General features: G+C 44.8%; 8 protein-coding genes across 8 annotated transcripts in view; 2 read left to right on the top strand and 6 right to left on the bottom strand.

Annotated features, from left to right (window-relative positions):
- LOC306947654 (uncharacterized protein) overlaps positions 1-2,386 on the bottom strand; it is a gene marked incomplete at both ends in the record, with an annotated part of 4,993 nt that extends 2,607 nt beyond the window's left edge. The window contains one exon of the mRNA XM_079537032.1: positions 1,452-2,386. Within this exon, the coding sequence (XP_079393158.1) occupies positions 1,452-2,386 (935 nt within the window). The remainder of the gene's footprint in view (positions 1-1,451) is intronic.
- Positions 2,387-9,151: 6,765 nt separating this feature from the next.
- On the bottom strand, positions 9,152-21,081 carry LOC306947330 (SITS-binding protein-like; the record flags this gene model as incomplete). Its single annotated transcript, XM_079536609.1, has 10 exons — positions 9,152-9,325; positions 12,240-12,419; positions 13,291-13,412; positions 15,174-15,310; positions 16,412-16,680; positions 16,893-17,087; positions 17,640-17,790; positions 17,954-18,149; positions 18,924-19,095; positions 20,623-21,081. 10 exons carry the CDS (start codon positions 21,079-21,081, stop codon positions 9,152-9,154), a joined length of 2,055 nt encoding a protein of 684 aa, XP_079392735.1.
- Positions 21,082-28,666: 7,585 nt separating this feature from the next.
- LOC306947597 (ras-related and estrogen-regulated growth inhibitor-like) lies at positions 28,667-33,799 on the bottom strand (the record flags this gene model as incomplete). The annotated part of the gene is made up of 4 exons (XM_079536963.1): positions 28,667-29,152; positions 30,071-30,144; positions 30,552-30,608; positions 33,703-33,799. 4 exons carry the CDS (start codon positions 33,797-33,799, stop codon positions 28,667-28,669), a joined length of 714 nt encoding a protein of 237 aa, XP_079393089.1.
- Positions 33,800-41,715: 7,916 nt separating this feature from the next.
- Positions 41,716-61,112, bottom strand: MRPL21 (mitochondrial ribosomal protein L21; the record flags this gene model as incomplete). The annotated part of the gene is made up of 7 exons (XM_079537253.1): positions 41,716-41,780; positions 42,454-42,557; positions 47,334-47,386; positions 51,656-51,819; positions 54,903-54,988; positions 59,297-59,357; positions 61,076-61,112. 7 exons carry the CDS (start codon positions 61,110-61,112, stop codon positions 41,716-41,718), a joined length of 570 nt encoding a protein of 189 aa, XP_079393379.1.
- Positions 61,113-61,161: 49 nt separating this feature from the next.
- IGHMBP2 (immunoglobulin mu DNA binding protein 2) lies at positions 61,162-96,335 on the top strand (the record flags this gene model as incomplete). Its single annotated transcript, XM_079537361.1, has 15 exons — positions 61,162-61,235; positions 62,092-62,261; positions 64,981-65,173; positions 65,533-65,630; positions 71,174-71,337; positions 71,738-71,938; positions 75,425-75,572; positions 78,119-78,293; positions 86,603-86,785; positions 90,226-90,344; positions 91,639-91,733; positions 92,083-92,206; positions 93,713-94,543; positions 94,890-95,074; positions 96,138-96,335. 15 exons carry the CDS (start codon positions 61,162-61,164, stop codon positions 96,333-96,335), a joined length of 2,958 nt encoding a protein of 985 aa, XP_079393487.1.
- A 1,885-nt stretch (positions 96,336-98,220) lies between these two features.
- On the bottom strand, positions 98,221-102,601 carry SYT12 (synaptotagmin 12; the record flags this gene model as incomplete). The annotated part of the gene is made up of 7 exons (XM_079537378.1): positions 98,221-98,394; positions 98,999-99,132; positions 99,334-99,454; positions 99,552-99,767; positions 100,629-101,006; positions 101,380-101,573; positions 102,565-102,601. The coding sequence occupies 7 exons, from the start codon at positions 102,599-102,601 to the stop codon at positions 98,221-98,223; spliced, it is 1,254 nt and encodes a 417-aa protein (XP_079393504.1).
- Positions 102,602-108,560: 5,959 nt separating this feature from the next.
- Positions 108,561-143,236, bottom strand: PTDSS2 (phosphatidylserine synthase 2; the record flags this gene model as incomplete). The annotated part of the gene is made up of 12 exons (XM_079537622.1): positions 108,561-108,705; positions 109,533-109,718; positions 114,264-114,409; positions 116,459-116,573; positions 117,268-117,386; positions 118,622-118,735; positions 121,001-121,051; positions 122,076-122,210; positions 124,665-124,732; positions 131,790-131,872; positions 137,055-137,156; positions 143,055-143,236. 12 exons carry the CDS (start codon positions 143,234-143,236, stop codon positions 108,561-108,563), a joined length of 1,446 nt encoding a protein of 481 aa, XP_079393748.1.
- Positions 143,237-143,650: 414 nt separating this feature from the next.
- Positions 143,651-143,710, top strand: part of ANO9 (anoctamin 9) — a gene marked incomplete at both ends in the record, with an annotated part of 15,839 nt that continues 15,779 nt past the window's right edge. The window contains one exon of the mRNA XM_079537030.1: positions 143,651-143,710. This exon is cut by the window's right edge and continues 42 nt beyond it. Within this exon, the coding sequence (XP_079393156.1) occupies positions 143,651-143,710 (60 nt within the window).

The following is a 143,710-nucleotide window of genomic DNA, read 5'->3' as shown; positions in this document are numbered from 1 at the left end:
GTTGGGGATTCACAACCAGGAATCCAGGGATGGGGGAATCCACAACCTCTCCATGCAGAATGTGCCAGGACCTCACCACCCTGTAAAAATTTCCCCCTAACATCTAACCTGCCTGTTGCTGGATATTGCTGTGCTGTGCCATGAACATATTGCGACTTTTGACTTTATCACAGTGCAATCTGGGGAACATCACTGAAGATACTGAGCAAATATAGATAGCTGGTGACATTCCAACAACATAGCTCCATGAACAAGTTAAGGGTGTTCTCTTTAACGACACAAATATACAACCTACCATTGAACACCAGGCAGTGCCATTGTGATAAGACAGGTCCAAGTCCAAGACCAGAAGTCAGCTCACAAGTAAGGGCTAGGATCAAGTCTGGTGATCACCAGGTACACCTGAGTGGTAGGTGTCAGAGGGTCAAGGCACGGCTGGAGTCAAATGAGAAATTCAGCCCATGGGTTGAGATCTGGATCAAGATGCTCTGTGGGCTAAGCAAAAACTAGGGCTCCTCTAACATACATCAAAAGGAGAATAAAAGCAACACCCCAGACTTGGGCTTAAATAAAGCTCCTGAATGTGGGGGGTGGGGGTTTCAGGTGAGCCTGATCAGGGCAATTAATGCTTGCTAAAGCACTTTGAGTCCTGACACAGACACTTATAGTGTGGCTTTGAACCTTGATAAAATCGTACAAATGTCTGCTGATTATCATAAGGAACTTATAATCAAAGATATTGAAGAATCATTAAAAAATTGAACATTTTTATTGTGCATTAGAGCTAAAGACACTTTGAAAATGTTTTAGTACGTAATCAGTCACACGCAACAAAAGAAGTTTTACTTTCCAGATGCTGGAAAAAGTTATTCACTCCATCAGAGAAGGAAAACCATCATCTGAAAGTTTTCAATTACTTTATTCAATTTAAACATCTGCAGTCAAAAGTAGACATAACTCATTTTCCAGAAAAGACGGATCACAGTCATGCCTCTGAATAGGTGTTACAAAATACCTCTACAAAAAGTACAGGTGAGCTGCTTAATCCAGAATACAATTGCTCTATTTTTAACAACCAACCGTAAGTTCTTAAATGCATGACAGAGGATTCATCTATGAAATATGGAGGTTGAAGGTAACCTCGCTAAATGTAAGAAATGTAAAACTGTAGATGCCCGTATCTGGGAGTGATTCCCTTTGGTGAAATAGCAGACAGATAGGTTCTTGAAATAAAAATTAGCCTTATTTTAGGTTTCTGCCTTAGGAAAATACTCACTACATAACCCCTTTTTTATTTCCAGCAACAACAAAATACAACTGTGGAAACCAGTTGAGATGGAGATGATAGGAAAAACAGGAACAGGTATTAGACAGATTTAATGACTGCGCAGCGATGAGCCAGAGCTACTCTATCAGCACTTAGATGTAGTTTTTCCTGCTAAGTAAATGACTGAGAAAACACTTTTCTCTCTAGTGACCTTCTTAAGGCTTCCCTCACCTCCTTGTTCCTCAAGCTGTAAATCACGGGGTTCAGCATGGGAAGGATGACAGTGTAAAACAAAGCAATCAGCTTGTCGGTGTCCAATGAGTAGCTGGAGCTGGGCCGTAAGTACATGAAGAGGAGGGAGCCATAGAAGAATCCAACAGCCATGAGGTGAGAGATGCAGGTGGAGAAGGCCTTGTGCCTGCCCTCTGCCGTATGGAGCTGGAGGATGGTGCCAAGGATGCAGGCGTAGGAGATGACGATGACCAGGAAGGAGCTGGTTTGTATGAAACCGCACAAGGTGATGAGAAGCACTTCGTTGACCGTGGTGCTTGAGCAGGAGAGCTCCAGCAGTGGGGGAATGTCGCAGAAGAAGTGGTTGATGGTGTTGGAGCCACAGAAGGACAGGGTGAACGTGAAAGACGTGTGCACCAGCGAGGTCAGACCCCCGCTGAGATAAGCCCCAGCTACCATGGAGGCGCAGGCCCGGCGCGACATGGCAACGGAGTAGAGAAAAGGCTGACAGATGGCCATGTAGCGGTCATAGGCCATCACAGCCAAAAGGAAGCACTCAGCATCAGCCAGAGCAGCAAAGAGAAACATCTGTGTAGCACAACCAAAGAAGGAAATGTTGGTGTGCTGCGCTACGAGATTCACCAGCAGCTTGGGAGCAATGGTGGAGGCATAGCTGAGGTCTAAGAAAGATAAATTGCTCAGGAAATAGTACATGGGGGTGTGAAGAGAGGCATTGAGCCGGACGAGTACGATGATGCCAGCGTTGCCCCCCAGCGTGGTGACATAGATGAGCAGGAAGAGCCCAAACAAAGGTAACTTCACCTCCCAGCGGTCAGTGAAACCCAAGAGAACGAACTCAGTCACAGCAGTGTGGTTTTCTTCAAGCATTTCCTGCCTTCATCTTGCCCCCCCAGCTCAGCACTGTCTATCAGTTCGTTGCTCAAGAGACATTGTGGTAGCACAATTATTTTACACACAATATCAAAAGGAGCAAGCAGTGACACAGTGCATAGTTAGACGTAACAGTTGATAAGGACGTGGAACAGGAATTTCTGCAACGCTAATTCCATGAGAAGTTCTCCATTCGAGAGAAGTCGAGAATGAACCTATGTAAAATTGGTTCTTTTAAACATTTTAAAATATTTGAAGCAAAGAATAAGGTCAATTAGAGTTTTATGTGTTGCACAGCTGAGAGAAAACATCATTTCATGCAAAATAAGCAGGAGATACACACCTTAGTGAAGCATGGGGATCGGACAGGGGATTCTGTTTTGACATTCTATTGCACGTTACTCCACATCTTTTCCTTCCTTATAAATGCTTTTACATGATGTGAGAGATGGGGGAAGGCTCTTCTCTCAGTCAGCTCACTTTTAGAACTGAAATTAAATGATGAAACTGTAGATTGAATATTTTCCACAGTGAAACTTTTTAGAATTAATGACCATGTAATTGTTTTTTGTTCAAGATATACACTTTTAATTTAAATTGCTTTCAAATGTGTGCCGCGGAACACATTCCTCCAAATGCATTTAACTTAAACTTCCAAAAGCAACTTTTACTCCTTTCAACATGAACTTGAGAAAGGATACATTTTCGTTCATATTTCTACTTACAACAGGAGATCCACAAAGAGACATGCAGGCAGAACTCACCAAAATGACGGCAGATTCCAATGCTGTGTAGACCAAAAACACAGTGAAACTGAAATGTCAACATTTGCTCCAAATAACCCCAAAGAAAACAAGTCAGCAAGAAAACACTAGGAGCCCTTCAGGATGAGTAACCAAATGCAATTCAAAAATAAATTTTTGCATAGATACAGAAAATAAATGAGGCAACAAATTAGGCTGAATTTGGACATACACAAAAACACAGCTTCCTTTCCCCGTTGCTTAACCAGACCTTGCAGCTGGAAGAATTTGCAGCCCTGTTTAGTAGCCTAAGTGCCAATCTGAGTCCTCTCAAGTCCATTTTTAAGGTGGACATCATTTACAATCATCTGTTTCTCTTTTTTTAGTGCAACAAATATAGACTGAGTGAGCAGCACACATCCATCACCACACTTTTGGAGAAGCAAATCTGAGTAAGCTGAATCACCTCTTCAAAGACCCTTCTGCTGTAGGTGGGAAGAGGACATGTTGAAGGGTCACTTCTGAAACAGGAGACATCTCCTCTAGGATCTGATGTATCTTCTGCACTTGCCTCTTCTCTCCCTTTCTAAGGACCTAGAGTGCCTAAAAGCCCATGGTTTACATCCCTGATGAAAGGTGACTGTGGATTTTTAGGTGAAGCTTGCTAAACTCACTGACACAGACACTTTCAAGCTCTCACTGACCCTACATGATTCTGCAGAATTCCAGTGGAATCACTGCAGCCAATAGGTAAAGCAAAAGCTCAGCAGTTTCTTAGAAGGAGCAACAAGTCTTGCCCAAATTTAACCTCCACACACAGAGGTAATGAAGAAATGCCTGCATAAATGCTAGAGGCAGAAGCTATTTCCCCAAGCAGGAATCTAGGTAGGCAGCATCCTTGCTCTTACCAAGCACAGGCTATAACCCCTTAAACAAGCCAGGCAGCCTTCACCTGGAACTGAAAAAGAGTTTGTTGCCACTACTATTAGATAGATGTTATGAAACCAGTGGGGTCAGGGAACCACATTGTCTGTTGGAGAGGTTCTCTTAATCCCAGCTACACTGCATCAGTGAGAAGCTTTCATTTGCCATTCACAACAAGTCAAATCTTTTAAGACAGGTGCACTTCAGAAACAAATGTTCTCATAGATACAGAAAATAAATGAGCTGCTAAATTACTTTCCTTGCTGCCTCTCCCTTTCTCATCTTTCACCTGTGCCTCAACAGACTGGAAGTCAAGCATAACTTACTTTGTTTTTTGCTATCCTTCGGAGATGGCATGTCACTTCAACAGAAATGATGGAAAGGTCATCTACTCTCCCTGCAAAACTGAAGCACTGGAAGGAACCTCAGTGATAATAAGACCTGGCAAGAGGTCACATTATTGCAGCAGCTAAATCAACCAGCCACCAGTGAGTGAAGCACCATTACAGTTAAATGCTGATATTTCCTCTGTTGTCCCTTCTTGCCAAAGTCAGACCTACCTGGGGAGGGTGTGAGGACCATCTCGCAGACAGCTGGGCTTGTAGCCATGGCAAGGTTTTAATGCAGCACCGATGCGACACCAGGGACGTGGTCCCTGCTGCCTCTTCTGCTGGATTACCTCATGGACAGAGGACAGCTGTGCTCTCTGCAGCTGCTGGAAATAAAACTTCAAAGGGTATGGGTTTGCTTTTAGCAGCAAATTTCATAGCCTTTTCCTTTATGAGCTGCAGAGTATCCACATTAATGTTGTTCTCCATGAGCTTTTAGGTTGGAAAGGGGGTTGCAATTTTAAAAATAAAAAAAACAAACAACCACAACTTACGACACAACTGAAAACATCACCTTTTCCCACAAATCACTTAATGCAGCCCATGGAAATACCCAAACCTAAGCCATTTGAGCCCTGCTTTGTAACGATCAAAAAATCCTCCTGTTACAACAGGAGAGAACTGAACGAAGACAGAAACGGGACTGCAAACTGTGAGATAATAGACACAAAGGGAGAAGGGTAACACATGAATGTGGACATGTTTAGGAAAGAGCATATGCATGTGAAATATTGGGTCTTGATGAAAAAAACCCAGCAGACTGAAGCAAGGTTGTTACTCACCATCTCAGAAGTGGAGGGCAGAGAGATTATCTGCAGCAGAACAGGAAATCATTCTGTGAATGTTACATGTTGCGTTTTTCCTATCATAAAGAGAGAAATAACTGATAAATGGTACATACCAGTGGAGTTGTAACCTTCCTTCCTCTGCAAGGGAGCAAGACACTGACGGAGCTTTATTGCAGAAAACCTGTAAAAGCTACGTGAGCATGATCTGAAAGGGGAAGCAAAAAATGCCTTTGTTTCTGGTGAAAGCACAAGAAGCAACTGAAACCATGTTTTTGTAGGCTGTTCTTCCCGTGATTAGTGTGTTGGTTACAATTTTCAGCGAGGCCAAATCTTAAAATAGTAATAATATCCCTAAACATTCTTCTGTGGGACTCCACAAAGTACCTTAATCAGAGCTGAAAAAGATATTAAAAAATTACATCCACAAAAATTTCCAAAGACTCTGCTCTGCTCATCTATACTCATTTTCCATCTTTCTTGAGCTGTGGCCCCAGGTCTGAATGCAGTGTTCCAGATGGGGCTTCACAAGAGCGAAGTAGAGGGAGACAGTCATCTCCTTCTCCCTGCTTTCATCAGAGCTGAAAAAGATGAATAAGGTGAAATACCTGAAGGCAATTGTCTCTGCCTGTTTATGCTCACCCCAGGCTCCTCCATGTGCAATTTGAGGAACCTGTGTAGAGCTTTCTATAACCTTCAGAGTCTTGTGTACTGCAGTGTTTGGCATTATATATCTGAGATTTTGCTGCTAGTGGTGTTTCAGCCCAAACTACTGAACAAGCTGAGTATGGCTCAAAAAGCATGGCAAACTGTCTTCCTATATTTGGGCTGGTCTTGCCCATTGCCCACTGACATTTTGAAAGGGAATCTCAGACTTCTACGAGTTTAGAGTCTTACAGTCATTTTGAAGAAACTCTCTAATCTACTGGAGACTAAAATCTTAGATTTGATCATAGGAAATGATTAAATCTCCTGGAGACAAGGAAAGTCTTAATGTTGACTTGAGGACTTTGTCTTCAAGTCAGCTTTAGATAAGACTTAAAGTGTGCTAGCCACTAAATCTTAAAGTTGACTTCAGGAAAATCTTAAAGTAGAGTTTTGGAAACTGCTGAATTTTGCTAGAGGCTCTAAAGGTAGTCTTCAAGTCATCTTTAAGTATATTATACAATTATGTAATTTTATACATATTTGTAAGTACACACACAAAGTTTTCAAGGCAATTTCTGCCTTTCCAAGAAGAGTTTATTGTGGGAATACAAGAAAAACTGTTCAGAGCAGAAGCTGTGGAGCAAGATAAACAGCATGAGAACCAAGGACACCTCTAGAAGAAGAAGGAACGTCTCACGGCTCTGATTGGACAAGTGCCTGTGTGAATGGTTGAAGAGTGTTTTGTAGAATGCTCTGTTGACATGTAAAGGTGGATGGGAAAGTTGTAGGGGTGGATGGGAAAGCTAGAAAAAGAAAACTTGTGAAGGCATAGAAGTGATGCGAGAACTTGTAATAGACAATTTGGATCATTCACATCTGAGTCCGTGCATCAGATGCTACAGTTTGTGGCCTGATGCACTTCCTCAGTTATCCACATTCCTCATCCCTGCTGCTGGGAGTTTCTGCTCTAGGAGGTGTACCAGGACTGGATCCATTCTTTCATTCCTTTGGGAACACAATGGCACATGCCTCATGTGCAAATAAAGCAAGCCCTGGGGCAGCACCATCCAAATGGACAAATACCAACAATTATAATAAACAAATAAAAATAAAAAGCATGGAGATGGACTTTGAAATAGTCAGTGCCACTGATTTCAGGACAGTTCTGTACCTTTTGGGCACTTTGGCAATCCCCATGCAGATATACAGCCCATTACACCACTCCAGCAGACCTGTAATTCACCATTGCACCATGAATGTTATAACTCAGAACTGGAACCCAAATGTGTACCACTGACAAAGACTTTCAACAGTACATCTGAACCACTTAAATATAGGGAAAGGAAAGGGAATGGGAAAGTGAAAGGGAAAGGGAAAGTCATTTCTTTCACCCCCCTACTCCTCCCCCCTTCCCCCCCCCCCAAAAAAAAAATCACATGCTTAATATAATGGAGAAAAAAAAAAGATGCTAGGTTCTCAACCATTTTTGCCAACCACAGCAAATAAGGCAGCTTTCGTTATTTATGTCCTGGAATTGTTTTTGGCAAGTGGAAACATTTGTGCCTCTTAACACAGGTACAAAGAAGGAGACATGATATGGAGAACGCATCACCCAATGCCCAGAGACACTAAGACCAAGGTGGGCCAGTACTTTAAGTCAAGGATACATCAGTAAACATTCCATAAACACTACGATGACTCCATATACAGTCTTTAATATCCAATTGCTCGTAAAGTAGAAAATGCATTAGCAATATGATCTTAGCTGGCAATGACATGACAGCACCCTTTGTAACGTGGAAACAGCCCATTCACAAAAAACCCCAGCACATCAGCATCACAGAGCAGGAAACTCAAATTATGCAAAATTCTCTCTAGAAACATGGCGTACCCTATTAACAGTCAGAAACAAATTGGCTACTGACTTTGTTACATCACATGGTGGTGTTCTATTTTTTAAACATGCATCATGTGTGAGCTTTTTATTTATTGTTATTATTTTAATCTTCAGCCAGCCTCTTGCCTGGATTCAAGTTAGTGATTTTTCAGAGGCCAAGTATAGCAAAAACTGATAGAGTTTTCAGTTTGAGTTTGAGGAAGGTCTGGAGAAAGATGCCAGCACCATTGGGATTTGCAGTGATTTAATCTGTGCACAGAAATCTGTGCTCCACATTTTCTATCCATCTGAAACCAGTAAGATTTAGGGCTTTATCCTAAACAAAGATTCAGCACACTGGGTTTTGCTTCAAACCAAGTGAGTGAACCAAAACAGGGCCTTTAGTTTCCCACAGACTGTGATCTGTTAACTCAGATGCAAGCCTCCAAAACCTTCTCTCTGTTCATCCATGTGCTACTCTGTATCTTGGGTTATCTGAAGAGCTAGCATAATCCACTTCAGTGCTTATTCAACATTCCTAACATCTACTTTGCCCATGAAGATCACAGAATATCCCAAGTTGGAAGGGATCTATAAGGAACTCCTGGCTCCACACAGCACCATCCAAAAATTTTCTACTGGACAGGCTGGATCCAATGGTTCCCACTCGTACCTCAAGAAATAATTGAGAAAAAGCATAAAATTCGACAATTAGTGAAGAGTAGTGGATCAGGCACGCTGGAGTTTGCCTTATAGGTAATGCATGGGATGCTGGGTCCTGGATTCTTTATCCCGAAGTGAGCAGTCATCCTGTCCATCCACATCAGGCTCTATTAGACATTCTACTTTGCTTGACTGAGTTGCTCTTCAAAAGAAACTCACTGAAATTCACATAGTTTCGCAATTATCATCCAAGTCACTCACTCACCACCAAAAGCTCTTTTGGAGGCCCATTTGCAGCATCAGATGAGAGAAAAAGGTAGCATTTAGCATGTGATGTCCATGCACATCAATAGTACTGTCGTTTCCTTTGTGTAAACTTGTCTTTAAATGCATAAATCCCATACCAGTAGGTGATGTTCATTTCTATCAGATTCTGGAAAATCCACTACTGTGAGGGCTGGATGAGCCTGTCCAATTGCATACACACAAATATCTGGGAAAACCCCAGAAAGGTTTAAGTGGATGTGGTGTGGATGTATATTTGTGCCCAAGCTGTATTGGTGTTGTTTAAGAATAGCAGCAAATAATAAATGATTCAAAGAATTTTTGCTGAAATAATAAAAAAAGTAGTCTTGGAAAAGTGCAAATAGGCTGAAACATCTTTAAGGAAGAGCAGACCACATTTGGCCAGTGCTGAAGGTGATCAGCTTCTTTAAACCCGAGACAATCTGAATTTAGGAGGTCTTTTCAAAAACTGGCACCTCTTCAAGGCTGACAGAGTAGTTCCTGAGGACAGTGCCTCCATCAAACACACGAGCACTGTTGGTGTCCCGCCACCGGCACCCTTCTCCAGGCAGGTAGATATCTCGCCATGTTTGCCCTTTTTCTGTTATTGGAGCCACCAGGACCTGCAGTGAAACAGGGAAAGAGAAAGTAATTTAGCAGGGTCAGTTGAGGCAGTGGCAGAGAAAATCAGCAACTTTGGCTGCAAATGAGAGTATCCACGTGCGCAAGCAGCAGAGGTCATTGTTCGCATGGGCAAGGTTTACTAAACAAGAGTGGGAAGGGGTGATGTAATGTCCCTTATTTGACCAAGCTGTGAGAGTCTGTCCAATTTGTATTTTGGAAGAAAAAACAACATCAACAAGTTGTGTAGTCTCCGTCCAATGCATATTTTGGAAGAAAAAGACTCCAGAATCCACCCAAGCCATATTTTAGAACACCTGAACTGAATTAACATCAGAAATCTGAAGATTTCAGAAAACAAAGCTTTGGCCTAAAAGTTGAGCAGGCCAGGATGGATGCAGGAAGGCTCAGGCTTATTCAAAGCAGCTTTTGAGGAGATTTTACAGAGTTGTGAGGAATTTGGTGACATACAACCCTTTAAGCTGTGGAGGGAATTATTGGCAGTCATGGGAATTTCTCTTTTCTCCCCTGACCAAGTGCTTGGGGGGATCCAGTTGAAGACACTTGAATATGACCTAATCAAGAATCAAAGACAATCTGACACCAAGCCATGCAGAAACTTGGATTTTAATTAGAAAGAAACATTTTGTGGGATCTTTAGTTCCAGGTTGCTCAGAAGGTGGGATTCCAAAGCCATCCTCTCTGGGAGACTTAGTCTGGATCTAAAGACTAGGAAGAGCTTTGCTCAGTATAAACAACATAACAGATTATATCTCAAGCAACATGGAAAGGAAACTATGAAAGGAACCATGAAAAAAACAAACTCCAGGAAAGCCAATAAATGAAGAAAAATGTATCAGAAGGCAGAAATAATGTGTGAGATCATTCAAGTCCTAGTACTCTATTTCTTGTACTCTTGGTCAATCCCTTCACTAAATGTGGATGATCCTTGGGCAGCAATGTCCTAAGATGACATCATGGTGTTTGGCTCTCTTTAGGGAACACTCTGGACCCTCTTGGCTTTTATAAATGTATTTGTCAGCACAACCCAACCTCTTACAGCTTTCACTTTCACTCAGACAGCACTGATGTGAAGTGATGCTGTTGGGTTTTTTTTGTTTGTTTGCTTGTTTTTTGTTTGTTTAATAGTGCCATTTGTTTCCTTGCTGTTATGTATCAACACTCTTTCCTGGAAGGATTCAATAATTTGGAAGTGTGCTGCCAAGACATGCAGATTACATGGGTCTGGAAGTAATGAATGTAAAAATCAGCCTAACAAAAAAAAAAAAAAAAAAAAAAAAAAGGGTTTCAAACCAAGGTGATCCTCCCAGGCCAGAGTTACTGCAAAAAAAAAGTCTGGGTGACAGGAGCAGGAAAACATCGGTGATAGCACAAAACCATCTTTATGAGCAGCTTGCAGATATGCTCGCATGCAACATGATGCTCAGAAAGTTTATCACAGCATCCTAACACTTAGCCTCACCTCAAAACACACCAGGACAGAATTACCTTATGTATTTTCCAGTAAATTATTATTAATCATACTCCAAATGGCACTAACTCAGGCTTTGGATTGCATCTGGATTGTTCCAGCTGCCAAAAGCCAGCCTGGAAGTCAAAACATCCCCATCTGGGCTCTCCTCCCTGCCAGCTCGGTCTCTTTTGAAGCAAAATCATGTGAGGTTTTGCTGGCCTCATGTGGTACTTTATCAGAAATGCTTGGCCCTGCCACACTGATGGAGCAACCCTGATGTTTTACCGTATTTTGGGAGCTCTCAGCCAAGCCATATCTTTGCAGCTCCTGAGAGAGAAGGCTGCTTGCTGTGTTTTACCGGGAATCTCACTCTGCTAACACACAGCACATTTCTGCCCTGCCATTTCCATTGCATCAGGGATTCTTCCATTTGAGTAATTTGGGGAGAAGAAGCTAAGTTTTAACTTGCTTACAGTTATAACCAATACCATCGCCACTGCCTGAATACGCACTCTGTAGTACATCAGGACCAAGGAAATGTCTCTTCTCTCAAACAGTGCCATTCCAATTCACTTATGCTAAAGATCTGTAGTTTTACAACGTCCCACCTGATTACACAAGCTTGTAAAGTAGGAGAATATTTTATCAGTTTTCTGCAGTGATGTAAATTTTCCTTGAAAACAACCCTCCCCCCAAAAAGCTATAAATCAAATCTACAGAATTTGCAATAAGAAAGTCAAGCCTCCAGATTTTAATATTGCAATATTGATCAGAGGCTGCAAGCAGAACCTGAGAAGATAGATAACTCTGCAACAGAAATTGCTTTGCTGTTAAAACAAGCAACAAGCCCCTAATGAACTTGGCTTTTGAGTTTTGGATATTCTTAGGTAGATTGTACCTCCTCCACACTCCTTGGCAGCATCCCTGTGCAAAGGCAGCACAAGACTTTGCTGCAAAGTTAATGTATGAATAAATAATAGTGTTTTCAAGAACAAAATATACAATAAAGTATGTATTTATATTCCTACATATATATACATAGCAACTGCCAAAATCTTGAGCTACTGGGATCAAATTAGGTTCTGTGAGCCACCATCAACCTTGGATGAACCCTTGGCTTGTAGCTCCAAGTAATGGAATTAAAACCCCCAGAAGATATGAAGGAAATAAGCAATGATGACAATCAGGAGATTCCTTTTGCCACAAAGGGCTGAAAAATACCTTGACATTAAAAAAAAAAAAAAAGTCCTGTTGACTCTCCATTTTGAATACATTCTACATTTCAAAACTGAAGGAGCCAACAGGACTCCATCAACATCTCAGTTTTGAGCACTCTCTATTTGAGCTCTGTACTTGAAGAGGGTGTGAAGGAGTGGACAACTGCAGGAAGCTCTGTATTTTCCCAAATTACCCTTGAGAGAAATTGTCTCTACATTCCCTACCTCATCTCCAATGAGAAATTCATCCTCAACGGTGAAAGCAGTTGGGTCCGTGGGACTGAGCCACCACACCGGGCGGAAGATAGGGTACCCTGAACTAAGCCATTCCTTGCTGTATTTTATGATGAGTGGCACCACAAAATTCCTGTGCCTCTGTATGCATTGCCGGGTAAGATTCAGAACCTGCACAGGAATGGGAGATAAAAGGAATACCTGGTAAGAGGAATCCACAGCAAAGCAAGAGGAAAGAAAACAGATCTTTCCTTAGGCAGAGATCTCTAAATTGCAACATGGCAATCCTGATGGCTGACAAATGGGATTGAGATGGTGGGGTTTTGCCCATCTGAAAGCTGGCTGGGGGAGTGACATCCTCTGGGGTGCTGATGTCTTTAACAAACTCTTTTGTTGCTGGTAAAGTGATCTAATGGCAATCTCTCAATATTTAAGGAATCACTTCCTCCTTGGAGTGCTCTAGTGGCAACACCTCTGGGAAAACTCTACCAAACATTTTAAGAAATCATAGAATCATAGAATGGCTTGTGTTGGAAGGGACCGCAAGGATTAATAATTTCCAACCCCCTGCCACAGGCAGGGCCACCTCCAGATCTGGTACCAGACCAGGCTGCCCAGGGCTCCATCCAACCTGGTCTTGAACACCTCCAAATCTTGAAGACAAATCTGTGGGCTTCATAATAGTGTAGTTATCAACTATTTGACCAAATAATACTTAAACAATTCCAGCAACAAAAGTGATAGAGGGACAGGTGTGATATTGTCACACCTACAGGCGTTGTGGGTACCAGCCATATGGTTGCATATAGCCAAAGCATGAAGTGGTGAAAACTCACAATAGTTATGCAGAAAAAAAGCAATGTTGAGATCATGCAATAATTCTTTGTGGGCTTTCATGGGTGTCGTAATTAGTACAGTGAATTTTAGCACCAACTTTCCCCAACAGGGGCTACTAATGGCTTTTGTTTTTTATGGCTTTTAGGGTGTAATTCTTCCTTAAGGAACAGACGTGACCTTCTTTGCAGGTCATTGGTGTACATACCCAGTAGTCACAGCAGAGCCAGGGTGGTGTGCCAAAGGCCATCACAGGGAGGAACGTCACAATCTGCAACCACCTCACATACAGCTCCGGGTCCCCTGGGGTGTCACCAGCCAGGCTGCCTCCTGCCAGGGACAAGGAGCTGAGCAGAGCTGCTTGGGGATATCTGATCACAGGAAGGAAGGGTCAAAGCAACCTGCTCTTGATGCTAGCAGGATGCATAACCCCACTGCAAGAACAGCTGAATCCCCACTCCTGGATTTTCCTTGCTTGACCCCTCTTTGAATGTCCTAAATAGGGCTGGAGATGTTTAATGGGAAAATGAGGTCTAAGGAGATAGTTTCTAAATTATAGCAGAACATTATGAAAAGGAATTTCTCTTCTGCAAAGAAAAATATATCGTAAAAATAAAGGTTTTTCCTGCCAATTCGACGTGCAAATCAGAAGCATCATGGAAAAATACTCTCAATGCTGCCACCTAATTTGATATTCCAGGGGAAAAAGCAGGTGGCACAAGTTTTCACTCAGATCCTGCACTAGGATAAATTGCAATCACCGAAGTGTAGATGATAACACAACCCAGCAAAGGAAAATAGTCAGGTAGAACCTGATAGGATCAACTAAAGGAATGGGGCATGTAGAGGATAGACCACAGGAAACCCCAAAACTTGGCTTCAGCAGGGCACAGACAGTAATATGCCAACAGCAAAGGGCAAGGCTGGAAAAAAGCCAACAGTCCTCAGAAAATAACATTTGATGGGAAAGGAAAGATGTTGGTACCCCATGAAAGAAGGCTGAAATGTGTACTTTGTGTCATGTTCATAGTGGAAAGTAGTGGAGGGGCAGAGTATCTATGGTTGATCAGAAATGTAGTGGAAGTAGATTCCAGTTCCTCCCAAGAGTACAAGAGAGAGGTTTGGAAAGGACAGAAGGGGATGGGTAAAGAGAAGCATCCCCAGGGGACATCACTCTGCAGTCTGGGGCAGCTTTCCCCAGGGGTGACAAAATCCCATCACCAAACTGCTCCATGGGGGCTTGCACAAACTATCCTCAAAGCTTTGTTTTTCTGGAGGCTGCGCGCCATGACCCCATTCCCTGCAGAGAGACGGAGTCTCTCATCCTCAGTCCCATTGACATTAGCCAGCAGACTTAGCATCTCTTCAGGATGCCGCTAGCACATGTGATTGCCCAAGCCTTGTCTTCTAAGGAAAGCCAACTAAAAATAGAAGCCAAATTGAAAAATGCTCACCTTAAAATAAATAAATAAATAAAAAAAAAAAAAAAAAGCCCCTTTTCCAGGGCTGTCTGCAGCTCTGCTGGCTCTGACTATCTTCAGCATGGCCTCTGTGATAACTTCTGCGCTTGTGGTGAGGTCTAAACAAATAACATTCACCTCCAAGAAGAAGGGAGAAATGAGCTGCTTGACCCCCATTAGATGATTGTGTTTTAACCTCTAATTATTTTTATTTAAAGATCACATGTCACTGTGCTTCAGAGCAGAAACACAAACTTGAATCAGGACTGCTGGCATTTTAGGAATAGTTATTTCCCATCTGGGAGCCCAGGCATGCTGGTTTCCAGCTGGTGGCTCCCTCCTTGCTTTTGTCAGCTCAGTTTTAGCACAAGCAACGCATGCAATGAAAGATCTTTGTATAGGGCATCCCCTGAGAGCTGGCTGCCTGTTAAGATTTACAATGTGGTGTTCTGCTTTCAGTTCCTCAGCCCATTCCCTAGTAACCTTCCATCCAACCAAAAGGGGGTTCTGGGAACAACATGCTTGAATCCACTCTATAGCCACTGAGCCCATGCTTCTCTCACATGGAGGGCTACAAAAATACCCCAAGAAAACACAACGATAGCAAGCAAGGAAGGAAAGAAGACATTACCCACTGCATCAGGGATGAAGAAGTTGTAGCCCAAAAGGCTGTAGTGCAGTGCGGAGGGAATTAACCCCTTCAGTCCAGCGTGGCTCCAGTCTGAGTGCAGCGGGCTCATCTGGACAAAGAGCGGTAGGTGACTAGATCTAAGGGAAACAAGCACAAACCCAATGCATTTAGAAGGAACTCCATGGAAATCCTACAGCTGTCTTGGCAGTCACTATGGTCAAATGGGTTCCTCAGCTATTGAGGACCTTTGTGAAAGGGAAGCCAGTGCTCTCCAACTCATCTCCCACCTGCTGCACCTGCTGAATTCAGCCACTTTAGTTCTTCTTGATGGTGATGGGTGATGATCTAAGTGGTCTTTTCCAACCCTAATGATTCTATGATTCTGGAACATTTCCCTAGATCTCCTGCTCAAAGTTTTCATCCTCCTGGCTTGACTCCATGAGATTTAACTCCCCATCTCACACTCATCCTCTTGGCACACCCTCGTGGGAAAAGTCTTCAAAAATCATACCCAGGACACAGACTGGGGTGTCCCCTCAGCCCTGGTCCACGAGATGCTCCAAATCCAGAACCTGAACCCCACTGTGATGTATCCTACAGGGAGTATTTCTCTTCCTGGCTTGCATTCATGCTCATCTGTTTTGCATTGAGGGGCCATCATTACTGACAGTGGATTTGTCTGTCTGCCAGAGAGAAAAATTATTTTCCCCATGTTATTATTATTTTCCAGTAACACTTCTATGCATGCAGTTTACTTGGAGGGGAACATGTCACCAAATTGCCCAGTATAAAAGACAGAACACTGCCACTGCATTTCTGGCAGCCAAAAAGCTCCAAGGTCCAAATCTTCATGACAAGACTTAGCTCCAAAGACTTGGAGCTCATCTAACCGAGGAGGTTTCAGCCCTGATTCTATCCCCTTCTGGATGGGCTAAAAATACCCAGCTATGGGCTATGCAGGTCAGAAAACTGCAGTCATTTGGCACCACAGACCCTTACCGCTATGGGGTTTTGCAGACTTTCCCTCCCTCCTTAAATGCCCGTAGAGGCTACAATGAATTTCTATTGCATCTAGCATTAATACAATTAAGCATCATTGTGTTGGTGCATTTTTATGCCCTAAAACATTATTCAAAAATAACACTCAAAAAAAAAAAAAAAAAAGAAAAAGAAAAAGAAGCAAAGAGACAGGAGAATCACCTTGATGCTTTCCTGAGCATCTTCTCATTACAACCCACCTGGCACCGACGCTGATGACAGTGGCATTCCCTAGTGTCACCAGTGCTGCTGCCAGCATCTCAGCGTATTGGTCACCAGCCAGCTCAGCAGGAGGGGACATAGCTTGCTCCAGGAAGGCATTACCCTCAGCGCCCTCAAAGATCATGTACGTGGCACCCAACTTGTGCCGCAGGCCCCGGGCACGGGACAAGTACCAGCTCAGTGCTGCCTCATTGGTGATGTTCAGGCGGGCACAAAGCTGTCCCTTCCATGTTGTCAGCAACGGGATCTGCAGCAAATGGTGAGGAATATCAGTCAGACCCTTAAAACATCAAAAAAAAAAAAAAAATGTGGGATGCAAGGCTGGAGAGGGGCTGACACCACAGCTTGCATTGACGCAGTGCATAGAAGTGAAAAATTCTTCCCCACGGGGTTCCCAGTTGAATAGCAAACTGGTGGGTCATTAAAAATAAAACAAAATAGAGGTGCTGGGTACCATACCGAGCAGCCCCCATAGCGGGGCTGCAGGCTCAGCCAGTAGCCGGTCTCACCATCCCGCAGCAAGTGCAGGAAAAGTGGGGCAGCGATGCTGGCGTAGGGGGACAGAGTGATGGAGAGCCGCAGCGGGAAGATCATTGCTGGGTCCCAAACATGGGGTGTGCCATGCCTCTTCCTTCGCTCTACAGGCAGGTGATCCTGAAGGGAGTTAAAAAGGAAAAATTTGTTTTGTGGAAATGGCAAAGCCATCGAGGTCAGCAGTACCATTTCTTGGAGTAAAACCCCAAACCAACCACAGGCCCAGTGAACCACTGTGGTTGGAAGGGACCTTAAAGATCATTGTACTCTAAGCCCCCTTCCATGGGGGCTAGACCTCATTAGGTTCTAATGTGCCCATTTTTTAACCTGTACAGGTCCCTCTGGATAGCATCCCTTCCTTCTATTCTACTGACCATACCACTCATGTTCATGTCATCAGCAAACTTGCTGAGGGTACACTCAATCCCACTGTCTATGTTGTTGATAAAGACATCAAAGTGCAGTGGTCCCAAGACAGATTGTTGGGATTTCCCTTGGGGACACTACTCATGACCATCCTCCATGGGTAAAACCCCAAACCAAGCTTTCCATCATTAAGAAAGGATGCTCAATAAATCCATCTCCCACCCAACCAAATGATTTGCATTTCAGAAGGATTTCAAATTATTCTGGGGGCATTCAAAGCACAGGGGCTGGTGGGATGGGATGTACCATGGTGGCAAGTGCAGCAGTGCCATGCTCCCCCAGGGCCAGGACTCCCTCTTGCATGCGATGCCGCTTCAGTCTCCTGGCCAGCGACCTCAGACCCCGCTTAATTTTGGCAGCAGAACCCACTGGATCATCATACTGCCAGATAGGAGACCTGTGGGATGAAGAACACATGGAGTCTGCACCTTGGGCTAGCAAAGGACACAGCAAAAGAGTCACACAAAATTAAGTGGGTGAGAAAAAGCAGCAAAATGGAGATTTGTGATAATTTAAGCTTGGAAAGCAACCCAGTACCATAGGCAGAGGGAATGTCTTACCACAGCAGGGTTGTATCAGGCAATGCCCGTGTTGGCCCTGCCAGCTGGGTGCCCATGTGCCGGTGTGCAGTCGTGATGTTGGGGCTGATGCAGAGGACGTAGTGCAGGGGGCCTCCAGCTCCTCCCAGGCAGAAATGCCAATGGCTCTCCAGCGAGAGGACCAGGGACACATCAGGTGCCACTGTGACTGTCACTCCTTCGGGGTCAAAAGAGGGGAAAATAGTTGAGTATCTTTTCATCAGTGGCCATAGAGCAGCTCCAGTTAAGCAAGAAAACCCAACTCTCCATTTCTCCTTTATAGCCTCTTTTATTCATTTGGATGTGCTGCATTTCTGGTCTTTTCTCTCTGTATTCAGCTCATGCACTTGGGTTCTCTTTTCCTAAAATGATCAAATGCAGAGCAAATGATTTTAGATGGTATCTGAAGTTTGGCACGCTGTGGAACAATCCAAATATCCAGTCAAGTTGACAATGGCAGCCTTATCCAATGGACAATGGCAGTCCACATCCAGAATCCTAAATGCATGCTCAGGACACAGCAATAGACACTATACTGCGCCACAATCCCCCTGGGGGGCTTTCTGGAATCACTGGCACAGGCTGCTGAGGGAAGTGGTGAAGTTACCATCCCTAGGAGTATTCTAGAACCATGAAGAGGTGGCTCTGAGGGATATGATCAGTGGGTATTGTGGTGGTGTGTTGGGGTTGGACTTGAGGTTCTTAGAGGTCTTTTCTAACCTTCATGATCCTATGAGTTATGAAAACAGCATTGGTTCAACATCTCAATTCTCCCATAAGGATTGGGATCCATCCCTTCAATCCTGCTGCCACTAGTTACTACTAGTTACTAGTTAGATTCTAAAATATTTAGTCTGTGGGATATGAATCCAGCTCTTTAATTGCTTTATAAATGCATGGATGGATGGAAAGACGCAGAGATTAAATCCATAGGAAATCAAACAGCAAATACCTGTTGATCCTAAGAAGTATCTCTCCAGCACAGGGCCGTACCCAGTGGGGTTTTTGCTGAAATCTCCACTGACAAAGGGCTGCTCAGGGCTCTCAGCACCGTTGAGAGGCCAGCGCTGGGCACAGAGGCTCGCACCTCCATACCATGAGACATTGACCATGGAGAAGCAATCCTGCAGCAGGAGAGATACATGCCCATGTCATGACCTCATCTTTTTCAGGAAGAACAACTCCAAACCCATAGACTTTGGGGTTTTACACTCAATTACTTTTTGCTTTCTGTGCATGACCTGCTAGAAGCTTTAAACTTTTCCTACTTAGGCAGAAGAGTTGGGCTTTTAGGAAGAAAAATTAATGAAATTCTGCATAAGTGCTTTTGTAGGATGTGGGTTGATTAAAGGGATCAAATGTAGTGGGAAAGAAATTGCACCCAGTTTAAGTCCAGACTTAAAGTTATAGACATTAAAGACCACAATCACAGAATCACAGAATCACAGAATTGTAGGGGTTGGAAGGGACCTCCAGAGATCATCGAGTCCAACCTCCCAAACTCATTCCTTTGAAGAGGAATGTGGAAGACTGCTGTTCATCCATCCTACCCCCATTACATCTGAATACATCTGCATTCAACACGTCTGGGCAGGGGAACACAAATTCTAAGCCAAAAATTGTTTTAGTTATTAAAAAAAAAAAGAAAAAAAAAAAAAAAGAAAAAAGAGAAAAAAGAGGAAAAAAAAAGAAAATTTCTGAAAAATGTGCTGTTGCGTGATGTCCAGTGCTTCAAAGCATCTGAGAGTTTCCCTTCCCTGCCAAAGAGAGGGATCAGCAGGACTTAGCCAATCGTGTGACTTGGCACATGGAGATGAGCCCCCAGAAATCTGGGGGAGGTTGGGGTGGGTGGAGGTGGTCTCCTTACATCCCATAGGGCCCCAACACTGCCCAAAGCCTACTGCTGCTGCGGGGGCAGCGGGAGGTTAAGCCTGACCAAGGGGTGGGGAGTGGAGATGTAAATTATTCAAGTGGAAATGCTGGAGGCCCAGAATAGCTGCACAGGGTGTCAGTTGAACCAGTTACACCAGCTGGGTAGTGGGGGGGAGAAAAAAGTAAACTCACTCTTAACATTTAACTTTCCTCCAGATAATCTTTTCCAAAACATTTTTTGGAATTAAAATTGAGGGGGAAAAAAATAAATCTATTCTTGCTCATCCCCTTGAGCACCTATAAACTAACATTAATTAACAAAGTGGTTGCTCTCAGATAATGCCATCCACTGTCATGAAACTATGCCAAGAAACAATTTGGGGCTTTACAGAATAGAAATACCCCATAGAGGGAAAAAATATCCCAAAGAAAATTCCCATACATTTTCATCCCAGCATTTTCATCCAGTGGCTGCGCCTGGGATTGGCAGGGACTCTCTTGGGCTGTTCCTTGTTTCCTCCACCACTGTGTGCTCCAATTATTATTTATCTGGTCTCCATATAACCAGCCTGTGGTTATTCATGAAGCACCGGGAGAAAGCAGCACTGTGGATACAGGGGGTGCACAGGGAATCAGAAATGGGATTTTCCACACCCACACCTTCCAACTCCTCGAGATAGAGTACAACCAGACTGCCAAATGCTGCATTTTGGCCCAAACCAGCTCATTTTGCCCCAAAGGAGCTAGGTGAAGGAGAAAGGCATGGAGCTCCCCATTACCTTCAGCACCACATCAGGGCGCAGTGGGGTCCAGCGGACACTATAGCACTCGGTGCCAGGGGCTGGGGTGGGTTGGAGCAAGATGTGGAGCTCGGCCTCCTCCTCCCATGCATAGCAGAACTCTGTGCCGTCCTGCCAGCACCGATCCCGCGGTGGAGGTAGCTCTGAGGCTGGCACGCTACCCACTGTGATGGACACCAGTGGCCGTCCCATCGGCAGCGCCCGCAGGAGCAGGGCACCATGGCGGCGATCCCACAGCATCCCACTTGCCTGGCCTCGCAGCATCCACTCCTCCAGGGGCTGCTCCAAGGCCTGCCAGGAGATGATGCCGATAGTCATGGTGAAGAAGACAGCTACGCCGAGGCAGCCCAAAGCACCTTTCCAGGGCTCTGTTAGCTCTCTGATGCCAGAAGTCCAAGCAGCTTCGGGGATGCGGCCAGTGGGGCGAGCGATGGGCATGGCACACTGCTGCAGGATGCTCCGAGACGCTCCGCTTTCCTCTTGCTCTCCTTTCCCCTGCAACAGCACAAGAAGGAATTCCTCCTCCCCCACCCTCCACTGAAACCTTGGATTGCTCTGAAAGAATGCAAGGAGTTAAAATTCCAAGTGGGAAGGAAGGGCCCCTCGCAGCTTTTCTTGTGGAAGGGCTGCAAATTGCAAAGAGGTGCTGAAAAAGTCTTGCAGGGTGTTTGGAGTAGTGGGGTTGGGAAAGGTGACCCTGTAACGTGACACCAGCTTTCCATCCTCATTTCCCCTTGCTTGAAGAAGTATTTGGTAAATGCACAGTGCAAAGTCTGGCCGTGTTAGCTGAGTCCTTGCATGAGGATGGGGCATCCTGTGCTCAAAATGGGCACAGGGACATGGGTGGCAACAACCTTTTGGGGTGACACCAACTTACTCCCTTTGCCTGCCTCTCTCCACCCGCTCTGCTGCATTTCGGGGTCAATAACACAGATTTCACTGCTCTGCTGTTCCTGTTAGAGACCACATGCTACCTCCACTACATCCCTTTGTACCCCCCCCTCCAGAAAGGCACAGCTGCATCTCTTACCTAAAAGATGCTGCAGCAGCACCCGGGCATAACCACCACCGACCTAGCGCCTCACCCTGAAATTTGGCTGTCGTGGCACAGGGTAGAGGCTCTTGATTCTCTTTCCAAGCAGAACTGTTCCTCCCAGCCCCGCAGCCACGTCAGAGACCTTTATAGCCCCAGCAATTTGATCCAAGCAAAGCCAGTGCGTTATCTAAGCTGGGATGGCTCACTGCCTCCCTCCCCAGGCCCCCACAGGTTTCTTACATTAGCAACAGAGCTGAGGAATTTTCTGATTTTTTTTTTTAAAGCATTGACTTATATGGAAATAACCATAAAATTTTGTTTCTTTGCTGTATTTTAACCAAGTTATTAAGGTGGCACTGGATAAGCCCTTATTACATATCTGTGAATCTACAGTGCAGTTGCTAAGCCTCCCCATTCTGCTGATTCTATGCTGATTTGGCTTTTATTATTATTATTTTGGAGATTTTCCCTCCTGTTTCTTATACTTTGGACATGCTCAAGGTTCAGTGAGCTACTTGCCCTTAAAGCACTCATCCTATGCCCTATGCACTCATCCCATCAGTCCCAACAGCTTATGGGCAAATAGGGAATAACTGGGGTTTACAAACAATATTGCCCAGCTGGAAAAAAAAAAATTTCAAAGAGTTTCCCCATTTTGCATAAAGAAAAGAGAAAAGGGCAGTTGTGGCACAGGGCAACATAGTTTAGTGGGCATAATGGTGGTGGGTTGATGGTCAGACTGAATGGTCTTTCCCAATTCCCCAATGATTCTATGATTCTAAGAAATAACCCAACAACTCCAATGCCTTGACCCAAAGACAACAGCATTACTCACCCCAGGAAATTCTGCTCTTCAAGAGGTTCTCAGAATGGTCATTGAGAAAATCTTTTGTTGAAAATCTTTTGTTGAAAATCTTTCGTTGTCACCTAAAAAGCGCTTGATGGGTTTTTCCCCAATGCGTGGCTCCAGAATTAATTTTTATTTCCACTATGGGCAATACCCAACACGGGAGGTGGGGAAAGCGTGTTGATTGTATGAGGAGAAGCATCTCCCAACTGCTGACTCGGGCTCCTAAGCATGGAGAAAGGGTTGGATCCGTGATGAAGAGGAGGGTGGCAAAGTAATGGAGATGGGTATCAAGTGCTGAGAGAAGAGGGCACAGTTCTCTCAGCTGGAGCTCACTGGGATTTCTGGGAGGAGCTGGAGACAACTAGGAGGAAAAAAAAAATAATCCATCAAAGTGTGTGCTGAGAGCTGGTTAAAATACAGGGAAAAGCATAGAAAAAAATCAACCCACCACATAACTCAGCCCATAGGACAGAGGCACAGTGCTGCAAAATTTCAGAAAAGCAGCACAGCATCAACGATTCCTAGTTTCTTGGCACCCATAGGGCTGGGAGGGGGTCTGATGAAATCTTTGGCAGCAAGATGAGCTTGGTGAAAAGCTCTCTCACATGGCACACTGTTAAATCCCAGCAGCCACAGGACAGCAAAGGGCTCCAAGGGTGGATTAGAGGAATTGTGCACAGCAAACCCAGGGGATGCTGCTAGCACAGTGGTAGCAATGCTCAGTGGCTGTACCCCAGCAAAATGCTGGTGCTTGAGTTTATTTTAAAAAGCTTTTCTTAAAAAGCAGCTTTCCCTCCACACCACCCTGCTAGAGAATGTTTTGCCAAAATTGGGAACCCACAATCCCAAGCATCCTGCCCACAGGGGCTTGGACTGAACCCTCTTCCCACTCTCCCATCAGCATCTTTAGGGTAGAAGCAATAATTTTGGGAAGTTTTCCCATTCATCCTAGGCTGTGGATGCCCTATCCCTGGACACGCTGAAGGCCAGGTTGGATGGGATCCTGGACAGCATGATCTGGTGGATGCTAGTCAGCCCACAGCAGGAGGGGTGACACTGGGTTATCCTCAAGATCCCTTCCAACCTAAGCAACTCAATGATCCTATTCCAAACTTAAGTGCACTCCAGATCCTGCAGACAGCTCAAAGCCCTACTTCTGTGTTTTAATTTCTTAGCCCATCCCAAACATTTTTCTCACATTGCCAAGAAAAATCACTTATCCTTGACTGCTTGCATGAGAAAAAAAAAAAAAACAACAACATTTTGGGCAGTTCACCTGGTTTCCATCCAGCCAACCCACCCTGCTGCATGATCTTACATGGCTTCCAGTCTCCTCCCCAAAACGGAGCCACTTTTCCCCACTTTCACAGATTTAAAAAGTGGTTTGCACTTCCTTAGGGGGAAGTGGCAGTGGGGCCGAGCACATGAAGCCATGCTCTGCTCATCCCATTGCTTGTCACCAAACTTGCACAGACTCAAAAGCATGCAACTGTGTGTGGCAATAGTAAGAAGACACCAAAACACTGCAAAATCACCCATTTTCTCTTTTCCTTTGGGGCTTTCCTGAGGTTCTGGTTGACAGAGGTCTTGAGGGATTTGCTTTGCCAACCCTTGGAGCATGGAGGGAACACAGCTCCCATTGCTGCTGATGCCCATAGATTGCATACAGCATCCTTTTTAAAAACTCTGTTGTTATGCTCCAGGCTGGAAAAACAAGAGAACTGTGGGACTCTGCCCATAGGTCCCAGGACCAGCCCTTAGCATCAATATTTTCACACAGCCCCAAAGCTCCAAGTGATGACAGCCATAGCTTCCCAGCAACACTCCCAATCCACACTAGCAATGATGGGTTATTCTTTTTATTGTTTTTCTTTAAAAATATAGAGAGAGAGAATTTGGGGCTTGCCAGGAACAAAAGAACGATGGGAGCAGCAGAGCGTCTCCAGGACTTGGCTTCTCTCCCTGATGTTCCCTAGCAGGGAGAACACATCACCCACTACTGGAGTGCCTACAACCCAAACTCTGCTTTTTTTAACCCCCCAGAAAAACTATACACAATGCATAGGGATGAGCACAAGGAAGATGCCCAAAGCTGGACTGTTCAGCTATACTCATCCTCCTGACCTCAGCTCGGTACCTATCATTTGCTATCCTAACATGTCCAGAATGCCCCAAAAGTCAGACACGGGCAGATGCAACCTGATGCTCTATATGGGTTTTTCCTTTTGCTTTTCTACCCCTTGCAGTTCCCAGACTTTCCTTGCAGTGACAGCAAAAGCCTTCAGCTGCACTGAGATCTCTCTGCCTTCGGAGAACGTTAGCAGAGCTGATGAACAGTTTAAAGAGAATCAAGAAGTGAAGGAAGCAAAGAGTGATATAGTTTATCTGATGGCTGAAAACCCCTAGCCTCAGCCCCAGATTTCTCTCCTGGAAAGCAGTCCTGACTTTCCCTGAGCTCCCCAGCAACACAGCAGCTATTTATAATGGCAATAAACCAAGCAGCAGGACCCACATGGAGGATGTGGGCATATAAATAGCAGCAGCATTTGGAAACAACTGCTCTGGACTATTGTCTCACTTTTATTTTTAATTTATTTATTTTAACCCCTTTGCACTGGAGAGAAACCATCCCTCCTGCACCCCAAACCACTCTCCCTCCTGCACCCCAAACCACTGCATCCAAAACTCCCAAACCAGAGCACCCAAAACCCCCCAAACTGAACCTTGTAAAGCCTGGAAACTTGGAAAATCCGAATCTCAAGCAGCTCTGTCAGCTCTGAGCAGAAATCAAAGCAATCCTTTAGAGGTGCTGCATTTATTCCAGGTGCCTGAAGGGGCCACCACCAGCTTCACGCTCCCCATTATCTCTGGGATACAGTTTGGAGATGCAGTGGTGCAACAAAACTCTTTTCCAAGTGAAGCCACAGATACACTTCTGAAAGACCTCGAAAGAATAAATCCAAGCCTTCTGTTTATTTCATTTATTTAGCACAAGGTTGATGACAAATAGTGAGCAGCAAAAGGAAAGAAAGCAGCTTCTCCACCATGGGACCCCCTGTAGAAAACAGCCTTTCCATACCCACATAAGCACAGCTTCATCTTTCTGACCACTGCTCCTCACACGAGGAGCACAATAAGAGGAGCAGGTACCATAAGGATCCAGAGTAGGGATGCAGAACACACCTCGCTCAACCCAAGCGCAATGCAGGGTAATTAAATAAGATGTACCAATCGTTGCATCTTGCTTTTTCAGGAGGCATTTCAGAAAGCACAAAAGGAGCACTGCAGGACAGCTTGGGCGATGCTTTTGGTGAATGGGAGGGAAAGGAGCATTTACAAAGAGTGCTTTCATTTAATTCACCTCTTCCAAGCTTCCCAGAAATCTGGTAAGCAGATTTGCAGCTTACGCGCTCACAAAGTTGAATCGCTGCCCTGTAAATGCCTTTTGGGTGATTAGACCCAAACTCTTCAGCTTCTGGCTGTGGGGCCCAGCCATCAGGTTCCCATCCCAGCCCTGACATCAGGCTGGAAGGACTGACAGGCCCCAGGTGCACTTGTCCCCAGAAAGCTGACATTTTCCAGCAGAACAGGAAAGCATGGGATAATTTGCCCAGAGCGTCTGCATGGGACACCCCAGCTCCATTCATCCCTGTTTTCTCCCTTGTGCTATTAAACAGCCCTAAAGTCTGCCACTAATATGGCTTGAAGTCTTCTTCCCTGAGCCTCCAGAGTGTGCAGAACACGCTCCAAGGAAAGCATGAGACCTTCTTCTTCTTCCCAGTACCCAAGCCTCTACAAATGGATTTAGGATCTATGGGGTTGCCCTACTGAAATCTTCCCAAGAACACCTTCAACCCTCAGGTCCCCATGGAGAGGACCACCCCATGGAGAGGCCACCCTCCCAACACTGCACCAAAGGGGGGGAACTCCTCCAAGACCGACCAGAATCTTCAGCAGGAGCTCATTGGGTTCTTATGAGGAGCCCCTCAAGACTTTCAGCAATTAGCCCTAACAAGCCCCCACTGGCCTCTCAGAGCAGTTGAATAAATGAGGTTTCTTGCTAATTATAGCAGGCCAAACAGCCTCTTGGCCTTCACAAAGAGACTTACTTGCAAGCACTAAGTGCACTGAGGCTTTGGCCAAACACTGCCTGGATTCCTGGCAACGTAGTGATGCACTGGGGTCAGCTCGGGACAGCGATCCCTGTTGTGCTCTGCTCCCAGGGGAAGCACATGCATGCTGGTCCCTGCTTTCCACAAGCTGCCCTCTCCTGTTCCTTATTTTGAGTAATTCATACTGAAAAATGTGGATTTATGCTGTTCTGGCTTTGCACACAGGCTCAGGGCAAGACTCAAGCATGTGTTCAGCATCCTGACTGGGTTTGGGTGCAGACTCCATTGCTTGGGGTCAGTGATTGAGAAAAAATCCCAGTTCTTGATTCCCCATAGCCAGCTTCCCCCAAGGCTTTAAGACCCAAATTTTGTTCTCAAGGTAGGCAGGTGTCTGGCCACAAACAGTTCCCAGAGTTGTTTCCCACTGCTGCTGCTTTGGAGATAATTCAGATGTTGAGAAGGAGCTATCCCAAACTGTTCTTGTTTCAGACCCTCAATGGGGTTCCTTTTCACCCCATAGGATGGATATGCAACGGAAGCACGGAGGAAGGCAGAGCTGAGTTAAACCACAGATGAGGAAGCACTTGGTTAGGCACCAGCAACCACAGCCCATCTTCGGGGCTACGAGGGGTCAGGGGTGTCCATGTGGGCAGGAAAGGGATGGAGCATGAGTTATATCCTCAGGCTGTGAATCCTGGGTGTTCATCTCTGCCAGCTTCTTCCTTTTTGAACCACCAAAGGGGGAGCACACAAAAAGGTGGAGTAAAAGCAACAGGAGACACCAACCCCCAATTCAAAGGATTATTCCCCACCCGTGCTCTCCCTAAAAGTGATATACCTGTTTTAGCATGGTACAACGATCTCTTCCCCACTCCTGTGGGAACATCCAGGCAAGAGAGCATCACACACAGGTGCTAACTCAGCTTTTATTGGCACAGGGCACAGTGGCACACAGTTGCTTCTCAGAAGACACACCAGTGGCACGCCACATGTCTTCCAAAAAACTCACCTGGGGTGGCAAAGCAGAGCTCTGCATCTGAGAGAAATTGCACAGAAGCAGCTTAGCAAGCGGACACTCGACGGCACTGATGATGCAGCAGCAAAAAGATGCAAGCCTGGCTCCTTTGCTGCCCCATAACAAAGCCAAACTGAGCAAAATAAAAACCCCGCCAACTTATCCAGCTAAAAGGATGGAGCAGTTAAAATGCAGATAAGGGACTAAGAATCATTTGCACTCCTCTGTATCCATACCCACTGCTTGCACTCTGGAAGTGTCCAGGACACACACTGAGCTGAGTTCTAGCGCAAGGGCATGCATCAGGAAGGACATTACCCCAGGATGGAGCAGTGTGACCTAAGCCTAATGTTGCAGGGCACAGCAGTGATGCCATCCAATTTGCTTCCCCTTAAAGGCTGGCAGCTCTGGAGATGACAAACAAAGGGCAGTCTCAGCAAACAGCCCCTTGCCCAGGCTTTTATTTACAGTGATGTTACAGGAGAGAATGCCAAGGAGCTTCAGATGTTAAAAAAAATAGCTTTTAAGAAAAACCAGGGATTAGCAGACTTTTTATCCTTACTGTAAACAGATCTCTGCTTTAAAACATGCCCTCCCTGCCAGCCCAGGAACATGAAGAAGGGACAGGGACAGACCCAGCGAGCTCTCTGTGGGAAGCAGAAATCCCATAGGAAGGTGTGGGTGCTGGATCTGATCCCCAGTGCAGCCAATTGGAACCCACAAGCATTGACACAACACATCTGAAGTCAATAGGAACAACCTTTGTTGCTGACATCAAGCAGGAGGAGGATGGGTGGGACAGAGGAAGAGCATCCTTCCTGCAGACCCAAAGCCTGTTTGTAGTGATCAGGCTTTCAGAGGTTGCTGAACACTAATGCCACCTCTTAACATTCCCCTCCTGCTCTACATACTGCTCTTCAACCCCAATAAAGCAGCTCCTCACTACACAACAGGTGCCTCAGCAGCAGGAGGACCCATCCTTCAGTCCTGTTCCTCTGCACCAGGGATGCTCACTCAGGGATGTAGTCCCTAAAAGAGTTAAAGCTGAGACTCCGGCCTGCTGAGTTCAAGGTGGAGCTGGCTTGCATCTTGGGGATCTTCTCCATCACTTTCGACGCTGTCCTCCTCTTGAAGGAGCCTGGGGAAAAATGCCCCTGCCTCATGAGCTCTTGGTAGAGGGTATTGAACACTGCCACAGTCTCTTCATAGCTGTCCCGAGTAGAAATCTCATAGAAAGGAAGCTTCAAAGCTTTGGAAAGATTTTCACCCTCTTGCGTGGACACCATTCTGTCAAACTGCAAGTCCTTCTTGTTGGCCACGATGACCACAGGCGGCTGCTCACTCCCGCTGCTCCGCTTAGGGCTGGAGTGGATGTGGTTGATGAGGAAACACAACCGCATTACCTCGTCAAAGCTGCACCTGTCTGTCACCGAGTAGACCACTGCAAAGCCATCGCCCCACTTGATCTTCTCCTCTATCTGCAGGGAATCTTCCTCCTGGTGGGACAGAGAAGTTGCCGTTAGTATGAGAAGCCCCAACATCTTCTAAATATACTGCAACCCGTAAAACCTTTCATGGGGACCCACCACCATTATTTCTGAGGATCTTTCGACCTGGGCTCTCATATAGCATTGATAGCAAGCAAGCAAGCCCAGGAGAGGAGTCTGCTGGGCTGAGAGATGTGATGGATACAGACTGCAACAGAACCACAGAGGCATAGAATCATAGACTCACCAAGGTTGGAAAAGACCTCCAAAATCATCCAGTCCAACTGTCCACCTGCTATCAACATTTCCCCACTAATCCATGTCCCTTACCCCACTAATCCATGTCCCATGTACCACATCTAAACGTTTCTGGAACATCACAGAGCCATAGAGTATCCTAAATTGGAAGGGAAGGACCATAGAGTCCAACTCCTGGCTCCACACAGGACCACTCAAACCTTAGGTCTGAGAGCAGTGTCCAAACACTCCTTAAGCTCCAGCACGTTGGGGCCGTGACCACTACCCCACCATTAGGTGCCCCCTCAGCATCCTGTACTCTGGGCCCAACAAACCAAACAACCTCAGTTTCTTGTCCTCCAGGCTGTTACCCATCTCCGTAGCCCTCCTATGGATGCTAACAGCTTTATATCCTTCTTACATTGTGGCATCCAAAACCTGCACCCAGTGCTCAAGGTAGGGATGGCACAGCTCAGACAGGCCTCTGATGTGTCTGCCATATCCACAGAGGGTACAGAAAGGCAGGGCTGCTGCAATTCACTGGCAATCCAGTGCATAAACTTTCCAAAACATTTTTTTTTCGGAGATAAACAACTCAGCTGGTATTTCAGACATAACAGATTAAAGCTGGTGAAAGAGCAGTGATGGCCAATTTCAATAATCCTGGGTCAGCCAGCTCTGTGAGCTCACCTGTCCTGCTGTATCAAGGATCTCAAAGTGCACCATCTCCCCATCAATGACAGCCACGTGTCTGTAAATCATTTCTGGAGGAAGTCAGACAGAGAAACACAGCAGTGAGAATCCCCAGGATTGCTTTCTATTTTATTTTAGTATGTGGCTAAACAAGCCTAGCTCCCTCAGCCTTTCATCATAGGAGAGGTGCTCCAGCCTTCAAACATCTTATTGAGCTCAAGAAGGAAAAAGCAGCAGGCAGAGAGAAGGTCCAAAGAAGGAAAACTTACTTCCCTTTTGTAGGGGAAAAAAAAATATGTTTTGCCTTATGAAAACAATTGCCAAAAAAAAAAAAAAAAAAGAGATGCAAGAGACAGGGAAGTGCTACAATGGCTGTTGGCTCTGACCACTGCAGCTGGTCTGCTTGAGGTGAAACAAGGGAATACGGTGAGTTTGGAATTCGAGAAGCATTAGCAGCAAGGAAAAGGAATTTACCTACCTAGTGTTGGGTCATAGTCTCCAATGAACCTTCTGGTGATGAATCTGACAGTCAGTGCTATTAAGAACAGAAAAAAAAAAAACAAAAAAAAAAACAAAAAAACCAGCAACAAACTCAGTTATAATCATCAGAGCAAAATATAGAGAAATATTGGTTGATGGAGGCAGTAGGGTTGGAGCAAAGACCGGCCCCTATGGGAAGTAGGAGATAGTATTACAGCAGCCACAATGCAAACCCAGCACTGCATCAGGTACCTTGGCAATGCTTCACATTCCTGTATCCTCCTGAATTAGTCCAATATCTAATTAACCCAGGCCCTGGGAACATGGATTTTGCATGCTTTTGGCAATTACTCACATCAAGGACCAAAGCTCAATGGGATGCTATGGGTAGAAAGTAGGGTGTTACTCAGCTCCACACACCAAATACCTCCACCACCCCAAAGCTGCCTGCTCATTCAGCAGTGTAAACGCTTTTCATGACAATGAAACTCGGCAGAACAGGGATGGAAAGCAGCAACAGGCCCCTGGGACTCTGCTAACTCAATCTCTTGCCTTGCCAGGAGTCCCTCTGCTGTCAGAAATGTCCCTTCAGGGCGTGTGGATGGGAAGCAAATCCTGCTTGGTGGCTGGGAGCAGAGAGCAAGCCAGTCATCATAAACTCATAACACACAGCTCCTTGTACGTGTGGTTCATGGTCAGGGTTGATAAATTGCTTTTTCTGGCCCTGAATCCTGCAGAGATTTATGCACATGCTGAGTTTTATGGTGGGTGAACATGAACTCAATGCGTAGGCAAGCTGTAGGGCCAGGCTCTTCCTCTATATCACCTCTGCTGATGCTATGACTGCCTGGATGGGTCTCATGAATCTCAGCCCTGTTTGTTCAACCTGACCCAGGCACATTGCAAGGAGGAATAAAAGCCATTGGCAGAAAATCTGGCAAAAGTCATCTGAACTCCCAAGTTGGAGTACTGTGGGGCACAGTAAACTGGGAGGGATGCATGGAGAAATCCTAAGCAAGGTCTTCCATATGGCAGCAGTGTGCTGCAGCAAAACAAGCCCTGCAAAGGCAGCATGCGCAATTAAACCTCTCTTATCTGATTACCAGCTCTGCTGGTAAGACAGGGAGATGCGAAGCCCAAAATTACACTTAAATGGCTGGCTGAGGTCTGCTGATGCTGAAGGGCCATCCAAACACAGCATGGGCTTTCTCCTCACCCTTGTCACCTGTATCCATCAAGGCAGCTTGCTCAGATCCAATCCATGTGCCCCCAGCTGCAGGTGGACGAAGCAAACCAGTCAATGTTGCCTTTTGTAGGCAGTATCTTTGAAAATACACTGTTGGTATATTTTCTGGTGTGGGCAGAGAAGTGGTTTGCAGGCTGAAGGAGCAGGGCTGATGTGAGTGACTTTAGCACTTCAAGTAGGTTATGATGGTAATGATTATGGACAGGAGCAAGAGGTGGCGAGAGAGGCAATGGGAGCAGAAAGTGAAATCAGTGGAAAATGACTAGGAACGGAGGGCAGGACAAATAAAAAGCCCCAAGAGAGGCAGGACATGGAGGCTGCATGCCAGACATCAGCACAGCAGGAGAAAAAAACAGAGCAAGGGCAGCAAAGGGAGCATGAAACACACCAAACCCAGAATATGGCATTAAACTCTTCTGAAGGCAAGATGTTGATGTAAAGCTTGCAGGAAGCAGAATTGATGTGCTCCCACACTGAGGTGATGTTTGCTTTCTGCTGGGATAACCAAGGATCCCACAGGAGGTGTGCAGCAGCATCCTTCAGGTGGGACCTGAATGGTTGGGGGAATCTGAGGCACAGCAGTCCTGAATTCTAGGAAGCACCTGATCCCATGTCATTATGTTCAGCAGCCACTCAGAGCAGGAGAGTGTGGTGTTGGACAGGTAGAGGAGCCAGTAAGCGAATTAGAAATTGGCTCAGGTGCAGGAGCCCAGAAGCTGCCCTTCAAGATGAAGGCAGCAAGGTGCAAGCGCATCCAACCACCCATATAAAGCATTATTTTCCCCCCCCCATCTTGAACATAAACAACCTCAGAGAGGGCTCTCTTTTGAGAACCCCAGTGCAGATAAGGATAATTCGGTCTTTATCGATGACGAAGGGGATGCTGTGATGCATGACCAAGCTGTGTTGCAGTCACTTCCACAGCCCTGTGCAGCCATGTGCTGAGCATTTGTCCTGCTGCACAGTACACCCTCTCACAAGCTTTATAGTATCAATCCATCTTCAGCTGGCACTCTGTAAGCAGAGCTTCCCTCTGAAGTTTACACTGGGATCAGCAGCAGAAGGCAGCAGATAGCTCAAGGGAGGGCTGCACTTCCAGCCTCCCTTGGGTGATTTATGCTGGTTTTAATCTTGGAGCTACCAATGGGGTTCATCCACAGACCTGTACCGAAACTTAACCCTCCTCAGGGGGTTGGGATACAAGGATGGAAATGCCTGAGCTGCTGCAACACCTTCCCATAAGACCAGAACTTTAAGAAACTTGCTCTGGAGAGCAGAGAACTGCTCCCAGCTGGGTTCATCCAGGTGAATGCAGCAGAGGTGGGTAATGAAATTGTGCTTTTACTTCCCCACAGAGAGCGCCAGGCCTGGGGAGTCCTTCGTTAGGCATTTCACTTTAATATTCCCTTTGATTTCTGGAACTGCAAGTTCCTGATCTTTAAGCAAGATCTCCCTTCAGGGCAAGAGGGGGAAATTGTGATATATTTTTTTTTGATAACACGAGGAAAGAGGAAAGCAAGAGGCTGGCTGGTTACTGTATATGGAAACGCAACTCGGACAGCCCTGACAGCTGGCAGTAAGCCCAGCGGAGGTGCCACCACTGCACAGTTTTAGAGGTTGTGCCTTGGTAGAGAGGAAAATGTCACCCAAGGACACAGCAGCCCCAATGTCATCTCCAGAGCTGGTTGGGGCGGCTGTGCTCCGGCAGACCTGAGTGCTGCAAAGAGAACTGCCAGTCCCGGCTGGGTGAAGGGCTGCCCTAAATCCTCGCAGTGGGAGAGCAGGGCAAAGCTCAGGGAGGAAGGAAAACCAAACCCAAGCTGCTAGGGAAGGCAATTCTGGAGGAATTCACTCCCCATCCCGCCCCAGTACCTACAGGAGACCCTCTTCCCCCCGGTCCTACCTGTCTTGCCCACGGCGCCTTGTCCCAGCACGACGATCCGCACGGTTCGGGCAGGGCTCAGGCTGACAGAGCGCCGCAGGGGCCGCGGGAAGCTCATTCCGGGCCCGGGGCTCCCTCCCTCGGAGCTCCGCGTTCCGTCCCTCGCAGCACCGCGCTCAGCAGCTCGGAGCTCCGCGCTCCGCCCCAGGGGCCGGGCAGGGCTGGGTGCAGGCGGGCTGGGGGATGCTCACCTCCTCCTTCTCCTCCTCCTTCTCCTCCTCCTCCTCAGCCCCAGTTAACGATCAACTCCCGTTTGCTAGGCTTGTGGGTAAGCAGGAGGGAAAAGCCCCGCAGCATCTCGGCCACCTTCAGCAAACTCCAGAATGCCGCTTGCATGGACGGCACAGGTGACAGCAGCGCTAAAACTCCAGAACAGACACGAGAGAGTGTGGAGCAGTCAAAGTCCACTCTAGGGCTCCAGCCTCCCTTCCAAAGGCTTTCCTCATCCCTCACATGGGCCACTCTTTGCCTGATAAACTCTGGTGAATTCACCTACAGTGGAACCCAGGTCACATGCACTCAAGGTAACCCAAAACAGGATATTTACAGGCCATAAAGCATGGTGAAGCTGAACAGCACTGGTGCATGCACAGACCCAACAACTGTGTTCTGACCTTGAATATGAAGAAGGGTTTCCTGAAGATTGCTACCAAGATAGAAGAGTGGCAGCCATTGAAGCTCTCATCGGTAAGAGGGCACTGGAAAACAAGGGAAATAAGCAAGTGGAGATACAAAACACTGAGGTGATAATTGCTTCTATAGCTTCTACATGGTGCTCCTGCCCTGTAACCTCTGAGCCCAGCGCCATTCTCTTTGCACTTATGCTGCTGGTACGTGCTGCTGGTTACGAGCTGGCACGTGCTTCCCTGCATCAGTCCGTGCTCCTCCAGCACTACTCCAGTGCTCACAGGAACCACATTTGCAGCCTGACTCCATCTGGAGCCCAGAAGACATCAGCAAGAGCTCCAAACCTCAGATTTCAGGACAAAAACCCAACTGTAGAGGGGGGTGTCAAGAAGTTTCCCTTGTGTTCCTCTCCTATTTTTAGTTCCGTTTCCTAAGGAAATGATTTGTCTGTCACATTTGATTGATTTGATTGTCAGTCAAATCCTGTCTTGCTTGGCCCTGTTCAGTTTTTGAGTACATTGGCTGATTTCAGCCAAATCTGACAGCATCTGCGCGTCCTGGGTAAATTCTGTGTATGTTTTTCTGTGCATTCATCCCAACTGCATCCAGGAGCCACCTCACCCATTGCAGGTGCTTAGAACTCATCCCTGCTTCTAGCAGGACACAACAGCTTATCCACTTCTTGCTGTGCTTAAGCTGAGCTGTAGTGCTGCTATGCATGGTGTGTGCTGGGCCTCAGTTCTTGCTTCCCCAGCAGTGATTCCTTATAGGGGTCTCACAAGCTTCACCAAGGGAAGGTGCACTTCATTCATCAGAGTACATCCTTCTTCGGGGTGTAACAGCAGAAAAATGATGCCACAGCCCTGATGATGCATATTAATATCCAGGCATGAAGCCTGTAAGAGGATACTTCCCCAGATTTTTTTTTTTTTTCCTTTTTTCAACAATTGGGATCAGTGAGCTTTTATCAGCTGCATTGCAACACACTGCTGCAGCATTTCATAGAGAAAGTCCTGGCTTTGTTGTGGCTTCAGCTCTCCGACCAGAAACAAATTTGGTGCTCTCACTGCACCTCCACGTTGCGGTGGGACCAAAGCTGAACCACAGCACTGCGTTCAGCCAAAATGGCCAGAGAACACTGGGTAGAAGAAGATCTATTCCAATGATCTCCTTTACTTCATTAGCCTTTAAGACAGAATTCAGCGGAGTCCAGGCAATGCTATTTGTGTACTCTTGAATTCTTTAGGAAAAAGTTGGCTCAGGCCCTGGAGCTGTCACATTTACATACCTGACAGTGCATCTAGGGATACTGGAAAGCCATGCTGGAACACCATGTCTTCCCAAACACGCACTGAGAGGTGGCACATACATGGGCCCACATCTACTCCAGACCTTTGAAATGGATCATGATGGAAACACAGCATTATGACTTGCAATCGCTGAACCAAGCACCTGTGGCAGAGCCAGATGAAGGTAGGTGGGGGTGGATATTGCTTTCTGCTGAAATATTTATGGCCAGGCTTCTCGATACTTGCAGGTTATTTATTTATTTATTTATACGATGCTGAGTTTGCACTGGGAAAGGGGCCAAATTCACTCATGAATCATGTCCCTGCAAACCAAAATCCAGCAGAAGTAAAACACTGTCCTAAAGCAGACACAGAACAAAATCACCTCGAGCCCCAGATCATGGAATTCCCATAGCATGGTCCAAACAAAATCCCTGCCGGATCATTGGCTATTTTGAGAAAAGAAAAAAAAAAAAACAAAACTGAACTTTGCTGGCTCAGAAAGTAGCAGTGTGTTTTTATTTAGGAGAGAAAGATAAAGAGGAAGCCAGCCCCTTTCTGCTCTGATTTCAAAGTGCAGGAGACCAGAAGATCCATGCTGAAAGCAACAACGTCAAGCTGACTTCAAAGCCAGCACCTTCTTTTTAAAACTAAAAAAGGCATTGTAAAGTTTCAGTCCCAATAGCAGTTAGCTCATCTCCTAAGCACCCACCCAAAGGGTTCAAACCCCATGTAGTCAGCTCACGTCTTACCTGTAATTGTCCCTCATTAATGACTGTACAAACATTATTCCCTCAGAGACAGCAATCACGCAGCAAGCCTCGCTAGTAGCATGTGTCCCAAGAGTTAACACTGGATGGGGCCATCAGGGAATGCTCTCCAAGAATATAACAAAAGCAACACTGTCAATAAACATATTTTTAGTTGCTATAGCAAAGACAGCATGCAATTAAAAGTGCTTTCAGACTTCAGGGAGCGCCAAGCTCACTCCTTTCTCAACAGTGTTGCAAGCTCCTATCGGAATCAAAACCTGACTTTGGTTCAGCTGTGCAAACTCTTTATTACCAGCCAGGCAGAGACACTACAAAACAAGGACATGGATCCCAATCGCTTCACCCATGTTCTATAAATAGGGAGAGAGGAAATAGATGAAAGGCACCTAGCCCCTGTGCTCGCTCATATCCAGGCTTGCTGTCTGATTTCTCCATAATGGCTTTACATTGGCCTGGACCTGGTGGTGAAGCATCTCTTTTCTTAATAGAAAGGGCTATTTCTTCGGTCACAAAAGAAGAAAGAAAACATCTAGTGCAAAAGACATCAAACCAACACGGCTTCCCAGTGCCACATTCTGTCTGCTGCTGATTTCTAACCACTGAGGCATACTGCAATGTGCAGCCAAAATGTGTCCGGATCATGCTGAGAAAATAAATCTGGCTGCACATGTAAGTTCAAAGATGCCTTTGCAGAGCTGACAGGGGAAGTAAAAGAGAAACACTAAAAAAAAAACCACCAAAGGGGCATATTAACAGGATTTCCCTTCCACCCTGAAGGCCTGAATGAGATATCCTAAGAACTTCTTAAGCTACTCTGCCACTTCGCCAGGATGAATGCCTGCAGCCTGTGCAGGCTGCTGAATGTTAAGCAGGCCTGTATCATAACTAAGATGTTAAGTCCCTTGGGTCCCAAAGACAGAGTTCAGGGCACTTCTGTTTCTCTGCAGAAGCTGGCCATCAGAAAGAAAGGCTGCTGCTGCTGCTCCCCACATCCATCGCACTTCATTATGCTGCACACATAATGGATCCTCACAACAGGAAGGCTTCACACTGTGTGGAACGGCTGTGCTTGTGAAGCTTATTTTAGAGCACAGAACAACTTGCCAAGGGATGGAAGAGGAATCCCATCATGTAGGTAATTGAAAGCTCATCCAGACGGAGCTCTGAGATGCTGCAGAACGCCATCCTGTAGGATGGCCAGCGTGGGCCATTTCCACTTCAATCCCAATGAGAATCCATTTCTTCATAGAATCATAGAATTGTGTCGGAAGGGACCCTTAAAGGTCATCTAATTCAGCTCCCTGCAATGACCAGGGACACCTACATCTTGATCAGGTGCTCAGAGCCTGATCCAGCCTGAACTTGGGTGTCACCAGGGATGGGACATCCATCACCTCTCTGGGCAACCTGTGTCAGTGCTTCACCACCCTTACTGTAAAAAGTTTCTTCCTTACATCCGTTTCCCCTGGTTTCCCCTCACAACAGGCTGCTTAAGAGTCTGTCCCCTTTCTTTCTTACACCCCCCTTTAGATATCAAAAGATTGCTACCAGGTCTTCAAGATGAAGCCCAAAGACAAGCCGCTGTGACCATCACATCCCATTGGAAGGAAAGAAGAGTACATGCCATTTAAATTAATGAAACATGTTCCAAAATCTTGAAAGCATCTGTCTGAAGGGAGGAAAAAAACAATGAATTAAGGTGCCACAGTCCATAGCTCTTAAGAGGGTGAGGGATGAAACAAGGGCTGGGGCTCACATTCAGCCAGGCCACAGCTCGTTGATCCTTGTTCACCAGCACATAACACTCGCTGCCATAGCTCAGGCTCAATTAGTGCTTGGCTGAACACTTCTCCTAGCTCTTTTGGAAAGATAACAGGGGAACAAGGGGTGCCCAGTGGGGGTTGTGCAGTTCAGCTGGGATGTAGTAACACCCAGGCATTTATATCCCAAAAAAGAGAACATGAGAGCAGCACAAGGCTGAAGCAGAGCTGGCAGAGAAGCAATGGCACTTACCAATGCCTCTTTTTGAGCAAACCTCTCGGCCACACTGGTAAGAAAACAAGGCTTCCTTAGAGTGGTAAAATGTCAGCATTGCAAAGTCTGTTGTCCTTCTTGCTGGGATATGAAGCAGAGTCCTATCAGCATTCTTCGAAAGCACAAGAGGGAAAGCAGAACAGCCGGCGGCTTTGTGGCCAGTGGGCAGGGAGCAGGGACTAGAATTCAGCTCTGATTCAGAGCAGACAGATGCCCTCTGCACTGTAGGCAGTGAATTCTTATTTACACAAAGTCAAACAGCACCAAGGGGAGACTGAAGGGAAGCAAACTCAGCAGCTTTGCTTTAGAGAGGCTGGATGGCAGGAACTTGGGTCTGGATCTCATCTAAGCCACGCAGATGCCTAATTGTCGGAGACTGGGCAAAGCAGCTCTCAAATTCCACCCTGATCTGACGTGCTATCCAAAAAGATGTTTTGTCTTAGCAGATAAATTTCCATGATGAATCAGTGCTGCCTGTTTTGTTGAAGAATTCCTGCCCTTGCACAAACTATTAGAGTGTGGCAAAGCACACGAAGCAGCCAAAAAAGAAAATCTCAAGTGGCCACCCACAACACATGAAGTCAAGGAGACTTGCAGCTTCACTTCAGAGAACCAGGATTTCTGCTTCCATTTGGTGTGTAAGGAGCTTTAACTTCCTCCAAAGAAAACGTCAGGAGTAGCCCCGTTATGTCTCAGTCTGAATGCACCATATTCAATAAAATCTGGATATTTTCCTCTTATTTCCTGGTTTCTGACTGAATTCTTGATATTTGCTGAAAAAGGCACTGAACCCAGCACAAAGCCAACTAACTTCTTCTTATGTCTTTTCTGGATTAGAATCACTTTTCCCAAGGGTTTTGGTTTTTTTTTTTTTTTTTTGTTTTTTTTTTTTTTTTTTTTTTTGGAGGGGACACATGGATTGAAAATATTTTTCTTTTGAGTAAACCCTCAGCTCCTTCTTCCAGCTTCTGAGCCATGAAATCTCTCATGATTTACAAGAGTTTCTCTGCAACCAGGAAAGCTAGAAATTTCCCCTGGAAGCCATGCTGTTTCTTAGCCCCAGCACTCACAGACCTTGAGAAACACATGGGAACTGTGACGTTCCCAGTCAAATTGCTTCAGCTGGCAACGCTGCTTCCGCTGCGGACTCTGAACAGCCTGTAACTGGAATGCAGTCCCTGCATAGTCTGTGGTAGTACACTCTTCATGCCAGCACGCTGGCACCACATATTGCAATTAATTGCTACTGCAGGGATCTGTGGCCCCAGCAAGGAACTGAAGCCGCCTTTGGGAGAAGCAGAAGAGGTAGCTGTGCCAGGAGAAGATGGTTTTCAAAGAAATCCCCCCATACATATTTCCGTCTGTAGGAGATTGAAAAAGAAGAAGCAAGATGAAATGACCAAAGAAGGTTACCGTAGAACAGAATCATGGAATACCATGAGTTGAAAGGAACACATAAGGAACATTGAGTCCAACTCCTAGCTCCGCACAGGACCACTCAAAAATCAGACTGTATGACTGAGATGCTCCTTGAATTACAGCAGCCTAGGGCTGTGCACACTGCCTTGAGGTGACTGTCCAACAGCCAAACTGAACCTCTTCTGTAGAAAGGTCCCTGCCTCTGTATTCTTCTAGTAGCATAAAATCTACGCACCCAACCCCCTGCACAGTCAGAGAAGGAACAGCTTCTCCCAGGGGCTGTCCATGCCAAACTATCCAAAGCAAGGAGAGACAAGTCAGCCTCTAGAGATGACCCCTTCTCTTTGGTGACTAGAGAACTGGCTTAACCCAAGCACACCCTCAAGCTGAAGTAAGGCAAGATGAAAGCAGCCTGTACTACAAAGCTTGATGCTTAAAGCACATCAAGTTATCTCCTGCATGCTTACAGCGACTTATAAGACAGGACAAGACCCAGATATACTTATGTTCATAACCAGCATTTCCTCCATTCAGAGTAGGGACAACATTAGTTTAAGGAAGGAATTGCAGCAAAGGCACATAAGACTCGTTAGAAGCAAGGAATTCCCTACAAAAGTGCAAGGTGAACAGAGCTCACTTGTCATTTCTCAAGGTAGCTGTAGGGAATCTGACAGCTACCCCAAGAGCCTACTGAAAGCTGCAGGAAACTCTTCCTAGTTGTCATCACTGTCCAGAAACAAATGCAATCCTTTGCTGAATGCACCTTTGCTGAATATGGCCTTGCACATGCTGCTCAGTGATCTGCCTGATTTGCAGAATGTGAAAAGAGAAAAATACCAAGACCAGAGATCAAAAAAATTGCTTATGGAATAGGTATGAAATCACTAAGCCACTGGTATCTGTTATTTCAATGATAAGATACACACAGAATTTACTGCTATGCAATAGTTTGGCTCACCTTTAAGAGGAAAATTTCCCAGCTGCATCTTCTGTTGTTAATGTTTAAGAAGGATTTTCACATCTTAATACAATCTAGGAGTAGATTTGGGATCCTGCAGTATCCTCTTACCCCACACTCTTCAGAACCATGTTTGCTGTGGGTCACAAAGCACCACAGAATATTCCCAGAAGCCACACAATGCCAATTGTATTAACAGATCAACAAGAGCTTGGTAAGGAGAGGAACAAAAATAAACAAATAAATAAATAGCACTTAACACTCTTAAAAATATCTTGCCTATCTGCAATCTCTGAAGAGCGCTGAGTGTTTCCAAAGGAGAAATAAACTCACCAAAACATGCATGCCTCTCTGCTAGCCTTAAGTGCACCCACAGTTCCAGGGTAGGGAAACTTGCAAGGACATGAGTAACTAAGGCAAGTGGTGGGCTCTTTAAATCGACCAACTGTATAATATACTTATGTCCTGCCCTCCAGGCTCAGAGACCCATCTGTGGGACTGGGGAGTTGATGGCCCTCTTCTACAACCAGTGAAGTCCCAGTTATTTTTAAATCAGCTGAGACACAGATAAACAAAAGCACTCAGAGAAGTGTGCAGCCAAAGGTAAATGTTGTTGGCATGAAACAGCTTGTCAGCTAGCAACACAGCTGGGGTTGTTTAGGGCACTGAACAAGTAAACACCATCAATGCTGAAATAACAATTTGAAATAACAGTTAACGAAAAAAAATTCATTTTGCTTTTTAAAAATAAATTACATATAGATTTCCACTTCAGACAATAGCAAGAAGTCCAGAACTTTATGACGCCTAGGCAGTTTTATTTCCGTAATTGCTTAAAGCAATAATAAGCCTAAGCTGCATGACATCCCATCAATCACGACAAACAGGGGAAAATTTCTATGGTGTTTATCCGGAGGACGGTCTGTGGATTCGTGATAACTGAAAAAGAATGAAAAGAGGAAAAAAAAAAAAAAAAAAAAAGATCAGTTGATGCATACCAGTCAGAAGGCATTTAGGCAAGACAAGGCATAACAGTATCTAGGAGAGTGTGTGCTGACAGATGCAGCCACGTTGCAGGACAGCTACATGACACTGGTACTGCATGAGCAATAGGTCTAGGCAGAGCTCCTATGGGACACTGTCATACTGGTTAAGGTTTTAGCATCCGTTCTGCAAAGAACAGCCATCATTTTCCACCCTCTCAGCCATATCTGAGAAGGAGGAGTCAAAAAGGACTGCCACAGGATACTGTTAGAGCATGTCAGTATCTGTGATTACGTAGACAGTACTTAAGGCTTTGGAAGGAGACCAAAATTGTTTTTCTTCCCTGGAATGTTTTCTTTTCCATAAAGGTTTTGAGGTTTTTTTTTTGTTCTCTTTTACAAAGCTATCTAACAAGAGGTGCTGGACAGAGGGAATAAAGTTACATGATTCTGTTGCTCTGAATACAGTGGACACATCTGGGGCAGCAAGTTGGGAAAGAAGAGTGCTGTGGGTATGGCAAGTACATCTCCCTTCCCAGGCACTGGTGTTGTGATACATCTCTCTTCAGGCATATCCATATCCCAGGCACAGAACAGGAGGGAAGTATTCTGTGTTCCTTATATCTTACTTTTTTTCCTTTGGTAATTGCGCTTCTTCCGAAAGCGCATGTTGATTTTTTGCCACGACACCGTCTTTTCAATCACAGTAGCCTCCACACGGACAAGATCTCTCCTTAAAAATACAGGAAAAAAAAAAAAAAGTACCACTTGTTAATTATTTACATTCTCTGCCTGTTGATGAATAGGTTCAGAGGGAGAAGCGACACAAAGGTAACACACATCCTGCTATAAAAAGCCCAGATCCACGAGAACTACAAGGTCACCAGGGAAGAAGAAGGGACATCTGTCAGTAAGTTGGCTTTGTGGTGCAAAACCAAAAGCCTCAAGGTGCTCTCCATGGAACAGACAAGTGAAGTGCTAGTCTGAAGGGCAGTACTTCTCTGCCACATGAAGGATGAGATCAGAAACAGCTGAGGAAGGCATAGTAAGAGAAGCCTGGAGGAACTTGCAGGATTACAGATCAGATAAATTCTTCCGCCATGTTCACAAGGTCTTTCTACCTTTCTTATGATACAGATCAAACCCACCACAGACCCTCCTCCTGTGCTCTGCTAGTCAACACAGAAGACCTTCCTTCTTCTGTAAAGCACCCCAGACAACTGGAATAAAGTCTCCTGACCTTTCTTACTTGAGAAAGTTCGACAGAAACTCAGCTGAAAGAGATTTGGCCGCTGTTTCTAGCAGGAAGCACAGGTAATCAGCTACTGGAACAAGTCACTTCTCCCCCACAGCTCTCTTCTCCCTCCCCCTCTTGGTCTGTCCCACTTGCTTACCCCAAATTGGAAGAGAGGGCACACACTCACTGATTTCACACACAGCTTACCTCGCAAACAGGGGAGTTCAGGTTGGGTGGTGACGTCACTCAAAGTTTCAAATTGTTTCTAAAACTCACTTCTGCACATGGAAGGAAATTCTCCACGACTAAACATCCTCCTTCCCCAGGGATGAAATGAAGAGAAGAACATGGCCATATTTCCTTCACATATGACTAAAAGCCACAAAGTAATCCACTGCTCTGTATTACTCTATAAATACACATGAATAAACACCTCCTACCCACCCAGGAAAGCTGCAGAGCACCAGCAGAAGTCCTGCTGAAGTTTGAAAATGAGAGCACTGGGAATTCTGGCTGCCACTTGAAAAAAAACCCAACCTAGAAAACAGAGTGATGCGAAGCATGTGCTGGAGGACCAGCTACCTGTCTGTTCACTGGCTCCTCTCCGAGAAGATAAACACATTCAGACAAGAGCTTTGGAAAGTGCACTTTTAATCAACAGCCACTATCAAGACAGAAAAGACACCTTCATACAGCATCACTACAGAGTACCATTAAAAACCAATTAGCACACTGACTTTTCTGCCAGAAGACATTTAAAGAGCATTTTCTTGACAAACGACTTTGTGCTTATGGGGGGCAGAGGAGAGAAGCCCATCTATCCAGCTGTTCCAGCAAGGTCACTGAGAGGCCAAAGGTTCTGAGACATTTGGCATCCATATTAACATTTACCCTCTGGGGTACAATATCTATCAGTGACTGAATCCTTAAGTGAGGAGAGAAAGACACTCAGAAGAAAAAACTGATACATCTCCATTTACTGACTAGCCCAGAAGAAAATAGACATAAAATAACCTTGATTTTAAAAGACCACCAGGTGACCCTGCCATCCCAGCTAAAAGATGTTATCCAGATTCAGCCCAACAATAGGATCAACAACACTACTGAAATACACAGCAAGAACTATGATGCTACGAAACAAACAAAAAAACTGAACTGCACTCCAGGAGCTGGATGTGTTTTGCCACTACAATTAGGGAGCTTTGCTTTCCGGGTCTAATTTCTGTCCACTGAAGGCAAAAGGAAATCTAAACTCCCACTGACTTCTCATAGGCTTGGACAGTAAAGGCATGTCAGAAACTCACTAATGATGATCACATGGGGAAACTGGAAAGCAGCCAGGCCAGATAAAACAACTCAGTCACTGAAATCTCGGAGCTGCTCTTAGAATAGGCAGAGTTTGCAGCAATACAGCCAAGCCATCCCTGATACAGCTCTCATCGCCAGACACATCCGCTGGCCTAAACCTCGGGTAGCATTCAGCCAACACTGGCATATCTCTAAATAGTTATTCCCCTGTGCACTGCTTATAGATGTTGAAAAGCTTTCAAGCAAACTAAGGGTGTTACTGAGAAATGGGTGAGGTGCAGGTCAAAGCTCAAAGCCAGCAGGTCCCAGTGAGTCCTCCTCTCTATTGTACAAATCCCTAGGAGCTGCTTGTTGGAAAGCTGGAGGAGGGTAGAAACCAACTTGCTGGTAAAGTGCATATAAGCAGAAAAGTTCTCAGTAAAATAGAGCCCAAGGAAAAAGAAATCTTTATTGAATGTCTTAGGTATGACTGGAATGCCTATAAAAATAAGAAAGGGGGGGGTCACACATTTCCCAGAGTTTGGGACAGCCAGGACTGTTGCTCTCAGAAAGAAAAACAAAGTGAAGATGCAAAAGCATATCTATCAATCAGATTTTATCTGGAAATAAGAAAAAATTAGGCTGAAACCTCATGGATTTAAGCTGGATTGAAAGCTTTTGTCAGTGAGCAGTGCAAGTGATCCAGGCAACCTATAGCCCCAAAGGAGCATAATTGTCAGAGTAACAACTTCAGCCAAACTCTCTCCCTGCACAGAATAAGTGCATTCAGCTTCCTCCTTGTCTAGGAGGAATTTCAGACAATTCTTCATTGCTACTAAAGCCGTTGCAAAAATGGTCAGGTGGCAGGAGAAAAATAAGGTTAATTTAAAGGGCAAAAACCTCTCATCGGCTGTACTCTGCATAGAAACAACTAACTTCTAGTCTCAGGAGCATCAAATCATGAGATGAAACTCATGCAAAGCTACGCTTGCTTCTAATCACAGCTTTCAAAACACACAATATTTTTTACATTATACAGCTAAACAAACTACAACTGCATACCACTTGATACTCTTTGTGCCCATCGAACGGACAGCAAGTCACTCGAACAAAAACAAAACCCAACAGATTCCAGAGAAGCCAGCTCCAAGTTCTCAAAACAGTCTCTGCCACACAGATATGTTTTGTTGCACTGCTGGTTTTTGTTTGTTTGTTTTTTAAGGCTTTAGAGAAGTGTCATCTTGGGGGGTATCTGCTACAGAAAATAAAAACATGACTACCTGCCCAAAACAGGACAAGTTCCTACCTGCATCCAAGTCTGAACAGGCAAGTATTCACTGGTGTGTTTATTTTTAAAACAACAGAAAAACAAAAACGCCTCAGTTTGCATCCAAGCTCTTATCTCCCCTCCAAAACATTTGTGGTTTAGACACAACCATGAGAAAGAATTGCTGTGACGTGGAGTACAGAGAGCTGGAAAAACTGGAAAGGTTCCCCACATCTCAGAGGATGGCATCTCTTCAGTGGCCCTCCACTCTGCCTCCTCCTCCACCAAAATTACTAGAGTTCAGTGTGCAATTTGGTCTGCTTCAAGCAACGGACGGTGCCTTCTGCAGACTTAGAGCACATGCAGGAATCAAACAGGTGCTTTTCTTTGTGTTCTAGAGCTCTTAGGGCACATGCCAAGTACAGCACTCCAGTGTCACTAGTTAGGAAAGCCAGGTGAAGGACAGTGCTACCAACCTGTCTGGCATGACACATCCCCATTTGCAAAATGTGTCCAGCAGCTGGATTCAGTGATCCTTATGGGTCCCTTCTTTACATATTCTATGATTCTATTATTCTGCAAGATTATGTTTCTAGTTCTAGTAAAGGTATTTCCAGTTCCTAAAGATCTTCAACAAGAAAAACAATATCTGGCAATAATTCAAAGGCTCCTGAAGATCTACCATTCCAAATCTCTTTGCAGAAGTGCTATAAAGGCTGTCAGCCCTCATAATCCTATCAAACACTAGAAACCCATGGCAGAAATCATGTTATCAAGTGTGCAAACATTATTTATAACTCTGGAATACAGACATCCTCCTGGTAATGTAAAAAGCACTCAGAAGTCAAACAGATTTGAATCTGCAAGGCATCAAGATCTACAAGCTCCTCCTTATCTGGCTATCCTCTGCCAAATTGCTGCAGTTCAAGCCAACACTTAACATGCAGTTCAGTTTGCAGCCAGACCACAGCCAGGACTTCCAGATTCTTAAAGCACTTGCAAGCCACATTATTTTGACTAGCACTTTACCACTAGAACCTCTGGGGAAAGCTACATAGAACTGATGACTTTGCTTCCAGCCAATGCTAAGAGTTCAACCAGCAACACTGAGTCCACACACCACTTCCTTCTGGTAAAGAAAATGCTGACAAACCAGGTGTTCTGCCCATTTGTATAGCAAGTCTGACAGCTCTAAGATAGAGCTGGTGCCATGATTGTTGGAGGCATGTAACTAGGAAGAAGGGAAAACTTGGAACTCTTCATTTAAGGTTAAGACCTGCTGGATTAAATCATGGGTAAAAGGAAACAGTTGTTTTTTTGTTTTTTTGTTTTTTTTTTTTAAAAAAAAAAACAAAACAAAACAAAAAACAACCTTAATTAAGGCACTAAGGGACAAGCATGGATTTCTGGGTTATTTTAGGATGGCTATCACTGCAATTATGGTTAGGGAGTAAAGAGCAAGATTTACTGCTAGTTTGTACAAGACTTATACATCAGAAAACAGAGCCAAGCCAATAGGGGTTAATATCCTACAGTTACCTTAGGAATAGGTACTGTGCTCTATCCTGGCACTACGGTAATAGTTAAGAGCCAGCCAAAGCTGACCAGTTTATTTCTGATTTTTTTTTCAGAATCCATAGGGCTGGGAAAAGAGATAGCACTGATAAATTCAGGTTTCTCTTCAGGTTGCAGGATAATTCTTGAATGAGATCTCTTACCCCAGGAGTGGTCTTCCAATAAGCGTGAAATCATCAGCACCAACCAGCAAAACCTACGGAAAATAATCAGACATATCAGCGATTCATCATACTATATCACAGAAACGTGGTGGGATGTCTCCCATAACTGGAACACCACCGTTGAGGGCTATCAGCTCCTTAGAAGAGATAGGCTAGGTAGGAAGGGTGGGGGTGTTGCCCTCTATGTCAAAGAGTGGATAGGCTATGAGGAGCTCCCTCTGAGAAATCGTCAGGAACAGGTTGAGAGCTTGAGCGTTAGAATTAAGGATGGGTCTAACAAAGGCCAGCTGGTGATAGGAGTATGCTACAGGTCACCTGATCAAGGGGAGACTGTTGACGAGGCTTTCTTGCTTCAGATAAGGGAGGCTTTGTGCTCACGGGCTTTTGTCCTGATGGGGGACTTCAACCATCCAGATATCTCTTGGAAAGACCACATGGCGAGTTGCAAGAGGAGGAGGCCTCCAACTTTCTGGTCCAGGTGTTGGACAGAGCGACCAGAGGTGAAGCATTGCTGGACCTGCTGCTCACCAATGCAGAGGAAATCATTAACGGTGTTAAAGCTGGAGGCAGCCTGGGCTGCAGTGACCACACCCTGGTCAAGTTTGTGATCTCTAGGGATGTGAGTGGCAAAGAGTGGCATCAGGACCCCAAACTTTGGAAGAGCGAACTTCAAGCTGTTCAATGGACTGTTGGCTGAGATCCCCTGGGATGCTGTCTTTAAACACAAAGGTGTTGAGGAGAGCTGGCTGTTCTTCAAGAATGCCTTTATGAGAGCACAAGAACTCTCCATCCCTCTGAATAAGAAAGCAGAGGAGGCAGGAAGCCAGCATGGCTCAGTAAGGACCTGCTGGGCACGCTGAGCACGAAGAAAGCTGCACACAAGCTCTGAAAACAAGGCTATGTCACCTGGGAAGAATACAGGGATGCCATCCAGACTTGCAGATGTGGGATCAGGAAAGCCAAGGCACAGGTGGAACTGAACTTAACATGGGACATGAAAAACAATAGGAAGACTTTCTACAGGTACATTGGCCAGAAGAGACGGGCCAAAGCAAACGTACCTTCTTTGGTAAATGTAAAAGGAGAAGTGGCTTCAGTGGATGAAGAGAAAGCTGAGGTACTGAATGAATTCTTTGCCTCGGTCTCCACTGGCAGCCAGGATTCCTGTACTTCTCATGTCCCTGAGCCCTGCACCCCTAAACCGCTAGGTGGAGACTGGGGTGGTAAATCCCTCCCTGCTGTGAGGACAGAGCAGGTCCGAGACTGCCTCATGAGACTGAATGTGTACAAGTCTATGGGGCTGGATGGCGTGCATCCCAGGGTTCTGAAGGAGCTGGCTGAGGTGGTTGCCGAGCTGCTCTCCAACATATTTGAAAAGTCGTGGCTGTCAGGTGAGGTCCCGGATGACTGGAGGAAGGGTCACGTCACTGCCATTTACAAGAAGGGGAGCAAGGAGAACTACAGGCCAATGAGTCTCACCTCTGTGCCTGGGAGGATCATGGCACAGATCATCCTAGATGACATGCTTGATCACATGAGGAATGAGCGTGTGATCTAAGACAGCCAGCACAGCTTCACCAGGGGAAGGTCATGCCTGACCAATCTGGTGGCCTTCTATGATGGAGTGACCACATTGGTGGACAAGGGAAAGGCAAGCAATGTCATTTACCTGGACTTGAGCAAGGCCCTTGACATGGTCCCCCACCACATCCTTATCTCCAAATTGGAGGGATGTGGATTTGATGGGTGGACCACTCCATGGATAAGAAATTGGTTGAAAGGCCACAGACAGAGGGTGGTCATCAATGGCTCTGTGTCCAGATGGAGGCCGGTAATGAGCGGCGTCCCCCAGAGGTCTGTCTTGGGACCGGTGCTCTGTAACATCTTTATCAGTGGCATCGATGACGGAATCGAGTGCACCCTCAGCAAGTTTGCTGACAACACCAAGCTGAATGGTGCGGTCAACACGGTTGAAGGAAGGAATGCCATTCAGTGGGACCTCAAGAGGCTAGAAGGGTGGGCCCGGGTGAACCTGATGAGGTTCAACACAGCAGAGTGCAGAGTTTTGCACGTGGGCCAGAGGAATCCCAGGCATCCATACAGACTGGAAGGAGCAGTCCTTGAGAGCAGCCCTGAAGGGGCTGGGGGTCCTGGGGGTCCTGATGGATGACAAGCTTAACATGAGCCAGCAGTGTGCCCTTGCAGCTCAGAAGGCAAATGGTATCCTTGGCTCCATCGGAAGAGGGGCAGCCAGTAGGGACAGAGAGGTGATTGTCCCCCTCTACTCTGCTCTTGTGAGGCCCCATCTGGAGTACTAGAATACATCTAGCATCCAGGTCTGGAGCCCCCAGTACAAGAAAGACAGGGAGCTGTTGGAAAGGGTCCAGTGGAGAGCCACAAAGATGACCAGGGTGAGGGAGCTGGGCTTGTTTAGCCTGGAGAAAAGAAGGCAGTGGGGTGACCTCATTGCAGCCTATCAGTAACCTAAAGGGAGCCTACAAACAGAAGGGGAATCAACTCTTTGAAAGGGTTGATAACTGCAGGACGAGGAGAAATGGTTTTAAGTTGAGGGAGGGAAGATTTAGGTTGGACATCAGCGGGAAGTTCTTTACAGAGAGAGTGGTGAGGTGCTGGAACAGCTGCCCAGAGAGGTTGTGGATGCCCCGTCCCTGGAGGTGTTCAAGGCCAGATTGGATGGGGCCCTGGGCAGCCTGGTATAGTACTGAATGGGGAGGTTGGTGGCCCTGCATGTGGCAGGGGGGTTGGGGATTCATGATCCTTGAGGTCCTTTCCAACCCTGGTCGTTCTGCGATTCTGTGATACCAGCAATATTTTCCAAATTCTGTAGCCACCATACAGGAGCCAAACTGCTTAAAAATGGGTCTTTACATGTTTCAAACCTGGCATCATTACTAGAGAGTACCAGTGGAGAATAGCAGCTCACAGGCAAGAAACAGATTCATAAAACAGACAGACTTTCAGAACTTCATTTTAAAACATACTTTAGAAGTATCTTTCACACCGATCAGAACATACTGAACTTTCCTGTTCTGGCTCACCAACAGCTGTAAAAGATACAAAAAGCAATACAGGGAAGAATACAGTTTTGCGTGGGTGCTGAATGAGTGGCAGCTCCTAAAATCATTGGGTTTTATAGCAATTGCAACACACCCTCTACAGAAACACTTTAATCATTGTCCTCCCTGAGGCCTCAAGATGGACAGTAAAAAATGAATAGCTGAGGTTGGTTCACCACCACAGAGACAAACCCTTTCATTTCAGGGCATTTCAATCACACACCCATCCAAGAAGCAGGAGAAATAATAAGAGAAGTTCTCATGAGAAGAGACAGCATTTCATACAGATTGCCTCCTTCCATGCTAACTGTAAGTTTAAAAGCAACATAGAAATGGATGTTAGGTGTTCTACTTTTTCCTTCAAAAAGATATTTTTTAGTGAAATTCCTACAGGAGTATGGTGGTGTTGGGTTATGGTGGTTAGGCAAGTTCTTAACCTTCATTTTCCCAAAGACTTCTGTTCTCCTGCTTGGCTGCTCTGTGCAAGTCACTTCTCCGCTGTATGTGAAGACGCAGGACACAGATGAAAACATAGCTAAGAAGTCACCTTTAAGCAGGACTTTCAGAGCTAATTGTCCTGAAAGTCCTGAAATGGAATTGCCCTTCTCTCCTTAAATGCTTGCTTGGCTCTAACAACTCAATTTTAATCCAACAAAATCCTACTTCAGAGTCTTTCATTTAAAATTTTAATTAATGAGCCTCTACAAGTTCCTGCTAGTTAACCGAGACTAGGGATAAATATGTTGAGTTGCATCTTGGCAATTCTCCCCTACATGCAGCATCCCTCTCCCTCCACCCAACACACTCAGCATGATAACGATCTTGGAAAGCTCTGAGCAGTGACAGCTCCTCTGGGAGTACTGTCAGTGTTTTGGGTGTAGTAGTCTCAAGGTAAACAGTCTTTCTTTCACTGTCATCTCTAAAAACAACAATTGTAATTTTCTTTTTTTGTATGAAGTTAGTACAACAGAAATCTGTCTTCTAACAGAGTCTGTCACAACTCATTCCAACCTCATTCAACAGAAACCACATTAACATTATCACTAACACCACACCTCAGATTGCAATAAAACTAAGACAAGAAAAAAAAGCTGAAAATAAAGATGGGAGATCCCACAGGAGCTCTTCAAGACATTTGAAAAACTGGTTATGAATTTTGCCTCAGGAAACGTTCGCAGCAGAAACAGCCTGGAGGTCACAGGCACTGTGGACAAGGCACGTTACCTTTTCCATCCGGATTCGGTCTCCACATTCAGCCTGTAGCACATTATCCATCATAATTAAGTCTTCACTGGTTATTTTGTACTGTTTGCTGGCAAAGTGAACCACAGCAAAGAGCCTCCCGTACTGCCCTGTTGCAATCAGCTCATTCACCTTTTGCACCACTTCTGTTGGCAAAGAGCAGAGAAGAAATCAGAGTAGAAAACCCAACAAAGCGTGAAGAGTCGATCAGAATTAACTCAGCCACACTGCTCTCCCACCTACACTGTTACCTTTTGGGAATCTCAAAGAAGTACAAGAAGGGTGTAGATGTGTACTTAGGGACATGATTTAAGGGGCAATATTGGTAGTCAGTGTGCAGTTGGAATAGATGATCTTGAAGGTCTTTTCCAACCTTAATAATTTATGGTAAGAGCAATGCTGTTTCCTACAGGGCATGAGTCACCCTTTTGCAAACCTTTCTGCCTTCTGGTTGCTGTAAGAACATACTCTTAGTAAGCATGCAAGCAGACACCTATAAATATATCATGCAACTAATTCCAAGCAGTTGATTTCTCAGCCTCTTTCTTAGGCATCCTGAAATGCACTGTACTCAAATACAAAGCATTCGAGAAGAGAGTGCTTGTCTACACATCTGGAATGGAGCTCTCCTCAATTTCCAAGTAATGCATGAAAAGGCCAGGACACTAAATACTTGGTAAAGCAACCAAGAACATCAAGAGCAGTTCTGCAAAGTACACAGGAAGAAGGACTCTAGCACGCTAACAAAACCTGGCCTAAGAACCTGCAGCAAAAGCTGGAAAGACTTCCAGAAAAGCTCTTCCTACACGCACACGCAACTAGAGCAAGGTGCCAGGAGCAGTATAAATTCCAGGGACAAGGTCCTGCATAGCACATGCACATAACTCAGATTTCTGTGATCAACTTCCTGTGCAGTGAAGCCAAAAATCAAGTTTTACGAGAACATCAAAAGGTCCTTTTTAATGAGTGCTATTCCCCTGCCAAATAGCAGCTTTCCACCATCTCAGGCTGATCAGAAAAAGAGTAACTTTGCTATAACTGGAAAAACAGACTTTCTTCATTGTCCTCACAAGTGGCTGAATCCCTGTTCTTTTCTTGGAATGTAAACAAACTATAATAACCATTTGGGATAGACAAGCACTTACAACCAAACTAAGTCCAACACTTACAGGAACACTGTGAAAGTGTCCAAGTTTCAAACCAGCAAACTATTACAGGTAGAGGTTAGAAGAGAAATTGTTTCACAAGACAGTATTTAGTACAATTCTCACTAAAACTAAGGGCTGTGCTTCTGTGTTGCTGGAATTGCCATCCCAGGAGAAAAGTCCCCTGCGTATTCTCTGATTCAGAGTGCTTCACTCCCAGAAGTCCACAGAGAAGTATGATACCTTTGTCTTTGTTACAAACCCAATGCACAACAGGATACAACAAATTTATTTCAGATCTGATGATTCTAAACTGATGATACATGTATTTCAGTAGTACTGTGGTCAACATCTCAAAACCAGCATTTCAAAACACTGACCTTGGCAAAAAAAAAAAAAAAAAAAAAACAAACTTCTAACAAGGTCTACTCCCTCACCAAATTTCAACTTTCTACCACACAACTTCTTCATCTTTTTATATCAGAAAAGGATAAGTGTTCTTTAACATACATGGACTCTGAAGTTATTGCTTGCTCTTCCAAACATTTCTAATGACAGGAAACATCAATGGATACTACCATCTGACTGTTAGGACAGCTTGAATCTCAGCATCATGTGGAATGATGGTTCCTAAAATATCCACGTCTGTTTCCACAGACAGCAGGAGAATATCAGGCAGAATTCAAATGCTCTAGTTGCTGTTTGCTTTGGATAAGCACAGCCAGGAGATAGCAATGCAAGCTCATAAACAGTAGGAGGTTACAAGGCACGGAAATCACAACAACCCCAACGATCCCATGTGAAGCAGTCAGAAGAACATGGGACCTTATTCACCCCAGGGCGTCAGCAAATCAAATAAAGCAGTTTATGGTTTACTGCTGGGTCAAATCATTCTCTGGGACAGAACACTTATCTGTCACTTGAGCAATCCCAGACATGCAGAGAAAATGAAAAGCAGGATAAAAACAAAGTCAGAGAGAAGACCTGGAAGAAGCAGCTCTCTCCAAGGCACATCACTCGCACAGTTATTACCACATTTTTGCTATGCTATGGGAAACTATCTGTTAAAACAATGGCAAAGCTTTGCTTCTCTCCTTCCACTGTTTCCTTGTAGATCTCTCTCCTTCACTTCTCAGGCCTCTCCAAACTATAGCCTTCAGAATGTCCTTTCAGGTGCCTTTCACTGATGTCCTAGAAGCTAATGCAACAAGACAGTAAGACAGCCTGTTAATAAAAAGCTCCTTTCTTTCAAGTAGCAGATGACTGCTAATTGCTCACCACCACAGGAGCTGTAAGAGAAATTCACCCGTTAGGGCTTGCTACTGTTCTGAGAAACGTTCTGTACCTGTGCTGGCTTTTCTTCTACCATCTGTAGCAGGGCATGCATGACAACAGCCCCTCCCAGACAAGATAAGGCTACATACATATTGCCTTCTCTGTATTTCCATATCTCTACCAGCCAGGGGAAACCAGTGTCTGGTTGTTCAACAGCTACATTCATATGCTGACTTGTGAGGTTAACTCCTGTCTGAGTTAACACGGGCTCCTACCAGGAGGACTAGTGCCTGTGTTCAGTGATCCTGACAAAATGTGTGGACAAGCATGCATTTTCTAACGCTGTTTTGCTTCCCACCTGCTTCTGCCTAATGCCACATCTCTGTCATGTGCACACTGTCCAACTGCATATAATGGCTACAGCATTCTGTATTATTCACTAAGAAATATCAGCTCTCTGATGTGCCCACTATCCAATTGCTTATGCTGGCTTCTGCATTTTGTTGTATCCACTAGAAGAAAAGACAGCTATTCCCTCCAGTTGAAAAGCCACACTTCATGCTTTAGGTAGCAACACATCCCATCAAATAAGAGCCCTTGGAGAGCAGTATGACCTGTCAGGCTGTCACAAACTAAAGGACTTCATAATCTACCCAAATCTCTAATACAGGCAGTCAGAGCACGAGTCCGGTGACACTAAAAGGAAAGAAAAAAAGCCTCAATCACTGAAGACACTGATATAAACTCAGTCAAGTCACCAGTGTCAACACTAGAGTGTGAAGCTTCACTTGGAGACTTGAGACCTTTACCTGCATGGTGCTTTGCTTCTTCCACTGGATTTGGCAATTTCACTTCAGGCCATGGGGGTGAAGTCAGAGATGTTTTGGCAACAATTCTGTGAACGATAAGGTTGATAAAGAAGATGTGTAACAAACAGATCTCTCCAAAAGATGCAAAAAACACAAACATTTGGCTTCATTTCTGAGCTCAATCCGCAAAAGCTCTGCCTAACAGTCACTGCTCCCAGGACCCAACGTCATTTAGGTCTACCATGAAATGCTGTAAGCTTTAAATAAATGGAATAAACACCTCAGTGGTTGGTTTGTTTAACACCCTTCCTATCACAACATGGGGAAAATGGATTTTTTTTCCCCCCACTTACCACTTCAGAATGTTATTTGAAATAGATCAAAACAACAGATCACAAAGAAACCAACAGAATTAACATAAAATTCAGCTAAGCTGGGTTGTGGCTTGCCCCGATGATCTGCAGCTAGATGTGCTAATGATGATCAAGCCCAGTGATAACCACCTACTTTCCACCACCTTGTTTTTACTGACTGGACCAGTTGGAGCAGATGTACCTAAAGCCCTGCTTGCATATAAGTTTTAGATGAAGGTCTCGTATTAAGCTTTTCCACGGATATATCCTTTGACGCAGTCCCACTGAACGCTATTCTTTATCAGAATCAGAAAAATATGGATTTGATGGGTGGACTGTTCAGTGGAAGAGGAATTGGTTGTGAGACTATCCAGAGAATGGCAATCAATGGCTCCATGTCCAGATGGAGATTGGTGACGAGTGGTGCCCTTCTGGTCAGTTCTGGGACCAGCATTTTTTTTTTTTTTTAAACACCTTCATCAACAATGGGATCAAGTGCACCCTCAGCAAGTTTGTGGATGACACTGAGCTCTGGAGGGCAGCCAGCACACCAGATGCCATTCAGAAAGACCTAGACAGGCTGAGCAGTGAGCTCAGGGAAACATCCCGAGGTTCAACAAAACCAAGTGCAAGGACTGCACCTGGGTCATGGCCCAGTATCAATACAAGCTGGAGGATATAAGGATGTAACAGAGCCCTGCAGAAAAGAGAGGGTACTGGTGTATTGCACTTGGACATGAGCCAGCAATGTGCCCTCACAGCCCAGAAAGCCAACTGTATCCTGGGCCACATCAAAAGAAGAGTGGCCAGCAGGGCAAGGGAGTTCCTGCCCCTCTGCTCTGCGCTGGTGAGACCTCACCTGGAGTACTGCATCCAGATGTGAAGTCCTCACTGCAGGAGAGACATGAACCTGCTGGAGTGTGTAGAGGAGGACCACTAATATGATGGAACACCTCCTCTGTGAGGACAGGCTGAAATAGCTGTTCAGCCTAGAGAATAGAAGGTTCCAGGGAGACCTGGAGTATCTAAAGAGGGGCTGTAAGAAAGAAGGGAACAGACTCTTTAGCAGGGTCTGTTGTGACAGGACAAGCAGAAATGGATTCAAACTTTCATCTAGTGTCGATGTAAGGAAGAAGGCTTTTTAACACTAAAGGTAATGAAGCACTGAAACAGGTTGCCTAGAGTGGTGGACGCCCTGTCCCTGAAGACACGCAAGGTCAGGCTGGATGGAGCTCCGAACACCCCAACCTAGCTGTCTTGTGTCCCTATTCACTGCAGGGGAGTTGGACCAGATGGCCTTTAAGGGTCCTTTCCAACTTAATTCTATGATCCAAGTTACCACTACAGCTGAGAGACTGAACACAATGTTCCTCACCCTGCTTCAGTACCAGCACAAAGCCCTGCAATTATCCAATAGTGGGGTGTCATCTAGGAGGCATCAACTTGCCTTTGACTGTGAGGAAGGGCTAAGGAGCATTCTTAAATCAGCCTCAAACACTATGAATACTAACACATCCTTTTATACTCTACTTGTAATGCTCTTCTCTGTGAAATAGTTTTGAGAGGGTCCTAAGACCACAGCTGGGTTCTTCACAGGAGAGTTATGAGGCTGCTCTTCCTTTGTCACTTCCAGCTGCAAAACCTGAATGGCAATAATAACTTTCTCTCACCCCAGGTGCAATTCAGCAAGTTACAATACAAGTATTCAACCCAAAAGCTTCCTCTGTGTCATTACCATGTCTGTCTACAACCTATACCATGCTGGGGAGGGACAAGGAGAGATCGCTTAGACCTATGCTGTCTTCATTCAGGTGGCTCACAAAAAGGAGCAGAAGCATGCACCATCTCGCATTCAGCCAGCCAAGCACAAGCATCACTCCTCAACTTATTTCTAAAAGGGGCCAATTAAATCCTTATTCATCGTGAACAGGTAGCTTTCACTGTTGTGACATAAAATTGCTTTAATAGCATTTCTTTTCAAAATACTTTGTAACAACATTGCTGAGGCAAGAGCCTTTCCATTTTAAGACTTCACATCAGTTCCTGCAGTCCCTACTGGGATCATCCTGGGAGAGTTCTGAGCGTTTCCCTTTTAGGATCTTTAATAGACCATGTGATCAACTCAAACTACCTCAGCAAGTTATTGTACTTGAAAACTGCTCTAACTTGCTCCACCTAAATGTTGCTCTGTTACTTACTGAAAATGGTACGTGGTTATCACAAGGTGCAACACCTTCATTTTAGTGAAACACTGGGGGTTTGAATGCAAGCAGGGAACGGCATTGACACAGAAGACCAAAAGCAGCTAGGGGTATTTAGCTATCAGCCAGAAACATTTTTTCATTACCTGTTACAGTGAAGTCTCTCTGCTTTTCTCAGGAATATCACTGGGAGGGAAGCTCTGTCTGAAAACTGAACTGATTCTTTACAACCTCAAGCCCTGTACAGTCATATTGCAGGTACCCACATGCGTATGCTGCTCTTATCGACAGCAGTGCAGACAGCACTAAATCATGAGAGCCCTACTAAAAAAAATCAGAGCTAAACAACAATTAACTCTGCTCTAATACGCCACTGGGTGTTAATTCAAAAATGAAATGCTACGTACAGCTCACAGCATGAGTTCAAACAGTAAAAATGCAAATAGCACTTGCTTGTAATTAGCCGTTTTTCAAGATCTGGATAAGAAGCAGCAAGGAGAACCAGAGGCAACTGTTTACTTCTCTGCATTAGAGACAGTTACAGAAAACTATTGATTTGTTCCCTAAGAAACAGTGGAGAGAAGAGCGCCACTCTAACCAAGAGCAGCACTTTGCACATGCAATGCTTTCATCACAACTGCGGTACGCCCTCCAGGAGGTCGGGAAAGGAGGCACAAGGCCCACACAGCTGCATTTAGAGATTATTCAGAGAGGTGCCAAATGCCTTCCGTCAGAGCAGGACACATGGCTGAAGGGCAGCAGATTACAATTCCTTATTAAGCAGAGATTTAGTAAAAGGGAGGTAGATTCACCCTGGATCTCAATTTGATTATCAGAAAGATACTGGTTTCTGAAATTTGAAGAGAGAGGTTCTGCTCACTAATTACCATCTATAAAACAATGGAAAGGTCAGAATTTCCTGGAGGCTGAGATCCACACTTTCCATAACTCACTCAGGATGCACAAGCCATTCAGGAAAAGAACATTAGATGATAGCTTTTGAAGGCAACATTAACACTGTGTTCGACTGGTTTACTCAGTAATGCAAAAAAAGCCCCTTAAAGAGCTTAAATTAACAGAAACTCAAAGTAATTGCTAGCACCAAGGCTTTCTGGGCTTGTTGTGGGGTTTAATAACAATGTTGTGCACTGTGCCGTGGAGGCTGAGATCCAAACTGTGTTCCCACACACAGAAGAGACTACCCCCTTGAATCCTCCTGCAGCACAGATGAATTTTGTCGTTTCCCCCAGATGCTGCTCATAGAACTTCCTTATCTCTGCAGTGTCCCCTTCTGGGGAAAGCAAGAAGTAGCACAGCCTGCAGCTCGAAACAAGTATTTCTGTACTAGGTCTCAACAGAGGAAACAAAATGAAGACACAAGCAAGCATTTCTAAAAGTGCTGAAATTAACAAAGCCTAAAGTCTGCTGAATTGATGTCCTCTAGCAACTGGCCTCTTAATTACATCCTATAAAAAGCTCAAATTCAGTATTTATGAGAGAACAGCAACTCCTGCTAGGAAATAAACCTCACCTATATCTAGACAAGCAACAGCTGAGTGGCTTCTCTTGCTGTTTGCTATGGACTGAACCACACTGCAGCCCTTAGCTCAGTGGAAGGTTTAGTTATCTCTTTATTTAGCTTCACAAGGCAATGCAAGTGGCCTAGCACAGGTGACAAAGGGGAGGCAGAGTGTCTAAAACTTATTCAGAAGTAAAAAACGAAGGGATCTGGTAAGTCTCTCTTCTATAGAGAAACAGGCTCCTGGCTCCATTCCCCCTCCCACACTCCCCCTGGTAAGCAAGGGGGCAAAAATGAAAGCAGAGTGTCATTTGACATTACCCTTCCTGTAGAGATGTGCTCTGGGAGCTCTGGAGGCGAACCACAGATGAAAACAAGAAAGCTAAAAAAGGAGAGAAGGAGAAAGTATTAAAACCAAGCAGCAACAGTTGGACTCTTAGTCTTTTAGTGAGGCAATAGTACAGTGATGCTGAAGGAAACATCACCACTTCCTGATACTGTTTTCTGCCTGTAAAACTTTGTTCAGGTTCCACCACAATGAAGAATGCAAAAGAAGGCACATGACCATAGAATCATAAATGTTGGAAAGGACCTCCAAGATTGATAGGTTGATAACCCACTAACCACATCCCTTGGTGTGGTACCTCCATGGCTCTTGAACACCTCCAGGTATGATGACTCCACCACTTCCCTGGGCAACCTGTTCCTCTTTTTGAGATTTATTTATTTATTTATTTAAAAAAAAACCAAAACAAAACAAAAAAAACCTAATATCCAATCTGAACCTCCCCTGGTGCAACTTGAGGCCATCACTTCTCATCCTATTGCTGTTACCTGGGAGAAGAGGCTAGCTGCTTCCCCACCACAGTCTCCTGTCAGGGAGTTGTAAAGAGCCATACGGTCTTCCCCAAGCCTCCTCTTCTCCACTGGAAACAATCCCAGTTCCCTCAACCACTCTCGATGAGAGTTATGCTCCAGACCCTTCACTGGAACAAAACTGCACACAATCTGAAGATGTGGCCTCACCAATGCTGACCTTACCAAAGGACTGTCAGCTGTGTGTAGCGCTGCATGAAAGCAAGAGAAAGTTCTTATCCTACAAGCACACTTGGCTCAAGTGCCACTTCCAGCAAGACAGAACAGATACACGAAGAGTGCACCCCACAGCGATACACTCATAGCACCCTACCTCCTTGAAAGAACAACAGAACAAAACAACCAAGGGGCATAGGGGAGCAAGTGGTCTGAACTGTCGTGTGCTTTCTTAACTCTGCACTGTTGCTAAAAGGATCCCTCCCAAAATGGGGACAAGAACGCTTACACTTCATTTATCAGGTGATTCTAGGCAAATTTATTGAGTCTTAGGAAGTTTTCAACTAAAAGCCCACCACAGGAGTGTGGTTTGAAGTCCTGGGGACTCCAAGCAGATACCACAACCCCAAGGGAAGACCAAATGGAAGAGCAGAAGGTACACCAGGTGATTCACCGCTTTTGTGTCTGGATTTCCACCATTCCAGATGTTGATTTTCTTCGGGGCCAGAGGGATAGGGAGTTATGGAGCTAAATAGGTGAGAATAACACAAACACAGAAAGAACAGCGGCTTACTACAACCCAGAATCACAGAATCACTCAGGTTGGAAAAAACCACTACGATCAACAAATACAACCATCAACCCAACCCCACCATACCCACTAACCGTGTAACTCACGTTGCACTTTGGAATATAGATTCAGTATTTTCAGAGGAGAGACCCAGGAACATATGCTGAGAGGCTAATCATCTCAGAAACAGCAACAAGCCTTGCTGAAGCAATTTGCTCAATTAAAACGCACAGTTCCCTTACAGGATCACCGCCTTCCTCACCCACCAGCCAAAAGGCACGCTGAAAGCCCCTTAACCCCAACCCCACCGGCTCACCCCACCTTTACGGAGGCGAGCCACACGTAGCTCTTCACAGCACACCCCCTCACAAAGTCACAGAGCCGAATCCCACCCTTCCTTTTCACGCACGTTTCCCCTCGCGTTTCTCACAGCCCGCCCTGCGAGCAGCAAGAAGCTGGAGACGAAGGTTGGCCGTTCCCACCCGGCCGTCCCTCACCTGCCGCTCGCCGCCTGACTGCTGCCAGCGCCGCCATGACAGCATCCCCCCTCCGACCCGGAAGCGGAAATGCCCGTGGGGCCAAGATGGCGGCGGAGGCGGCTGAACGGCAGCTGGAGCTGCTGAGGGAGGAGCGGGAGGCCGAGCTCGCCGAGAGAAGGTAGTGCCGTGGCCCTATAGAAACCCTTCAGCACACTCTTATAGGACCGAAGCTCTATATGAACCCTATAGCAGCGCTCATATGAGACCTGCTGTCAGCTATGGGGCTCACCTCTATAGGGTCAACTCGCCCCTATCAGACTAAGTCACTTATGGGCTCTGACCTCACTCTGTTGGTAGTTAACCTCCATAGTCTGTACGTATCTCTGTCCTGCTGCTTAAAATTCTCGTAGCCCCAGTCTGTGAGACAAATTGGAAAAGTAAAAGTTGAACAAGGTGGATTTTCTTTCCTTCTTTCCTCCCTGTCAATCTATCAAAAAATAAAGAATCCACCTAAGTGCTCTGGCTAATGCTGAGCCAAAAGGCTGTAGAGCTGCCAATGGTAATTTGTGTCTCAGTCCCATGTAGAAGGCTCTCTTCTCTGTGTAGTGCCTCTGGGGATATTAGTTGGGGATTTGCACAAGATCTTCACGTGAGAAACAGCAAACCTTCCATTTAAGAGCTTATGTGCGATAGGAGAAAGCTTGGATCACTCTCTGCTGGCTCATGAGCTGGGCAGTGTTTTATGCACCCAGACAGAAGAAGTACATGTAAATAAACACTTACATCTCCATACTATGTAGGCTTCTCCCCATTCCTCAAAATATGTCACATTGGAGATGGAAATATATAGAATCCAATCCAATTACATCACAACAAAAAGATATGTAAATCAATACTTCAACAAGCTAGCATCTCTTTTGCCATCATCCATCTTTTCCGTCTCCTCCCTGGTTTGTCTTTTTCTGTTTTGTCTTCTGAAGTGTTTAGTTTATTTCAATCTAACAAATGGTTTTCATATCTATTTGTGCTTTCAGAGCATGGCAGGAAAACATCTCCTTAAAGGAACTGCAGCGCAGAGGTGTCTGCTTACTAAAACTTCAAGCTGCCAACCAGAAAACTGGCCTCTACGGGCGCCTGCTTGTGACATTTCAGCCTAGAAAATATGATTCAGACGCCGAGCTGCCCTATAACAGTTTTGGGCCTGGTAAGTGATAGTCCCATTTGTGCAAAGCAGAAGATGACTGATATGCTCTGCCAAAAGTATTTCTAATGCAACGCTTGTAAAGACTGAGTGATTGAGGAAAAGAGGAAGTGAGAAAATGTGGCTAGAGGGTGAATGTAGAGAAATAGGTTGTCTTTCTCTTTCAGCTTATTATTAGCATGGATGTTGCAGCAGGAAATACTGCCTGTTGTAACAAGCAAGCTTTCCTGATTCAGAATCCTTAAAAACAAAGCCATGGTATCCCACCATTAAAGATTTCTTAGCATGCTTTGTACAAGCCACTGTGTTCATGCTTGGAGTAGGTAAGGAGCTTACCTTGCAGTTCATTTTCAAAATGGAAAATGGGCTTTCTTTTCCTTCCTGAGCTGCCAATTTCCTCCCTTCCTTGTACTGTTATTTTTTATCAAGAAGATGTGAAGTATACACCACGTGTATTAATACCTGGAAATAGAGACGCTAGAAAAAGACTCACCAACACATCAGCCAGCACTCTTCCTAATTGTCCCTTATCCTCTGCCATCAATTCCTTGAAATTACAACCGGGAATGTCAGAGCTGAATGGTTGCCAGTATCTGAGGTAGGTGAGGAACCAGTCTGCCAGCTATAGCCAGCTGCTTACCCCTTGGAAGGACTTGGTTTTGACTGTGAAATAGTTCCAAGTGACAATGGAAATAACTTCTTTTTCTTGCAGAGACCCTTTTCCTTAGGCAACAAGGGTATTGCTTTGCATTCTCCAAAGCTGGTCCCTAAGAGGAGGGCTGGCAACACCAGATAGTTTGCTGGTTTCATTTAATAATTTGCTTTCTTCTGTTTGATGAATCAATTAGCTTGCTATGCAGATACATCGTGGGAAACTGGTCTGTTTCTGATCTGTGGTACTGTTTCAAAGTGGGTTGCCATTCAGTTTGTTGATGTTGTCTTTACCAGCCAAGTCTCCAAGCTGCTGACCTGTGAAATTAAAAGAACTCCTTGCAGACTTGGGTCTCAGCCTTGAGGTCTAAGAAGCAGCATCCATCAGTGCTTTTCACAGAGAAATAACATTGCTATAGCAGTAAACTATTCCTAAGAGACAAACATTTTAATGCAGGAGCTGATGAACAATAATTAAGAACTTCCATTAGTTTGCTAATCTGAAATTTAGTCCTCAGTAAGCCTGAGACCCATTTAAATTGTCCACTTGCTAGACACCTTGTTCAAAATCTCCATTTCACCACTGAACTGCATAATCTGACTGATCCTATCTCATATATATGTATGAAGAGCAGAATGGCTATTGTGAGCCCTTTGAGAATCTCTTTCTTTTTTACTTCTACTGACTGGCATAAAATAGTCCTCTGGGAGGCACATGTTGTCATGCAGCCTCCTTGGCTATGACTGAAAGATAAAATAAATGTTAAAAATTTTGTCTTAGACCTTAGAGAAGTCAAGCCCTCCAGGGTTTGTGTGAAAAAATGTTACATTTCTGAGCAGCATAGTGGAGAGCACTGGTGGTCTCTACCCCAAGCCGTATGGGGTCTGAAGGTAGCTGGTTACTGTCTTTTCACTGCTTCTTGCTGCATGCTTTGTCAGGAAAGAGAAGGATTTATCAGTGATATAGATGATGGGATTGAGTGCACCCTCAGCATGTTTTCTGATGACACCAAACTGAGTGGTGCAGTTTATACAGCAGAAGGAAGGGACCATCCAGAGGGACCTTGATAAACTCGAAAGGTTTATCAAGGTCCCTCTACCTTTATCGAAAGGTGGGCGCTTGTGAACCTGATGAGGTTCAACAAGGTAAAGTTCAAGGTTTTGCACCTGGGTCAGGGTAATCCCAAATACGTGTACAAACTGGAGGAAAAATTCCTTGAGAATAGCCCTGCTGAGAAGGAGTTAGTGGTACTGATTGATGGAAAGCTTAACATGAGCCAGCAGTGTGTGCTTGCAGCCAGAAGGCCGAGTATATCCTGGGCTACATTAAAATAGGAATGGCAAGCAAGGAGAGGGAAGTGATTGTCCCCCTCCACTCAGCTCTTGTGAAGCCCCATCTGGAGTACTGCGTCCAGATCTGGGGCCACCAACCCAGGAAAGATGTGGAGCTGTTGGAGAGGGTCCAGAGGAGAGCCATGGAGGTAATCAAAGGTATGGAGCAACTCTCTCATGCAGATAGGCTGCAGGAAAAAAGCTTGTTCAGCCTGGAACAAAGGTAGCTGCAGGAAGACTTCACTGTGGCCTTCCAATATTTAAGGGAAGTTTATAAAAATGAGGGAATCAACTTTTTACAAAAGTGGATATTGATAGGATAAAGGGGAATGGTTTTAAATTAAAGGAATGGAGATTTAGATTAGATGCCAGGGGAAAGTTTTTCACTGAGAGTGGTGAGGTGCTGGAGCAGGTTGCCCAGAAAGGTTTTGGATACTCCATCTCTGGAACTGTTTAAGGCCAGGTTGGATGGGTCCCTTGGCAACCTGATTGAATACTTGATCCAATGATTGGTAACCCTCTCTGTTGGATCCTTAAAGTCTCTCCCATCACAAGCCATTCTGTTATCCTATTGTATTCTCCTTTATGGGCTTCTCACCTTGGCAGGAAACATGGGGTTAGTCCTGTGTTTGGTGCATATGGGCCTACTGTCTTCATAGGACTATGCTAGTCTCCTCAAGAGAGCTTCTTCTCAAAACATTTGTCACTCTTCATGCTCTCTTCTAATTTGTCTTTGCAGGTGACATTGTGGGCCTTTACAATTCAGTCGGCCAAGGCGATCTGCTCTCCACTGGCACTGTAACACGTGTCACCTCCAGAGCAGTGACCATTGCCTTTGAGGAATCTCGAGATGGCATGCTGAGTGTGGATCATGAGAGCTCATACCGCCTGCTGAAATTAGCCAACGATATCACCTACAACAGGATAAAAAAGTAAGGGCTGTGAGGTGGCAGCTCACCTAGGGTCACCACTCAGGAGGACAGAGGCCAATTGAAAATTGCCAGGCTTATTCTAGGAAAACTCTTCTGAGGCTGATCTCGGCACTTGGCTGAACTGATGTGCTGAAAAATCATAAGTGTCAACTATGTCAAACCAGAGCAACAGTAGAAAGGGGAAATGTACGGCAGGTACAGGGGATGTGAGGAGTCAGGGATGCAGCAGTTAGATACAATCAGCCTTTTGTGCCCAAAAACTCCTGTCACCAGGATACACTGCTCTGGCCTCTGACTTGTGCAGGGAATTTTTTGAAGGAATACACACAATGCTTATAACCTGTTTTTTTCTGTGGCAGAGCTCTAAATGCACTAAAGCAGTACCACGGTGGTCCAGCCTCTGATCTGATTGATGTCCTCTTCTTTTCTTTGGATCCAAGCCCATCCAGTGAAACAAGTAAGGATGTTTCTAAGACTTTGTAAAACTGGAGAGCTCTTTTAGATCTGTCAGTAAAAGCAGATGTTGCTACTCATACAGGTTTTAAGCAAACATCATGGGAAATTACTGAGAGGAAAGAGGTAGAAATGTTCAGTCTCTAGAGCAGTCAGTGAAGCCTGAAGTTGAATGCAAGTAATAAATAGCATTGCAGCTAGCAACATTAAATACCTGTTTCTCATTGTTAATGGGTCACTGGACACGCTAACCTGCTGTAAAGACACTCGTCATCCCTGGTCTACCAGAGATACAGAATTACCCAGACTCTTCAGCTAGCTAATGTTCACTTTCCTCAAAGAGTACCAAGTAAAGATGAATTCTGGCATTAACAAAAGCTGAATTTGTGATGGGAGAATTTCTTTGCACACATTCAAGAGTCTGAAATTGAATTTATGTTATGAGGCACTTCTTATTTGCTTCCTGCTCCAATGCCATCCATAAACTTCAGAGATCAGAAGCTGCCTGCACTGTTTCTGTACAGAAAATCCAATAACTCAGCCTACATGGGAATTAAGTGACTGTGGAACTACTGCAATTTGAAACAGCATGGGAATGCTTGGTTTTTTTTGTTTGTTTTGTTTTTTTTTTGTTTGTTTTTTTTTTACAACCTTGTGATTATATTCAGTCAAGGTGGAAATACTCAGGCTGCTTTGGTTTCATTGTCAAATATTTAAAACCTCACAACTTGGCTTTACCAACAGCTGCCCAAAAAAATTGCGTAGGAGTAGAATCCCCTTTTACTCTGATCTTACGTGATTTGAGTTTTTAAAAGATGAAAGATGCAGTTACACAGCTAAGCTTTCAAGGGAACCATGGGGAAAGCAAGTCAGCAGAATATGAAGGCTTGGCAAGTGTTAATGAATATTGTCCCTTGACAGAAGGGCTGCACACAGCAGAGAAGGAAGGCAGAAGGTAAACCAATTTGCCTTACAGGATCAGGCAGACATTCTGTATGTAAGCTGGGCAGAGAGCTCAGGTCTCTCCTGAGGCACAGGGCTTACTGCTCAGAAGTGTATCATGAGTTATGTCATCCATCACTGGTCTCCTTGTTGGCCAGGGCTGTGTTTGGTTTCATCCCCTCTGTGCAGGCTGTTACAGTTTTCCCAGTTACCTTGATTACTGTATTTAGTTGTCCACAACTTTACACCTCTTTCACATACTTACTTCCATTACCTTCAGGCTAGGTTTCTGATATGATACATCAGGGCTGAAGAATTAATGCTAATGTGAGTCATACCTCCCTAGATCTGACACTGAGCTTAGTCTGAGTCAAACCTTTTAGCCTTTTGACTGTACTGGGACTTTGGTGTACTCAGGTTTTTAACATTAAATAGAAGAATTAAATATTAATGTACTAACTTTCATAGCAGCTTTAACTCCACCTTTTTCCTCTGGTGGCAGAGCTGCCTCTGTAATGAAGAAAAACAGTGAATTGCTCAGATGTGCCAACTGAAGTGCGAAGATGAATTTTACATCTCCCCAGCGCCAAGAATATGGATTTATAGAAACATTCAGCTGCATTAGGCAGGAGATGCAATATGAGAAGGCAGCACATCACCTGAGAAGAGCAAAATGCTCTGGCAGGGTGGAAAGGCCTTCCATTTACCTTTTCACTTTATAGCTCCTTTCTCACTAATGAGAAAGATGTTATACTAGCCAGTAATTAAATAATAATAGCTTCAAGTATAAATGGATCCTGTAAGGTCCCTTCAATTATCATCCTCCACTGAGTTGAAGAGAAGGTCAGTCTGGCTGGATAAATTCTGTGTCTTATGCCTGTGAGACAGCACATGCAGGTTCTCAGGTATATTGAACACCTGGGGAAATAGATCTGTGTTTCAGCAAATAGTGTAGGAACTTGCAATGTGTGGCTTGTTTGCAAAAGGCAGACCATCCAAAGAAAAAGCTAACACTGACATTTGTGTAGAAAAAGAGAAAGGCCCAGAGTAGAGAGTTCCTGCCTCATCTAGGCTGGAAAGGCAGCTTTTGTGACTATCTTCTGTGACAGCATGTAAACCAAATGATAAGGAAATTGAGAATTAAAGGGGTCAATGGAAAGTGTAAGCACTCAGCTCCATGCTCAGATAATTGAGGAGTTTTCTCCCAGGGGCAAATTAGGCTCCAGCAAGTGATACAGGGAGCAGCAGCATCTTAAGTCTAACTTCTTAAATGTTTGTTTGTTTTCCCCAATGGTTGTTTATGCAGGGGATATCTCTTTAGGGGATACCCAAATACAGTTATGCTAGCCTGGCAGAATTTTCTGGCCTATCTGGTAAACAACTTCTAGCTGCTTGTTGTTTTTTTTTTTTTGTTTTTTTTTTAATGCTCTTGTGCTGTGATTTCCTCATGAGTGGATCACAGCTGCCTGGCACATCATAGGAGAATGTGCTGCCAAATGCTGTGCCTGGAAGATCTATACTGGAGTCTGTGTCATCCCAAGAGGGTGCCAAAATCCAGTCACTGGCTGATTAGATGGACAAGGAGTCTGATAAAACCAATTGAAATGTGGTTTTAAAGTAGTTAGTAGCTGCTGGCATCTGACCAATGCATGATGTTGGCTTGCTAAAAGAACACCAGTATGCACAGGAGGGTAATAATAACAAAAACAAATTCTGTGCCCTTTTTTCCCCCCAGCTCCTGATGACTTCCAGAGTTACTGCTGCGGTGCTAATTTGCACGCAGCTGTTTCCTACAGGATCTGGAAAATCCTGCTTTCTATTTGCTGTACTTGCTGAGTTGTGCCCTTATTCTGTGCTGTTCATCTCTCCTCCTTGCTGGAGGTTGCTGGAATTGGGCATAGATGGGCATCTATAGATCATAGATGGGCGTTGTGTGGTGGATCCCAAGCCCTTGCAAAACACTTAAAAATGAAATTCAGAGTAAGTATTCTTGGCATAAGAAAAAAAAACACTAGATAGGCTGTAGAAAGAATAACCTGGAGTATCAAAAGGAGCGTATGAATATATAACCAATGAGTAAATGAGATCTGCAGATACGAGTGGGACTGGTCCCCATCACAAAGTATTTCCAAGCCTTACCTTGCTATCTTCAGAAAAATCCCAGCAGGCTTTTCAGAAGGCAAATTCTGAACTGAGTAGGGTTTATGCTTATCAGGCTTGATAGAAAGCAAAATACAGATGCGTGTAAGAAACACTTTGCTTAGCTCCCCTCCATTTAACCTGCACCTGTGGCTCAGGACTTTCACACTGACAGCCTGCAAGAAAGCCTTCCCTGCTTACAGCTGCTGTCTCATACCATATATGTATATGTTGTTGTGAATGTATAGAAAGGCTTTGCTAGCCAGCAGAGGCCAGCATTGCTCTGCTTGCTGCACACCACAGAGTCAGCCAGGCTGGATGCACAATATCCCTCTCATACAGAGAATTCCCTGTTGCAAGCCTAGCCCCATGCAGAGGTGTCCCCAGAAAAATCCAACTCAGCAGGCAGAGATCTGGGAAAGCAAACAGATTTGTAGGAAAACATATATTGAGCTCATGCTATATCACTTGCAAAAGTCTTCAGTGTTTTTTGTCCCTCTGTTGTACGATGCTTCCTGTCATCATGGGAGCCATGAAATGGGCCCTGAAATCTGCAGGGCAGACTAAGCAGTCTGGACAACTTGACTGCTAAATACTTAACAAGGAGGGCATGGAAAGTTACCTGTCTAAGGAGATGTTGCTGGAAGACCAAACATGATGGCCAAGATGTTTTCCCCTCCCCCCTCCAAGCATAAAGCTCCTACACAGAGTTCTGAGTCTGGAGCTGGACTACTTGAACCCCATTCAGATTCACCCTTACCAAGAATGCAGATTTCATTGTCAGACTTCTGCTCTACAGACTGTAGGGAGGAGATTGGCAGCCCTGGGCAAAGCAGGAGGCATCAATGCAGACTTGGTGCCACAGGGCTGCAGCTGGTTTAAAGCTGTCTCTTGGGACTACCTGTGCAAATCCTGAACTGGTTGCTTGTAAAGAGCACTCGGGCCATCCTGTTGGAGTGGATTAACTGCATTTCTTCAGAGAAGCCTGCTTAAAGCCTGCTGATGGATGGAAGAGAGTTTAGAGGAGCCGCAGCATCCCACAAGCTTTGCCACCCTCCTCCTCCACGACTTAAAATGTGCCCAGCCCAGAAGAGAGGAACTGCCCTTCCAGCAGCTCCTAGCAGCGTGTGATTAAGAGGGAAGAAGGTGTGCTTGTGTGTGGAGAAGCCTCTTTCTGACCTCATTCTTTGAGCAAGGAAATATCAATGACTCCTACATCCCAGCTGTTCCTCACTATGGGAAATGCCTTGTAGTTTTTAAGCTATTCTTTTTTTCCTTGCCCCCTGGATGCATGCTGTTCTTCTCTTAGTCACTGGCAGGCTAACTCAAAAATAACATAAAGCAAGAGCGGAAAACATTACCATTATTTCCCCACCAGCATCCTTAGCATAGCTATGCTTGTTTAACCTAAACACCTTATTTGGATGTGCTGATTCAAAACTCAGTGCCAAAGGTTGTGTAGGAGTTGCACATAAGTTAACATATCTAAAGCCAGAGGAAACTTTTAAGCTTTTGATCAAGCCCTTAATGCAGAGGTAGAGATAAAGCAGATGATGCCCTGCAGGGAATGATGCCCAGAGATTTGTCTTATATAAGCTTTCATGGGAACATTATTTTCAGTAAACCTCAGTGTAATGAGTCATATTTCTGCTGTAATTAACTTTCATAATGAACAAGCAGATTAGCAGCAGGATTAAGTCAGATGAGAATAAATAATGGATTTAAATTATGTAAATCTTGGAGGTAAAAAGTGGCTCATGAGAATTCCACCTTTTGCAGTGAAACCAATTCTCTTGTAATGCAATTTGCATATTCATTTCCCTTTTTTCCTTTCTAATCATGAAATCCAAATTAACTTAAGTTTTCAATATTTATACTGCTTGCTTGCATCTATTTCCTGCCTTCCTTTTCTGTCACTGTTAAACAGTATAGGACAGCTGTGGGCTTTTTTTGTTTGTTTGTTTGTTCACAGATGCTGTAGTTTGTTTCACTGCTTTTTCACAGCAACTCATTGAGTTTGTTAACTGGAAGAGAAACAATTCATTTGCAAGATCAGCCACTTTCTTCACTTTCTTCTCTCTCTTCACTGAACGCTCACTAAATACACTGGCTCACCTTCAAAATATCCCCTCCCTGCCCTAAAAGTTTTGTATTATGGCAAGAAAATGCTTCCTAAAACACTGCCAAAAGTTAGTTGAGACTAGCTGTGTTCACAACCAAATGCTTGCTCCTTTTGAAACATCACTGAGCAGGAGAAACAGGGTGGGGGAGAGACTGATGCAGCATGGACAGCTTGATCAAGAAGCAGAACAATCCTTACTTTTACCAGTTTGTGTTCTTCTGGGAGGTGGTATATACAGTGTAGCTTGCTCCCCGGGAAAGTTATCACCAACATTTGGGCTATGGATTTGTGCTTCTCAGTAAGTTAGGGCTGAGGTCCAAGTGAATCTCCTGCTGTTTCCCCAGTGCCTTTAAAGCTCTACAATGACTCACTGGATGCATCGCAGAGGGAGGCTGTTTCCTTCTCCCTAGCACAAAAGGAGCTTGCCATCATCCACGGACCACCTGGCACAGGGAAGACCACAACAATAGCAGAGATCATCTTGCAAGCTGTACAGCAAGACCTGAAAGTGAGTAATCAGCAGCAGGAGTGCAGTGATAGCAACCATTCTGATTTATTTTGCAAACTCATTGGGGTTCATGGCAGCTAGAAGAAATCCAGTAGCAGCTGTGTTATGCTGGCTGGGAAATTTTCCCTACCAGCTGAAATGAGGTGCGAAGAGCAAACCTGAGCTTTGAAGCTTCTAATTATAAGAGACCCTGCACTGGTGCTTCAAGCCAAGATGAGAATTTGAGAATTGCCTTTGGTGTCTGGAGGCTGTGGAGATGCCAGTGATTTTTTTCCTGCTAGTTGCATGCTCTCATCTCCTCCTCTCTGCTGAGTGCCTTCCTGTTGCTCAGGCATTGTTGCTCCAGTGCTTCACTTATGGCAATAACAAGCACTTTGGTGTTTCTTTTCCCCCCTCACAGGTCCTGTGCTGTGCCCCTTCCAATGTTGCAGTGGATAACCTGGTGGAAAAACTGGCTGGCTACAAAGCCCGCATCCTGCGGCTCGGGCACCCTGCTCGCCTGCTGGAGCCCATCCAGCAGCATTCCTTGGATGCAGTCTTGGCTCGCAGTGACAGTGCCCAGATAGTGGCAGATGTCAGGAAGGACATTGACCAGGCCTTTGTAAGTGTCCGCACAACACGCCCCACATGTGTAACCTGAATGCCATCTCTCTATATTAAGAGTACTCCATCTGTTAGCCAGGCAAGCTACTTTGTAAGTGAGGAGTCACTCTGCCACTTCTTGATTACCCTTAGAAGAGAACTTGGCCTTGGAGAAAAGGCATTAAGGCACAAGCAAAGCCATCAGAATCAGGGGACACTTCCAGCCTGAAGAAGCATCTCACAGAGACAGCCTCTCTTCTGGAGTGTGCCTGAGTTTGCTTGTTCACTGTCCAACAGCACTCATCTTTTTCTGCTGTAGAGCCAGAAGAGGGCAAAGCTCCTCCTAGCAGAATTCCTCATTGAAGTGGCGAAATCATAATCATTACTGCTGCACCATGGGGAGATGCTGCAGTGTCCTGCTCTCCAGATTATCTGCCTGTTGTTCACACGGTTCTCTTCTCCAAAAGAGGAAGGGAAGCGTCTGCATCATTAATTCACTTCCTGATGAGATATCTAGCTGTCCTGAAACACCCTCCCACTCTCAGCCACCTCAAGTAGAAAGTAGAGTACACTATAAAAGTGCATCCTTAATTTCTTCTTTCTCAACCTAATTTATTTTTTTATAACTTAATTTACGGAGTAGCTTTTCTATTTGGGATAATAGGCTTTGATGCTAATTAGAATTTTGCTGGTGGTAGCATTGTCCAAAAGCCATTCTTCAGATGCTTCCAACTTAGGCAAGGTTTTTTGTCTCAGTGGGACACGCAGAAAAGCATCTTCATACCCCTACATGTGCTGTGCCATACTTGCCCAAGCATATTGTTCTGCCCTTCAGTAGTGCACCATGCATGTATTATTTTTTTTTAAATGATGGAGGTTGAACATGGCTTTCAGCTCCATGAACATTAATCTGCAGCCACTGCTGTGGCAGCGACTTCAATTTTCCCAAATGTGTCTATGCATCATCCAGCATTTCTGTTGCTGTCTTCAAGCATATTTATTGTTTGAGCACTCAGAGAAGTCACTTGACAAATTGTTCTTGCACATTTCATGTAAGGGTAAGAGAGGGCATCCAATAGCTGGATGAGGTCGTACTCGTAGCTGGGAGGCAAGTTTGTGATGAGAATACACTTATCTCTTGGGATGGAGACCCTGTTGTAGTCACAGCTATAAGCAGGATTTATTTCTTTTTTTAAAAACTTCATAATTGTTGATTCACTTGATGAACTCTAAAATAACAGGCAAAAAAGCAAGAGCTAACAACGTACTACTGCAGTCCAGCTTGTATGATGGTGCTTTGCCCTACCACAACCAGGTTTTTCCACAGAAAAGAGGCACCTGACCTATTGACTTCCCTTTCGCTCTCTAGGGGACAGACAGTTCACCTCTGAGGCCCTGGATCATCTCCCTAATCCTTAGTGTCTTCCTTTCAGTTTCCCCTAGTTCATTTAATCATTTCTTCCTTTGCTCACTCCCCATTTTGACTCTCCTTTTCTTCTTCTTCCTTACATTCAGCCTTAGGGAGACTAGTAGCATACCTGAAAATCCATGCTCTTTATACATGTTTTCTGTCCATCATTTTTTTCTTACAGTGTAGGCTGGAAGTACTCCAGGACATCAACTTCTGAATACTGTTTGTACCAACAAGGGTGTAATCCCATGTTACTTGAGCAAAAAAGGCAGATAGTTTTAGTGGCATTAAGCAAGATCAGCTGGCAGTTCAGGCCACCAGTTAGTTAGACCTACAACCAACTCCAGAAGAAAGCCAGCCTAAATCAAGCCAAGTATGCAAAACCCTATAGTTCAGCTTTGGAAGCAAGGTGTAACCTTAGATGCAGCTCCTAGACCAAATGGTGAAGGGTGGGGGCCCAAACAATGCAGATTGGAGCCTGCTGGCACCTGTGATGCCCTAACAAGGAGCGAGTGGGCTCAGTGAGCCAAGTGTTGTCCTTGGGGTTGACTGAAAGTTCTGCAGTGGGCTGGATTCAGCCAGATGTTTGGATCTTAATGACACAAGCCAGTTGCTATTGCTAATTTTCTAACTAGATGTTTTTTGCAGAACAGATGCAAAACTTGGCAGTACTGGCACCAGCAATTTTGCTCTATAATCTTCCTGTGTTCCAAGCAGAGAGGAAGCTGACACTGATCTATTTTGTTCCTTCAGCTCAATGAATATCTGGATTGGCAGCCACCCTCTTCTTTTGAGCCAAGCTAAGGGAAAGATGCTTGTATGATCTCTCCCCTGTAACTTATAAATCTGTCCACCCTCTTGACTCTCCTTTACATGTCAAGACCTCACAGATATTAAATACATAGAAGCATAACCGAAGCAGGATGGCTGAGTAGACAAGAGGCACAAAGAAATGTCTTTGCTAGAGGGAATGCTGTGATATGAGCTGAGCTGTGTTGGGGACCAGAGAATCCGTTCATACAGAGGATGTTCTAGAACCATCAGGTCTCATTGGTTCAGCTGCATGTGAGAGCCTGTGTGTGTACCCTTGTTAGGTTACTCATGTCATCAGCCTTCCCTCGAAGAAAATAGTCCAAATTCCCACTTGAGTGTTTGGGCAGCTTTCTCACGGTGACTTGCAGTGACCAATAGCTTGTCCCTTGTTTCATAGCTGCTGATTTGTAACTAGGGGTAGTGCTAGCAATCCATGGTGATGATTTGATGGTTTAGATATATTTAATCGGTGTTGCTAAAAAAAAATCCCCATGAGCCTGTCTGGGTGTTGCTGTGAATCATTTACAGCAACTCAGAGATGCCTCTTCAAAAATGCAGAGCTGCTGCTGTGGTAGTCTGTGGGTCAGTCATGTTGGGGCCCCTCCTGCTTCAAGGTCACTTGGAGCCCAAGAGTCTTTGCTTCCCCTGAGCTAGGAGCAGACCAAGACAGAGTGTGTTTGTGATGTTCCTCACCCAACAAGGGCACAAAACCCTCACTGTTATATTTTACTCTCCTCTTGGTGCTAAAGTACTTCTGCTCCTGTGTGAACTTTGTTGTATTGACCAAAACGTCTGACCTTCTATCCCTGCTGGACACTGAAAAAGCACAGAGCGGAGCAGGGCTGAAACAGAGGATTTAAAGACAAGGAGTTGCTCTTTAACAGTCGTTTACGTTTCTAATTCAAAATGTGCAGCCAGAAGAGTTGAAGTATGGGCCATCTATGTCTGAGACATCACTGTCTAGACCAAGAGTGATGATGCTACTCCGGATGCTCCTGGAGAGTGTGTTAGGCAGTGGTATTCTTGTTCTGCTGCTTCATGCTTTGAGCCTGGGGTTGTATTGCTACAGTCATACTTAACTGCATTTCAAGCAGTGCTGATTGCAAGAAGGGGCTTGCTGGTGGGGAGAGGGAAGAGAAACCAGGGGCTTTGTGGAGCTGCTTTTGGTAAGCCAGTGGGTCATGGTGGGCATAGAGGAGCCATGCTGAATCTGTCTGCTTTGGTTATCAGATAAGCTGAACATATCCCTCTTTGCTCTATCTTGATTTTTTTTTTTTACAGGCAAAATCCCAAAAGGCTCGAGACAAAGGGGAACGGGGCCATTTTCTCAGCAAGATTAAGGCACTGAGAAAGGAGCTGAAGGAACGAGAAGAAACTGCCATGACTGCAGCCCTTACCCATGCCAGTATAGTCCTTGCTACAAATACAGGTGCACAATCCTCTTTTTCTTGGCAATATTTTACCTCCCGTTGTCAAGTCTCATGTAAACTATGCAGTGCTGCATCCTGCCAGAAGGGATCCTTAGAGTTCTTGCTCCTGTGAGTCAGTCAAGTTTGCTGCATGCTGTCAAAATCCTGTGTGCAGGAGTGCAACGAGATCCTCCCTGCTTACGTCCTAGCATGTGTTTCTTCTGTTCCACTCTGAAATGAAGGTGAAGAAGACCTCATGAATTTAGAATATGGGTCTTTGAAGAGCCTTTGCTGGGAACTAGGCTGGCCCATCTTAATTCTGAGTTGGAGCTGAGCTTCCAGTGCATAAACAAGTGCTTTTGGAAGTGTATAGTCTGCTACTTATTTCGTAAGTCACAAGCTACTTGATTTAATAAGTCACAAGCTTTCCTGCTTGGATAATTTCCATGGCTGATTGAATACAACACATGTTTCCATAGCCTGATCTCAGCCTGTGTGTGTTTTGTTAGTTGTGTAAATCACCCAAGTGGAATAAAGCACATGGGATTTTGGGAACTGTTCCAGGTATTGGTCAGGCAGCACATGTAGGCACAACTACACATAGACAAGTAATAAATACCCTTGCAATTGAAGGGAAACAAAAGTGCTTAAATTTAACACATCCTGAAGTGCTTTTCTGGATCAGATGTATAATACTCCGGAGCCCACTTTTAATCCTCAGATTTGGTTGCTCAGAGATTATTCACTGAAAAGAAACATCAGTAATTTGAGGTCATAAAAAAGAACCTCATGGGGCATTCACAGTTTGCTAACATGAAGGTTAAAAAAAAATCATTCTTGTGAATTATTTTCTGGGTATTCTCTCTCACTTAGAATCATAGAATCACCAAGGTTGGAAAAGACCTCCATGATCCAGTCCAACCATCCACCTGCCACCAATATTTCCCCAGTAACCCACATCCCTTAGTACAATGTCTGAATGTTTCTTTAATACCTCCAGGGACAGTGACTTTACTGTATCCCTGGGCAGTTTTGCCTGAAATAAATATAGGGAGTTTGTTGTTTTTTTTTTTAATGAAACTGGTATTTTGTGCTAGCCATTGCAATGATCAGATGTGCTTTTCTCCTGGGGCTTGCTAGCAAGTCTGGAGGTCTGTGTAATTCTGTTTCAACAAAAGGTGGTAGAAAAACAAAGGAGTTGGACTTTGTGTTTTTCTCTGTTTGTCAAAAACTGTCTAGTTTGATGGGAATTATTGATGCACACCACATTGCTCTGTTGCTAGGTTCAGCAGAGGGAGAATTTAATCATGGCAACAGAGAGGGACAGCAGCGACCTTTAGTTAATGGAAGTTCGATAAGCCAAGCTGCAGCGCTAGAGGGGAAGAAAACTGTCTGCAGAGCTGTATGCCACAGTAGGACAGGCTTGCTTAGGCAGAGAGAATCTTTCTGGTTCTTTCTTTTCCTTCCACTTGTAGCATGGCAAGAAAAAAAAAAGTCAAGTGCAAACTGTTTGCCTCTTGTTATATGAGCCACAGTGGACTCATATAGGCTGGAAATTATTTGTAAGGAAAGCAGCATCTCAGTTGACAAACTCTGGCATCTGAACTGACATAAAGCTGTAGAGGCAGCAGGGTTTGCAGTGTCAAAGCAAAATCATTCCTAATCAGTGCTGGTTTCAGAACTACAGTGCAGTAGCGTGAGAGCTTTGGAAAAAGACATCTCTGTGAGTGCTGTGACTAAAATCTCCATGTCTGGCACCTGGCTTCTGCATCATTTTCTTTTGCAGCCCCTTTTTTGTTTCTTTATTTTTTGTGAATGCCTTGTTGATGCCCGTGAAATTCACAGCTCTGATCAGTGCATGGATCAATATCATTTCATGTCAGGATTACAGCAGGATCTGTGTAAGAGTTGTTTGGTCGGTGTTACAAATAGACTATTGTTGTAAAAAATAAATAGCTTTTGTCTCAGCTGTCAGATGGTAGTCTTTCTCCCTCCCTTAAGGAGGGACAGTGGAGCATGAGAGTTCAGCATGGCTGGGGAGCGTGGGTCTCCACTGCTCATTTCCCCTCGGGCATCCCTCGGTAGATCACCCAATCTCAAGTCTGTCATCCTTGCAGTTTTTGTTCCTGAGAAGTTTTGTTTGCATTTGAGGGCAGAAGGAAAGTGGGTGTTCAGTAGTGTTTTTGCTCTGTTTCTGTTCTGGTGAAGTATTTGAGCATATTGTTCTGTTAATCGTCTGTGTTTCACTTGTTTCAGAGATGTTTGGAAGCTTTTGGCCCCAGATGCCAGGGCAAAAAAGGGCAAACAATAATAGAATCAGGATATCCCGAGTTGGAAGGGACCAATAAGGATTACCAACTCTTATCAGCAAAAAACAATTCTGACCTATACATGTAATGTATATTTATTTGTCATGGACTACAGAGCTGAATTTTTACGTATCTGCAGAGAAACATTATTTTATCTGTCTCCCTTAGCCACAGTTAAAGCATTACGAATTGTTTTAAAAATGTGTTGCTTGCTCATGTGCGTTCCTGCTAAGCTGTGCACTTTCTCCTTCAATTAGGTGCTTCTTCTGATGGCCCACTGAAGCTGCTGCCTGAGAATTACTTTGATCTGGTGGTGATAGATGAGTGTGCCCAAGCCCTGGAAGCCAGCTGCTGGATACCTCTGCTGAAAGCTCCGAAGTGCATCCTGGCTGGGGACCACAAGCAGCTTCCCCCTACCATCATCTCCCACAAGTAAGGAACAGTCTGTGGTCACAGGTTCACGCCTCAAGTTTCAAGACATTTCATTAACATGATTATTTAGCACTGTCCTCCATGGACTGGGTTTAGTCACACAGCCGGGATTACATGAGAGCTGTTTTACTGATAGCCACTGCTTAAAGTTTAATGTGCCTCCATCTGAGCAGGCTTTCTTATTGCACCAGCATGTGACAGTCATGTTACCCACTGCTGACCTACTCACGTCATGGGAAAGCACGTGTAGTCAGCATGGCTGTTTACCTCTTGTGCTGATAACTGCCTGCTGAGCAACTGCTCAAGGACCTGTAAGGGTTTTCAGTTTGCAGATAGAAGAGAAATCTGACAGCCTTCGGCCCTGCTCAGGAGCTGCTGTGAGCTCCTTGCCTAGGAGGATCTCATGCATGTAGGAGCAGACATGTGGCCTGCCAAAGTCTGCACATCAGCTCCAATTTTGTAGGAATGAGCTTGGATGGGTTGCCTTGATAGAGGTGCTAAAGCAAACCCCAGAAACTGAAGGCAGCTTTGTACCAGTTCCAGGTGTTCATAGTGGGAAAACTAGCTTATGCAGTCCCAGGGAGATGTCAGCCTTTGAAACTTACCCATACCCATTTTGGATAGGTACTCTAAAATGCATCGAGGACATGGATCCAGCAGCTAGATTCCCTGCCTTCTCTGAGATTGCTGGTCGCCCACATTCCACACGTAATTAGGTCTTGTGTGTCCACAGTGGAGAGGATCCTCTGCACAAAAAATGGGGCAGACAGAGAGTATGAGTGCATAAGTGCAGCAAGGCAGAAAGCTCAGGCAGAATGATAGAATAGCTTGGGTTGGAAGAGACCTCAAGGATCATCAGAGTCCAACCTCCCCACCACAAGCTGCCAATCACTGGATCAAGTAATGGATCAGATTGCTCAGGGCCCCATTCAACCTGGCCTTAAGCACATTCAGGGTTGGGGCATCCACAACCTCTTTGGGCAGCCTGTTCCAGCACCTCACTACTCCCTCAGTAAAGAACTTCCCCCTGACGTCTAATCTAAATCTCCTCTCCTTTAGTTTAAAACAGTTCCCCCTTGTCCTGTCATGCCAAACCATGTTTTAGGAAGATCTGTGACACTGGGAGCATTTTCAGCGTCACAGAAAAGTGCTCAAAAGCATTGTGATGATGTAGAGGCCTTCCCACTGTGGGCTTTATACAGGGGACAGGTGAGATGAACAGTGTGAGATGAGGGCATGCTGTCCTTGCTGGTAGCTGGGGGATTGATGGTTGCTTTCAGCATGCTTGTCTGCATCCTTACATCAGTCATCTGAAATGTCCTCAGCTCCAGAGAATTCAGTGTGTTGAGCTTGAGTTGCTCATTTGTTTTTTCCTTTAGTGAGAAAGTGTGCTTGTGTTATGCTCTAATACTGGATTACGCAAAATTGTGTGTATTTTATCAGATGTTACTCCTGAGAGATGTGTCATCAGCAGAGACATTTTCTTCATTCTGCTTTTTTACCAGCACTTGGTTTTCTGTGTTTTACACTGAAATTTTCAGAGTGGCTGGAAAAGTTGTTGAAAAAGACAGTTTAAAACAGTGCATAGCAGCCATTGGAGTTAGTAAAATGGGAAGCAAACAGAAGACAAATAAAACAGAGAAGAAATTCCTGGTCTCACTGACCGGTATTTACATACAGATTTCTAAAATATTTGTTTTTAAGAAAAATATTTTGTTTTTCTCATTGAGGTTTTCTCCCACCTGGCAAGAACAGTGGCCTTGGTTTACCTCCTGCTTGCTGACCGCAAGCTTTATGAAAGGAAATCAGGCTCGGCTCATATTAATCCAAGTCTCCTCTTTATTAAATTCTGCCTCTGTGGTTCTGCAATTGTTCATTTAACATATTAACGTGGGAGTTGGACCACTGAGATGCTGCACCACATTATTAGATACACAGTAGTAATTAGAAAACTTTGTAATATGTATAACATTAAGAACAATTAGTTTGTGTACAAACAATTAGTTGTGGTTAGTGTAAATTGCCTGTGCTTTGAGGGGATGCTCCATATAGTGCTTGGGAGCTTTCCAGTGGTTTAAAATACCACTGTATACGTGTTTATTTAGCTCTTGGTCTGGAATGACTGAACTGGCATTGTGCACAAGCAGAGAAATAGGGCTGAGAAATAGGGCTGACTTTATGAACTTTCTCCTGCTTCCAAAAAAAACAATTAGCCAGATACATATCTATAACCTCACTTGAATTTTGAGCCAGGGAAATGAAACATCCGAGGGAGGCAGCAGCTCCCAGCAGGTACCTGAGAGGTACTACAGATAATCTCAAGGTGCTGCATCATCATCAAGACAAGGTCTGATTCTTGCTATTGTCTGATGCATGAAAGATTTTGTTTTGCAGATATTGGCAAGTGATAAGCACACTCCTTCACTGTCTGGGTTGGTGAACTGCACAGAAACGCCTGTCTGGAACCCCTGCCCTTCTTGTCTTGCTGCTCATTTACTGCAAGTCTGCAGGCTGTGTCTCTGTGCCTAGGTTTTCCCCATTTGTAAGTTGGAAATAAAAAATTCTTACCTTCAGATGGTTGACCAGGACTGGGGAGTTGGGTGGCTGAGGTGTTATTGACTTTGGGTTGAAAAGAGACAGTCAGGGACTAGGGACTCCTGTACTCTACAGGGTCAGGGACTCTTGTAGATCCATGCTTACTTACTTTAGGTTGGAGTCTGATTTAATTTGGAATCAAATGCTCAGTCAACAAGGCTCCTTGAATAACATGCCAGGTACTTTTTGGAGTAAGTTTCTGCATGCCAACAAAAATAAATTTGCCTTCTTGTCCTTCGGATTCAAGGGCTTTGTTTTACTTTGGTTTTCTAAGTGATACATTCACTTGTTCATATTGTGGGCCCAGAGCAATTGCCACAGCCATGCTTTATTTACAAGGTCAAAAGCTTGTAGTGGATGAAAACACCGAACACTCACTGTGCTCCCAAGGCAGGGACTTACTTTCCCAAGACTGTCAGAGTAAGGGCAAAATGCAGTAGAAACACCAATCCTATTACTATGGGTGAGTGGCTTCAATACTCAAGCTGATGTCAGTTTTGGCTGCTCTTTGAAATGAAGCAGATTTTTTTTCAGATGAGCACAGAAAACATTACACCACCCGCCAGCTGCTTTCTTTTGCCCTCTGTTGTGCTGGTCGTTGCCAGGAGCCTTTACTGGTGCTGCATCATGGAGCTGACAACTAAGAGCTCTTGTTTGGTAGGACCCATCTGCTGCAGATCTCCTGGATCTCCTCCTGGTCTCTCCATCAATTTTCTGTTAATTTGACTTTACAGTGGAAAGCTGCCATCGGCAACAAGACTTAGGAAGGGCTTGGAGAGTATGCCCTGTGAGGAGAGACTGAAGGAACTAGGGCTGTTCAGTCTGGGGAAGAGGAGGCTGAGGGCAGACTCTTCCAATATCTGAAAGGTGCTCACAGTGAGAGCAGGGTTGGTCTCTTCTCACCGGTGACGGGATGAGGGGAAATGGCCTTAAGTTGCACCTGGGTAAGTTTAGGTTGGATATCAGGGAATAGTTCTTTACAGAAAGGGTTGTTAAGCACTGGAATAGGCTCCCCAGGGAGGTGGTTGAATCATCATCTCTGGATGTGTTTAAAAACCGTTTGGATGTGGGGACATGATTTAGCGGAGGGCTGTTAAGAGTTAGGGTAGCATGGTTAGGTTGTGGTTGAACTTGATGATCTTCAAGGTTTTTTCCAACTTGAGTAATTCTTTGATTCTATGATTGAGGTCACAGGTGATCTTAATATTACCTGTTCTCTGCAGAACTGATAACTCTTGGGCAAAGTGCTTGAATCTGCAGAGGGTTTCAGTAGTCTGGTGCCAGAGTATCTGCCCTGTGGAAGAAACCTGCATAGCACATGTCAAGCTGATGGAAAGCAAAACTGTATAATGCTCAAAGAAAACGGCTTTTCTTTCAAGCTCTGTTGTTGTCTACTGAAAGTCCCCAGCTGATTTGTGATGGGGAGGATGTGCAGTGAGGTCCAGCTGGGGCAACTGACAGAATCTGCCACAATAGTCCTCCTAATGAAATGCAAAAGCTAACAAATCTTGATTAATTAGAATGATTTATTTTGAGAAATCCGATTATTTTGCAGATAAACGCCTTTAGAAATATTAGGTCTTTCCTTCATACATCTGAACTCTGGCCTTGTGTTTAATTGCTGCTGGATAAAAAGCATTTGCTTTATTGATCAAGGTGCATGCCACAGCTTTCCTCTTTGCAGCACAGTCCCCTCCACGACACAAATAAAGCAGATACAGAAGAGCATCCCTCTGTGCTTTTCCCAGCTGTGTTCCCTGTAGGCTGTGAGATGCAGTGCAAAGGTGTGTCCGTTCTACCTTCATGTGAGGTACTGCCAGAGATTAATTAAGGAATGCAGTCACCTGCCAGCTCCTTCTTTGGTTAATGGAAAAAGATAAGCTATTTCCAGGGATGATTCATGCCGAGGACTGAAATCCTTCCGCCTACCTTCCTCTTCTCCTCCATTGATGACAGCAGACCTGAAGTGTGTGGGCTCCTATTTTCGGGGCCTCAGTAAGGGGTCTGAAGTTGGCTGAGTTGAATATGGGCTGACAGCAGGATCGTCTGGTACTACAGTATGCAAAGTCAGTCCTGTGCAAGTGGGAAGCCTCTGTTAAACAGAGATGCTTTGGTACTTTATTAGTGCTGTACTGTGAGCACAAGCAAAGGGGCTGCCGCACAGCTCTGGGAGCTGGGCCCTGTCTAGAGAAGCTGTATTTTGTTCTCTGCATTTCTCCATGTTGAGGCTTTGACTTACTTGTTCAGATACCTATCAGATCTGTTGCTCTCTGCTGGTTTCTTAGATAAGCACAGGAGCCTTTTGCTGTCTTATTTGCAGGCAGCTAGCCTGTTTCCACCATCCCAAGTTCTCCAAAGAGAGATTTTGCTCTTTGCTGCTTCTCCAAGAGCAAATGTCACTAAAGAGCAAATGTCAATCCGTGCTTTTCTGTAGAAGCCTCCTCAGTTGGAAACAAGAAGCTACCCTCCTCCCTCATAGTTGCAAAGATGAAAAAATATCCATAAAGGGGGGAGGTCTGCACAGCTTCGCTTACTACTACTTTACTTCTGTTTGTGAAACCTCTTAAGACTACTAGGATAGAAGAACTCAGGGCACAAAGTAGAGAAGCCTTGAACTACAGTGTTCCACCTGGCTACAGCTATCACCATTAATGTGCATCAAGAGCTGGAGGAGGAAGCCTTACCTGTGAAGAGCAGTGGGCAGGAACAGGGCCTCATCCTCCTTCATTGGGATCTGCTATCCACAGGAAGGTAATTCAAGTGAAGTGCAGCCTCTTCTTGCAATTAAAGCAAGGCAAAACCAGGCTAACTGAAAATACTGGCTGCTGTGGGCTTGTTTAGGTCATCTTAGCATTCACAACTTTACTTAAAAGATTTTCCAGCAGATACGTTCTGAGCATCAGGAGTGTGGTTCTGTCTGTCTAACCTTTCCATCCCACTGCAGTATCTCTAAAACAACCAGCACTTGAAACCTGTCGTGTATGATGTTGTTGGTATAGGGATCAATCATATATAAATTAATTGAGGTGTGAATAATAGGAAATGTTTTAACAGGTGAAATATTTGGGAGCAATTAATATCCTCGTTATAATTCAACATATAAGCTCACATAGAACCCTGTGGTGGAAACAGCATGATTAGTATATAGAAGAGTACTATTTCCAAGGCTTGCAGGGAGACTTAATGCTTCCTCCATGCTTTATTGTCTATCTCTAGCAGAAACACTTTAGAATATTTATTGTTAAAAAACACCAAGTACTTCCTGCAGTTCTACTGAAAAGTCAGCTGTAGACTTGCAAGTGAGCAAGGGAGTAAAGGCCAAAAGCAAAGGGAAGTTAACAAGTTAATTTTGTTTGGGAAGGCTGCATCCCTCTGAGCCTTTGCCAGCAGCTTATTTTGCTATCCTTTGCGTTCTGCTTCAGTTGCCTGATGTGACTTACACAGCTGGGGTCTGGCAGCAGCATTATCCACAGCCTGAGCACGGCAGGCAGACCGGGAGCTGGGAATGGGGCTCATTTACAGCCCCAGCGAGGGATAAACCAAGTTCAGTCTTCATCAGGACGTAAACTAGAGACCAGACCCAGTATATACCCAGGAGACAGAACTAAAGATAGGATTGAAGTAACTTACAGGGTCCATCCAGCAGACAGAGATAAGATATAGCACAGGTAGGAAGCAAGGGGCTGAGCTTAAGTGGGCTTCTGGGCAGAGGGCATGGGTAGCTGGGGCAATTCCTGATGAGTGCTTTCTTGGTCCAGAAAACCACATTGCCTTTAGGTGGCTCAGTGTGTGATAAGCTTTTTCATGAGCACCGAGATGGCACATGGAAGGAACTACAAGTGCTTTTCTCTTGGCAGCAGAGATCACACTTGCAGCAAACAGCACCTAAAGGGGCATTGCCCCACCTAGTCCCCTTCCCCTCCTGAAAACCCAGCATACCTCTGTCAGGTGCTGTTTCACCAGCATTGTCAGTGTTGGTTTTCTCCTGTACCCTAAGCTGGGAGCAACAAGGATCTCTGTAATACAACCCAGGAGCACCACAGCTGTAAGGGCTTAGTGAACGAGCTCAGCAGAGGGTCACGTTCAGCAGCAGCACACATGGCACAGCTGGGTTCCTGTCCTGTAACAGAGTCACATCCTGTAATAGCCTTACTGCACCTCGCCAGCCCTTCTCCTCGCTTCCGTGGTTGTCTTTGTTGTTCAGTGCTCATTACGTTCAAACAGCCTTTGGAAAACAGCGCTGTCTCCAGAGACCTGCAGCTGCAGGATCACTGCTTCCAATCCGTTTTTTGCTGTGCTATATTCTGCAGTTTAGCAAGGAGGAGAGCTAATAAGTCTCGACTTTGCGGAAAGATCTCCCCTCAGTTTTTCCTTCTGCAGCTTTAATGAATTTGCAGTCCCTTGTTCTGTTTACCAAGTACCCTGCTGTTAACAGGACAGGGCTGGGCAGTCCAGCTCACCGTAGTGCCATGTATTAATGTTGTGCTTCCCTGCAGCAGTAATTGATGCATGCTGTGCCCCTTAGCCTCAACACAAGTGCTTCTCCCAAGCTGTTCTCTACCATCACTTTGTCACCACGATGCCTGTTCAGTGTTCAAGTTCAAGTTCTGTTCAAGCAGAACCCCTTGCCACCAACCACAAGTTCTCTGTGCACACAGGGTGAGAAAACTCTGCTCAGACATGCTCAAAATGCAGCAACTTTTGTCCTCCTTCCTCAGACAGTAACGCTTCCAACAAACCCTTTCTGTATGGCAAACAGAAAGCAATTAGACTCCTGAAAGTCTTATTTCATTAGGAGCTTTATTAATTTGTGTCACCAATAGAAGCACAGGACCTCTGCCATACATGACAGGGTTGGTTTTCTTAATGGGCAATAAAGCAATAAACTCTGAAGTGCATTAGTCTAGGGTGAGCAGCCAAGGATTAATGAGAACACTTGCACGTTGAGTGTCTCAGTAAAACATCATCGAGATCTGGCTGTGTTGACACCAAATGTTTTAAGATGCTTGTAGGGTCAGGCTCTAGTAATAATGCATTAGGTGATTCTGATGCCGTTCCCTGAGCTGGAAGCAATGCGAATGCAGCATTACACTTATGCCATACATAGAGCTGGTATGAGAAGTGTGACTGAGGATGCTGGCAAACTGAGCTTAAGGGTTAAGAGTATCACATTCTGGAGCTGTTCCCCCCAGATTGAGAACTTGGGCATCCTCACTCCTTATTTGAAGTGCATAGAGCAGCATGGGAGGAGCAACCACTCCAGGTGGGGCTGGCTGCTGCTGTTTGTCTCTCTTATGTTATGTTGGCAGTACCAGTAGGCATTTCCCCATGGGGGCATCTCTCCATCCTGATACATGCAAGCTGATCTGATCATGGGTCTACTCCTGAGCATGTTCACCCTACTGTGACTCTATGCTGGGGATGCTGCAGCCTTGTCCTGCTCCCTCTCCTGAACCCTCTGGTACCCAAGTGAAACACAGTGGGAAGAGCAGGGAGGTAGCACCATCACAGCGTGGCCACTGCCATGCTCAGAAAGCTCTGGGATGTATATCCAAGGTACTCTGACAGCACTAACACCATTAGCATTGATTAGCACCACATCCAGTTCCAGCTACAGCACTGTCATGGCTGTAGCAAGAAGATGCATATTGATCCTATAGTCCAAATTCATGCAGACATCTAGGCTCCAGTTCCAACTTGCTTTTTCCACACAGGGCTGCTGCCAAGGGCCTTTCACTCAGCTTGATGGAACGTGTCATCGAGAGGTACGGGGAGAAGGTTGTGAAGATGCTGACAGTGCAGTACCGGATGCATGAAGCCATCATGCAGTGGGCTTCCTCAGAGATGTATGGTGGCCGGCTCACTGCTCACCCATTCGTAGCCCAGCATCTGCTCAAGTAAGTGCCTTCCTCCTCGGTGATGCATCTGAGCAGAGGTGTCTTCTTCATCCCAGTGCATGTTGGCTTTGTCACCGTGGTGGAGTTTTACATCCCTTCCTGCCATAGCATTTCTGTTTGTCCTTTATTTCATCAAGGGATCATTACCTAGGTGGTAGTTGTCCTCTTCCTTTGTAACAAGAAGCCATGCAGAGTTATCTTCCATTTGCTCCATTGGTATGATACATCAGTAAATGAAATCCTTTCGCACCTGGTGAGAACATACGAAGATCTGATGTGCAGTGTGCCTACCCCAAGCAGTTCTTCTCCATCTCAAGCTTTCATTGAGAGCAGGGCCAGACACCAGATTTAGTGCGTTTTCACACATCCTAATGATTATTATATGGACCACTGTGTCCCCCATCTTTGATCCCAAAGGTGGCAACAGAGGAGACTAGAAAGCAAGATTCCAATTCTGGCTTGGTTGATTTTATTGTCAAGCCAGCGCCTGCAGCAAGACTGAAAGCATCAGATCCATTCTGTCTGCAGCAGTTTACCCATTCTTTGGTAATTTAGAGGAAGTGACTCATATTTCTTTTCACTTGCATCCTGGGACAGGCAATTGTTTGCTAACACAAGCTGTGACTGTCAATAATTGGTGCTTTTTAAAATTGTAGTCGGCATAGTTCTGGGAGGTGGATGGGAAAACATTAATTCTCTCTGTTGGCCTCAGAGAAGCACAAAATATCACAGCGCCTGTCTGCATGGTGCTTTTGTATTTTTAGCAATGCTTTTTTTAATGCAAATATGTAGGAGGTAGAAAAATTGAAATTCCCCTAGAATCTCTCCATTTCATAGGGGAAGTGGACAGAGAGAGCTAGAGAGGCCATCTCGTGCTCATTTCCTGGTGATCTAACTTGTGAACAGCACAAACAACACTATGAGATAGGAACTCTGGCCAAATGTATAAACAAAACAAATCCAAGCTTTGTCTTTAAGACCTTTCCAACAGCCTCACCTTCATCCTCCGCAGCCAGCGTGGGGATTCTGTTTGTGTCAGCATGCTCTGTTCAGGGCTTCACTCATCAGTGAAGCTGATGAATCAGTGAATGCTGACTCCTGTCTTGGTTTGTATATCTTTGTGTGTAAATATATTTATACAGGTGCATGCAGTGGGTTTTCAAGGAAAGGCTTCTTTCTGCTTGTTCATCTATACCAGAAGAGCTCAGGTGAGATGGACAGGACTCATTCAGCAGTGCTTTAGCTATGCAGATCTAATTCCAGTGTAGAAAACACTCTTCTCAGTTGTTCTTGTTCTTTGTTGTGCTTATTTTCCCATTTAACTACACAAGAATAGTAGCTAAAGTGAAACCCCAGTCAGAAAGGTTTGAAACCATTAAATTAGGAGTTAGTTGAAAAGTTGAAGTTCGTTGGCTGTTATTCTGATGATGTAGGATGCTATTCTGCTTTGCTTTTATGATGGATAAAAGAGTGAATGTCTTATTTTCCACTCCATAGTGCAGCTTTGTCCCCCGTTCCATGCCTTTTCCTGCAGAAGTTGATGTCTAAACCTGAAATGAAGTCTGCTGACACATCACATGAATACAGCAATCCTCACTTCAGGCACTAAACCATGTAAAATTTCTGGGCCTCTGTAGAATACCAGATAATGCAGTGTCTTGGTGTTGAACTATGATTTTATCTTTAGGTTGTGAGTACAAATTCCTCTATTATATTTGTAACCACCTCAGGTCCTTTTCTGGCTTAGACCAAATGATTTGCTTAATTCCGTACCTGAGCAAGAAATAAGTAAGCTTTTCATCTCTGATAGTTCTTCTTCCCAAACCTCCCTTCCTTCTGAAACAGGTGATGAAACACTTAAGAAATCCCACGCATCTCCAGAATTTAGTCCAGGAGGCTGCAAGCAGTATTTTCCAACATTCAAAACTTGTGACTCAGTCCATGGGAAACTGGTTTGAAGATCATCAGCAGCTCCTATTGTCAGTTTTTATTTAAGTGAAGCATTGGGTGTCCCTTCTGTTAGCACTTTTCAGGGGGCCAGCACCCCTCACTGATGGGGAAGGTGAGAGAACCCCTCCCTGTAGTGTCATACTTGAAAGGTACCCAAGCAAAATGCTCCTCAGTTATGATGTGCAACTCCCCCAGCTGGGATCACCTTCTCCTGGATGAAGCACAGGTCCATAGGTGTCCCAGGGCAGCACATTGAGCCTGCAACAGTCGTCTACCTGCGTGGTCAACCTGCTTTGTCATAAAGGGTCAGGAATCTCTTCAGGAGCACAAATCCATCCCTGCTTCTTAGGCTGGTTTTTAGCAGGTGAGAATTGCATCTTTCCCCTAAGGGACATCAAGGCTCCAGAGAGCTTCATAGGAGGGCCAGTCGGTGGCATAGGAATGCAGAATATCATGCAGTACTAGGGCTACAGGCGGGGGCTTGCCTTGAACTGGAGCCTTTGCTCTCACTTCCCTGCCTGTAATCTGGAAGCAGTCCTTCTTTGTGATGGCTTCCTTGATTATTTGCAAACCCCCTGAAGCCCCAGCTCTCCTTGATCAGCATGTGATGTACAGTGACATGTTATTGTTGGGGTTCTGTCATCTTTGCCTTTGTCCTGCTGCCCTCCATCACACCTCCTCTTTCCAGGCTGTGAATTCAGCGAGCAGCTTCCATGGGTATTTAAAAAAAAAAAAAAAAAAAAAAGAGGCTAATTAGTTTGGTTCTTTTGGAATACAGTAGTTTAAGATGTAGAGGGGATACAAAAACTCAACTCCTCTGTGGTTCCTTGTGCCACGCTTTCTTCTCTTGCCCTACAGCACTGCTGTCAAATCTCTGGTAATGCTCTTTTCCCTCACTCAGCAGTGTAAAACAAATTAGCTGCAACAGCTTCCTAGGCCTGCATATTTTTCCTCTTTGAGATTATTTAAGCGAGTCACTGACACCCCCACACCATCCCCCTACACCGCCTACAACAACTGGGCTGTGCAGCACAGCTGACAAGAAGGCTCACAGTGCTGTTGGCTGACCCACCTCACTGGTCTTTGCGTTTTTGGAATAATCTAAAGAGCAGTTCCATTACGCAGAGGAATAATGTCTTTTCAGCTGTGGCTTTCTGGTATTGCCAGGCCTCCTCAGGCCTTTTGGGACTTCCTCTGCTTGTGGCTGTGGCTTTTATCTCCAGGGAGTCCACCACTGAGACCCCACCAGGCTCCTCAGTAGCATCACTGCCATTGCAAAGAGACCAAAGCCTGGAGGGGTGGAAAGGTGGGGAATCTCAGCTCTCAGACTCTCACCGCCTGCAGAGCGCACTTCTGTTGGTCCATACCTTGCCCTTGGCAAGCAATATCCAGCTGTGTATTCTTGGAAGGAGTAAGCAATAAGACATCCAATCACCTTTTGGCACATCTTTAGTGCTGTTAATGTGGCCCTTTCCCAACATCTTTTGCAGGGACCTGCCAGGAGTCATCTGCACAGAAGAGACCGCGATTCCTTTACTGCTCATAGACACTGCTGGCTGTGGCCTGTTGGAGCTGGAAGTGGAAGATGAACAGTCTAAGGGGAATCCAGGTACTAGTATTGGGAATATTTTGTTAGGAGGAATTGACTGAAGTCCTCAGCCTCCGGAGGGCTCGGCTACTGCACTGCTGAGTCACTGTCCTGAGATGTTCCACCCAGGCTGTAGATGTGGCTCAGAACTGTCTCCCATTCATTTTCCAGTTTCATAAAGTCCCACAAGGCTTTTCTCAATCCTCTCAAGGCACCAAGCTTTGTGCTGTTTTTCTGACTTTAAATAATAGATTTCATTATGGAGATTTAGTGCAAAGTCACGTGCCATAGCTGTTCCAATAATGCAAGAGAACTTAATAGGAACAAGAAGACACTACTTCCTTTGTGTCCTTGCTTTTGCAGCAGGGTGAATGGATGTGATCTGCTCTTCAGGGATACTGCTCACACTCCTACTTTTAGTCTGGCTAGGTAGGCTCACAGAGGGCCTTTGCCAGGTTGTGTTGCATATGGGCTGTCTAAAATCTGATGCTTCACTTGACAATCCACATACCCCAACACTGTTATGGCTTAGAAAACTGTCAGCAGAAAGGATCTCATTTTTCCACACCCCTCTGAGACAGATAAAGGCTCTTGTCTCCAGACAGAAGTCTGAGATAAGTCAGGGATCCTAAGTGGAGATAAATGCAAGTCTTCCAAAATGTGGGAGTTAGCCTTCTGGAGCAGCAGACTGCAGATTCTGGAATGCTATACATGTGTTTTGCTGCTAAATAGATGGTAGAATCAGTCTTGCAGATAAACATGTGGAATAGTTTGCATTCCTCTTTAGACTGTCCTTGTTCGATCTCCCTGAAGCAACCACCATCCTGAGCAGACAGCTCTGGAAGGAACATGAAGGTTTTTATGTGATCACAGGGGTGTTGGAAATGCAGTGACTTAGAAGCTGGAGGCTTTTTCATCACAGTGCAGAGAGGAAAATTAGATTTGCAGTGAGGTCTAAAGTTTAACTTCAAAAGGAAAATAATCTGTTCCCTGGGTTAAGTGTTGATCTCTTGGATTAAGGCAGGAGAAAGCCAAGGGTTGTTCAGAGAGGTTATTCTCTTCTTAAGCTTAGATGCAGGGAGCTGGTGACTTGGAAAGATAAGAATCAGGGAGCAGGAATGCATAGCACATCACCTTCTATCCAAGTGAGCCAAGTTGGGAATTGCAATGCTGGCCAGTGGCAGGACTTGCCTGAGCCTTTCTTTGCTATGAGGGGAAGTGGGCAAGCTTCTCCAATCTATAGCACACCCAGTCTGCTGTCACCATCAGCTTGGATGTGCTCCTGGCTCACTGCCCCTTATGCTTTGTGCCCTAGGAGAAGTGCAGCTGGCTGGTTTGCACATCCAGGCCTTGGTAGATGCTGGTGTGAAGGCGCGAGACATCGCTGTTGTAGCCCCCTACAACCTCCAGGTGAGTTGGCGCCCTCCTGGCACCTCCTCTCTTTCTTCACGCATACAAGAGTGGATTCAGACACTTCCAGGAGCAATACCAAAGTACTCTCAGAGAGAGGAATGCAGAAGGCAGCAGAGGCAAATTATATGATCAGTCATTGTGGCCACCTTCTCAAAGTTGAGGCGTTTGAGGGAGGTGGTGTTTTCTGAGTGGTATTTTCCACTCCCAGCATCGGGAGTCAGCACTTGGGAGACGCAAGCACTCATCCTTTTGCCTTTGAGAGGAAGGGGCTGTTCCAAATAATGCCATTTTAATGCTTTTCCCTTTGCACTTCTCTCTCTAAGTGACCTCTCTCATGTTTTATCAGGTGGATATGTTAAGAGAGCACCTTTGCCACAGGTACCCTGAGCTAGAGATTAAATCAGTTGATGGTTTCCAAGGCAGAGAGAAAGAGGCAGTGATCTTGTCATTCGTGAGATCCAACAGGAAAGGTGAGAACTTGCTGCTAGAGGAGGGGAAGAATGGGAATGGGGAAGGAATGGGTCACTCAATATATTGCCAAGTATAATTCTGACTGTCTCTAGCACTTCACTCTGAATGAGTTTAGTGGCAAGATTCTTTTCAGCTTTATTTCTTCTCATTATTTTTAAATCGACATCTGCTGTCAGGATTGCAGAGGAAGGTTCCCATGCTAGGTACAGTCCTGCAACCTCAAAAATTATTGAACTGGAATCCTGTGTATGGTACATGTCAGGTTGGCACTGTGGTTAATGGAGCGCTGAGAAAAAGGCAGAAATTAGATGGGGCTTGAAGAGTGAAGAAAGTAGGAGCTGGCATCACAAGTCGTGCACAGAAAATGCTCCTTTTGGAAGGAAAATCTAGAGCAGAAAATCGAGTTCTTTGCTATCAGTGACTGCAGTGGGAGTTAATAGCTGGAAAAAAGCTGCTGAAGGGTTTTGAGGCAGCAGCTCATGCAGAGGGCACGTGTGGGATTGTGCTGAGAAGCACCTCTGCCCCTTTTCACATCCTCAACTAGACGTCCCTTCCTGCACTAATGCTGCTGAGGATGAGACACTGTGTATGTGCCAGGAGTGCTGATGTCTAGAAAGAAAAAGGGGGAAAGGACACATTGAAGGGGGAGGTGTTTTCTGCCTTTTTTAAAGAAAGCCTGGAGCAGGAAAAGCAGCACTGGGGGGAGGATGGAGGTGGAGTGTAGGGCTAAGAATAGTCCTTATTCACAGTGACTCACCTCACCTTGCTGGTGGCTCAGTGGGAGTCCATGTCCTCAGCAATGACTCCAGCCCTCTTCCCATGCATGACAAGCAGGCTCCATGTGCTGTCCAGGCAGAGCTCTGTTCTCTGTGGGCCACGAGAGATGCTGGTAGCAGCCTGACACCCAGGAGAGTTTGTTGTAACCACGTGGATCAGCTCAGGGGATGCCCGTCCCTCTGCAGCCGTAACAGACCCAGCAGGAAACCCTTTTGCTGCATCAGAGACTGGGTGCAAACAGCCAGACTGGTCACTGCAGCAAAGGAGAAAGCAATTCCTTCCCCACTGGCCTTCTCTTTATCCTCGGGGGCTGGAAACTCTCAAGCTACCCCCACTACCCCTCTCAATAGCTGAGCCTCACTGAGTCATCTTGGCATTTGAGAAAATGGCCTGAGAGCAGCAGCAGACCTTGCCGAACTGCTGTTACAATCAGCCCTGTGTGCATGGCTTGGGGGTAGGCAGGGGGCATTGCACAGAGTGCCTCCTGCACTGTACCTGCAGTTCTGCCTCCAGGTGAGCCTTTCTCAGCCTGATCTCATGCCCTAGGCCACCTAGCAGCACCTGGGGAGCATTTCTCCTGCCCACATGCCTTGAACCTGGGATGGTTGAGGATCCCCACTGTGGCTCCCAACTGGTTGTCATGAGAGCAGGAGCCAGCCCTGCACCACACCAGCCCCAAGAAGACTCTCTAGCCTCTGTTTGCTCACTCCCTCTTGGTTTTCCTGCAGGCGAGGTGGGTTTTCTTGCTGAGGACCGACGGATCAACGTTGCGGTGACACGTGCCCGGCGCCATGTGGCCATCATCTGCGACAGCCACACAGTGGGCAGCCAGGCCTTCCTGGGACGGCTGCTGGAGCACTTCAGGCAGCACGGCCAGGTGCGCACAGCCTTTGAGTACCTCGATGACCTTGTCCCTGAAAACTACTCCCACAGAGGAGAGCGGCAGCAGAGCACAAAGGCCCCTGCAGCACCCAGCCCCAAACCGCAGCAAGCTGCAGGGAGGAAGCCCAAAGCAACAGCAGCTAAAGCAGCTCCTCAAAAACAAGAAGCACGTTGCTCTCCTAGCACAAGTAGACCTGGGAGGGAGAGCCCGGGGACAAAAGCTGACACAAACAAATTTAAAGCTGTGCTGGAAGCCTTCCTGGAGAGTGGTGAGATGCAGTTGGACTTCCCCTCATCTCTCAATCCACACGACCGGATGCTGGTCCACCTCCTGGCTGAGGAGCATGGGCTGCAGCACGTCAGCACCGGGGAGGGCAGAGACCGCTACATCAGCATTCGCAAGAAGGAGCTTGGTCAGGCTGTGGTTGCCCCAGCTGTAACCCCCAGGGAGCAGCAGCCCCCTCCTCAGCCACAGGACTCTAGGGGGGAAGCTCCAGCCCCTGCTGAGCCAGGAGGAAGAAGTGAGTGCTCAGGGAAAGTGGACCTGAAAAGGCTGCACCTGGAGAGATTTCAGAGGGAGAAGGCCAGGCAGGAGGAGATGGCAAAGAAAGAGCAAGAGTCCAGCGCTGGCACTCGGGGCAGCAGGAGCAGGAAAAAAGACAAAAGCGATTGCAAAGGTAGGTCCCTCACTTTATAGGAGCAGGAGATTGACTGGAGGCTCTCAAACATGGGGACAGAGCTAAGAGGTACTTGCCCCTCCTAAACATGGAGGTGGGGGTGAATCAGAGCTGAGAATCCTTGTCCCAGCCAGGTGTGGTCCCTTCCTCTCCCCCAGCCATCTTCTAGCAAAGGGAGACCCTCAGTTCCCACTTGTGCCTTTGAGCACGAGCCAGAGTTCAGTGTCACAATGAGTGCCACGAAGTCTCTGTCACTGCATACACTAGCTCCAGGACTTTGCACTGCCTGGGTCTCAGAGTTATTTGGGTTTGTTAAACCTCTACATCTCTTCTGCCCTCTACCTAGGAAAAACAGCAGCTGAAACCACAGCAGACAGTGCATCAGAGGAAGATATAGACGCTCTGATTTCTGCTGCCGTTAAAGCTGACAACACCTGTGGCTTCCCCCACTGCAAAGCCAGTGTCACAACCCTGGGCCAGTTCTGCCCACACTGCAACAGGCGGTACTGCCTCAGCCATCACATCCCAGAGGTATGCACAGGGCCACAAAGCTGCCCAGGGGCTGGAGAGGAGCAGGATGCGTCCAGCAGAAGGGCTTTAAGTGAGAGCTCTGCAGGCAAGGTTTCCTTGCAGGGAGCTTAAAGCCAAACCATCATTGTCAGATGTTTTTATAAAGATAGAAGAGGCTGTCACATGGAGGTTCTGCACAGCTCCTCCTGAGAGCTTTCTCTTTCCCCCTCCACCCTTTGCTTTTTGCCCACCCTTCCACCAGACAATAGTCTGGCATTTCCATTCTGGTGCTGAAGCAGACAAGTAGGTTCAATCTGCAGGGCTGGAAGCTTCATGGTGAGCCAGCCTTAGGCCTCAGCCCTGCAGTCAGAGCGGACATGGCTGAGAAGTGATGAGCTTCCATTCATCCATGGCCTCCTGCTCCCACCACTCCTCATCCTGTGTCACCCAAGCGTAGCTCTTTGCCTCCCGGGGCTTAGCAACGTTTAGCAAGCTGACCTATAAATCCTCAGCATAGATTTTCCCCTTGTCAAGTACTATCTGTTTCCATGGCAAAGAATAGTTGTATTTATGGTCATTCACAAGCTGGTTGGGATATAAATTTATTTCCTGCAGAATCACCTCTCCCTGCTGAATTGTAATGAGAAATAATTGGAGGAGTACAATCCACATCAATGAGTTTTTCTTACTTTTCAAAGTTCAGCCCTTTTTCTGCATATTATCAGGCCTTAGTGTCAAATAACCAAGGATCTCTTACCCACACCTGAATCTGGTGTGGGTCAGCACTTACCTAGAGCCACCTCAAGGGAGCCAGAACCCCTGTTGAGCAAGTGTTTTTCCCCCCACTTCCTCATCCTTTCCTTATGGGTCCCTTCCCACTCAGGATGTTCTGTGATTTGACTGACTCAGGGAATGCAGAGCAGGTGGAAGAGGAGCTCTGGGCTCCAGCAGAAGCAGCTGATTCACAGAATCATTAAGGTTGGAGAAGACCTCTAAGTCCCACCATCAACCCATCACCACCATGCTCACAGCCCACGTCCCTCCATGTCACACGCAGTTCCACCACTGTCCCCTCTCTCCCTAGGTTCACGGCTGCGGGGACAAAGCCAAGGCACACGCTCGGCAGTGGATCAGCAGGGAAGGGGTTCTGTACCCTGGGAGCAGCCCCAAGGACAAATCTCTGGACCCTGCCAAGAGAGCCCATCTCCAGCGCCGCCTGGACAAGAAGCTCAGCGACCTGACCAACCAGCGCAAGAGCAAGAAGAAAGGCAAGGAGAAGTGAAGGAGCTGATTTTCTCTTTCTGGGTACTTGAAGCCAACAGATTGGACTGCATAAAGCAAAGATGCTGCTAAACAGTGGTGGAAAATGGGAGCTCTTGTTTTAGGTGGTAGACAGCATGGAGTCAGTGCCATAGCTGCTGAACATATAGGCACTGGGGCCTCACTGAACCTCAGGTGGAGGAGAGCGCTTTCATTTGTGCCAGTTATCCTTATTGACAAAGTAAAGGATGTACACAGAGAGGCTGCAGCATGCCAATAAAGACGGATATTAAAACACTGAAAGCAATCAGCTGTCACTGTGACATTTCTCTCTGCTACTGCAAAAAATAAATGTCTGCGGGCGGTGAAAAGCCCTGGGTACCACTCTCCTTCCCACTGTGATCCCAGTGCACTAATGTCCATATGCACAAAAAAAACCAGCATAAGCCCACAACAGAACCTTCTCCTCATCCGTCAGCAAACTGCACTGGCAATCCCAAGCAGAGCTGTTCTGAGCACAGCCTTGGTTTGTACCCTGGTTCCAGGGCCAAGGGACAGTGGCAGATGGGACATGGGGGCTCCTGGAGGGAGGAGCGAGGAGGAGGAAGAGCCAGCATGTGGGAGAAGGAAATCTTGGCACCTATGAGCTAGGGGGAAGAAGCCTATGTAGGGGAATTGCAAAATAAAAGCCAGGCAGAGGAGCGGAGAGGAAAATTGGTGCCAGCTCAGAGTACCACCATGAAGTTATCTTTAATCAGGTTGAATGGCTCACTCACGTTTGTTTATTTTCAGCTCAAACCATTCAAGGAACCAAATCCCCTCCCCAGCTCACCCTGGCAAACAGCCACCGCTCTGGCAAACAGCCCCCAAAGAGCCCCAGTTTCCCTGTTGGCTTCCTGCTGGCAACCTGCAGGCTGGGAAAAGCTGAGGGACACGGCCCCAGGGCATCCTCTGCCCCACGCATCCCTCCATCTGTTCACCTCCGGAAAACAGGGGAAACTGGTTCCTCAGAGCAGCAGATCTTACCCAGAAGACCTTGTTTGGGCTGGGAGCCCATGAGCAGACGGCATCTAAAGAGCTTTTTCTCTCCTTTCCCTGTGAAGCTTAAAAATACAAAATTTTGGGGGTGTTTCCTAGTTCTGTAGAACTGCCCTGCTGCTAGGGAATCCACAGGGTTAATTAAGCTGGGAAAAGGGTTTGGGGTGACCACATTTAGCCTTTAGGGGATGATTCAGCCTGGACCTGTCCTCAAACCCATGACATTTGGGGACAGACACCCCTTGGCAGCCAGTAGGAAAGCAGAAACTGACACTGCTAGAAAAATGATGGAAGAAAAAAAGAGAGATATAACAACAACTTTTTTTTCTACTATTATTTTTCCCTTTTTCATTGGAATTTGGAGGGTTTCAGCCCTGGTGCAGTACACTGAAACCCCTCTGAAACCCAACAGAAAGACCACACATGCTGAGAGAAACTGCACCATGCCAACACTTTATCACCCCTCTCTGTTTTTGCTTGCCAAAAATCCTTCCAAAGAATCCCATGTCCCCTCAGAAGCCCTCAGAGGCCACATCTGGGGTCACCGTTGGTTTTGGGGGCCCAGCAGAGGGCATGCAGGATGCTGAGGAGCTTGTGGCTGGCACCCAGACAGCAGTTTGAGGAGGATTTTGCTGGTTTTGGTCTGTCTTCGGCAGGTCCCTCAGCAGCCCCCAGCGCATGCGGATGAGGAGAGGTGCGGACAGGATTTTCTCCATCCTCCTCCTCCCAGTGGCGGCTTTTGGTAGCAGGATGCTCTGGCCATCTCTGACTTTTCACCTCCAGACTGTGGCACTTGGCCACTGTGGCCAGGGCAGAGCTGGCATTGGGGCACAGGGTCCCAAGGTGTGCAGGGTGCCCCTGCCAGCAGCCTAATTCCTCCGCAGCGGGTGCCACATGGACACAGGCTTCCTCAGCGTGGCCAGCATCTGGTTCCAGTGGGTGATGCCCATGCCACTGGCTGCTGGGCCGATCAGGACGTGGCCCGTGTTGTCAGCACGGCCATCCTCGCCACTCTCAGCCACCGTCACCCGCAGGGACAGGTCCTGCAGGGGTGCATGGAGTGATGGCTGTCAGCACTTACACACCGTACCTCTTGCACTCATAGCCCCTGTACTACCCGTGCTTATCAGCCCAGTAGCCATACCTTATGTGTATGCTTTCCCCTACATACCCACCCGGCTCATACACATACCACTACGTCCTCCCCATGTAGTAGAAAACTATATATGCACATCATCCTCACACACAGCTATAGCCTTTATGTATACATCCATCCCATACTTATTCACCACCTTACTTCCCCCGCATCCCCTAAACACATATATGCAGCCAACTACAGACACAAGCACACCCCACACACATGCATTCGCCCACATGTCACACATACCCATCTCCCCCAGCAGCCATACCCTATGTATTACACAATATCCCAATACTTACCCATCCCCCTGCATCATCCATACCCAAAAATCATACATGCTTATCCCTACATGCTCAGCCATACTCTGTATGTGCCCATCTCCCATACCACCGCATCCCACTGAATCATATATGCACAGCCACAGCTCCTATGACTCTCATTCCATCCCAGGAAGTCCTTACTGGATCCACAGGGGTTTGTGGTCCCCAAGGAGTAGCAGGACAGACCTGGAGCACAATGGCCGGCACTGAGAAGATCATGGCCTCGTTGAACACAGGGTTGGTGTCGTCCCTCTTCACCACTGTCTTCTTCTTGCTGATCTTCCTCCCATCCTGCAGCAGGTAGACTTTGACAAAGGGATCTGCTCAGGGCCAAGGGGAGAAAACAACCATGGTGTCAGCCATGCTGAAAGCCATCCCAACCCACCGCATCCCAATCCAGCAGGGTTGTCCCCAGACTGGTTTTACTCCAACAAGCACTCACAGAGAGTTCTGGGATGTACCAGGACAAGCATCCATGTCCAACCCAAAGCTCTGGGGCCTTGAGATGGCCCCACGCTCACCTGCAGTCCCCTTGCCATTGCTCCAGATGAGGTTCTTGGCTTTGACCACCACCACCGTCAGCCGCTCGGCTGTGGGCAGGTAGCTGAGGGAGAGCAGGATCTCCCCCACTGTGTCGACTGCCTGCAGGACAGAGCATGCCGTCACCCACCAGATGGGATGAGGGAATGGGTGAAAACCCCCAAAACCCCAAAGCACAAGGAGCATCACCCCACCTCACCTTGTTCGTGTCCTGCAGATAGAGCCAAGCATTGAAGGGACGCACAGTCAGGTCCAGGTCAGAGAGCTTGAGCTCCGCCACACCGGTGCTGATGTTCCTCTCATCCTCGTCGATACCGAAAACAGAGAAGCGCAGGCTGTCCTCCTCCAGTGCCACAGGGTCCAGTGGGATGGAGAAGCGCTCATCGAAGGCCACAGCGTAGGCACCGCGCTGGATCTGTGGAGGAGTGAGTTGGAGAAGAGCCACAGCCAGCACCATCACTAACCATAAAACCATGGCAACACCCGCTGGGACCTCAATGCTGAAATCCTTGTAGACGATCCCTGCAGTCGGTCCACTTTTAACACATGGTATGACCAGCCCCTGCAACCCCAAGGGATTCAAGTACCTCCGGGGGAAAACCAGATGGGCAGAAGATTTGCTTTATACCACTGATGACTCCCAGCTCACAGCCTATGTTGTATTTTTGGGATATCTGTAGGAACACTACTATAGAATTGTAAGTTATTATTAAAAAATAATAATAATAATGCAGAGCATTAAAGGAAAAAAAATACTGTCTTTGTAACTCAAGATTGCAAAAGATGGTAAATAGGGCTGGTGAATTATAAATAATGATGCTAAATAATAAATATCTCTGGAGCATAAATACTCAGCCTGATCTTTGGATGTAAAAATGGTCTTAAAAGGGTGCCAGGAGGATATTTCACTGCCTTTTTGGGAACCTCCGCCCCCATAGAAGTGGGTTTATTCCGTGGGATGAGGCTTTATGCTCTTTTCAGGAACAGTTTGATGAAATCAAGCTGTGGGACCCAAATGCATTGCAAAATCCCTCTGCAAAAAGCGGGTGCCAAAAGGAACCTGGGGGGTGCTGCTTTCCCAAGGGGGTATTAAATAACAGGTTTTGCTCCAAAAGTGGCCATGCTCGCAGAAAGAGAAGAGAATACTAAGGTCATCCCATTGCCTTTTTACCCAATCCTGCAAAATTTTTTGGCCGCCCATCTCATGCAGAGAGGGAAAGCAATCCAAAACCAAAGCAACCACTCAGGGATTCCACAAAAAGCCCAAGGGGCTCACCCGGGAGATGCCAACAATCTGCTCGGCTGGCAGCAGGCTGATGCGCATGAAGCAAGATTCAAAGCGGGCATCCTCCTTCTCCAGCAGATCCTTGCCCTGCAGTAGGGTGACGTGCAGGGCGGCTGCCTTTCCATCGTACTCCATGGACACCTCCACCTGCCCCACAGTGAAATCCTGCCCAAAGTTGTTCCCGATGGATGAGACGGAGTTGAGCGAGTCAGCTGAGACGGATTTCTTCAGGGGGCCGTAGGGGGCCAGCCCTAGGTCCCTGCTCATCAGCTCCAGGCTGCCCAGCTCATTGATGCTCTCGCAGGTGTTGGTGCCTCTCAGGCTGGCTTTGCGGCTGGGCAACGGCTTTGAGCCCAGCGCTGCCCCCCGCTGCCAGGAGGGAGAAGCAGGCAGTGAGTTCACTCCCTCTGCATACAAGAGGACAGCCAAGATGCTCCAAGGCACTTTGGGGTACATAATGGCTTTTCACACAACTACAGAATCCTAAAGGTTTTGAAAGACCATTACGATTGTCTAGTCCAACCATCAAATCATAATTACATTATCATTATTATTATTATGTCCCCAAATGGCATCACAGAATCATTAAGTTTGGAAAAGACCTCTAAGACCAGCAAGCCCAACCATCATCCCGTGACCATCATGCCCACTTAAACCATTCCCCCACTTTGCCCCAATGCGTGTATCTCAAGAGGAATGGAGTCAAGCCCAACTTTCCACATGCATTCTTTTTATGGTTTACCTTGTGCTTGATGTCTGAATACGCCGCCCCGTACTTCTGCTCCAGGTAGCGGTAGTCATAGTTGGGGAACGGGGAAGGCGCAGGGTAGCTGCCGGAACGCCAGAGCTTCCACAGGTTGACAGCTGCGATGCCCAGCAGCGCCAGCGCTCCTGCCGCGTAGATGCCGATCTCCCAGCGCGGGGGGCTGGCGGTGGCTGCGAGGGGACAGGGACAGTGTCAGACGTCCCAAGGAAGGGAGCTTGGCCACGTTGTATCCCAGCCTGGAGCTCGCCCCGCAGAATTAGCTGGGAATCAATCACTGCTGCCCCATCGGCGCTTATGAATGGTGCTCGGCAGCAAATTGCAAGCACAAAATCTGAGATTTTAGCCCCAGGAGGTGAGGTGAGCATGTGCCAGCTCCGCTCCCCACGGCACCAGAACTCACTGCACCATCCCCAGGGTGCGGATCCATCCCTCTCAGACATACTCAGCATTCCAATTGGTGCCGTAGGGGAAACCTGACTGCCTCCTGGGATGATCAAAAGAGCCACAAATAGGAAAAAGAGGGGGGAAATGCTTTTGGAAACGGGGGGAGGGCGGGGAAGAAAGAAAAAAAAAAAAAAAGCAAGTTCCGAGGGGACGATACAGAGAGGAAAAAGCCCAGCTCAAGACTGCAAAGCAGGACGCGGCAGCCCCACGAGCAGCTGTTGCTGCATTGCAGCAGCCTCCATCACCCGAGCGATTAAAGCCACACGGATGGCTCGGCTTAACGAGAAGGAAAGGAGGAGGGGAAAGAAAACGAAAGAAAAGAAAAAGGAGATTTGTGATGACAGAGCTGCCGGGGACTCCGCAGCACTGCCTCCTGTGTCATGCCGTGGTGCTCCTGCCTTGGGGCCAGACAGAGCCGGGCAGCATCTACATGCCATTGCAGCTTTGCCCCCCAGAGCCACTTCAACAGAAAAGCTGAGCCAGAAGGGAACAGCCGCCTGTATCCAAACTGTGACCAAAGAACCCCGTCCAACTCTTGTTTCTGGATAACTCCAGGTGTGAAGCCCAGTGTGCTGCAATTTGTATCCGACCACCTTTTAGGGTAGAGTGCTCAATATTGGAAAGTTTGGGATTTAAAGACTGATGTCAGGAAATTAAACTCCATGCTCAAACACACACACAGCCCTCCCCAGCTCTGCAGCTCACAGCCATACTCACCGCTCAGCCGGTATCTGCCCATGTGCCCGCTGTCCATGGCAGACCCTCCCCACTAGCAGGACAGCCTACTGAGCACACAGAAGACAAAGTAGGAGAAAAGGACAAAGATGAACGTATGGAATCTGCTCAGCCCGGACTCCAGGACAGCACCAAGGATTGGGCTGAGAACGGGCTCAGTTCGTGTCACATGTGGGCTAAGCCAAGAACACTGCAGCCTCACGGGGACTTACCCCAACCTGCTTTTTTTCTACCTGCTGGATAACCACCTTACCTAAGAAGTTTCATTCCTTTCAGTGTCTTGCTTGCTTTTTTTTAAATAGGAAAATCAAGGAATGAGTTTCCGGGAATGAGCTGCTCCACCACAGGGCAAGCACCCCTTTTAAAAATACTCCAGTTACTTCCAAAGCATTTCTCCCCAGATACCATTTCCTGAAGGGCTGATGGGCAGCTTTTGAGGCATCCCTCAGAGCCACCAGGTCAGATTGAATGGGATTTCCCCATCAGCCCCTCCTGGGCACGGAAGAGAAGGAACAAGGATTGCTCAGGAGGAGACGTTCAGCCTTATACGCTATCCCAGCACCTTATCAGGCTGCTGGCACCTTTGGGAGCCACAGCAGGCACGGGACAGCTGCTTGTGGTGAGGAGGCAAGGAAAGACGTGGCAATGTGTTGTCCTCTGAGGGATGGGAGTATCTCCCCCACACTGGAGGGACAACACTTTCTGTGCCTCTGTGACCACCCGAAGCCAGAAGCTGCTTGCACAAAACCCTACGTGCACCACGAGTAAACCCAGGAGACGTTATAGACCCCCTCCTGAAGAAGCTGCATTCCCCCAAAGTCATCAGCTGTGGATCGAGGGGCGGGCCGAGCCCTGGCTGCCCTCTCCTTCAGCACCGTGCCCGGCTCGTCCCCACACCCCATCCTCCTCCATCCCTCACCGTTCCCTCTTACCAGAGGAACAAAGCCCTATCTCACTCTCAGTACGCCAGGAGGAAAAGTAGGATCAAGTTTGCCGGTGGGTTGGTTGGTAACAAAACTACGAGTAAAAATAAATCCCAAACGTAACGCCGGGCTTTGGGCTCCATCCCTCAGCCGCGCTCAGCCCCAGATTCCCGACGTTACTGCTGCAGAGCCCCCCGGCTGCCCCCATTTTACGTCCTTTGAAGATGTGGGGCTCTACGGGCAATACCTGTATGGTACACCCCGCTGTGGGTTCGCAGCTCCGCGGTTCTACGTTGGAAATCTGCTAAGTGATGCTGAGTTTTGCACCTCGGTGCCCGCTCACAGGTGCGATGAGCCGGGCCGTCTCAGCACGGGGAGCATCTCCCGATGTCCTCCCGGCAGAGCGGGATCCGGGTTTCCCCGCCGCGGGGATGCTGCGGGGCGGCGGAAGGATGGCGAGGAGCTCGGGAAGGGGAGCCGAAACACAGCCCAAAATCACAGAGGGCGCCGCTGCGGGCAAACCCCGGCAGCGCGCATCCCCTTGCGTGGGGATGCCGCGGACACTACCTCCCAAGCCCCCTCCCCCCTCCCTTCCCTTTCTTTCTTCCCCCTGCCGCCATCCCGAGAACTGGGACTCACTCACCACCGCTTTGAGGAGAAAAAGCTCATTTTCCAGCCGAGCGAGTGATGGTGATGGCGGTCGGGGCAGCCGGAGCGGGGACTGCGGGCGGGGCGGCCCGGCTGCACCTGGGGGGGTTCGGCCCCGCCCGCCGCCCGCCCCCTGCAGCCCCCGGCCCCGCATCGGGACCGGCTGCTGTTCCCCCCGCCCCTTCCTCGGGTTGGGATCATCCCCGGCTCCGGCCCTCAGCCCCGGAGTCCCGCATCTTCTCCCACCTCCAGCATCTTTCAGCTCCGCTCCCCCGCAACCCGCAGGATGTTCCCCCGCTTCAGGACCCGCGTTCCCTCCTCCCACCTCTCCCAAAGGGACGCTCTCCACCTTTTTAGGGGCCGCGGACTGAAATCGGTAACCGGGAGCCGAATATTTGGATCCCCGCCTGCCCTTAATGCAGGCTTCCAGGCTGCTCGTCCCTCCCCGGCGCTGCGGGAGAGAAACCACCTCCGTCCTCCTCCCCCTCCCTCGGCTCGTTTGGGGTCGGAAATAAAACCCACCAGCCCTCCTCTCCCTCATCCCAAGCATCAAGCGACGCTTTACTGGGATTTGTCCCCAAAAGCCCTCCCAGCAGTGAAGACTCAGAGCTCCGCTCGCTGGTAGGTGCTGCGCGTTGTGGCAAACACCAGCCGGGCATCAGCCAAAATCCTACACCTGATTCTATACAGCTGAGACGGAGAGAGCTTTCCTTGCCTCACCTTATCTCCAAAGCGAGAAGTATTTCAAACACAGAGATTCTCTTTGCTAGAATGGGGAGAAAGATGAACAACACAATGCATGCAATTTGGGGAGGAAGGAAAAGCCGGGCAACATCTCAGCTGGCACAGGGAGCAGTGTGGTGCTTCAAAAAACCCTCAGTTCCTGGGAAACTCACCACCCATTTCCCACCAGATAATTCCTTCCCGGGGACCAGTGACCTTTCTTAAAAGGCTCCCATGATTGGAAAGAAAAAAAAAAAACAGACCAAGTTCTGACTGTTGCCCCAAAATGCTGTGAGCGGGAAAGGAGCTTCACCTCACCGCTGAAAGCCTCTGTGCTCATCCAACCAAATGCAGCCCTTCCTCCTGCTATACACAGCCCCAAGGAGCGCTAGCTTCCTCCCCTAGCTCCCAAAACCGCAACAGAGCATTAATTCTGGCAGGCCAGGCCACCAGCACCCTCTGCTGGGGTCTCATCCTTTGCTGACCCCTAGAAAGTTGCTTTCAACCCCAATCAGTCTGGCTGAATTTTGGTCACCTCTGATGACTCACGTTTGGTATCTGAAGATGGATCTGGCTTCACATAGCTGCCAGGTAGCCTGCGAAACATCAGCTTCACGTTGCTAGCAGATGGCAGTATATTATTACTTTTGTGCTTTGCTCAAGCCTTAGGATAAAATAATAGCAGCACATCAGTGACACCAACTGATAAAGCCTTTAACTGTGAACACGTGGGTGATTCAGGTAGCGGTCAGAAGCCAGAATCTGACTGAAGTGTCTCAGCAGCACAGGGAGCACTGAAGAGCACCAACAGATGCTGCATCCTCCCTTGGCTTACTTCCCTGCAGGAACAGCATCACTGCTGCTCCATCACCTAGCACACACGCACAGGGGAGCACGGCCCACTGCCGCAGACTGCATCCAGCTTAACAAATACATAAGGAGTACCTGTCCAGGTGCTGCTGCTGCTGCCAAGAACATGTAGACGAGACTCAGTGCTTCGCAAGCAAGGACACCCCATTGCCTCATACGTATGGCTGCGCCGTGCTGAATATGCCCAGAGACCTTCCAGCAGCTCTGTGGCTGTTTGATGGAGCATCGTGCCATCATCAGCAAGGAGTCAGGCTGCCACTACTACCTGCAACACACACGAGGTGCGCTCTGAACGAGGCACTGCTGACCATCCTTGTGAAAGCACTGCAATAAGCATTCCCGAATCACAAGCGTGGACCGAGGGTTTCTAACATCCATCTCTCTGAGCATCTGGACAAGGTAATTACCTTAAGGCACCAAAACATTTGATAGTTTTCGTACCAAAGGGAATTCAGACCAAGTGCCCTCGGTCCCTGCGAAGTGACAAGCGAGATGAAGCAGGAGCACACACACATTGTACCAAAACAACACCAGCAAACATTGCTTTATTACACTGGTTCAGTTATCCAGACTAACCATAAAAGCTGATAAAATGGAAGTAAACAAAGTCAGTGTTTTATGTATTAATTCCAAGCTCCAGAACTGTTACTGGGGAACAGGGCTTCTTCAGCAGTTGTTTGTGAAGCACCTCAGTGTGTCTTTGGCAGGGTGGGGAGGAGGAGGAAGGTACAGCGACAGATCCTCCTCAGTGTGCCTGTTACCACCCAACTCACAAAACAGACTCTGATGGACATACTGCAAAGAGACAGAGGGGGACCACAGTGTTTATCAGCAGAGAAGGAACAGGAATATACTGACCTGAGCCTGGGACTACACAAGCACAACACACTGGTACGAGCTACCAATCATCAGTTAACAGTTCATAAGAACGGTGGAAAGCCAGAAATGAGAATGACTAGGGCTGAAACAGCATACAAATAAATACTTGCTCAACTCAGCACTCTCTGCCCATTTATACATTTGTCAGCACCCAGTTACACAGCCTTCTTCACTACCTCACAGCAGCAAAATACCATGATTTAAGAGCAGCCACAGTGAATTGTACGTTCTCAAGAACAAAGCTGGATGCTTCATTCTCAAAATGGTCATCCTCCTCTCTGTCTGCTAAGCAACTGGGGCAGCCCAAGGGCCCATCAAATCTCCTTCATTTGTTGAGCTCTTCAGATGCAACCAAACTGTTCTGTTCATTGAAGACTGCCCTATTGCTAAGTGTCCGTTCTTCAGGGTCAGAAAACATGTAGGTCACTCCGTAAACCTAAGAGAAATGGCAGATTTATTTTGGTGGCTCTCCATGCACAACCAAAAAGGATTTGAAATGTGGATGTTTACTATCCAGCAGCATCTCAAGTCTCCTGCCACTTAGAATTTTGGGGGCTATCCTTGTTAAGTGTTACTGGTGTTGTATCATTTCCTTCAGGACAAACACGTCCCTGAAAAACATCTTCCAACAGCCAGATTAGATCACTGTACTTAAACAGAGATACAGTTACATCAGTGCCTTAGAGGCCAATGCAAAGGCTTAGAGCATGGGTTACAAAACTGATGCCCAGTTGCAGCACTTACATTTTGGAATAACAACCCTGAAAAAAACGCAGCCCAAGCTTCTAATTTCTTTTCCCAGATGCTGAGTCATGAGCAAAAACGCTGTCTAGTTTGGCCTGCAGACCTCCACTGCTACGTGCTGCTCAGGGAAGACTGGATGCAGTTCCCCTCAGTTTGGTCTTTTGGCAGGAATGGCAGCACAGTAACAGCTGTTTTGTGCAGGACTGCAGAGAATGTCTTTTCCAGTTGGACTCAGGAGATTGCTAGTCCAGAGTTACCTTAGGAGGAACGGGACAGCTGTGAAGGATGGCAGATCAGGACATGCTTTGCACAGCAGACACCAAGAATGAAATCCTCTTGGCAAGCAATGTAAAAGAGCTGAGAATAAGGCAAATAACTTAAGACTGATGGAGTAACTCCCATTTTTCTGTTAATAATAGATTTTACTCCATGAAGCAAACAGAAGGCAGGCTGACCTTTCTTATTTAAACTTCCCTTACCTTTAAGAGATGACCAGGATTAAAAAAAAAGCAAACAGAAAAGCCTAAGGAGAAGCCTTCTGTCTCCCTAGAGCTGTGATAAAACATAAAATTATTGTAAGCTATTCCAGGACATTGAAAGTCAGTTTAGAGAAAGGCAATAACCCCCACACCAGAGGGGCTGTAACAGTAGTGTACTGCATTACATCCTGTGCAAGTAACGCAACTTGTTCACATGCTTCAGTTTATCTCACTGCATTTCTGTCAACGGGTGGCTGAACATATTATATAACCTGACTCCACACCTCAAGGTGGTTTCAGCAGAGGACAGATTTCATTTCCTGTGCCATGCGCTCCTAATGCCCAAATGTCAAAATAGAAATCTCACAGTTAACTGAAAATAGATCGGCCAGATTCCCTCTGCGCTTTGTTTTAAAGCCCCTTGTCTCCAGAACTTGTTTTGCAAGGAAGGCATGCAACACACTTGGATGAAGATCCCACCTCGTTGCAGCGGCGTTGGTTCTGACTTCCCTCTACACAGACTTTCTCCGACTCTGACTAGGTGTACGTGACTAGAAAGGGTGTGCATGTCAAAGGGACATCATCTCCTCAAAACGATTTTCACACCTTGGAAAACTAACAGTGAAAATTACAAGTTAGGTAGGATAAGGTTGAAACTGTCCACCAGGCCAACCTGAGCACTATGAGTTCTTTTCAGCCCTTTGACCACTGCTCAAAGTCTCCTTTCCCTTAGTTTGCTCCCATTCTGTTCATCCAGTATTGAAGAATGTCCATCCCCATTGCTCAAGCATTTGTCCTTTTCATACTTGTGCTCTTGCTTCTGTCGCCTTATCTCCTTATACCGCAACGTGATATCTCTAAAAAGAAAAGCAGATGTATCAGTGATGTGAATAAACAGTTTCAACATACTATGAAAACAATAAGGGAACTCTGATCCAGATGCCAGGGCCCTTGGGATACCTAAACCATTTGTGTATTTTGGCCATTTCTTTCAGCCATTTCTGAAGTTGCCAATGGTATTGATTCACTTGAATTACTACAAACTACTTGCAGCAGTCTGGCTATTTTCACTTCTTTCAGAATCATTCCAGCATGGTCAAGATCAATGAGTGCTGCTACTGCACCAGAGATCACCATAATCATTTCAGCCTTGTGCTGCTGTTTTTGCTCATTTCTTTTATCTGCACAGAACAGCATCCAAACCCAATAGATATAAGTTGGCTCACTTGTTGCTCACACAATTGCAATGCAGCAGTCTGTTTTTGCAATGAAGCTGTAAAACAACTCAGATTCATCCAAATGACAGCACAAAAGAAAACAAAACATCGATCTCAGAGGCTGCCCCCATTCAGCCAGGGCAGTCAGATGCAGTCAGGCATTAAACTGTTCATCTGCTTCTGCAGCAACAGTAACGTATGCAGTCCCACAAAGACCTGAGCTTACCAGTTTCCCATAAGGAAAGCTGCCATGACCACACATGGAAAACTCCTTCCTTATTTAACAATTCTTAAGAGAAAAACACTGTAGCTCTACTAATCCAAAAGAGTTGTAGTGTCCCTTCAGGGGGCACTGAAGGCTAATGACAGCCTATATTCGACAACCAACATGCTGCTGAACAGATGTCCAAACATTTCCCCCGAAGACGCAGGCCAGACCTGCACAGAGCACACCAAACACCTCTTACCGAATAAAAAAGCGCCAGGCCGTCCATGTGAGCACGAGTATAATCCCTAAGATCCAGCACTGGGTAATGTAGAAAGGAAGAGACAGTGTGAGCGTATAGGGATCGTACTTCACAACAATCAGAAACTCCGTGGCAGTAATGGCAGCAACCAGCCAAGCCTGCTGACCCAATTTCTTATGGAATTTCCTATAACATACATAGATAAAACAAAACTATTACTATAAAAGTAAGCATTCAGAGAAATATTCTTTCGTAAAAGGATGGCTGGGGTAATCATTTCTTTCAGCTTTGCACAGTTCTAGAAGTCTGGTTTGGATTACATGTACACGATTTTCCTCTCAGAGGCTCTGAAAACACTTCAAGAGTTAAAACTTCAACACTGATTCAAGAAAGTACTCCTACTTTCAGAGTACTAGTACATCCAATTGTTCAGCCAGCTTGAGATTTGGGGTAAGGTATGAAGTAGGAGCTCTACTCCTTGGTTACTTGTGCAAATACCAAGTCACATGGCAGTAAGTGAATTCAATCCCCATGTAAGTGCATTCTAAAACCTACTCTGTTCCTAAACAGGTATTCAATGAGCTGTCACTAATGACCTCTGAGGGGATTTTAAAAGACGAAAGCTTGATAACATAACAACTAGGTAAGACACTAGAAGACACAAGAAGGGTGTTCTAGGAGGATATAATCTTGGGACAAAAATGTGCTTCATATTTAATTCCCAGGGTTTGTTTTTAATCAGCTGCTGACAAGCAAATCAGAAGCTGCATTGTTCTGTACTAGCCTAGTTAAGGAGTCATCAATCAGTAGTGCTAGAAATTAAAACCCAGCAGAATCAAGACATCTACTCAGAGGCTGTGATGGCAGAACAACAGACTGGAGATGCACTCACTGTCTTTCAGGTCTCCTACCCCTGCATGGGAAATACATAAAAATGGAATGCTCCTCAGGATATCTCAGCACCCCTATCAGCAATAGATTATTGCCAGAAATCTTGGTAAGTTGTTTGATCAAAGTCAGCTAGATCCTCCATTTCTTGACCCTATGTCATTCCTGGAATTGACATTTTTACAGCTTACTAACTCAGACCAGGCGATTTCTATCTCAGGTGTGGTTCTGTTTGGGCAGCACAAGACCTCTTCAGTGCCTTGGAATGACTGAAATCTACCCACTATAGCACCACTGGTGCACACGGATGTGCTGCAGAGACTGCTGCAGATGATTTCTCTTCCCACTAAATTTCTGTTTTTCCATCACACAGCTTCTGAATCTAGTCTGCAGAGGGGCCCAGCCCTCTCTTACTAGAGTGTGCTCTGAAGTTCATTTTCCTACCAGGCCTTTTCTCTTTTTTTTTGTCCAGCTTACCAGGTTATTCCACTCCTATCACAATACAAGATGTGGAGTTAAACACATCTAGGAGGAATTCAGTGTGAAGTGGCAGAATTACTCACATGGGACAAAGGAGATGGGGAGCTAAGAAATACAATAAACCTTCATTGGGCTGGGGAGAGAGGAGTGGTTACGTTCAGATACCTCTGCATTACTTATAGGGCATTACAGAATAGGATATTCTACTCTGACCTATGACTGCTTATGTCTGCTTGAGGAACCAACTTGCTGAATATCACAGTGTTCACTGAGTCCTTTGAGCTGAATTTCCTTGACACTTTTGTCATGCAATGAAAAAAGAGAAAACTTAACAAATCCATGATCAGGACTGCCCTTGGAGACTGGCTGCTCAGCTAATGCTTCTTTTTCTAGGTGGAGAAACAAGCCTGTTGACACGCTGTCACCTTCAGCTGCTACAACGCCCAGCTTGCTCAGGTCAGAACAGGCTCCCAGGCACCTCAAACAGTGCTGGGGCAGAGGGAGCTGCGATTGCATGTTTGCTCCCAGCTTCTCTTCCCTTCATCCCCTCTGTTGCCAGCAGCTGCTTTGGGGAGAGCGCCTTTCCTTTAGCAGGCATTTCACTTTTTCTCAGCCATATCTGCTCCACCGAATCCCCTTGGATTCTAAGTACATGAGAAGGAATCTAAGCATGGAGATCAAGCAGAGCATCCTTTTCCTCTTCTGTGATGCTTTCCTGAATCCAGAGGAGTCACAGCAAGTCAAGCACACAAAATAAACATTTTCTTTAACATGAGGCCCAAGAGCCACATTTGAAACAAATGAGTAAGTTCAAATTACACAAAATGGTCCAAATACACTGGAAAAAATATATAATACAGTAAACCAAGTATAGATTATTGTTGATGTAGATGGAATGAGTGCACTGCACTTAAAAGTATCCTGTCTAAACCAACTTGGGTGAAGGGATTTCAGAAACTGCTCCAGGTGGATCATCCAATGAGATTAATTGGGTAGAAACCAGTTCTAACATGCAGATAGAGAAAAACAAACAGCACATCTCTCACTGCGAAATCAAGCTGTTCAGATGACTGGGTCAGCTTTTTGCTTTGCTGGTCTGCTTCCTTATTTGGCATCATTTTCTTTCACTAGCCTATGAGATCACGCTGACAGAAGAGCTGAAGGTAACCCCACAGAAGAACTGCACAGACACTAAGGCTGCTGAGGAAGATTTGGTTTCCTGCCCTTCTACTCATGAAAGCTTTTACAGAAAAGTCCATTTTTATTAGATGATTGAGTTTATAATTCATGGCCTTAATGCAGATTCTTGGAAGAGACACAAAGACTAGAAACCAGAAATGTATGGCAAGGTCAACTGCTACAGGCCTTTTACACTGAGGAATTTCTGGCCAGGAACATTTCATGTGGTCAGTCCTCAAGAACCGAGGCAGCAGCATGTAAATTCATATAGGAGCACAGCATAGGTTAAGAGTTAGAATATAGCCTCAAGAACCACTCTTACTGGAGTATTTCCTTACATATAGATATTTCATCAGCATACTCGCCTTAATCTACCAGCATCCTTGAACTGCCTGCAGATACTAAGAATCCCAAATGAGAAAAATAGTCTTTTATATTTGAACTTCACTACTTTCCAAACTAAATGTCACAACATTAGCTGACCTGATCGGATTAATCTCAGACAATTCCATTAATAACAAACAAGGCAATGTGCCACAGTTCTGACAAGGAAGGTCTGTGGAATACTCCAACCTTCGTCCATTAAGATGTTGAGTGAGTTTCCAAAAGGAAAAAGTCAGGAATGTTTCTGATATGCTGTTAGCTAGGAGCTTCCAGTACAGCCCGTTCCTCCCCAGCAGTTTCTTCCTACAACACAACAGCAAGAATCCATCACGCAACTTCACTGAGTTCTTGGCTCAGTTAAGTTGGTAAAATGGAGGCAAGATCATCTCTGCTTAGGCAACATGAAACACACAAAGGAATCAAAGTCCAGTTGCAAAAAATATTTGCAGAGCAGGTACTACGTAAGATCATATGTGAGGTTCTGCCATGTTTCATGAACAGTTTGGTGAGGTCAGGTCTGTGGTGCATCAAGCAGAGCCGTGAACCTCAGAAGAGAGGAAGTTAATCACCTTACCCACCAAGAGAAACAGAACACTGGTGGTGGCAATGATGAAGACATGCACTTCAGGATGAGAGTCTCTGCTTGCTTGATGAATTTCTCCAGCTCATTGAGAGAATGGCAACAAACTGAATCAGCAATGAGGCACTGGTGACTGATGATTCTCCTATATTTCAATGCCATGCCATGTGGTCGAATACAGGGCAAAGGAGCTGTTTTTTTCCAACCCAAACACAAGGACCAGAAGATGGGGGAGTGTTTCTAAGGAAAGGAGCTCACCAATGAGAGGCAGAGATTTCTTCTTACCTTTGAGATGGAGGCACGTCCCAAACCAGTAGGTCCAACACCAAAGGCAGGGGAGCAGCCTGCCACTGCTGAATGTCCCGAAATCCACCTAAGCAATGTGAGTTGACCCTTCTTTCCAGTTCTAGGAGTCAAAGCCTTGCAATGGAAACTGATCTTCAGAGAATGTTGGAACCCTAAATTCTGAACACAGACACTTTTTGTGTTGGTCAGTGACAGATAATGAACACTTCTTGAAGCCAGATGTTGTCTTAGACTTAAGATATGGGCTCAGGCAATCTGTGACATCACTACTGAAACTTAAAAGAAAATGTGATTTTGAGAACAAAGCATTCTCTGGTCTTATATGGTCTGCAGAAAAAAGCAGCAAGGACAAATATGATGTTTAAGTAGGAACAGTCTGAAAGTACGTGCACTGTTGTGTATGGGTGCAAAATTCTTTGCTAAAAGGTCTACTAGTCTGCAAGAGGGTGCCATGAAAGCTCCAGGGGACCAGGAACTAGCTGGAAGACAGCTCAAGAAAAGAAGCAACTCTAAGAAACAGATTCTGAGTTTAGGCCCTGTTGTCCTTAGAAGGTACTACTAAGGACTATAGTTCCTGGCTATCAATCTGAATATGGAGTTCAGTACTCCTCCACCCACAAGCCAGTGGCACTCCAGCTAATTTACACATCACTGTCTCAAAAGAGCAATAACTTATAAAAAGCAGATGTTAAAAACAGTGCACACGAAATGCCCTTAATAACAGCTCTTCTCTAACCAGATGCATTCAGAACTTTACCTCCAAACCAAAAGAAAACAAAGAAGATGCTGTGAGGTTGGATCTTTTTGTTCTTGACAAGCTGAGATGGATGCCAACAAGCTGGAGCAAACCAGTGCAAATTCAAAATAAAGCAAGTGAAGATTGACACGGTATATACACAAGAGGACTGGCTTACGGGTCATCCATGAAGTCGTAGATCTCCCTCATAGCCACACCTCCCACATTGACAAAAAAGACAAGCCGTAACAGGACCAAGTAGTGTTCTGGCGGCATCCAAAGCACAAACTTCAAGTAAAATGTGTTCAGCTCTGCCAATAAAAACTGAGAGAAAGTACATTTTAATTACATGCAGAAGATTTCACTGAACGAAGCCTGGAATCTCCCTGCCCCAACTATTTCACTAACTCCACAATATCTTACTTAGTATCACTGAGCCCACTATCATCAGCTGCAACAGTGATCAAGAACAGTTGTTGCTTTGTGGTTGTTTTTTAATTTTTATTTTTTGTTTTTTAAATGTGTAGGAAGAGGTAGTAAAACGTATGCACTTGCACAGGGCAGAGGATGCAACAGAAACCTTGCCAAACATTGCTTCTAGATTCGAACAAGTTTATCAGGAATTTGAAGTACTTCTAAAACAACTCGCAACAAACCCTAGAAGCAAAAACTTGTCCTTTCACTATCATTTAAAATCTGACTTAGGGAACAAAACAAAAAAAAGCAAATCAAGAGGCATAAGCAAAGCATCCTAGGTGGTGCTTCTGTATGTTTGCTTCACATTGTTAAACACAGTTGTAGCAACACCACTGCCAAAGCCAACTTTGGAGCATGTTAATAGCAAAACATTCTTAAGTGAGCTGCTCTGACAACGTGATTAAATGAGCAAGTAGACAATGGCTTCCCATTTCAAAAGAAACAATAATAAAAGGCCTTAAGTGTTGCTTAATAGAGAGGTACGTGCAAATACATGAAGCTGTCCATAAACTGGAAGTCAGCTGAAGCTATGCTTTGCTAAAAGAAATACTATCCAAAAGACTAATATAAACTCAGGGGAACCTCTCAGCAACAGAATCTACTCCTGCACCTAAAAATGTGATTTCTTCAGAGTGCAAAGAGTTGGAGTATGCACAAAGGAATCACTGAAGGAAACAAGTACTTTCTATACAGGCATATATATATGTCATTTATTCCATAAAGTACAGGAATCTCAACAAGCCTGTTGCATTACGTGAACTCGGCAAATGTTTTATGTAGCATAAAATGTGTCATTTAAACTTGCATTCACCTGACCAAGTCTGCAAACTGCCTAACACTTCCTGCTGGCACTGCTTTATGTTGCTTGCTTAGTTACAGCAATCTGACATTAGTGTGAGATGAAGGAGAGGCGGTGGTGCCTTACAAGCTGACTGATGTGGCTCACTCAGCAAACCTTAACAAGGAACCTCAGTGAACAGACACTCGAATAAGCCACCACCAGAATTCATATTTCATATATTTCAAGATGATCAAGTAGGTTGTTCTAGTTAACTCTTTAAAAAAAAAACACAAACCAATTATATCCAGTACCACAGTATTAATACAAAAGCTCAATGTAGTGAATGTTCATTGTATCTGGAATCACTAAAAGCATCAAAGTTTTCCGTGGTTATTATTTGTTTCTGTCTTCAAGTTAAATTTCCCAGTCACTGAATTGACATAAATCCAAGTTGCTCAAAACTGGGTCATGTACCATCTCATGGATACCACAGAGGCCAAAGGCTCCAACTGACAAGAGGCAAGAGTGGAAGAAAAGCATCTTCAAATACTAAGCTTACCCCCCACACCCGTGCCACATATGATACCTGCAATCATGAAATTGATCTTAGGAAATCAAGACGATGCATTCCCACAGCATAGCCCTTAGATGGCTAAATCAACTAAAATTTCAGTCTGAATAAAAATGTAAAAAAACTGCACACTTCAGGAGGCATATGTCCAGATAACATACAGCATACAGCAGACTGAGGCTTTGGTCACATTTATCTCCAGCTGTAATGTGGTATTCTATCTGTTTAACACAGAGAGGGAAAAAAAAGCCATTTCATCCAAAGGCAACATTTTTGGTAGATGTTACTCACTGAATTGTGTATAAATAGCAGTTTAAATTGTTCATATTGCTAATCAGCGTTGCACAGCAAGAAAAAATATTTATGAATCTGTAGATGGTACCAGAGATGTGGAAACTTTTCTGCAGGATTCAGAAGTCATCTGCTCAAGTAAAGAAACATCACCATGCCAGAGTGTCAGCCTAAGTTACCCTATGTAGTTGCTCAAAGATTACAAAGTATTAAATCAGATGACAGAGAAGACAAGACAGAGAAGTTTGCTTACTACAAAGATAATGCCACAAACTGCTAGCCATCTCCGTAAGCTGGATGCTGGCTTCCACTCAAATTTGACCCAGCTATATGGGGTGAACTGGAAGACAATTCTCTTCATTTTACCTCTGAAAGAAAGACAACACACTGTTAGAATTTTAAGAAATGGCAGATTAGAGACATCTACCATCATTTCCATTTCTGACACTGATTCACGTATGCAAAATATCTCATTTTACTGCATAAAAATAATGCTTACTGAGATTATTTTGACTTTGACTTGGTTTTCTTTCCAGGAAAAGCCTGCTACTGTGCTATCATTTTAAGTTTTAATACACCACATCCACTGTATTAAGCAGTTCCTCTATTCTGCTTTGCTGAGCAAGAACACGCTACAGAAAAAGATAACACCACTGGCAGAAGAACATGTGGGATTTACAGTTATTAGTTTAAGTGGCCCAATTAGTATGAAGTTACAATTACTAGGAAGGCATTATTTGCATGAGTATCCCTGCTACAAATAAGAGACTGATCCTGATTTGGTTTCTTGCCCCTTCAGTTACAATTTCATTTTATAACCTCATGCCTACAAGATGTCCTCATTCCTAGATATCAGGCAATGCTCATGACAAACACGTTTATTTTAATAATGTCATCTGCAAGTTAGATAACATTATCATTCACAAGCTTCCATGCTGTACCACATTAGTGGATTCTTTAATTCACTTTAACAGAATAACCTATTCATAATCAAGGTCTTAACAGAGCCCCAGACTTTGCACACTGCTACTGTGTGCAGATTTGCTTTCTATGCCAACCTACTTGTATGTAGGAATGTTCCAAAGTCCTTGCCATTTGTATGTTTTCAAAGAAAGCCAAGAAAGAGTCTTCATCCCACAGTAAATTCCTAATCCATTACATAAGATCACATCCATTATCCACTGAAAGTAGAAAAAAATAAAAAAAGTGATGCAGCATTCCTTCTGCTACAGAACAAACTTCTTCCCACTCACTATCAGTTCATCTCCACATTGTTAAGTAATAACTTTTGAAACACACCATAAAAGCATTTGAAAATGCTTCTAATACATTCCTTAAACTTTAGGCTGCCTCCTGAAGAAGTGACTTGTCTCTAGAATTGGGATGTGAAATAAGTAATTTCTCCTCATGCTATGCCTTTCTGCCAAACATTAATCCTGGAGATGGAGCCCCTGAGCTGAATAAAAAAAAAAAAAAAGAAATCTTTTTATTTGAAGAGGAACACGGTGTTAACCTCCTCAGAAGTTTTTGAAAGGAAACTACCTTCTGCTTGCAGTATTGATACAATACGTATTTACTTTCATAAATACTACAAAGAAGCAAATCATTTCAAGCTTCAGAAAGAACTGTACAAGCTTAAGAATGTAAGAACCAGAGTTGCACGCCCTGAATGCAGGAATTTTGATTGCTTTAGTAACCAATTTACATTTCACATGAGCCTTAATAAGAAAAAAATAATGGAAAAAAAATCTGTGTCATTTAAGCAATAGAGCTTGTTCCTTCCACAGGGAAACAAGATCACAGTAGTCCCTCTAGCTTCAAAAATACTCACAAGCAATGTTTTATGACATGAACCATTCTGGACTCTGAAGTGCAGCGACCATGCAGCTTTTCAGGAAGGTCAAACCTTAGTGTTTCCAAAGCTTTTTTTACACACTATACAAAGACTTCTAAACACTGTAATTTACTGCTTAGAGAACACAGTAAAGACAGGTTTACAGAGAAGGAAGAGCTGGATATAAGCTGAACAGAGCCTGTTTCCTTAACAGACAAGAAAACTGAAACTATACCTGAAACTATAAACACTAAGCTTTATCTTTCCCTTAATCTCCAACTTTATGGTTTATACCATCATCAAATATTTGAAAATGTTTGTCTTAGAGTCTCTAGCTGGTATGGAGTAAAGCAAAACAAATACTAAACCACAAAGAGTAACTTTACCATTCCATGTAGAAGTCTGAAATCTTGCAAAATTACAAGTTCAGCATGGAGAACAGTCAAAGCCCCTGAGCTGCAGTGTTTATACAAATGTTTTTGGTGATGAATATAATATAATTTTCACCACTTCCTGCTCCCTCCCTTTAAAATATATACCTCAGTTTAAAAAAAAATAAATCATGATTTATGCAGTACATACGTGATCCCACCAACATTCACTGAAGTTTGGAAGCTGGTGTTCCAGACTGTACTCCAGAAATTCAAACATTACACTGATGATCATACACATCCACCAGTCTCGAATCATCAGTGTCTATAAAAGGGAGAAAAATCTTTCAAAAGATCCACAATAGTTGCACAACATACTGAAAACAATTACAAAAATGAATGCTTCCACACTGGACAAAGCAGTACCACACACCATTTACCACTAACACCCTTTAGAAATCAAAAACTCCATACAGTATAGAGAAACAGCTTTGCCAAAGGATATGGCCAAATTATTTCAAAACTAGTCATCTAAGGAATACGAGAATTCTGAACTCTGAACACGGAGTGTTCAGTGAGTGAACAGTGGACACATTGCATTTGCTTACCAGTTACTTCTGCAGTTGAATACCTTGTCTCTAGTAAGCAGAAAAGGATCAGGAAGTTCATGAAAATCGTATTTTCATGCTGTGATGATGTAGTAAAGCCTAATTTTTACAGGCCTCTGAACAGAGGGGAAAGATTCTGACAACCATAGATTATATTAAAACCATTGCATGAAAGAATAAAGGCAGGCAGATGGAATTCATTGGGAAGGAAATTACATTAAGTAAATTAAATTAGTAGGTGCTTGACCACCACAGTAGTACCATTCTGCTGATCCAAATAAAAGCTTTTCAAAGCCTGCTTAATGCAAACTATAAAGGAGTCATCTGCACTACACCTCAGCCCTGATTGTGCCAGGACACTTGAGGTTGCTTTGTAGCAACCAGTGCATTAGATTGAGCAAGGAAGAGCAACCTGTCCCACAATCAAACTTAAGATTCAGCAGAGCAGCAGTCCTGAAATGTATGCATCATCTTGGCCTACTGTCAAAACAGGAGAAACACAAAAACACAATCTGAACAATGCAAAAGCAGATGAGGCCCACAGCAATTTCTGATGAACGAGGCATATCCATTTTCACTATTGCTATTCAGGTGCTTGGAGATACAGTGTAAGAGTCCAGTACTGAAAACAGGGTAAAACAAAACCACAGAGAAGGACGATATAAAACCACACATTCATTTCTACAAAGACAACACACCAAGTTTCCAGCTTTTTATAGAAAAAAAAGTTAACCATCAGATAAGACACGTAGCTGCCAGTTTCCCTCTGGTTTAGTAACACAGAAACAAGCACCTGGTGGTACATGCTGAGCAATTGAAATCAGACTGCAGGTTGACAAACAGTTATCAGCTTGAGCATTTCTGCAGAAATGTCCTCCCAAGCCTCCTTAATCAAAGCTAGGATTCTTCCAGACCAAGACAGGTAATGAGCAAACTGGTATCTTGAATTCTCTCCTTGACTAGCTCCTCAGGAGTGTGCTAGTACTCCCTTACAGCTTTTTACCATGCACTGCCTACTTAGACATTAGTTCTCAGTATGACACAACTTTACAAACAAATACAGGCTGAAATGTTATTTTGATATTTATGCTTCTAATGTAATTATCTGAGATGAAGATACTGTACACTACACTAAACCAATACGTTGATCTAAAGCCAAGCTCTCCCCATGTCTAGCACTACACTTTTTGGTTATGGAGGAAAAAAAGCACATACAGAGCAACACATCTGCACTTCTCAAGGGGAGAAACAAAACAGCAGTTGCAGCTTATTTTTAAGCTGGCCTGAGCCTTTTCAGTTTATTATTTCTGTTGATCTTATAAAGTAACAAAACAGAAAACAAACAAGGAAAACAAACAAGCAAATAAACAAAGTCTGCAGAGAGAGTAAGGTTAGCTAGAGTAAGCTTGCTCAGGTTAAAAAAACAAAGCTAATATTTAGACCAAAGCACTTAGTAAAAGATGTAGTGAATATGTTTGCCAACTGGAATTTCTTTGACAGTTGACACAAACAAGTAACAAGAACTAAAAGTACCCATATAATGATTTAAACTCCTGATTTAGACACAACAGGGAAAATCCTACCTTGGAATGGTACTAATGTATTTATCATTATGCTTGCATCAACTATGCTTACATAGCAATCAATTTTCACTCCCTTTTCTGAACAGTCTTCATCCCCATATTCTATATTCAAAGGTCATTCAGGAGTTTATCTTGCTACAGAAGTAAAGGATTTGACTTCTATTGATTTCACCTCAAAATGAGTTATGGTGAAGGAAAGAGCTTGTCAACGTAACATTAGTTTGGAAACAAATAAGATGACCTGAGAGTCTTTCATGTAATATGAACACTTAGTCTAGTTCACAGATGACTGCCTGATAGAATTGATCATGAAGACAGGTATCACTAGAAGAGAAGCAGCCATGCTTTAAAAGGAAGATGAGCACTGTAACAGAAATGTAATAGAAGACTCGTTCTTACCTTCAGGTACCAGCCAAAAAAGTGAGCAGGAACAAATCCATCCAGTTTGTCCTAAAACAAACAAGAGTGAACATCACTTAGCAGTACAATTGTACACTACTGAATCTTACTTTTTTCCAGGAAAAAAAAAAAAAACAAACCTTGGATGTTCCTCACAAATGCATTTTATTATGAGTTTCTTTGTTCTTAAGTACAGTGAGCATATAAGTTATCTTTAAAGCAAAGTCAGGAAGCTTGAAGGGCAGAAACTGGAATTAAGACTATTGATAAGATAGAAACTACCCTCTTATTGCAAAATGTCATGTTCCTTGCTTTCCAAGGGGAAGGAAGAAGAAGGTGTTCAAATTAGATATAATGAAGTGAGAACATACATTTCTTCACCATACTCTCATCTTGTGTGCAGGAGAGCTTCTTAAATCTTACCAAACCTGCCCACAAAAATCCATGGGCAACAAGTGCCTCTCCTCCATCCACAGCTGGTGTAACACTAGAGGAAGACAATTACTATGGCTCTCAGTTATTGCACTTCCTGATGCACTGAAGACTTGTATGGCAGACCCAAAGGATTTAATAATGCTCATTGCTAACAAACACTACAGTTTTCACACAGTCATGGAGTTGAGAGTCATCACAATTTCTTTGCCCTTGAATTTATAGTCTCCTATAGTTGCCTGCAAAAAACATTAACCTCCTGACACTTTGTGGTATTCAGAAAAGTGCACCTCATGGGCTGCTTCGTAACATGCAACTTTTGAATTCTGTGCCTCAAGGAAGCAGGTAGTTCCTCATGCACAAAATTAAGTCCAGACTCACAGTGGCAAGGCATTTCCATCAATAAGCTGAGAAATAAGGATTGTTAAAGTTTACCCCTTCCTCAGGCAACGTAATTAGAATACAAAGAGACATCTCCATTTGCTTGCCAAGAAAGGCCAAGAAGGAAGTTAGTCAGTCGTGACCTGTTTTCTGATTCAGCACTCAAAAAGACTCATAACTTTCAAGTGTTCAGTTAAACAACGTTTTACTCCCAAAATAAAAAAAGCTCAGACTCGCTATCAAATACTTATTTATTTCTTACCCAGATGTTGTGAAATGGATCACTTTCGTTGCCAGGATCATAAATAAGGCAGTTGCCACCATAGTCTCTTTCTGGCAAAGGAACACCTAAGTGTGGATCAATGTACTTCATAAACTGTCTGCCATCTTGTACAGTCTGCAAAAGGAGCACAAAAAGTATGTTTCCCCTTTAGTATGTACTGATGTACGGAAGGATACAATTCATATCAGCCTATTTTCAAATGGGCTTTTTTTTTTTTTTTAGACATGTTGCAAAGCAATTCTTAAAATACATACAGATCTCAAAGCATTATACACATTTAAGTTTCCAATCTTCCAATGCCAAACATTAGAGACAAAATAACAGAATGAACTTCACATTTCTGAAAGATGAAAAATCTGAATTATTTAATTCCGTTTTCCATGCTATTCCTCTATGCCTCCTCTCTCCCAAAAGCTTAGTGCTTGAACTGACCTACAGTTCATCCTTCTCACTGACACTTCTGCACTTCTTCCATTGGTGAAGGTAAACAATAAGCTGCCAATAAGCAAATGAGGAAACATTCACATGTAATGGCTGCTAACTCTTGCATTTGTGACATTCTGGTTTTGTAGAATGAGAAAGATCCAGCAGCATGCAGCTTTAACAAAACACACCACGTGCAAACATCAGCAGATTGAGCACACAGACTACATGCACTGTTAGCAGGATTTGTCTCGCATCTGTGCTCAGCTCACTTCAGCTACAGAAAGCTGAGAATGGCACTGCATTTTGCGGCTGAAAAAAAATAGTTATTACAGCCTGTTGAATAAACACATTTTTAATAACATCTCACTGGCAGCACAGGTGATGAACAGCAAGGAGAAAAAGTACCCAAATATTAGTTACAGAAGGTGACCAAGACTTGAGCTAATTTACTGGTCACTCACACACGCATTTGCTGAAAAAGCATTTCACAATGAAACCAACCTCCACTGTGATCAGTGTTTTATAGCTGAAGCAATGCAACATCAATAACAGACAGAGATTAGTTAGCAGTCATGAAAAAATGAACAATGCCAGAATTACTTATAAGAAATAATAATAAAGTTTCAGAATAAACCTACTTTGGTCAGATTAACTACAAGACAAGTTACAACGAGTGAGTTTATGTTTGCTTTCAGAAACACTTAATCACTTATAGACTCAGCATAATTTCAACCTTATTTAAACCTGCGCAAAGTAACTAACAGTGTATTTTCAGTGAGGAACTATGCAACAGCTAGTGAGTGTCCTTAACAACTCAATGGCTGGCAATACAACATGCCACTGGGGGAAAAGCAAAGCAATTCCAGGCTTTTCTATGAGAATTCAAAATTACAAAGGCACCAGCAGCCAGTCATGAGTACTGTTCACAAGCATGCCTGGAAAAAAAAAAAACAAAAAAACAGAGGGTGACATGAAACAGGAAGAATATAAGAATAAAAATGGAACTGACTGAATATTCCTCAGCAGTGAGGAATAACAACAAAAAAAGGCAAGACAGACCTGTTCATGCCTGTGAACGGGTCAGAACTCCACTCCCTCCAAGCAGGACAGGCAGCCTGAAAGAAACCCTAGTGAGATATTAGGGTCCTGCACAAGGGTTAACACTGAACCCCCAAGTTACATCAACAGGACAGAAAAAACATCTTGTTCTTTACTGAATGACTGCAGACACTTTCCAGCTGACCACTGAAACAATAAGCCAGGCAAAGAAAAAAGTTATCTACTCTTAAGAGAACTTGGCACTGACTACTGGGAACCTCCAAAAAGGTCAAGAAGAACAAGAAACGCTGGAGCCAAAGGAAATCTCTGATTAGCTGGAAAGGGTTTGATCAGCACTAAAAACTTGTTTGCAAAGGAAATGTCCTGCTCCAACAGGAAGAAAGACAACGCAAATCCTGACACTTCTGAATTCTAGTCCTGCTCCTTCAACCTCACTTGGTATCTAGAGATAAAACATTTTTCAATTTTACTTTTAACGGTTCCTCAACTATTCACCTAAAATGATAATTTTAATGCTACCTGATGAGACTGCAATGGTTACTTACGCCACCCTTTTGAAATACAGAGTACCAGATGCAACTAGGATTTCAATTGGAAGGTACAATTTGAAGAAGAACCACAGGGGACTCATCTACCTACCCCTAAAAAGAAGCCCAAGTCTGACAGAACAGAGTATTTAACTCTCACTGTTAAATATCTCCATTTGCTTTTGGTTTCAGGTCATGCTGTTGCCTGAGGAGATGAGTACAATAATTGCATTGCACAGATGAGGAGCCTCCTTCAAAATCCAGAGCTCTTCCCCAGCACTTAAACTTGACATTATCAGTTCATGTAAAATTGCTTCACTATGGTGTCTAACCTGGGCTGAGGTTAACTGGAAGTTAAGACAGACAATAGGGTGAAATATCTTGGTAATACTATAAATTTTTCTCAATCCAGAAGTCTCATTAAGTAAGGCAGTGATTTGATATCACAAAAAATGAAGAGTTCCTGCAGTAGGTAAGAATCCTATAAGAAACAGCACAAAGGATTTCATACCTGTGTTGGTAGTCTAGTTACTCAACATCAGCTTAAGTTACTCACCTGGAAGAGTATGAAGATGAGGAAGAGCTCATATACAACGCTGACACACAGCCAAAACCTCCAGTAAGCTACAGAAACAGACAAAAAGGACGTTAACAGAGGCTTCAAGCAGAACAGCAGTCAATTATGCATCTGCTGTAACTTAACAAAACATTTCAAGATGAGATGCTGTCATCAAGAAACTGTAAAACACAGTATTCAAAGTGAAATAGAATCATAGAATCATAGAATCACCAAGGTTGGAAAAGACCTAAAAGATCACCCAGTCCAACCGTTCACCTATTCCCAATAGCTCCTACTAAACCATGTCCCTCAACGCAACATCCAGTCTTTCCTTGAACACCCCCAGGGTCGGTGACTCCACCACCTCCCTGGGCAGTCCATTCCAGTGCCTGACCACCCTTTCTGAAAAGTAATACTTCCTCATGTCCAGCCTGAATTTCCCCTGGCGTAGCTTGAAACCATTCCCCCTGGTCCTATCACTAATGACACGAGAGAAGAGGCCGACCCCCAGCTCACTACAACCTCCCTTCAGGAAGTTATAGAGAGCAATAAGGTCTCCCCTGAGCCTCCTCTTCTCCAGGCTGAACATTCCCAGCTCCTTCAGCCTCTCCTCATATGGCCTGTGTTCCAGACCCCTCACCAGCTTCGTTGCCCTTCTTTGAACACGTTCCAGGGCCTCAATATCTTTCTTGCAGTGAGGGGCCCAAAACTGGACACAGTACTCGAGGTGCGGCCTGACGAGTGCTGAATACAGGGGAACAATCACCTCTCTGCTCCTGCTTGCAACACTGTTTCTGATGCAAGCCAGGATGCCATTGGCCTTCTTGGCCACCTGGGCACACTGTCGGCTCATGTTCAGCCGAGCATCAATCAATACCCCCATACTTATCTAAATACTTACCACCCTTCCTAAAAAATACAGCCAGAAAGGCTTTTTTAACTACCACACAAGCTGCTATGTAAATCTGCCAGAATTGCTCAAGCAACAATCAGGATCCATGAAAATACTTCAACCCAATGAACTAAATATTTAAGAGTTAGAAGGAATTACATTGGCCACTTACAGTGGAAAAGAATTGTCTATCTAGAGCAAATCTTATTTCTTTCTCCACAATGTCACACAACCTGATCTGCCCAACTTTGGTTTTCCCAGCTCTGTCATGGCTAGACAGCTTTGTAAAGTTTCACCTATGTGTTGCTAAACAGGACAGAACTAACACCAGCAGGAGGATCTCTGCTTTTCCTTTGGTATGCACGTCTACCCTGAAGATAACGTTCCTTTCTTTGAGGGGCAAGAAGCATAAAAATACCAAATATATTTCCACCTATACTATGAATTCTATTCAGAAAATACATAGAAGGTTTCTCAGGTGCTAGATGCAAGACTTATGAGATCATCTGACAGTCCTCGTACGAGAAACATCAGGCAAGACTCAAGTGTTTCAGAACCCACTGTCATTTCTCACCATCTTGCAGTGTGTTATTTCAGACTGAAGCAACGCCTGAATCTAAGCGGTACACAAAGTATTCATGTATCTTCAGCTCTATCCCTATCAGATCAATTCTTTGGTCAGACTCGGTCCCCTGGCAATAGGCCCTCAAACTGTCTAGGACAAGAGTTTTGTAGAGCATGGGCTGCATTCATGCCTATAATTCCTCCTACTCCATCCAGAGACAGGTTTGCCCTCCATTCCATACAGTTATGTTTCTCTGTTCCTCTAAGGAAGGAAGCAGGTTAACACAGACCCAGTGTGTACACACACAGAGCTCTCAGCATTTTCTCCAAACCACATCCAAAAACACAAAGTAATTTATCAAAACCCATGTCATTCCAAGTGGTTATTTAAATCTCACAGTAACAGCATGTACTAATCGCTTTGGAATTATTTTAATAGACATTCCTTCAGGTGTTTCCTGTTTACACTTATAGAACAGAGCTCTCCTTCCATGGCAACACCTAGGCTATGGTTAGATTTGGGCTGGGGCAAAGAAGAGACAAGATATTCGTATGCTTTAGTAGAAGCAGCAAGTTATTCTACATCCATGTTTATGGTTTGCCATGAAATTAAAAAGACGGGAAAAAAAAAATAGCCAAGAACCTTAAGGTTCTGGGTAATTACCTACTAATTTCAAGGGAATTTCAGTATGCCAATGCTCTATAGTCAGAACCATGACACAAAGAATGCAAGAACTTAAAATTAACTCCTGACTTGCAAACATATTATTTATCAGCTGAAAACCCAAAATCATCTAGCCATGGTTTTGCAGAGCTTCTCGTATATGCTTGTTTGCCCCAAAATGAAAATGTGTCATCTTTGCCCCATTCAATCTCAGGCCGCAAAAAATAATAAAAAAAAAATCCATATTTTTTTTTAAAAAGAAATCTCTTATCTGACAGCCTGCCAATGACAGAATCATTAAAACAGATTAAAGTGTAAGAAGTGTGAGAAGGTTGCTTTTCTTCAGTAAGACTGCTGAATTTAATAAAATAGCACACTTCACACCTTCAGAGAAAAAAAATGCAAGTGTGCCCAAATATCAGGAAGTTCTGCACTCCACAACTGATTTAACAGGAATCCCTAAACTTTTAGGAGTTTTACTATAATTAGCAAAGATAACTGTCATTTTAATTACAGAGTAGAATGAAGTGTTTTCTTAGGTGTCAGTAAGCTAAAAGAACCAATAAAGAAATCTCCATTGGTCAAAGATGCATTGGGAAGAGAGAAAGTTCACAGGCACCACTGTACTGCTCAAAAGTACTTAAGGTCTTTGCAAGCAAAGCTGTAGGACTTAAAAAAAAAAAGAAAAAAAAAAGAAAGAAAAAAGAAAGAAAAAAGAAAGAAAAAAGAAAGAAAAAAGAAAGAAAAAAGAAAGAAAAAAGAAAGAAAAAAGAAAGAAAAAAGAAAGAAAAAAGAAAGAAAAAAGAAAGAAAAAAGAGAAGAGAGAGAAGAGAGAGAAGAGAGAGAAGAGAGAGAAGAGAGAGAAGAGAGAGAAGAGAGAGAAGAGAGAGAAGAGAGAGAAGAGAGAGAAGAGAGAGAAGAGAGAGAAGAGAGAGAAGAGAGAGAAGAGAGAGAAGAGAGAGAAGAGAGAGAAGAGAGAGAAGAGAGAGAAGAGAGAGAAGAGAGAGAAGAGAGAAAAAGAGAAAAGAGAGAAAAGAGAGAAAAGAGAGAAAAGAGAAAAAAAAGTCATATTGTGTTTGATAACATTCTCCACCCCCCTCTCATAATGATTTGATTGCGTACCTTGAATGGTTAAAACTGTGTTCAAGTCAGAAGAAATAATCAACCTCTCATTTCCACTTCTCCTACCAGACTCATTTCCTTTATACAACATCTCCAGACGGGCAGCCTTAATGCAGGGTTTTTTCCTAACCAAAGCCTTGTATGACAGATTTTACACTACTTACAGACAGAAAAGTGGCAGACTAGTTCTGAAACATATGTACATGCAGTTCAGATGGATTAAAAACTGAAGTCTGAAACAACTGCTCCTATATACCTAAAGTTATGGAAACAAATGACCTGCAGCTGCTGAATACACTCAGCAACATTTACTAAAGCAAAATGCTTAATAAAAAATTAAGATCCAGTTGCAATTTAGTGTGCTTTCTCCCCAGCAGATCTAAGTACCCAAGTGGTTTTGAAGACTACTTTATATCTGCACAACAGAAACAAGATGTTTTCAAAGCAGTACAAACACTGTGTTCTCTCTCTTCCTGGATGAGTATAGCTCTAGCTGTAAGGTTATTTTTGGCATACCCTTATTACTTGTTCTCCTTAAGTCCATACTCGTCACTATGAACCTCCCTCAAATTAGGGCTATCTGCCTGATTTAATAGGCCTCAACTAATCATGTACATGCCTGAGAGCTCAGTGATTACTATGCTCAAACAGTTCTTGTCCTGGGGAGGACTTGGCAACAGAAGATGAACATCAGGCTGCCTGGCTGAGTGCAAAACCAGCCATTTACTCCTATAATATAGGTTTACATTTGACCTATGCAACCTGAAAGGCTAAGGATTAAAAAAAAAACATAAATTCTAAAGTATTTTGCTTAAGCAAGGCATTTACAGCCATCTAGTGGGTAGAAACACTTTGTAAGTGCTAATCCGAAGTTGCATGGAACATGAGCAGGGAGAATTGTCTGTTCTGAGAAGCCACATGAGCCTGGTCCAGCCACATGCTTGCTCAAGTTACTTCATACCAGGTTTTCCATAGCAAGCTCAAGTTCAGAAGCACGACCCATAAACCTGAGAGCAGCACTGTGATGAGGAGGAGGTAGGAGAACTGGGGGTGCAGCAGGGGGAAGGCGAGCCTTCAGAGCAGGCTCAGCTCAGCCTATGCAGTATTTCATTTCTAAATGCAATACCTCAAAACAATAACTGGTTATGTTAAGATAGAAAAATGAGTCAGGTCCAGCTTCCAATACACACAGTAATTTATTTCATCTAGTCAGTGAAAAAGCAGTAAGTATCAATAGCCCAAGAGTCTAATAAATTTATGTACAAACAAGAGCAATCACACAGATTCTTGAACTGTTAAAGGAGATGACAGAAAGGAGCAGATCATGTACTATTTCCTAGTGGAAGGACTTCTTCACAGAATTACAAAGCAACCAGCTGCTCTGCTGGTTTCACAAGCAGCCTGTGCTTAGCCCATGCTTTCTGCCCTGGGACAGGTACAGGAGAGATCCAATTTTTGACTGCTCATCTTTGGCTGCTTCAGCCCAATAGGCTATGGCCCAGTGAAGAATATCACAATTTATTACACCAAACTGCTTATGTTGTCAATAACAGCATATTGCATCAAAATAAATGCGAGCAAAGGTTGGGAATATTAAAATGTATTTGGTTTTTTTGTTTGTTTGTGTGTTTTTTAGCAGGGGCATCAATAACTGTCAAGGAAAATTTTATTAAAATACGTGGGCATGTTATCTTGACAAAGACAATAAAGCACTGCTGGCCTTTTGCAACAGTACATTGTTTGCACGCTCAAGACTCTGGAAGCAGAGCTGACAAAAAGAATCAAGAAAATCTTCTATTTGCATACCAATGACCTATATCCATGATTAATTTTAGCATGAAGCACATGACACTCTCCAAGCTTAGGTGTTCACCCACCAACAAATGGATCCGCAGGCAGAATCTAAGATCTGTCCCCTGTGACATATTTTTCCTTAGGGAAAAGAGCATATTCATCTTTTGCTAGATGGCTTCGATGCTGTTTGCCTCCTGCTGAGCGTACAAGAGGCTGCGCTCTGTGAAACAAATGAAGCTAATAATTTACACAAAGAAAATGGAATAAAAAGCAGAAAAGCCACATTAGAAAAAGAAATCAGTCTTCTCTAAGTAACCACATCCATTTCTTTGCATGATGGCCCTACATTTCTGAATTACATTAAGACAACCGGTATGGGTCCATATGGCAGATTATTAGCTAGAGAAAATGGGGATTTAGTAGAAAAAAGGCAAAGCAGAATGAGCGAATGGCTGAAACTGAAATAGCCAATAATACTGAAAAGAAGGGGAAAAAAAAGCCAGTCTACAAGGATAACACACAGTGGCTAAGATCAGTTTCCTTAATGACTTGAGTAGAAAGAAGATTAACAACACTGAGCACATAAATGGCAGCAGCAGGGAAGGCAGGGACAGCAAGGAGAAAATCAGATGACCTCGAAGTAGATGACCTCAAAGGACTGGAGTATAAGAAGAGCTCAGAATACAGTTTCACATTTAGGAACCAGCAAGTTTTCATGTATGTCAGCTTATCAGTCAGAGAAATTGAAGGATTTGATATTATGTCAGACACTGAGCTGCTGCTGTAATACAACCACAAAGAAAGCACAAATAATATGAAGACTGCCATCAATGTACTACCAGATAGATACTGGGAAACATTAAAACTGTCACAAAAAACTCAAGTTCTGTCATACTTGCGGTATCATACACAGGTCTGGATAGCTGCTTTCAAAAAAGAAAACTCAAAACGCACACACAGAGGATTACTAAATGTTATGGGGTAAACCAGCTTATGCTGAGGGGAAGAGTGAAGGCAAAACCTGTTTGCTTTAGCAACATCAGTGGTAAGATGGGATGAACTAGGTACATATAAATCAAGTGGATAAACACCATGAAAAGCTATTTAAATCAGAAAGCAATACAGACACAAAATCCAAAGTATAAAACACTTCTGAGCTAATCATAAACAGGTACAGACATACCAAATAACAGGCCTCCAAAATCACCTGAAATAACCTAGCTACTATGAAACCCAGCTACTATGAAACCCAGCTAATACCCAGCTCCAAGAGTTCATGTAATAGATCCAGTGTTGCTGTATGTGATTGTAGTGACCTGACTGTGACTCAAATGCTTCCTTCTGTCCTATAAATGGAAGCTGCGCACACCAGCAGCCAGAGCTGCCAGTTCCTTTGAACTGAGATCTTTCTTTAGGGACAGCATACAAAGCTAAGGTCAGAGACTTGACTGCCCCATGGGTACTTCCCAAGACATCCTCCACAGCTCTAGACAACCTGAGAGCTGACACCACGTCCCAGGGGGCTGCAACAAACTTCATGCCCTCTACTGCATCAATAAACTTGGAACATAAAGCGATGAAATACATGAACAATTTGATTTTGCTGAAAGATAAAGAGAATAACTGCTGTCTATCACCTTTGTATACCACCATCATGCATCAGAGCAATCTGCCATATACATCTCCAGCCTCTGGACTTCCAGTAACTCACTTGTTCAATTCTAGGGAATAAAAAGTGCCTTTTGTTCCAGAGAAAACCACTCAGATGTTCTCAAACTGAAAGCTATGACAGGAAAGCAGAGAGAGGTGTCCTGTTAAGGTTTCAAACATTTCAGGACTTACAGTCTTACTGGAAAACTTCAGAAGTATAGTTACTGTGGATAGTGAACCAAAGAATCATCATGCTGCTTGGAATAACACCTCAGCACTGTAAGAGGCTGGGTGGAAGCTGGGAAGCTACATGGTAACTGTGGAGTGTTACTGAACCTATATGATTTAAATTATGACTTCTCTACACGTAACACAAATATTTACATTAAGCAGAACATAACAGAAATATCTGAGTAATTTAAGTGGCTTAAATTACCTGGATGAGGTCTTGAAAATGGTCCATCTTTAGCCTGTGTAACTCCAAAACACAGGAAAACCAAAATACTGGCAACAATACCTCTGCAAGTAAAAAAAACAAACAGTTTATATTGCAGCATCTTACTAACAGATGTAAATAATGTTCTTTGATGTCAAACCATCTTGTCTTTGTTTCCTAAGTAATACACTTGTCAGTTATAAATCAATCCTTCTTGGGGATTATGTTTCAGGAAAATAATATAGTTCAGTTGGAAAGGACACATGAAGATCATCAAGACCAAATGCCTACAAGCAACAGGTATAAATAAAGAAATAGGAACAAGTCCCTACATTTCAACTGTGGTTTCACAACTGACAGCCTCAAATCTGAAAGCCCACTCATCCTCCCTTCTCCCTTTCTCTCTGCTGATTGCATGCTTCCATCTGCATACTACCATCCTGCCAGCCAATCCAGGAGCCCTATCTCACTGAAAACTCACCCAGCATTAAAATGTCACCAGGCCATTTACCATGTGTACCCAAGATCCATGAATTTATCCCTAAACCCTAAAGCCCAGTACACACTGTTTTCTGCCACCATCAGCAACATAAGATCTAGGGAGGATTGCCACAGCATTTGAGGCTAAACTGTCAGTTTAAGCTGTGGTGGAACTGGAACCTTAAAGTAGCCCCATGGCGCCAAGAAGAGATCCCTACTGATTAAAAAATAAATAAATAGACCACTTAAGCAACATCTAAGGATTTAAATTCTGCTAACTGTATGCAGTACATTTTTAAATAACGTATTGCTTTGCATGTAAAAGGAAGATAAACAAATGCAAGTACTGATGTCTGAATACACAGAATCACATATATAAAGCTGGAATGGACCCCGAGGTATCAAGTACAAACTCTGGCTCCACACTGGAGTACCCCAAATGCCAGCCCCATGTCTGAGAACTCCCTGAGCTCCAACACTTGGGACCCTGACCACCGCCCTTGGGGAGCCTGTTCCAGACCTGACCACTCCCTGGTGAAGAACCTTTTCCTTTTACCACTCTTAATGGATTAAATGGTAATAACACAATTCCAAAATACCTTTTTTTTTTCCCCAAAAAACTTCAACTAATAGAGTTATCATGTTTTCCACATTACCTGATTAAGTGTGGTCAGAAAAAAATATGTAATTGAGAAATATCTCAATATACTGCAGGATAAGTGAAGGCCATGTTTGCAATTAATGCTGCGACTCTACGCATGCACAAGAGAAAATACCTATTTTTATTTATTGGCAAAATTTGTTATATAGCCTATTCATGCTTTAAACATTTCAAGAACTCCTTTCAAAATAGAAGACACAATCATTTGCAAAAACTGCTTTGTGACACCTGCCTCTGAGTATAAAAAGGCTGTGCTTCCTGAAAATAAAAATGGCTTGTACTTAACAGACGTAACTGCTGCTCTGCTTGCCTTATGAGACTGGGAAATGCAACAGAATTAGTGACTGAATTAAACAGCAAAGAGAGAGTTTCATCATGCTCTTCCAAGATGAATCAGACAAAGAAATCTTTTCAGCTATTTTTATATAATCTTATATAAATATAAATACTTTTATATAAATCTTTTAATATAATACTTTTATATAAATCTTTTCAGATAACAAGGATAGCCTGCATTTTGATTCACTCCTGTGTATTTGGAAGTCATAGGACTACAAATCTACATGTACACTTAAAGAGATTGCATTCTGCATCACAAAACAATACATGCCGCTTTGCTCACTACAAAGCTCAGTCACGAACCAAAGTGTCCAAGATCAGCATTTTAAGTTCTTGTGAGACAGTTTTTCCCAAAGCTAGATCTGACCTGGATGCAAATCACCACAAGAACTCACAGCTCTGCTCATTTCTCTAAAATCCACCTCCAGTCAAACAGCAGACACAGCAGCAGTGCTGAAATCAACCGTCATTTCAGAAATATATTTTCTAACTTCAAGTTCACCTTTGGAAATCTGGAAGAAAATGTCAGATCTGTGTAATAACCATGCCAGCTCTATTATCCTTCCTCCTCCAGTGACTAAATTTCCTCTCCTCATATCAACATACTGCCTCTCCAAGAAACTTCAAAACGTAAGCAGCAGTTTGGCCAGCTGGTTCAGCATGGTTTGATGTAAGAACTTCTCTAGGATTTGAGATGGGTACAGGGTTTGCCTCAGACTACCTGTATAGGTAGCCTGGAGGGACACAGCTTATATATTTCTTTGAGCAGCAGATCAGGAAGACACTAAGTAGTAGCGCTGACAAAAATAATTTTAGCACTTAACCAAGAAAAAGAGAGAATATGGCAACAGTTTCGTTAGTACAAACAGTATTGTTTCTGTTATTTTAAAAGAGTTGATTCAGAGACACAAGACAATCAAGCCTTTCTACAAGGATTTGTGCATCATCCCTTGTTCTAGGCTTTCAACCAGACAGCTCCCACTCCCTGCACTCTCCCTGGCTGTATTTACACGAGCAGAACTGGTACAAGGCCTACACTGCTATCAAGAGCTGAAGAACTGGCAGCACAGCAGATAGATGCCTAGCCTCTTTGTTACCTTGTTTTCTTTGTAGGTGTTCAGCAACAGGAATTGAATATCATCAACTTACAAACACACGTGCACCTAGAGTTATTCATGTGGCTGAACAGAGATCAGCTATTGCCAAAAACTACTACAGAGAGGCATCCTGGAAGAGACTGAACATCCAGCATGAAATTCAATATGAAGTCTCAGTGCACAAAGGATTTATTAAACCTGAATATACTTACTTCCTCCTCTCCCCCCCCAAAAAAGGATCTCTTGCTCAGCATTTAATGCACCCAAGAGACGTGGGTTTCTTCCACAGCCATGATACACCATGCCGAGTATTGATTTAGCTATCCTCAGAGCTGGAGAACAGTCCTGTTAACTCTTCTGGGAAGCTGACATTTGCCAGATGGCATGGACTACTTCAAGGCCACTCTCAGTGCTGCAGGAAGGGTTAATAAAATCTCATCTATCAAACAGGTTATCCGATGCAACTTCTTTTTGGCTGATGAAGTAAATGTTCAACTCTATAAGAGTCTGATCACGCATATCACATGATCATATAGATATCTTTATATGTGAACTTTGATTAGGTTTATATGTAAACACTTCTATATGCCCTATCATACAAAATATAAAAAATTCTTCCTTTAATTGCCCTACCACATTGCAGGAAGGAACATGGAACTCAAATGTCCACATATAAACAGACACAAGTATGAATCTCAGCTATAGATACCACACCCTGTTATTTCATAGGCTCACATTGTACAGTGTATTTTGTGCATCATTTCTCTGGTGACTCACTGCAAGAATCCAGCCACTCACCCTGCCCTCAACTGCTTCTCTAAGAGACTAGATGAAGCACTTTTGTAAGAGAGAAGATGGGAGCCTTGCTTGATTTTGCTTTACTCAGTAAATACTGAGACAGGAAATAGTACTGCAATTTGTTTATTTTGCTTCAATTTCATGTTTTGCCCTAAGTCTCTAACGCAGATCACCAGCAGCCTGGCATCTCTCAGCAAGGGCTTGAAAACAAAGGAGATTTAAGTGTCTGCAAGCACGTACTTAGACTTTGCACCTAAGGATCAAAACACTGCTCCACTGTCATTGTGCAGTAGTTGGAAATAAAAAAGCATGACAGCTACAGACACTGCTCACTGGCAGTAAGACTACTGCTGTTCATTAGGTAAGCAAGAGTTGCCATGGGATATTTGCAAAGTGACAGCTTCACACAGGCCAACAATTTAGATCAAAAACACGTAGCAGCTCAATACAAAGACCAAAAAAGTTCTCATGATTAGACAAAGTATTTTAAGGTATGAAGGCAAAAAAAATATCTGTGAGAATGGAGAATACAGCTACACTTATGCATATCATGACCATCTTGCTCCTGCTCAGAAATGCCTCTCTTTGTTCAAGTATGCCACATAAAAGTGCTCAGCAAAGACGAAATACAAGAGAGCAGCAAGCACAGCTGCTAAAGAATTCACACAGCTTGTTCCCCTAGCTGGAACATGCGTTGAGCTGCAATCTTTCATGTTTAGTTGTGCTTAACTTGGCAAAGCACTCATCTCAAAGGCCTTAGAAAAGAGATCATTGAGACCAGAAAGGAGTTCATGGAAAATTAACACAACACTTTTTTCCTTCTTGTAAATCAGGTCCAAGGCAACACACGTAAAGCTTTGGAAAGGCTACTGGCCTCATGCTAATTCTGTACTGAATTTTAACTTTGGATAAAGCAATACTTTGGCCAAGTTAATCGCCATCTCAGAATTCAACATGTAGCTAGAATGACTACAACTGCATAAGGATGAAGCCTGAACGGAAGCTGAAGTATCCTTCAAAAATAATAAAACAATATTCTCAAGATCTAAAATAATTTCCAGATGCTGATTTTCAAGTATTTTTACAGCTAGGTATAGCAAGCAGTACAGGTAGGTATAACAAGCAGAGATGTAGAAGTGATCAAAGAACATTCACTACTTGTTACTTCATATGATACTGTTAAATTGAATTGAACAACTGCAAATATTATTCCCTGCAATGAACTTGGAGAAAGCAACTTCCATTTCATGAAAGAAAGGTTATCCAGTGATTAATCTTCTTTGGTCTTGTTTTTATTAAAGCAGCTCTAATCTCAGTAATAAGATATTCCACTGAGTCACCTTCTATCCGTTTTATCCCATAACAACACGTCATCACTTCTCTTTCAGCTTTTCCACTTCTTTATGTTGAACTGCCATTCCAGAGAATGTCCCACCTCTACTCATTCCCTAAATTCAGGCACTGTTGTAACTGGAAGTACAGTGGCATTTGCTCACACGAAAGCCTTGCAGAAACGTTCCCAGATCCAGCCAGGCCACTGTGTTCCAACTTGTTCCATCTCACCCCCACACATAAAAATACCAACACTCAGTTCAGCATATCAGTGAGTGTGAATAGCATTGACTACATCCATTGTGTAACCAACAGAATAACAACCACAGCTATCTCAGGAAATACCCTAATTTCTACATCTCTGTGATAGAATACTATATCCTGAGTCACTATAGAGAATGAAAAAAAAGCAGGATTTGGGATTTGAGGCATACAAACATACTAATAAAGATCATTTTTCAAGTAGCTTATCCAGGAGATGCAAGTATGTAAGGCAACTTGCTCACAGAGACCCTCTGCTAACAGACACCATACAGAAATACTTGCTCCAATATTTACCTCTTTGTATTGTAGGCTGTATCTTGAGGTGTTTCTTCAAGTAAGGTTACGTATCCCAGCGCACAGGTGAGGATGAACAGAACAGTCAGAGTATGAGCTCTCCTAAAATTTAGGAAGAGAGAAAACAGATACAGTATTCTACCAACAAAGTAGAAAAGGTCAAGCTGCCACCTTTGAGTGAACCTCCAGCAAGGCTCACATATCAACAGCATTCAATACTGCTGAAGGAGTTACAATGCATTGTGCAGCACAACCCCACCAGTTTAGAATTGAGTGCAGCCAGCTGACAGGCACAATTACAGCATAAATAATGTTCCTGTGCATGAAAGCATGCTGCTTTCTTTTTTCTTAAGTAAAAAATTCCTTTCCTAATGAGAAGACATTTGTTTATTTCAGTGGAACACTTAAGGAACTCGGACTGGAAGGAGAAGCATGGGAAGTCAAGCCATTTAACATCAGAACAGAAAGACAAGAGTTGCTTTAGAGGACTACACAACATCTCGCAGAACAAACCACAGAAATAACACAGGTACAAAGCATCAAGCTTAGAGAACAAAAAAAAACAACAGTGAATGAGCAGTACAGTATCCTACAAGCACGTGTCTGGTGCTAAGTTTTCTTTCAACATTATAATGAGTTAGCATTACATTTCCATTTTATATCAAAAAACACAAAGTTAAACATGTATTTAAGTTGTGCAGTACAAGATAAACTTGAGATCACCATGGATTTCTAAGAATTCTGCCGGCTTACCTTTAAACGTCCATCACAGTGACCTACATAAAATTGCTATGAAAGTTAAAATAATGCTTATTTTGAACTGCATTTTGAAGTTCATTCTAATCCAGAACACAGCCACTTCTCACAGCATCCTTTTAATCCTGCTGGAAAACACATGCAATACCTCATAAGCAGATGAAATCCTCTTCTGCCAATGCTAAAAAGGTGTTCAGTATTTAGCACTATCCTTTCTTGCCAACAAAAGGACACAAACTAGCTCCAAAAAGGAATGAGAAGGATGGAGGAGTATTTTCAGAGGTCACAAGGACACGATGCATCAAAATAAATCCACAAAGGTGTCACAGCAGCAGGCTTCCTGCACAACAGACGCATTTTCCTCTTGAGCTGCCTTGCAGGATGCCAAATAACAGGTGATTCAGACATCACATACTTAATATCCATTTACCAGTCATGTGACTCTGCTCCTATTTTGTAACCTCCCCAAGATTAAAAACCAGGTGCAGTCTTCTCAAAGGCTTCAGCGCAGAACGGGTTGGGGAAGAGGGGAAGTTGTAAAAATCCATTTGCACATCCCAAGTTAGATAAATGCACCTAGAGACTTGTCTAGCAAGAGGCAATGAAGATACACTCAAGAATACAGCACTCATTCCCAGCAAAGCATCAGCATTTGAGAGCCTCAAGCCTCCTTTCACCTGTGATTCGTTCTGGTGCCACAACCACCAACTTGAAATTCAGCAAGCCCCTCTCCTTAATATGAGATGCTACGTATCCACTCATTTCCATTTTAGCTGTCTTCGTCTCCAGCTGTAGCGAGATCTTCATGCAGCAAGCTTTCGAGATGGTTAAGCACGTGAACTTATTTTCAGCGTAGCATGAAATCTAGAGACCAGAGCGAAGAGCAAGTTGGGAGCTCTAACAGAACAGCACCCACAGTGAGAAAGCAATGGCAGCTGCTTGAGGTGGCCAAACATCTTGCAGACCCACCTGTCATAGCAAACACCAATACACACCCTATATTTCCACGGTTTGGAAGCTCAAAAAAAAAAAAAAAAAAAAAAAAAAAAAAAGAAAGAAAAAGAAAGAAATCCAAAGCCACAGAACGGGATAAAATGTGAAGCATCTATAGCAGCCAGAAAAACAAAGAGCATAAGAAGTACTTGTAAAGAAATTGCATAAAGGAATTAAATCTCCACATACACTCTGAAATAGTACTTCAAGAAGAAGAGAAGACAGCTGAGGACATCCAGAGCAAGTAAGTATTATACAGGAATTATGCAGAAAGGCTTATGTTCTCCTAGCCTGGAGCCTATGCACAAGGAAAGAGCTGAGCTAAGCAGGCTGCATCTCCTCTTTGCGTTATACAAGAGTTTGGACTATACGTAAGCAGCAAGCAGGCCAGACAGCATCCAGTTGTGGGAGGCTTTATGTCATAAATACCAGAAGACAGCGCCTAAAAAGATGCATATAAAATAAATGTAAGGCCATGGACAGTCAAGGACAATTCACAATGAATCCCAAATTGCTAAAAAAACGGAATATAAAGTATCTTATTTTTCTCTGCTAGCATTTTTCTGCCTTTCAATAACTTACTCCTTACTCTCTCCATTTAAACACTGGGAGCATTTAAATAATTCCAGTTTTATTTTTATTAAACTATTTGTCATTGTAACTTAAATGCCAACTGGGAGCAACTGTATCAGTCCAACAGGCAGCATCAGTCACTGTACTTCTCCCTTAGTGCAGCTTAAAAAGAAGAAAGATTGAGTTTATTCACTGGGAAAGCCCCCAATTTCTCTTTTCTCAGTAACTGATTTTTTGTCACAGTTTTGAAACAGTAAGTTTTTCAATAAAATAATTACCAGAGCTTTCATTCTCCCAATTCTTTTTGTAGATTCAGATGGATCAGATCCCCAGACCAAAAGGATCATGACAACATCTTGACCTCAAACTCCAACACAAACCAAAATTGGCTTAAGCCAATTGGACCGCACCCTGATTATCCATTTCTTTGCATTAAAGCTCATTAGTCATAACTGATGCAATAATTACTTTAAAAACAATAACAATCATTGAGAACAACATGCCAAGGATCGATGTCCTAATCCTTTTGTCATTTCTGCATTGAAACAAAGTTCCAAAGAGCCTGTATGGTCGGCCTCTTGGGTGTAAGGGATGACATTAAGAGCTACCGCTAGGAATGAATGGCAGTGAAAACAATTCCCATCTCAAAAATACAAGAAAAAATAATAATGTAAAGCTGACCAACATTTTGACTTCTTTAAGAATAACAGAATCCTGCTTGGATACAAAGAGACAGGTTTTGAAATCAACAAAAATTCAACCCTTGGTCATAATCTTGATAACAATCAAATCAGAGACACAAAACTCAAACGCTCATGTTGCATAAGGCCGCATGAAAAGGTCAGCAGCAACCGAAAGATGTCTTTAGCCCGGTGACACTGCCCACGACCTCTGAGCATCTCCATGTGTAATGCAATGGAAATGTAGCTGTTGGTTTTTAAGCTGTAGCCCGTGCTTTAAAAACTGCTTAAATTCACAGAAGTAATTGAAAAGTTCCTGTTCTTAGACCATAAGCAAACCTTCATTGTACCTATAAAGGCGCACAATGCTGATTAAATTTCTGTTCATATTTGTCATGCTCCAAAACAGTAAGGGGAATTTGCTTGCCGTAAGTGTTTTCCACTTCCACAAATCAGTGCCTCTCCTAAAACAATCACCCGATAAGAGAAGCGTAACAGCACATGTTTCCATAGAGAAACCAGAACAATAGATTTAAAAGCAAACCGTGCTTCAGCAAATGAGTCACTTTCCTTCCAATAAGAGAAAAAAAAAAAATATCTCCATTCATCAGTCCTACAGAGTTAGTATGTTAATCAAAGTTCCCCAAATGACCTATTTAAAATGCTAAATATTTTTTACATTTAAATCTACTGAAATCTGCTTTATGTTTTAGGTTAAAACTGCCACTGAGACAGTGCGATTTTGCATTACAGGTAAGGTACAATAAACTCAACACACACTTTAAGAAGAATGTTTATAAGAGGGAATGGGAGAAAGGTGCCCTTGTGCCAGATGAAACTGCACAAAAGCAGTTTGTGGGGCTGATGACCTGTTCTGTAAACTGCTGTAGGATTCAGGTCATATGACAACTTTGATGAGGCAGAGTTCAAACCACAGCACTGAAGCAGCTCACTGGAGCCAGCCTCTACCACCCCAATGCACACTCACAATATCTCTGCAGGAAGGTTCTCCTTCTGCTTATTGCAAAACTACGCAATGCTTTCCTTTCAAAAGGGTAATGCCATTCAAGCAACACCTGCCCTCCACTGAGAGACTATTTAATGCAGCCAACAGACTGACACGACCTGGTCAGATTGCACAACAACCTCCTGGATGTTCTAGCAACTGGGTACTGCCAGGGCATTCCTAAATATTGAGAAAGAGAGAGAAAAAGGCTGAGCTGCACACCAGTAGCCTCATGCAGAACTCCTCTGTTTAAACAGTATGATCGAACTTGGTAAATTCTGAGCAAGCAGAAAATCAGGAAAGCAGCTCAGCAAATACAGAAGTCCACTTTTTTAGAGACAAGAACTACGCCTGAGTAATAGTTTGTTTTGAATACCAATGCTGTATTTCCAGAAGCGGTGGTATGTACACAAATCCTCCTTTGCAGCCATCAAGAAAGATTTCTCTTCATATTTTCTGCAGAATAAAATGAGAAACACCCAGGCAGAGGAATCTACAGGCTTCCTTTTCCTTAGCTACAATTTCTGCGCTTTTTGCATCAAGAAGAAATTTTAGGAGAACCCAAGATCTAACCAGATAATCCCAAATGGGTAAACAAGGAGCATCCAAGGCCTACCCAAGATCCATAAGACAACTGAACTCCACACTTCGACCTCCTTTCACTGGCTACTGGAAGTGGGAAAGGAAGTTTTCTTCAAGAAAAGTTGCTGCAGCCAACACTTAATACGTAGAGCAGACAAATCAATAATTTCATTGAAATTTCCTATTCTCCAACAAAAAGATCCTCAGCTCCACTTTTCCAGTAACCTCACCTTTAACTTCAAAAAGAAAAGGTACTTGTGGGCAAACTTATATGGGCAAAGACAGAGGGCCCCTGCCCCACCTGCCCACCTCTAATAGCCCAAGAGCAGTGAAAGGGCCATGGGAAGCAAGCAGGTCCTCCTCCTCTAATCTATGTTGCACACAATAAAAAATTGAGCCTATCCTCTGGTAAATGACCTGCAAACACGCAACACCATCATGTGCAGGTCAAAAGAAACAGAAGGAAGAAGCTTCAAACTTTTACAAGCAATTACAATCCTTGATGTCAGCACAAGCAACAAACACTACTGGGCAATAAAGCACCTGAAAGTACAGAAACTAAGGAACTATTCTATAACATGCTCACATGCTTGCCTGTACTGTCCTCCTGGAAGGAAGCAGCAAAGGAGAAGCCTTAAAGAAGGATGGCACATTTGTGCTTTTTCAGTTTGCCCTCACAAACAAGCTGCGGAGACAGCATTTCAGGTCGCCAGCCCTACAAGAGTGGCAAACTATGTGCTACCCACACGGAAAGGTGCAAGAAGGGGAGGTTATACAACCCAAAACAGTTTGGATTCAAACAGATGCTGCTTGTAAGGCATCACAAGAAACCTGGCAAGAACCACATGAAAAAGAGTAAGAAAGCATTGGTTTTACCCATTTTCCATTTATAAGAAGGCACCACTTGGTCATTCGCTCAGCCTACACGAGGCCCAGGGAAACCGTGCCCTTGAGAGTACGACAGTCGCTCCAAATGCTTCCTAGGAGATCTCCCGGCGACCCAGCGGGATCTCAGTGCCTCCTCGCAGCTCGTGCTGGCAGCAATACCTCGCTCAGCACCCGCACTCAGCCCCACCGTCGCTAAGATTGGCAGGGCCGGAGCCAAACGTCCTCCTCCCGCCGCGCATCAGCGTCCAGCCGCAGACAGAGCGCACGGCCCCGGCTCGTGTTGCAGGCAAGGGGCTTCGCTGCCAGCTGGGGACAGAGCGAGCCACGCTCTTGAGTGAAGCTCACCTTACAGACTACAGGAAGACAACGGGAATGGAAAGGACCGAGGCAGGCAGCCGAGCGCCGGCAGCACGCTGCAGGCAGGCGGGGTGTGCCACAGCTCCTCAGCGCTCACCCCGCGGCGGAGAAAGGCGGTTCCGCTGCCCCTCGGGGCGCGCCGGTCCCGGGGCTGGCGGCACTCACCAGAAGAACGTGTTGGTGCCGTCGTCGTAGACCTCAGACTCGGTGCTGCGGCGGAGGCCGAGCGCGGGGCCGTCTCTCTCGGAGCCGGGCGACGGGGAACCGCCGTTGGGCTGCTGGTGCTGCTCCTCCAGGGCGGCCTTACCCAGCGGCCCGAGTGGGCCGCGGCGCTCGCCGCGCCTCATGGTGGCAGCGGCCGCGGAACGACCCCGCGCTAGCGGAGCGGAGGGGCGGGCGGGGCGCCGCGGCGCGCGGCCCAACGCAGGGAGGGGAGTGCGCAGGCGCGGAGGGAGTCCCGGGGAAGGCGGGAAGGGAGGGCGGGCGTCTGCCGTTGCCGGGGTAACCGCGCCGCCTGAGGAGGCGGGGCGGGCGCTAAGGAGAGGAAATGGTTGAAGTTTATGCGCTCTCACGTGGATCTCACTCAGAGACAAGCGATCCCCGCCAGGCTGCGCTGCAGCCTCGGATACCCCAGGGCGTGCCGTCCAGCCCTGTGAGCGCCATTTAACCACTTCTGTTCCCGCTCTCGCTTTGGCAGACGCCAGGGGGCGCTGAAGGATGGGAACTGCCTGTGTGGTGCGCGTGGAGCAGGCGGCCGCACGATGGCAGCAGCCAGCCGGGCACAAACAGAGCTGCGAACGTTTGCCCTTGTAGGTTCTGTC

This window comes from Tetrao urogallus (genome assembly GCF_951394365.1).
Source record: "Tetrao urogallus genome assembly, chromosome: 6".
Taxonomy (NCBI): domain Eukaryota; kingdom Metazoa; phylum Chordata; class Aves; order Galliformes; family Phasianidae; genus Tetrao; species Tetrao urogallus.
Note: the sequence above shows the minus strand (reverse complement) of the source record. Positions and strands in the feature narration are given on the sequence as shown.